Below are 121,896 nucleotides of genomic sequence, written 5' to 3'. Positions count from 1 at the left end.
CCCAGGGGCCTGCAGAGGGGGGCGCGGAGGGGGGGGCGGGGGCAGGCGTGGGTGAGGTCCCTAGGCTGAGTCACGTGTGGCCTCCGGGTCACAGGTCTCCAGCCTGCTTTCTGTAAACAGAGACAAAGGTGGTTGCTCCCCAGCAGCCTGTCTGAGCCACCAGCCTGCAGACTGAAGCAGCTCCCCCGCTTGACCTTTGCTCTGAGGTGTGACCCCAGCTTTGCACTCTGATTCTAATTTAGGAAGCCTCCTCCTCAACTGGTTCCTGGGAGCCTTGAGCCTGGCAAATGGATCTGAGTCCTGCATGGCTGATTCTGGCAGATTAACACCTTCACTCCCGAACCGGAGCCTGGCTGGGTGGGCAGACTGTCATCAGAGGGTCCAGCACGAGGTTCTGGCTCTGGCTCCCTGGTGCTGGGCAGTCTTCTTTGCCATTGACTTTTCCAGAATCTGTCTTTTCACTTCTCCACCTCTTGGTACTCAGCCTTGAGCCCTGAAGCTTTCCTCCCGTTTGAATCCAGAATGAGATGGTCGGCCAGACATCTCATGGCTCCCAGGCCCCAGCCTCTCAGAAAAGCAAAGGGAACTAACATTCGCTGAGCGGCTTCCATGTGCCAGGTGCCAGGTGCTGTGCTAAGGTCTCTATCCTCGAGGCAACCCTGGGAAATATCCTTGTGACCATTTCACAGATGAGGAAATTGAAACTCTGGTGGGTTCAGTAGGTCACCTGTGCCCCTATTCATTTGCTAGACCTCATTTAGCTCAGGAAAAAGGAGCAACTGAGTCCTGAATGACTCAGGAGACCAAAGGGGCATTCTGGACTTGAGCAGGATGAGACCTCAGCCTGCAGCGCCATGGAAACCCCAAGGGAAGGAAGGGAGAACTGTAGTTCAGGACTCTTAACTCCTGGGGAAGCACTCACCCTAACAGAAGTAACTACTCCTCCCCAGGATAGCACAGCTTGGGCTCTCAGGGGAGGCAGTAGTGGGGTGGGGGGCAGTGGAAAGAGATTGCAGAGTCTTAAGCACCCCAGCTCTGTCACTCACCAGCTGCATGGGTCTAGATGGGTCATTTCACCTCTAAGCCTTGGGGTCTGCATTATGGGGAAGGCTGGACCAGATGACCTCTCATATCCACATTCAGTTCCATCATTCAACACTGGGACATGGATCCTTTATACAAGGAGGTGATAATGAACATGATCATGACCAAGATGCTAATGATATTAATAAAAATATGTCAAAAAAGAAGACTAACATTTATTGAGAGTGTGTTACATGCCAGGCATTGTGCTGTGTTTCACATGGATTATATTATTTCACCCTGACATCAGTGAGAACTAATACTGTTCCTGTTTTACAGATGAGGAAACTGGGGTTCAGAGGTGCTCTGCATCTTACGCAGGATCACACAGCAAGATATTACTGGAGCCAGGAATCACACCCAGGCTCTCTGACTTCAGAAACTGTACTCTTGGCCATTATTCCACGCCCTTCTTTATTATACATAGAAGACTTTGCCAGTCCCTGGCCAGGCTGTCTTGAGTCCCAAAGGTAGAGGGCAGGGCATCCTTTTCCAGGGAGTAGCAACCTGGGAGTTAGAAATCTGGAATCCATACCCAATGGCTTTGACCTGCTCTATGGCTCAATTTCCATCTCTAAAATGGGACAAAGAACCCTCCTTAAAAGAGCCTGTCTTAAGCCAATGTACAAGGGGTTATAAAGAGAGGAAACTCAAAAGGAGATTCTACATGGAAAAACTGCTTATATATGTAACATTGGAATTTTGGGTTCCCTCATGATTCCAGATCCTCAGGATGCCCTCCCCACCCCGTCCCACTGATTCAGTTTCTCCCTCCAGACTGTCTGAATGAGGAGACAAGTACAGGAGGATGTGCTCTCTTCTTCACATTGATTCATTCACATATTCTCCCATTCCATTCATTCCACCCATTCATCCACCCATTTATACACTCCTTTCATCCTTTAACTAGGTTAATTCATTCAAACATTTACCTATCCACCCACCTATACATCCATTCACCCACACACCCATCCATCTACCCACTAAACTATTTACTCCCCTATCTATTCACTCATTCATCTATCTATGCTCCCATCCATTCAACAAACCACGCACTCCATTTATCCATTCATTGACTCAGTCATAAATTTTATCCATCCTTCCATCCATCCACCCACATGGACATCCATTCACCCATATACCCATCAGCCCAACCTCCACCTATTCATTCATCCATCTATTCATCCACTTACCCATCTATCTAACCACCCATCCATTTATCCACCTGGTTATCTCTGCATGCACCAATTCATCTAGCTATCCTCCTATCCATTCATCAAATCACACACCTATTCAGTCATCTATTTATTAATTTATTCATAAATCCTATCCATTCTTCTATTTACCAATTCACTTTTCCATGCAACTACTCTCGCACCCACCTACCTACAAGTTTACCTATCAACTCACCCATCCACCCATCCATCAACTCACCCAGTCATTCATCAATTCTTCCATTCATTCACTCAACACATTTTGACCACCAGACCCTATATTATGTGCTGAAGATAACAAGGTGGAAAAAAATCACAGACTCTGCTTTGAGGAGGTCAAATTACAATGGATAAGAGAGTGATGTAAAAATAGGCAACTGCAATAGGGGATAATGAGGGATGGCATAGTGGGAGAGATGTGGGATTTAGGAGGACAGAAGGGCTTCTGTGGGGATCAGAGTGAGGATCACAGATCTTCTCCTAGGAACTCACATCTGGCCTGGGTTTCAAAAGGTGATTAGGAGTTTAGTAGGTGAACAAGGGAAATCAGTGCTAAGCAGAGGCAACTGCATGTGTTGCATAAAAACATGAGAGAATACAAAGCTCTAGAGCAGTGATTCTCAACTGGGGTGATTTTGCCCTTGCGGGGACATCTGGAAATGTCTGGAGACACTTTTGATTGTCATAACTTTGAGATGTCACTGTCATCCAGTGGGTAGAGGCCAGGGATGCTGCTAAACATCTTTCAATGCATCTTTAGTCTTTCAATGAGGGCAGCCCCCATCCCCAAAAGAAGAATTATCCAGCCCAAATGTCAACACTGCCAAGGTTGAGAAACTGAGAAATCTGGTCTAGAAGGACAGTAGATAGTTCAGGATGGTTGGTGTGAAGAGAAGAGGAACCAGTGAGAGACAATCCCAGAAAGGTAGGCAGGAGCTAGATCAAAGACTGCAAATCACATTTATTGAACACTTACCATCTTAGTTCAGGCTGCTATAACAAATTGCCATAGACTGGGTGGCTTAGACAACAAACATTTATTTCTCATCATTCTGGAGACTGGGAACTCCAAAATCCAGTGGCTGGTGAGGACCCACTTCCTGGTTCACAGATGGCTATTTCCTCACTGTGTCCTCACATGGCAGAAGGGGCAAGGGAGCTCTCTGGGGTCTCTTTTAAAAGGGCACTAATCCCATTCATGAGGGCTCCATCCTTATAACCTAATCTCCTCCAAAGGCCTCACCTCCTAATTCCATCACGTTGGGGATTTCAACATACAATTTGGGGTGGACACAAACATTCAGTCCATAGCACTTACTCTGTAGTAAGTTTTGTGCTAGGCACTGGAAACCCGAAGATAAAATAGGATCCAGTGGCTTCTCTCTAGAACTTTACAATCTCATTGGAGAAATGATACATATCCATGAGGGGAAAGGAACCTCTAGTAACTGAGCCCCTACTATGTGCCACTCTCTGTTCTAGGATCGTCACGTATATTATTTCATGGATTTCCTACAATAATTCTATGAGGTAAGTACTTTTATTTCCCTTTTCCAGATGAGAAAGCTGAGGCTCAGACAACTTAACAACAAAAAACAAAACTGGCTCTACATCACATGGTAAGTAAGTGGTAATGCACCAAAGTCCATGCTGTCCCATCTGACAACTCAAGGTTGCAGACTTGAGGCAAATTACTAGTAGAGACCTTGATGGAGATGGTGGTCCACAGAGACTTCATGGAGAGGGCACAACTTTACCAGCATCTTGAATGAGGAGAGGACTCAGATATGCAGGAAGGACAGGGGAGGCGGGAGGGTAGAGTGAGTAAAGGCACAGGTGAGCAAGAAGGTGGCAGGTTGTAGAAATCCTGGGTGGTTGGAGGATTGGAAGATGAAAGAGAAGAGGAGAAGGGTCCTATTGGGAGCCTAATGCAACAAACTGCATGTGGGGTCCTGCACGTAAGATGCTCATGGCCATGGGACCCAAAAAGACACCAATGGCACAGACATTAGAAATACCCCATCAGCAACCTCTGAGGGATAAAAAGAGAGAAGGAGAGAAGTGGAGAGAGATTTTACATTTCAAGCCTGAGTTTTGCCTAGAAATATCTGTTCCTGGTCTTCCGAGGATGGAAACTTCCTGTGCCTGCCTCCATCAATCTCTGGGGGAAAGGGCAGCCCACGCAGATGACCACAGCAGAACCTGCTGCTCTATCCTGCCCTGGCCAGTCCTGGAGGGGAAGCAGCTGTCTTTGGGGGCATCATATTCACCTCTGTTAAGAGAGCTGTGCTCCTTCCTTCAATTCATTCCTACCCTTCATATACCTCATCACACAGGCGCACACGGGCACACCCACACACACACCAGATCTGAGGGTTTAATAGACACTGCTCATCAGATGAGGAAGACAGTTTGCTGAAGAAAATGCTCACTGGCCCCACCGCTCTGAGCTGCATTGGGGTGAAAAGCTTAAAGAGATTCAATTTCATCCAAGAAATCTGAAAGGAGACAGGAAAGGGAGGGGCCGGTTTCAGCAGTAGCCACAGAGACAAGGCAAAGGAGTCATAGCCCAGACCAGAGAAAATCTTTGCAAATTGAATTTCTGACCATGGCAGGGAAACAAGCCAGGGCAGGGGAGAGGCCTGATCTCTGTGGGAGGAGCTCAGTGCTCCTGGGTCAGAGGGCTGCCCCTTGCCTCCTAGGGAGGCACGTAAAAAGAACAGGAAAATCCGGTCCCAGGGGGGCAGTGCCCTCCCTGCCAAGCTGCCCTGCTGGCAACACACATCCTCCATTTCTCCTTCACCCCTTAGCACCTCTGTTCCCTTCCTGGTGGGAAGCGGGGGAGGGCAGGTCCTGAGACTCTGCCTCTAAAGTAAGGCCTTAGAGGTGGGGACGATCTGGGTAAGGAGTAGGTGTAAGCCTGCCACCTGTAGGAGCCCCAAGGTGGAGGCAGCCTCCCAGGCCCTGCTCCATTGCTTTGAACCCAAAAGGAATCTTCAATCGCTAGTCAACTGGTTCTCCTTCTCTCTGAATTTGGAGGCCCCTCCCATCCACTTCCCTCTCAGCGTCCCCCTCCCTGCCTCCCGGCTTCCCCCAAGGAGTACCTGAGCTGGCCATCCTTGGCTGAGCTGTGAGGTCATGGTCAGTGCTACATCCACAGAGATGACCATACTACAGAAGCGTAGGCCTGAGTGTGGGAAATAGGGTGTGTGTGTGTGTGCGCTGCACCAAAGCGTCAAGCTGCAGGAGTCAACCGTAGCCCATTCCTTGGGAGAGAAGCAGGCTGCCCAGCCATGAGCTGATGGATTACTCACTGTCATCTTCACCTGGCTTTGGTTTGAAGAACAAGACCCCAAAGGCTTGTGGGACATGGGCTCAGGGAGTCCTGGGGAGCCAGGGCTGTCTGCACACTGGAGTGGGAGGGCTGCAGACTCTGTCCCACGCCTAGGGGTAAGCCTGTCCCATTAAGCCTCTGGGCAGGAATGCATCAGGGTCTCCAACAGCTTTCACAACAATGGAAACCCTTCCAAAAGCAATGGCCTGCTGTGTGGTGGGATCATGGTGCCCCTCTTTCTTTCATCGAGGATCTGCTGGTCTGCAAGTTTGTTCATGTCCATTACATGCATTACAGCCACTAGACCTGTTATTTTTTCAGTGTCTCAAAGAGCTAGAACAGTGTCTGACACATACTAGGCACTTAGTAAATACTTATTGAGGGAATAAATGTTTGCTTTATTTAATCCTCCCAACAGCCCTCAAAGGAAGACAGTTCTGTCATCACAATGTGCTGATGAAGAAACTAAGGCTTGCAGAAGCTGAATAACTTAGACCAGGCCACTCAGCTTGGAGTGGAGCCAGGACTTGCATCCATGTCCATCTCACTCCAGAGCTCACGTCCATCCTCATCCTGACACTCTGCTATCTTTCTTCATAATCCAAGAAGCCTCATCTTAAACTTGGGATTTGTAGCATGTTAAACAAGATACCACTGAGTTATAAACAGAGTGAATTGTCATGGCCAGAACCAGCCAGGGAAGGGAGGCCTTGTGGGGAGCTGGCAGGAGGGAGGAGGAACGGGGGGTGTCTTTAAAGAGTCCCAGGGCCTCCTCTGTCCAGAATGGCATGCACATGGCCCAGAATGGAGAAAGGCCCTTCGCCAGTAGCCGTGGAAATGCCTGAGGTAAGAACACGAGGACACGGGACCCCTTGGGGTCAGGAAACTGCTCGCAACAAGAACTGGATCTGGGAGAGCAGATGCCACCAGCACAGACATTGGGCCACCTTTGAATCATAGAATGATCCCCTGAACCCTGAGACTGGCAAGATGGGGGCTCACCTGTGAGCACTCATGACCTGGGACTCCAGCTCCTGGCCCGCCACCCCATTCTCCCCACCCAGACCCTCCTTGGTCAATCAGCCTTGCTATTCGGGACCAGCTGGTGAGCTGAGACATCAGGTTTCCTCAGGACCTGATGCCCTCGATGACCCTGAGCTCACCTGAGGAGGACCGGGTACTGTCCCCACAGACCAGCATCTCTAAGACCCAGCACCGAGACCTGTTACACTCCTTTCCCCCTCCCCTCCACCTTCCAGCCCAGGCTCTCTGCACCCGAACTGTACATGCTCTTCTATCCCAGCCCCTCCCATATTGGAGCCCAAGTGAAACCCCTGGCCCCTCCCCCAGACCAGAGCTGTTACAACCCCTGCAGAGGGGTCAGGCTCTCCTGACCACAGAGAGATCATTATTTTAGAATGTGCCCGCACCTCTGGGAAGTGTCAGTGCACAGAGCAGAGTGAAAATAACAAACCAACACCCCCCAACAACAAATGCCATACATCACAACAGGGACCTGACAAGTGAAGAAAATAACTTGGAAGGGGGAAAGAAAGTTTAAGGCTCTGAGTCTTGGCAGGGCAAGGGAGGTGAGCCTGAAGTCTCCAAAGGGTGAATTCCCCCAAACTAGGGCGCCATCCCTGTGGCCCTGTGCTGGACTGCCCTCCTGGGTCAAGTGGCCTGGGCTGGGGCACAGCCCTGGATGCAGAGGGCAGGCATTGGGGGCCTGTCTGGAGGGAGGTTGACTACAGACCAGACCAAACCAGACGATCTGAAATGGGGTCACCAACCCCAGGGCCAGAGAGAGAGCAGGAGTCGAGGAGAAAAGCTAAAATGAGGTGCAGAAACCGGGAGAGACACTGCCTGGGGTAGGGCCGTGCGGGAGAAATCCTACGCCTAGGGTAGCTCTCTTGCCCACCTCACACACATCATGAATGGGCTTCGAAAGGTGCGTCTGTTGTCACTGCCTGGTCCGATTCCACCCCCTGCTCTGGTAATGGCGCTCCCTTCTCCTTCAGGGACAAGTCCTCCCCTACACTCAGCCCACAATTGGGGTGGGGGGTGGGAGGGGGGTAGATGCCGGCCCCAACCTCTAGCTTCAGAGGTGAGCAAGTGGCCCAGGCCTGGCCAATCAGAGTATTCCATCCCCCTGCCCATGCCAATAGCTCCATGGATGGGCCTGAGAGTAAATCCTGTTGAGAAAAACAAACTTGCCAAAAGCATGACATAAGCCTATTGCTACCAAAGGTCCACCATATGGAGAGGGCCTGAATGAGAGATAAGTAGACAAATGGAAAAGAAATCATAGAGTGAGAGAGAAAAAGAGAGAGAGAGAGAGAGAGAGTGAGTTCATGGCATTATTTGAACCCCTGGAGCCAGCTGTACCTGACATTTCAGTTATGCAAGCCGATACATCTTTTTTGGGTTTAAGCCACTGTGGGTTTAGTTTCTGTCACTTGCAACACAAAGGGTCTTGATTCACCCAGATACTCCAATAAAGAGGACCAAATAGGGTGTCATCTCTAGCTGATGCCAACCAGGTACCTTACTAGGGAAGCAGAAAGGCCATTAGCCAGATGAAAGGTTTCCCAGAGTATTTCTGGAGCTGATTCCACAGGGCATCCTATGGGAGGCCAAAGGGGCCAGCAGACTGGGCCATGAGGGGGGTTTCACTGCATCTTTGTCACCTTGTCTTGCCTCCTTGTCGCCTGAGAGACGCACTTGATGGAAGCCCAGGCTGCACGCCAAGGGTTACAGACGCAAGCCTCTTGTATGTCCCCTTCCAACATGGGACTCTCTGAGTGTTTGGGGTTCAGCCTCACATGACAGCGGTGGCCTCTCCCCTTTGGTACACTCCCCTAGAGCACAAAATGCTGATCCCATCCTGCTCTGTGCAACTGTGACTTTTGTGCATGGTGACTCACCCTACTAAGCTGTGACCACCCTGTTCCTTGTTTAATGTAATGGGACTGTAAGAAAGTTTTGGTTTTTTAGAGAAAAAGATTTCACCACTATTTTTCAAATTTAAGTGACTTTTAGGCCATGATTAGCCTTGTCTAGGACAGGGGTTGACCTATGCATCTAATCACAAACGTGTCTCAGTTCTGCAAATTGGGTCTCTTGACCTTGTGGCCCCACTGTAAGCAGCTCATCTTTGTGTGTGTGGTAAAACATATACAACATAAAATTTACCGTTTTATCCATTTTTACGTTTACAGTTCGGTGGCATGAAGTACATTCACATTGCTGTGCAACCATCACCACCATCCATCTCTGGAACTTTCTTCATCTTCCCAAGTGAACATCTTTGCCCATTAAACAATTACTCCCCAGTCCCTGGCAACCACCATTCTACTTTCTGTCTCTATGAATTTGACGATTTTAGGTACCTCATATGAGTGGAATCATGGGATATCTGTCCTTTTGTGGCTGGTTTATTTCACTGAGCATGTTTTTAAGGTTCAACCATGCAACACAGCTTTTGAGATCTTCTGTGGGCATACCTACTAACTGCGGAGCTTCAGTTCTTACTAGGATGGCCAACTCACCTGCCTTATTTCACACCTGGGGAAGGTGAACTTCAGAGAAGAGAATATCTATTTCTAAATATAGGTCCAGCACCCTAAAATTCCAGCAGACCTGAATTAATACTCCTGGAACTGAGCTGCTGTTTCCTCATACAGCTGGTAAGCCTCCCTCTTAAAATCCTTTTCCGATAAACAACAAGGAATCAGATGCTGACTCCACCCAGAGAACCACCCTCCCTCCCCAAATAGAGGAAGGTAGTCCCAGGACCCAAAGAACAATTTAGCTACCTATTGATTTGCTTCTCTCTCCTCCCATTTCCAACCAACCTCTTAAGTTTGGAGGATGCTGATTTAAAGCAGGTATCATCAGGGTGACTGTGATGCCTTGCCCCAGTCTCAGAAAATAAACCTTATCTGAGTGAATTCATGTGGCCTTAAAAAGAATTGAGCTTTTGTTCCTAAGACTCCCACAAAAAAAAAGCAAACCAGGTGTACCCACGGACACACTCATACAGAAACTCCATCAGAGGATGCTGGATCTCACTTGTGAAACTTTTCCAGATCATCCATTCTGAGTCACTGCTTCTTGCTCCAGTTGTTCTGGATTCTATGTGAGTTATTACTGCAGCTTGGAACCACTCCTTGTCTCAGGCCCCCAGCACTTTGTAGATGCTTCATTAGCCCTAACACAGCATCCCCTTGGACAGTTTTCTGAGACTCCTGCTCTGGCCCCATGCACTGCCCGCATTCACCCTTGGAGCCCAGCTGCTTCCAGTCTCAGTTCTCAGAATAAAAGGCCAGGGAAGGGGGATGGACACTATGCCAGAGAGTCAGTTCTCCCACCTGCCCGACCCTGGCCCACAGGGGAACAACAGGAAACCCTGGCACAAACATTCTACGGAATGTTCCCATTCCATTCTACCAAAGTCTCTCTCCACTATGCAAGGCTAGCAAAACCCCCATGCCCTATCTCCTGTCCCTACAGGACACCCCTTGGCTTAGCCAGGAAGTTAAAGCCAAACTGACCGAGTATGTCCATACTTGTCTATTAGAAAATCAATGCAATACCTGACATTCCCTTTTAACTTAGGTGAAATCGCCTGGTCATGCAAGAGCCAGGTGTGATATAACTAAAAATTCTGTGAGACCTTGACACTCCCCAGATTGAATTGACGGGTAAGTTTTGCCCCACTGATGTGAAAAACGAGAGTCTGGATTAGACGTGTACTGAGAACCTTGTGGTTTTATTATCCAACATGATAATAAAACGAACATGTCCCACCTAAGTGGACACATGAAAAATGAGAAGTAGACAGAGTTCTGGATGAACCCAAGTCCAAAGGTTGATTTTTCTTTTTTAAGATTCTTCTATCTTAATTCCACTTCCATAAAATGTAGGTAGTATGTTCTACTCAAAAGGTTGAGGAAGTAAGTGACATAGTGAATGTAGAAGTGTTTGACATATTGCCTGACATGCTGTAGATTCTGAATATCACTTTCTTCTTTCTTTCCTCTCTCTCTCTCCCTCCCCTCTCCTTCCTTCTTTCCTTCCTTCCTTCATTCCCTTTTCTCTTCAAATGAGTCATAATTTATGGAGGGATTAGACTCCCTCAGCATTTCCCTTCCTGCTTGCCTCTCAACCACCCCACCCCCAGAAAGAGATCTGTATCTGCTTGGTCCAGGCGTAGAGCATCAACTGGGCCACGTGCATTGGGTCACTGTTTTTAGAGGTTGTGAGTCTACACTCAGGTCTCTCTTCCCTCCGGTCTATGCAGGGGCCCCTCTTGGGCCCTGGCTGTCCCTCTCTCCACTGCCTGTCTCTGTTCAGCTGGCCACAGGTAGTAAACACCTAAGATGGGCATTTGGGCTTTAAGGCATTCTTTACCATAGAGCCCGGCATCAGCCCAGCATCAGTAAAGTGGTTCTTCTCTCCCTTTAGTTCTTCACTCCCATCCATTACCTTGAAATCTTATAAAAGGATAGTTGTCAAGTCATGACCTGAGCATTCCGGGGTCTCTGGCAGATATACCATCAAACTCTAATCTCATATGTGCCACCAATGGGACACTTCTGCCTAGCCTGCTGTGTTCCTTGGAAGCTTGGAGGAATTCCATCAGGCTTGACCTTTGGTCAAGCCCCAGCTGACCTGTCCACATTCTTCCAACAAACTCCCCTGGCCAGGATGCCTCCATTCATTCCCTGCAGTAGAAAATGAGGGAGCCATGGAAGAGGCTGACACCCACCCACAAGGAGACAGCCAGCTTGCAACAGGCTATGAACAAGACAACCCTTCACCCAGGAATACTTGTTAAGAGGAAAAGGAACCTAATAGGCTGAAAGGTTAAAAAAAGAAGGACTCTGGCTAACGAGATGAGGGGCCTCAGCCTCCAGCCTCAGACCTGCAGTCCAGTCCTCTTTCCATCTGTTTTAGGTAGGTCAGATTTTGTGGCTAAAAAAATGGATGCCATCTGCATGAATATAGTTCATATTGCATTGCACATATTTATAAATATAAGTGCCGTAGCACCACCACGTTGCCTGCAAAGAATGCAAGCAGGTTGTGATTAGAGGTGAGCCAGTTGCTGATTGTGGGTTAATTAGCTCTGCTAATAAACTGCCTGTAGCTTTAGTTAAGAAAAATAACATATTTCATCCTAGGTAGAACAATTACAGTGTATGTAAAATAGATATTTTTGCCTAATGAGCATCTGAAATGCTTTCTTTGGAAAAAAACCACACGTATACACATATCACTCTTTCCTTTTAAAAAAGAGAAAAAAAATCCAACCCCCGCATTCCCTGACTGGATTTGTGGTGAAGATAAACTTCAAAGGGGTTCTGCAGTGTTCCAGCCCAAACGTTGATCTTCAGCTGATGGCCATCGGCAACAGAGCAAATCTTAATGAAATCAGAGTTGGATTCCAGTGGGAACCTGGGACTGTGGGATGAAGAGCAATGTGAGTTGCTAAACAATAGGGCTCAGTAGAAATTCCTTAATTAGCAGTGAGAGGGACATTTGCAGTGGGCATCCCTGGGACCTGGTGAAGGTGCCAGCAGGGAAAGAGAGCCAATGAAAGGGCAACAGTGGCAGTAGTGTAAGGGCCTGGGTGGTCCAAGGCAGCAGGATGGGGACATGACTGCAGGCACAATATCAGGGAACATTTGTATCCTAGGTCTGCATGAACCTCTGATTAACAAGGGTCTTAGAAACTTGGGGCTAGAGGAGACCTTAAAACTCATCTGATTCTGGGATGGCAGCCCTGACGTGCAGACTACCTTTCTCTCCTCCAGCACCCCTTGGCAGACGTGGCTAATTGGTTACAGGATTCTTTCCTACTAGTCCCACACAGTCACTCAGCATTGATTAGATCTGGTCATCCCTGATCTTTGCCATCCCTGATCTAATCTTACCTCTGCTTCAAGGTAAGAAAAGTGAGATCCAAAGTAAATTTGTGTCGTAAGTGTTTTAAGTGACCTTCACGATGGTCTCTTGACTCTTCCCACTATAAACCATGTCCAGGATACTCCCAGATATGCGTAGTTCTTGATTTCACCAAGGCTAGCCTCAAATGGGTCACAGTAACCCTTCCAGAATCCAGAAAATAACCCACAGGAATGCAGGCAGAGAAAGTGATGTTTGTTCCAAAGAATCACCTTTGGAGGAAGGAAGTTGCAAGAACACAGATTGAAGGGAGGGGGCGGGGAGCCATTAGATTGCACGCCAGTGAGAAACCTTTTCCTTGGGCACTGAGACAGGCGAGATGGCGATGTCGACTAAGATGAACATTGTTCTGGTCAGGGTGCCTTGGTTCCTAGGGCTACCATAACAAAGTACCACAGACTGGGTGGCTGCAGTAACAGAAATGTATTTCTCACTGTTCTTGAGGCTGGAAGTCTGAGATTGAGGTGTCAGCAGGTTTGGTTTCTCCTGAGCCCTCTCTCCTTGGCTTGCAGATGGCCACCTTCTTGCTGTGTCCTCACATAACCTTTCTTTCAGTGCATGAACATCCCTGGGGTCTCTTCCTCTTCTTATGAGAACACCAGTCCTATTGGATTAGGGCCCCACCCTTATGACCTCATTTAGCCTTAACTATCTCTTGAAAGGCCCCATCTCCAAATACCATCACACTGAGAGTTAGGGCTTCAACACAGGAATCTGGGGGAGACACAATTCAGTCCACAACAAAGGGTCATCAAATCATAGCCTTTAGAGCTGGAGGGGTCTCAGAGGGCACCAGCTCTCAACCCTGCCCAGTGCAGGGCTCCCTCTCCAGGTCATGACTGTGCTCTTCCAGCTCTGCCCTAACGGTGCCAGGACCTCTGCATCCACACACACGTGTGCACGGAGGAGGGGCTAGCAATGCTGCCAAGTGATGGTTATCGATACACCACTGTAGTAGGCAAATAACGGCCTCCCAAAGATAGCCATGCCCTAAACCCAGAACCTGTGAGTATACTAAGTTACATGGCAATGGGAATTAAGATTGCAAATAGAATTAAGGTTGCTAGTCAGCTAACCCTAAAATAGGGAGACAATGCTGGATTATCTGGGTGGGCCCGGTATAATCACACAGGTCCTTAAATGGGGAGGAGGGAGGCAGGAGAGTAGAGTCAGAGGGAGCTGTGACTATGGAAGAAAGGCACAGAGAGGCAGTGTTGCTGGCTCTGGAGATGCAGGAAGGAGCCACAAGCCAAGGAAAGCAGCAGTCTTTAGGAACTGGAGAAGGTAAGGAAACAGACTCACGCTTAGGGCTTCCAGAAAGGAATGCAGCCCTGCTGGCACCTGGATTTCAGCCCAGTGAGATCTGAGTTGGACTTCTAGCCCACAGAGCTGTAGGATAATACTTGTGGTGATGTGTTACAGCAGCCATAGGAAACTAATACAAGAAACTGATGAAGTTCTCCCAAACACTGACAAAGGGGAAAGGACAACAGCGCTGGAAGGAAAGCTGGCAGAAGGATTGAAAGGGGAGAGACGGCAGGTCCCCTACCACTTGGGAGAGTAGCCCCCACTGCTCTCTGTTGATGGAACATTTCACATCTCACTTTGCTGAGGGTGACTAGCTCTCGGGCCCAGCTCAGCGCTGGCACAGAGTAAAGGCTCAACACTGCTTCTCACGGCTTCCTGGACCCCACGGTGACCCCCTGTGGGGCCTCTAGCCCCGCAGGACAGTATGGGCTCACAGAGTGTCTCTGCAGTGACACCACCAGCTCCTTGCACTAGAACTATCTGCTTTTCATAAGGGCTACCAGATCAAATTTGGAGTCAAACATGGATTCTCAATAACTATTTGCAAGGAAAGGCAACGTAGAGTTCCATTTGCCCATAGAGACGTTAGCATCTCTAGAAGTCTTGCTGTACAGCATTTTCTTTCTGAAACAATGCATTTCTTGGTGGCAGTTTAACCTTTTGAATGCTATTCCCTGTGAGGTCATTCATCTTCTCTCTGAACGGCTCCCTCCCCCTCCCTAAGGTCTTGGCAGACAAGTCCATGAGCTCTGGAGATCTAGGTCCTCTTTGGCAGGAAGTCTCTCTGGGGAGGGGAGACAGCCAAGGAGGGAAGGAAGGCAGGGGACCCTAGGAAGCCATGGTTTCTTCCAGACCAGGGAGCCAAGCTGAAAGCAGGCTGTCCAATCCCGGAGAGCCTGGCAGATGATAAGTACAACCAGTTTTCCCTTCTCTCCCAGAGCCCAGAACCCAGGGACATGTGCAAGGCACGTCTGGGCTTCGGTGTAAAAATAAACCCGGGGCTGTCAAGCCCCAGCATATTAATGGCAATTAATGATTCGCTCTAATCCTCCCCAGCTCTCCGTGCGCATCTGCGACATGCTTGGGGCTGGACACCCCTCCCCATTCCCTCCGCCTCCTGCGGATTCCGCCCATATGCTGAGCTGCTCAGGAATGCAGGTCTGGGAGGGAAAACTTAATGGGAAGAGATGTCCGCTACAAAACGCCTGCCCAAGGCTAACAGGAGAGATGCAGCCCACCAGCCAGGGGGGTTGGGGGTGCTCTTGTACCCACTCTTCCCTGGGACCGGCAAGGCTTGGGCAACTAGCAGCTCCTTACAAGACCCCCTGAGCCAAGAAAACTGAGGCCTCCAAGATGCACTCCTGGCGTCAGATTCTGGCATTTCAGGTGCTCCTGTCTCTCAGTTCAGATCGCACTCAAAAGGCAGCCCCATTTCACCCTCGCTGGCCAGCTCCCCTTGCGCAGGACCCCAGACCCTATAGGTAGATGGCAGCTGCTCCCAGAAAGACTCCATCCTTCTAACCTCTCTTCTGGGCTGAGTGTGTCTCGGATACAGTGAGTCCCCTTTCTGCATTCTCGCAGCGCCCATGCTCCCCACTACAGCACTCCTCATGGATGCGTCCCATCACCCTGTTTCCCCGCCTGGACTGTAACATGGGAGGGCAGAGACCACATCACCATGTTCCCAGTCGGTCCCGATGGCCTGGCATGGCGCCAGGTGTGCCACAGGTGCATAATACAGGTTGGATGTCTGCCTGGTCAACTGGCCACATATGGGAAGTGATGGAAACGCACCTCGCACGTGCTAAGCTCCCTGTGTTCCCTCCCCTTGCTCTTGCTCATTACCTGCTTCATTCAATGTTCCCACCTCCCTACGCCTTAGGTACTATTATTACTCCCATTATTTAGAGGAAGAAAAGTAAGTTCCTGCAGCTGAGATCACTTGTTCCAAGTCCCACAGCTCATAGGCGCTACAGACAAGAGCCATCCCAGGCTGTGTCTGCCTCGTTCCATCAAGGTCACTCTGCAGGAGGTTCCAGCCTCACCAAAGTCCAACTTTCAAGGTCATTGCCCGCCCCCCACCCCACCCCAGGACCAATTTGGTTTTCACAGCAGCCCCAGGAACTGGATTTTTGTTAAAGACCCCCATTTTACAGGTGAGGAAACTGAAGTTTAGAAAAGCTAAGCAAATTTCTCAAAGTCACAGAGCAGAGCTCGGGTTCCAGGGACCCGTCTGTGGATGACGATGAGTCACAGATTTCTGACTGGTCAGTCCTTGAGAGGTGGGAGCGGAAGGCTGAAGAAGGCCTAGCAAGAGGCACTGGGACGTTTATGGGAACTTGCCCTGAGGTCTGGACTTATCACTGTGGGTCCAGAGGCGGGGAGAATGCTGCAGAAGCTGGAGGTAAAATTATTTGCATTGCTGATCACTGGTCCAGGATTTTTCTGCAAATCTGGGAGTAGGTGCTTGGGTGGCTCCAGCCCAACCGGTGCATTTATAACCCACTCACGCTGGAGAAGGAAAGGAACCGCTTCTCCCTGTGCTGTAATGAGCAGGAGATAAACTTTGCCTGGATAACACACTGCCTCTTCGTGCCAGTTCCATTTGGGATTAAAACCACAGTGAAAAAAAAAAAGAAGAGAAAAACGGAATCAAAAAGGCCCCGCAAACCAAGCACCTTGAAGACTTTCCCCTCTTTGAAATCTCTCTAATTGGGCAATTATCTAAGGCGGGAATGTGGGCTTCTCCCAGCCGTTACAGAAACACACACAATGAGGAAATTGTTGCCTTCTTGATCCTATACGGAACGGCTGTTATTCCTGCTGGAGTGAAATTGGGTTTCCACACTGAAAGTCTTTGGTGGCAAAGAAAGTCACTCTCCCCGAGTCCCCAGCTGGCCTTGGTAAAAAGAATCAGGTTGCTGTCATAGATTCAAATTTAACCACCAAATTTCTCCTTTCAAAAGCACAGCTTCCTGCACAGGCAGTCCAGTAATGTGATGCAAAACACCCAGTTCTACCATGTTTCTGCTGCCATTTCAGGCATCAAGGCAGCCGGGAGGATTTCACCTGCTCACCACGGTGCTTTCACCTGGCTCAGGGCTGCTGCTCCGTTTCCCTCCCAGCCTCTCCATCCAACTGCTTCTCATCTCCATGGGGACCCACGCTGAGAAAGTACTTTCCATCCTTGCCCTTTCTTAATCCCCCAAGACACAGAATCATGGGACTTTCATCCCAGTACCAGCCTCTCTCTCTCAGGTTGAGGTGGCTCTTTTACAAGAAATCACCGGGACCCACCTTTTTCCCCCTAAGCAAGCAGCACATTCCTTGAGTTTTTCTTATAGAAGAAGGATAGCACTATGTGACAATCTCCACTCTCTTGACCCGTCCACATACCCAAGAGCCAGGGACGGCCAAGCAAGCACAGAATGGGCATAAAGGCATATTTGTTGAGATGTCAAAGCAAATCCTGCATTAGGGCCTTGAATGACTAACCCCTCTCCCCGTTTCCCCTATACACACACACACACACACACACACACACACACACACACACACACACACTTCTCCATTGCCTAGGCCAGCACACTGGTGTCCAGGCCTCTCTCCAGACCACTGCAACAGCCTCCTATCACATCTCACACCATTCATCTCTCCCCGCTGGTCCAGCCCAGGTTGGTTACACCAGTGCCTTGTTCAAAACCCTTCAGTGGCCCTCCATGGCCCCCAGAATAAAGGTGGTGCCTTTAGCCAGGCATTCAAGACCTTTCTGAATCTGGTCCCAGCAAATCTTTCCAGCTGGATCTTTCTCAGAACCCACACACCCTCTGGCCAACTGGTCTACTCCCCATCTCTTGCTCACACACCCACACTCCTCCTTCCTGTGAGTCTGCTCATTCAAATCCTCAGCTTAGAGTGTCCTCCCCTCCATCTCTACCTGTCAAATCCCACTTGGTCTTCAAAGCCCAGCTCAGGTGTCACCTCCTCCACAAAACTGCCCACACTTAGCACCTGGGAAAAGCAAGACATTTTCACATGGCCAATCTGACGCAGGCTTTGCAATGCAACTGATCTGGCTCAGCCATGTCTGTGCTTAGAACCCCAGAGTCCCAGCTTATCTTAATTCCCATCCCATCCCTGATACTCCCCCTAGGGGTGAGGGTTGACCAGGGGGTGAGGTTGGGAGATGAGGTGCAGATATCTGATGTGTACATTTCTTAGTTGGAAAATAGCTGGGAGTATAAAAGTTTGGTTTTGCAGTGCATCAAAACGTTTCACCATTGAAACTAGTGCATCAAGATCTCCTGCCCTCTGCCTGCCCCGTGATATGTCTTCCACATGTTTGCTGAATAAGTGGTGTATTCTCCCCTCCTTGGCTCACTCTGAGGTAAGCAGCCTGACCCCTCACAGCACCTCCCACTGTGCCCCTCGCCACTGCTAGAACCCCTGGGCCCCTCCTGCCCTCCCCGCCCTTCCCCACCTCTAAGCGACAACAGAAGGGAAGGAAATATAAGGAGCCTACGGCAGCCCTCCTATAGGCAGTGAACCAGGGGTGGGTCAGCTTGCCAAGGGCCCACTCCAATCCTTGCCTCTGTTCTGGTCAGCTTCTGCCTTGACCCTGAAACCTATCCTTTTTCAAGTCTCAAACGTACCTGTAGGCTCAGTTCTCCACGTCCTCCATGGTTTGGCTTCCTTCTACCCAGAGACTACAGTCCCAACCCTGAACCGCAGTCACAGGATGAGAACTCTGCCACCAGGGACCCAACCTGTCTGATGCCCCGTGACTATGTCACTGCCCAGTGCCTGCCCCAAGACTGCGTGTTTCCAGGTACATCACTCTCTTCTGTCAAATCCATAGTGGCAGACTGGCTAGATTCTCACCAAACCCACTCCCCCTTCCTCCTGGCACACACCTAGACTTCCTTCTGAGGAATAAAGGGCAGCCAAATGACTGCATTCTGGCCAGAGGAATGTGGGAGAAAGTGACGAACTTCTGTACTTGGCCTCCAAGCCCAGCCCATAAAACTTCTTCTGCAATCTCTCCCTCTCTCTCTCTCCCCCTGGATGATTGCAAATAAGGATGAGGCTCCAGACTGCACTATCCAATATGGTAGCAGCTAGCCACATGTAGTTACTTAAATTTAAATTACTTAAAACGAAAGAAAATTTAAAATTCAGTTCTTCAGTTGCACTGACCACATGTCAAGTCCTCCAACATCAAAGTGCGGCTACAGAACATGTTCATCATCACAGAAAGCTCTAGGACGGTGCCGCTCCATGGAACCCCTGTTGAGCAAAGTCTGGCCCTTGAATAAGGGCTCAGAACAGAATCATCTCCTCCTCCTCAAGTGCCCTTTACAGGAGCTAATGTGAGTGAGCAAGAAATGACCTTTGACTGGGTAAGCTGCTGAGATTTGAGATTGATTGGAACAGCAGTTAGAAGACCCTAACACCCCCCACACAACTCACTTGTCCAATGCTCTAGACACAGAGCCCAGCACCACTGCCTGTCATCTGTACCTCCCTCCCTATTCCCAGATGGCGGGGGGACAAGTGGCCAGGACTTCAGCCTCTCTTCTTGAACCTTCCTCATTCCTGCTTAGGTCTGTGGCTCTTGCATCTCTGTCCTAACTTCTGCATTTCCCAAACCCTTTTCACCATTTTTGCCAAATCCATATGTGACCTCCATTGTCATTTATGTCATATCTTTCCTTAAATGGACTCCTTTTTTATTTAAATAAATGTATTGAATAAGGACACTTTATGTAGCTTCTTAAATGGAATACTAGTATTACTTTCCGTATTAGTCAGGGTTCTCAAGAGAAGCAGAACCAATTGTATATATATATATATATATAGAGAGAGAGAGAGAGAGAGAGAGAGAGAGAGAGAGAGCGAGCACTTGAGTGTAAGAAATTGGCTCACACAATTATAGAAGCTAAGTCCCAGGATCTATAGTTGATAAGCTGGAAAACAAGGAGAGACAATGGTGTAAGTTCCAGTCCAAAGGCCAGCAGCCTCGAGACCCCAGAAGAACAGATGTTTCAGTTCAAGTCCAAAGGCAGAAAAAAACTAATGTCCTAGCTCAAGGCAGTCAGGCAGGTGGGAATTCCCTCTTACCTGAGGGAGGGTCAGCCTTTTTGTTCTATTCATGTCTTCAACTGATTGGATGGGGCCCACCCATGGAAGGGAGGGCAATCTGCTTTCCTGAGTCTACTGATTCAAATGTTAGTCTCATCTGGACACACTCAGAATAATGTTTGACCAAATGTCTGGGCACCCTGTGGTCCAGTCAAGTTGACACATGAAAGTAGCCATCACACTTGCCACAAACAGAAGATAAATACAATTAGGACCTAACAATTTTATTTAAGTCCAGCTGGAATCTGCAGCCTGTCTTAGGCTCTGAGCCTGAGACGTGCTATTTTTTTCTCTGTTTAAAAGGGAGATTAGCAAGTATTGGGGAAGTGTTAAAAGTACACCGATGCCACACTGAGACTTTCACCTTAAAATAATCATAAGGATTGTAAAAGAGTCCAAAAAAGAACACTCTTTCCCACCGTGTGATTCAGCTCTTCAACGCCAGTTCATATCCTACCTTAAGTTATCCCCAGTGCCCACCAGCGGAATCCACACCCAGCCGGGGGCCTCTGTCTTAGACTACGGACCTCTGAAGGCCAAGACCACATCCTAAGGACAGTCACATCACCCTCATACATCGGAGCCACTTAATAAATCGTAGATGAGTGACGGCGTGGCCGGGAACATTCTCTGACCTAGTTGGCGGTTTCTGTCAGAAGCAGAACATCATGACAAAGGAAATGGAACCAGAATGTTAAACCACACTAAAGGTTCCGTCTGCCAAAAACCTCCTGTGGCACTTTGGGGCAGGGCTGTGTCTAAAGGAATTAAAACATTCAATAGCCCCAGGCCAGATTAAGACATTCTGAGTCTCCAAACTCTGTCCCACATCATCCAAAATAACAGAATGTATTTTCACAGAGAGGACATTGAACATTTCTATCTAAACACAAATTCAAGCTGCATATATACAGAACAGTGTATTTAGAGAGAAGGAAGAGAGGGGGAGAGAAAGAGGAGCAGGAGGAGAGAAGGCAAAGAAGAAATCGAAAATGGAGGAAATCTGAAATCTAATCATGGCTCTCCCCAGCATGAAATTCTACAGTGATTTTCCCTTCTTAATAGGGACAAATCCAAGCTCCTTTTTAGATACATAGAACTTTGGACCACTTATGTCAAAATATAGCCTCCTAAGACCACCCAGTGCCTTCAGGTCCCCCCAGGAAGAACCAAGAAAAGCCATCCCCATGCACACTCATGGACCACCCAGGGGCATCTTTAGCTGACAAGGCTTTAACATCACCAGGACTTTCTGGGCTGAGGGAATTCTCAAAGATAGATACAGAGATCTGGGAATTGTTTTCAAATTTCCAGAAAACCTAATGGGTATCATATTTTTTTTTCCTACAACAAAACCTACTAAATGACCTGCAGTCCCATAGCAGGGTCCTATACTTACCTCTAATGCTGCATTTCATTTTCCTGCCTGTCTCCCCAAAGGAGTATGAGCTCCTTGCAATTGGGAACCATATATTTGCCTGACTTCATGTTTTTAAAAAAGATATCCTCAATGCCTGCCACATAATCCTTAAAAGATGTCTGAGAATAAGCCAGTGAATTAGTGAATGAAACAAATAAAGGTGATACTATACTGTTTTACATACTTTGTGTCTTTGAGTAATAAAAATGTGAAGGCAAATCCATTAGCAGTAGGGTGGCAGATTATTTGAAAGGAAAAATCAGTCAAAATAAGTGAAAAAAATAATGAAAGGGGCGCTAGGCAATGAAGAGGTTGGGAGCCTTTGACAGTACACATACACATTTGTTCCCACACAAAAAGCCTAAGAAACCCGAATCCCCCTGGGGAAGCAGAGCCCTGGAGACACAGTCTGTTTCTGAGCCACCAGCTCCTAAGGCAGAATTTCTCAAAGGGAGGCCTGGAGACCACTGTATCAGAATCAATGGGAAACTGATCAAAATGCAGATTCCTAGGTCCTTGCCCCAGACCTGAGGCCTGAGACTAGGACCTGGACTCTACATTCTAAGAAGTTCTTTGAGTCATTCTCAAGCACACGCGAGTTTGAAAACCATTGCCCCAAGGGTTGCTGGGCAAATCCCTTTCTGGCCACCTGCCGCCCAGATCAGAGGATGGGCTCAGAGAGGCTGTCTCATCCCTGTACTCCAGCTGTGAGTGCACATCCCTCACCTGGGACTCATAAACATCGTATTGGAGAGAAGATGTAGTGAGAACTGGGCATAAATTATGTTCCTCTGCCCCTCTTCCCTCCCCCGGCCTTCCCCTAAGGAAGGCCCCGGCCCCAGGGACTGCTCACCGGTATTTCAATAAACTCCAACTGGCCCTTTATCAGATGGTCCAGTCAATTAGAACTTCATCAGGAATCAATTTGTGAGGCCCAGCTGAGATGTAACTATAGATCAGGGCAATGGCAACTGATTATCCCACTAATGGAATATTCCATTGATTAATTGAGTATTTAAATCTTTCAGAGTGTGGCCATGCTTGCTGCCATTGTTGCTGGATGAAAGGGGTACGAGAAGCATCCTGGTCAAAGAAGAAACGGATGGTTCACTCTCCATTTATCAGCTCTCAGCAAAATAACAGGTCTGTCCTGGGTCCTCACAAAACAGGAGCTTCGCAAGGTCTTCAACACAATGCAGGAAACTCCCAGAGCTGATTGGGCCAATCAGAGGAAGATGGGTTTAAATTCTCCTTTTTCCTGCATGGCTGTATACCTAGTGGCTCAAAGAAATATCCATACCAGTGCGTCTCGCACTTCCAAATCACCTGGAGACTTGTTAAAACACAGATCTCTGGGTGCATCCTGGTCTGATTCAGCAGGGCTGGGGTGGAGCCTGAGAATATGCATTTCTAACAGGATCCCCAATGAAGCTGAGACCACACTTTGAGCAGCACTTATCTATAATTTATAAACATATATTTTAACAAGTGGGAGAGAGGGAGACAAACATTATCTAATACCTGTGTGATTTATGCTAGAGTCTGAAATTTTAAAATGCACATTATCGATGCCAGTGCAATATTGACAATAAATGTAAGATAATACATGCTACACCAATGAAAAAGTGGATGGACTTACGTTTTACTGGGACCCTTGATTAAGAGTGAAGGTTTTGTTTGGGGCTCACATCCTGACCCCAGTTCTTCTTAGCTGCATAGCTCTGAATAAGGAACTTCACTTCTCCAGGCCGGGGTCTCCTTGTACTGAGGCTGCCCGTTCCTGCACCACAGATAGGCCTGTGGAAAGAAAGCACATAAAGCACTTAACGTGATGCTTGGCACATAGTAAAAACACAAGAGATGGAAGCTATTATTATTATTACCCTGATAACCAATACCTAAAAAGGTCTCAGAAGTCAGGTTCCCTTTGGGGATAAGAGGGATGTGATTGCTTTTTGCCGAGAAGTAGATGTGTCTGCTTAAGGGGATGGGAAGAGCCAAGGAAGGCCCCTTGCTCCCTGCATCTTCTCTAGTCACTGCATTGGGTCTTTACCACATGACTGTGAAGTTTCTGACACGCAGAACTTCTGGGGACTTTGGGTGGGTAGGTGGGGACCAAATTTCCCCAAGCAGCTGGTAGATTGTGAGGGCAAAGGAAAAAAGAAAAGAAATTGGCCTTTATTGAAGCCCTGCTGTATGCTATGCACTTTTTTTGTTAAGGGATCTCATTTAATCTTGACTGAAACTGGGAAAGGTTGATATAATATCCCCATTTTTCAGATGGAGAAACTGAGACCCAGAGAAGGAAAGAGATTAGCTCTAGACAATCAGCTGGTGGGCTGGAATTGGAGCCAGGTTTGCTTAACTCTAAGGTCCACGCGCTTTTCTCTTCACCACACCACGTCCCAGTTCTGGGAGTCTTTGCAGGTATAGGTGTGAATTTGTGGGTGGTGCTACAGTCATAAGCACGTGACTGTGTGGAGGTGTATCTACATTCCACACAGCAGACGCGAGCCATCGGTATTCAAAGCATACTGGAGTAAGTTATTTCAGTCACTCGGAGTTCAACCTATCCTCCCGAGGACTTCTTAACATCAGGGGCTGCTCTTTCCCTGACAAATATGGATTGCTTCATTGGTCCTTAAATTTTCATTTGAGTGACCTACAAAGCACAAAGAATGACAGCACTTCTTGAATTATTTTTGTATGTAAACCACTTCGACAGGGGAAAAGATCCCATCAGCTACCTATCGCGTGGTTCCTGAAAATGAGAATCATCACCAGAATTAATGGCAAGACCGGCACTTCTTTTGATGGAACACCAATGAGTGGTGTCTGATTTTCAGAAAATACCAGAGGTTAATTATTCATCCATGCCACAGCAAATTGGATCCACTGTCATCTTATAAAAATTAATCCTAAAAGAGATGCCCCCAGCAAAATCTGAGGGCCTCTTATGTGGATATCTGGGAACTTTCAAGCTCTGATATCATCTTTCTCCCAGTGACTTGAGCCCAAGTCTTGGAAGATAATAAAAATCCCAAGGCGGTAAGATACTTAGATAAATGTCTGCCCTCAGTCCCAGCTTTCATGAGCACACTTCCTCATGTCCGTTTTTTCAGCTGTTCTCGGCACCCAAGAAATGGATCCATGTATTATTTAGTGTCATGGAGGTTACACTAAACTTCGAGTCCAGGATGTTGACCCAAGGCAGGTTTTTCCACTAACCAGATGGTAGCCTTAGAAAATCATCTATTCCTATTTGGGCCTCAGCATCCCCAGCTCTAATGCTCTGTGATTCCAAAAGGTGTTCTCCATTTGGCAGATGTAATTTTAAGGGTCCTGGCTTTGCAGGGAGAGCTCCTGCTCTAGGCGTGGATGTTTTCTCAAAGGGTAATTTGAGCTTCAGCCGACAAAGTATAACATAGACAACTTTTTCATGGCCAGCTCGATGGAGGGCAGGGACAGCATGAAAAATTTAAAAAGCAAAGATCAGAATTTAGCCAATGGTCTCAGACCACACCCCAGCTAAGCCTTTTCAGACTTCCTCTATGTCCTGTGTGGGTTCTAAACCCTGCCAACTGCAGGCTCATTCTGGCCAGTCCCTGAGCCAAGAAGAGCCAGCCACATAGCCTATTCAGAGCTCCACTCCACTATAAGAAGGACTTTTAGAGGTGTCTAGAATTTGAATGTCATCTTCTAGGTGGGCATGGGGTCAGAGTAGTTCCCCGAAAGCTTCAAGAGGGTAATGCTGTACCCTCTTTGCTCAGCACACTGGGAATGACCTTGTGCCCTGATGTCTGGTTCTTGAATTCACTCCAGTTCGATCAAAAATAGGGGTCTAGCCTGACCCTCTAAGCTATTTCCTACCAATCCCTGACTTGCCACAAGAAGGTAGTAGAAAATCTGGAACTAATACCTAGATTCCTGACCCAGTACTCCTTTCCCCCCACCACACAGCTCCACACACTCATAGTGATAGATGGGAAGATGAATATATAGCAGTTACGATGCTTTTGGATGCATGTGGCAGAACACTCAACAAAGATTAACCAAGAAAGGCACTTAATTACCTAACCTAACAAATTACAGAAGTATGGAAGTTCAAAGGTCTAACTACTGGTTTAACAATGTCATCAAAGAGCAAGGTTCTTTCTTTCCTTCTACTCTTCCATTATCGTCAATTTTCTTCAGGCTTATCTCCTCATGGTCTCAAGATGACTGCTGTGGTTCCAGGCATCACATCCTTACACAACCATGTTCATAGAAAGAAAAACACACATTTTCTCCTTCTTCTTTTCATCAGGGAGGAAAACATTTCTCAGAAACCTTCTGGCACTTTTCCTCTTAGTTTCCTTTGGCAAAGATTAGATCCCGCTATCGATATTCTTGATGCAAAGGAGCCTGGGAACGTGAGTATGTGACATTAACACTTATAGTAGAAGTCTAGCTCTACCGACAAAGAAGGATTTGGGATGCAGAGAGTTCTGATAGTTAGGCAACCAACAGTGTCTACCCCAACCAGTCTTTATCTGGGTAAAGTTGAGCATGAATGTCTTTTAGGTATGTGAAATTGCTTCTTGAATGAATTTGGGGTCCAGAATGGTATAAATATTAGGTAGCAAGTGTTGATATGAGTTTTGAAAGGCCATTCCTGGCATAAAGCTTAACCATACAGCAGGCAGAAATGGCAGACTTACAGAGTGATGCCTACTGCAGCTGGAGTTTGAGGAACGATGAGCATCAGGGCTTCCGTGCTGCACAACTCCAGGGGGTGTCATCCTCACAGGGTGCAATGACAGAGCACTGAGAAGTTGTCCATGTTACTGAAGAGAGCCTCAGAAGAAGGCCTTGGTCCCCAGAACAATTAGAACCTTCGACACTGCCTCTGGTCTGAGGTCTCCCTGCCAGAGTCTCATCCTCCAAGCATCTGCTCCCCATCCCAACTCCGCCCTCACTCGCACCCCTCTTACCAGGCAGGGGATGAAAATGACCCCTAAGCCCAATGGATCAAACCTCATGAATAATCTCTGATGAGCAAGAAAAAACAGTTATCCTTCTTGCATCCTTCTCCCTCGCTCCCCCCTTCTGCCTTTGGTCCCAATAGGACTTAGGTTACAATGAGAGCCCTAGAAAAGAGCAGAACAGATAAATGCAGATCATTGGGACAAAACTGAGGATGTGGGCTCTCTAGTAAGAGCTCTTTGCCATCATTGAGGCCTAGGTTGGCAAATGACCAGCCCTACTCATATCAAGATCTGTAGGGGCCAAAAAAAAAAAAAAGAAGGAAAAGCTAGCTGGCCTCTTGGAGAGCCTGCTCTGTGCCATGCATTAGAAGGGTGTTATCTTATGTATAGTGATGTAACTAGTAAAAATGAACAAGCCCCAGTACAGAGTCTAATACCAACCACCCTCTTCATGGTTTCCCCCTGCAAAAGTGATAGAAAGAGTTCCCTTCCTTTCTCCTTTAAGATGTGGAAGTGGGTTTGGAAAAGCAGTAGGAGGTCCTGAGTGGTGAGACGGGGACGTGGGCAGATGGTGTGGCGTGTGTGTGTGTGTTGTGGCTCTACAGAGAACCGAGCACAGATACCTCGGAGCCAGGCATGGTGGCATTTCCACTATGCCAAGTGCTGTCACTGGAATGCCATAGTTGCCCAAGGCAGCTGCAGAACTGATTAGGGTCTGAGCTAAAATTACAGCCCCTCTTGTACCCACAGATCTTGCCTTGGTTCTCTCAGGTTACCAGCCCCAGCAATCCACATGTTACCCTGGGAATGAGCCTATGTGGGGTTTTCACAGCCACGGGCCCCTACAAGCCATTGGCTCAGTGTTTCCGAGTTTCCCATGATCTTCTGAACTCCACGCACTGGGTGTCGCTCCCTCCATTGTACAGAAGAGACGTCAAGTGGCCCCCTCAAGGCCACAGAGCTAGTAAATGGCTGAACTTGGATTGGATATCTGATCTTTGTGACTTAAAAGTCCTTGCGTGAGACGAAGGCCCCATTCTCCCTAGGATAGGGATGGAGGCTCTCAGGGCGCCTGAGGCTAATAGAAGACAGCTGCTTTGCCCACATATGTCTGGTACATTTTTGTGGCGTGAGAAGCTCTCTTCTCCCATAGCAACCACTTGGGGTTTTCAGCTGTGAACCCTGTCCTCCAGGACAATAGCAGTCTGGGCTAGGCAGGCCCATGTAACCACACTCCACTCCAACCTCTTTGTGTTAATAAGCCCTGGATCCCACTTCTTTCTTCCCAGCGTCTCATTTATTTTTCCAAAGAGCACAATAAGCACAATTGATTTTAAATAAAAACCTCTGGCTTATGCACAGAGGCATTCTTCAGAAAGGTTAAAAACGATGAGGAGGCATTATTTGCCATTATCCATACTTTGTAACCTTGCAACTGAAGCACCACAAGACCACGGTGGCCTCCCTTGATGGTATCCCGTGTAGGCGGCTTTTGCAGGTGGACGATGACAATGGCAGTGCCTGGGTGTCCTTGGCTCAGGGTGGATGCAAACCACAAAGGACAAAGTCTCTGTAAGTCAGAGCCGGAGGAGGCCTTCTGTACTATCTGGTACAGCTCCTTCCTTTGCTTGATGGGGAAAGCGAGCAGAGAGGGAAGGAAACCTTGGGAATTTGTAAGTCAGTGTGAGCAAAGAGCTACATGGAAGTCGACAGAAAATTCATTCAAAAAAGGGAACTTGGCCTTCCCCTTGGGATGAAGCAAATATTTTCTGTAAAAAGAGGCTCCACTGAGAATTAAGCTTGCATTTTCCTCTCTTTCTAGTGAAAGAGGTGGCGGAAAAACTTCCTGGGAGGATTTGGCAAGTCAACCCTGGAAGAGTTACTAACCGTCAGTTATTGAAGTGGGGGCAGTACTTCATAAGGCGGAGAGAAATCACTTGTGAGGGGTGGGCAAAGGTGGACTGCCGTGTTTGGAGGGTCTGAAGAGAGTCTGAAGGAAGGGATGTGAGATACCTAGGTTAGCTAGGTATTGTCCTAGCTAACTCATCATTAGACATCATTCTTCATGATACCTACTACATAGTTGCACATTTTCACTATGTACTCTCAATAGGGGCTGTTTTCGCTATAATAGGAGGGTTTGTGCGCTGATTCCCACTATTCTCAGGGTATACACTCAACTCAACATGAGCAAAAATCCACTTCGTAATCATATTTGTAGGCATCAACATGACCTTCTTCCCAGAACATTTCTTAGGTCTATCTGGTATACCTCGACGATACTCTGACTACCCAGATGCCTATACGACATGAAATACTATTGCATCAATAGGCTCATTCATTTCACTAACAGCAGTCATGTTAATAATTTTCATTATCTGAGAGGCATTCGCATCCAAACGAGAAGTCCTAACAGTAGAATTAACTACCACAAATTTAGAGTGATTAAATGGATGTCCTCCACCATATCACATTTGAAGAACCTCCTTACGTTAACCTAAAATGACTAAGAAAGGAAGGAATCGAACCCTCTTCTACTGGTTTCAGGCCAACACCATAACCATTATGTCTTTCTCTATAAATGAGATATTAGTAAAAAATTATATAACTTTGTCAAAGTTAAGTCACAGGGGAAAATCTTGTATACCTCTATGGTACATCCTTTCCAACTAGGATTTCAAGACACAACATCGCCCATCATGGAAGAATTACTACACTTTCATGATCACACACTAATAATTGTCTTTTTAATTAGTTCCCTGGTCCTTATATTATCTCACTAATGTTAACAACTAAGCTAACACATGCCAGCACAACAGATGAACATGAAGTAGAGACCATTTGGATGGTTTTACCAGCTATTATTTTGATTTTAATTGCCCTGCCATAACTATGAATCCTCTATGTGATGGATGAGATTAATAACCCATCTCTTACTGTAAAAACTGTAGGTCACCAGTGGTATTGAAGCTATGAGTACACTGACTACGAAGATTTAAGTTTCGACTCCTATATAATCCCAACATCAGACTTAAAACCAGGGGAATTACGACTACTAGAAGTAGACAACCGAGTAGTATTACACATAGAGATAACAATCCAAATACTAAGCTCCTCTGAAGATGTATTACACTCACGAGCCGTACCTTCCTTAGACCTAAAAGCAGACGCAATCCCAGGACGCCTAAATCAAACAACCCTAATATCAACACAACCAGGTTTGTATTATGGACAGTGTTCAGAGATTGTGGGTCAAATCATAGCTTCATGCCTATTGTCCTTGAACTAGTACCCCTAAAATACTTTGAAAAATGATCCGCATCAATGCTGTAAGTTCATTAAGAAGCTAGGTAGCGTTAAAGACTTTTAAGACTGAGGGCTAAGACTCTCCTTAATGGTATGCCGCAATTAGACACATCAACTTGATTCATTACCATTTTATCTATATTTCTAGCACTGTTTACTATATTTCAACTAAAAATCTCAAAGTACACTTACTACTCAAACCCAGAATCAATACATACCGAAGTACAAAAATAGTCTACCCCTTGAGAAACAAAATGAACGAAAATCTATTTGCCACTTTCATTGCCCCTACAATAATAGGTAAGGATGTGAGGTCCTAAGTCCCGGAAGTAGCACATGGCTGTCTGACCCAATCCTGACCCAGTGCAGCTGGGCAGATGGAAGGACAAGGTCGGGGATGCCACCCCAGATACAACTTTCTTGGGTCTGAAACATGAATAATGGTGCATGGAGTCTCAGGGGGATGAGACGCGGGGTTGGGGAGAAGGACACCCAATTACATTGCAGACAGGAATCATCTTCCCTAGCAGAGCCCTGCTCTGGGCTCCCAGAGTTCTAGCAGAGTCCTAGAGATTCTAGCAGAATCCTAGAGATCCCCTGCTGGCTGGGAGGTTGACTTTGCTACTGGATCATGGGGAGGTCCAAGGGTGAGCCAGGGAAACAGCCAGTGGGCTGGGGTGGTAGCCATTCACCAATCAATACTTAATCATTCCAATATTAAGTGTCATGGCTGTGTCATTAGGTGTGGTGTGAATACCGGCCTTGCTCTGTGACTCCACATAAATAGCTTTGCTAAGGTCATTAGTGACCACCATGTTCTAAATCTGTTAAGGCTAATTTTCAGGCCTCATCTTATTTGATCTTTCAACTGCGTCCAGCACTCTTGAACATTCCTTTCTTCTTGAAACACTCCTTCCTCTTCTTCTGTGGCTTCATTCTTTCCTGGGTTTCTCCTACAGTTGTGACACCTCTCTTTCAATCTCCTGTTCTAGCTCATCCCATTCCATTGGCTGTTTAATTTTGTTATTCCTAAACACTCAGTCTTAAGCTATCTCTTCTTTCCGTTCTCTGCTTTCTTCCTTGGCAATCAGACCCAGGCCCATGTCTTCAATTTCAATTTACACACCAGTTAAGTCACATTTTCATATCACCAGCCCAGAACCTTCCTCTGTTCATTAGCTCTAACCACTTGAGTGTCTCAAAAGTGCATCAGGACAAAGTATATTTGTTACACATATCTGATAAAGGACATGTATCCAGCATATACATTCAGAAACTCTGAAAGGTTAATAATAAAAAAACAAACCCAATTTTTATCTTGTTTGTTTGTTTATTTTTGGCTGCATTGGATCTTCATTGCTGCGCGCAGGCTTTCTCTATTTGCGGCGAGCGGGGGCTACTCTTTGTTGGGGTGGGCGGGCTTCTCATTGCAGTGGCTTTTCTTGTTGTGGAGCACGGGCTCTAGGCACGCAGGCTTTGGTAGTTGTGGCACGTGGGCTTGGTAGTTATGGCACACAGGCTTAGTTGCTCTGCGGCATGTGGGATCTTCCCGGACCAGGGCTCGAACCCGTGTCCCCTGCATTGGCAGGCAGGTTCTTAACCACTGCACCACCAGGGAAGTCCCCAAACCCAATTTTTTTTCCTTTAAATTTATTTATTTATTTTTGGCTGCACTGGGTCTTCATAGCTGCGCGGGCTTTCTCTAGTTGCAGCGAGCGGGGGCTACTCTTCATTGCGGTGCGTGGGCTTCTCGTTGCATTGGCTTCTCTTGTTGCAGAGCATGTGCTCTAGGCACGCGGGCTTCAGTAGTTGTGGCACACGGGCTCAGTAGTTGTGGCTCACGGGCTTAGTTGATCCACGGCGTGTGGAATCTTCCCGGACCAGGGCTCGAACCCATGTCCCCTGCATTGGTAGGCGGATTCTTAACCACTGCACCACCAGGGAAGCCCCCCAAACCCAATTTTTAAATGGACAAAAGATTTGAACAAACACTTTAAGAAGATATACAGATGGCAAACAAGCACATGAAAAGATGTCCAACAACGTTAGTCATGAGGGAAATGCAAAATAAAATCACTATACAGCTACTGAAATGGCTAAAATAAAAATGTGGCTAATACCCGGTGCTGGTGAGAATGAGGAGCAGCTGGGCCTCTCATCCATTGCTGGTGGGAATGCAAAAGGGTGCAGCCCCTTGGGAAAACAGCTTGGCAGTTTCTCATAAAGTTAAACATACACTCACCATTCAACCCACAATCTCACTCTATTGATTATCATTATTTACTCAAGAAAAATGTACACGTATGCTTACACAAAAACCTGTATGTGAACACTTATTGTGGCTTTAATCATAATTACTAAATGTTGGAAGCAAATCAAGCGTCCTTCAACTGGTGAATGAATAAATAAACTACAATATAGCCATATCACAGAATAGTACTTAGGAATAAAAAGGAACCAACCACGGATCCATGAAACAACAGATCTGAATTTCAGATGCATTGTGCTAAGTGAAAAAAGCCAGACTCAAAAGGCAACAACACACTGCATGATCCTGTTTAAATGACACCTGGAAAAGACAAAACTCTAGGAACAGAACACAGATCAATTGTTGCCAAAGATCTTGGAAAGGGGCAGGAGGAAACTTTTGGGGGTGATGGGAGACAGGACCAGCTACATAATTGGAAAGGCCCAGTGCAAAATGAAAATGCAGGGCCCCTTGTTAAAAAATTATTAAGTATTTCAAGATGGTGACAGGACAGCATTAAGCCAAGCACAGGCCCTTCAAAGCACAGAGCCTTATGTAACTACACAGGTCATGTGCCCATGAAGCAGCCGTGGATGGAAATATTCTATTTATTTATTGTGGTGGTGGTTACAGAGGGTTACGTGTTTGTCAAAACCCATGGAATCATGCACTAAAAAGGATGAATGTTACTATATGTAAATTAAACCTCAATAAACCTGACACAAAAAACTGAGTCTTGTCACGAGGAAGCCTCGCTAAGGCAGGTTGAGGTTCATCCTACAGAAGGAAAGGCCTGTACGCTTCCAACTGCCCATGAAAGTCAGGGAAGCACTGAGAGAATGCTCCAGACTGAAGGGGACAGAAACGACATGGCAGCCAAGTGCTACATGTATCCCTGGATGGGATCTTGGGCCAGAAAGGAAAAGACCTGGTTGAGAGGGTTGGTGACATTTGAATGCAGGTTGTGGTTTATTTCCTGACCAGGGAGCTTGTATGATGGGAATGAAGAGTGTCTTTGTTGAGGGAGTAAAGGTGATGGAACAGATGCAATTAAATGCTAACTACATTTAGGAGAGTCTGGGCGGAGGGGAGACAGGAGTTCCTTGTGTTCTTGCAGCTCTTCTTTAAGTTTGAAATTATTTCAAAATAATTTTTTTTTAGTAGTTCAGAATCAACAGGTCCAAAACCAAACTCACAATCTCTCCCAAACCCCCAGCCCTGAACTTCGCAGCTTCCAGTGTCCTTCTGTCTCAGGAAATGGCCTCACCTGCAATCGGTTAAGTGAACTAGAATCTGGAAGGCTCTCCTGATGCTGCCTCTTCCCCTGTGACCCCTGCCTACCTTCCAGGTACTTCTCTCCCCCTTCATAGCTTGCCTTTAGCCAGACCGGCCGCTGCCCACCCCAGAGGCTGCACACATACTGTCCCACCTCCAAACGCCACTTCCTTGGGAAAGCCCCGATTTCCAGGCTGGGTCAGGGCCTGTGCTGTGCTGCCTTGGGGCACCCTGGCCCTTTCCCTCCCTGGGTGTCTCACAAGCACAGTTCTACATCATCTGCATGATTCTTCTACCAGCACCTGCATCCACCATGAGGCTGTACTTCCACTCTGGGAGGGACTGGGTCTGGCACTGTGCTTCACACCTGGGGCGGGCTCCATAAATATTTGCTGATGACCATATGGAGATGTGAATGCACCCTGGCACGTCTCTTTGGAGGGCCAGATTCTCATCAGAGAACTGCTCTGGTCAGCTTCAAGTCAGGGCCCAGAGGCATGAGCTGGTTTTGAGATCAGAAAGCTAAGACAGAGTTCTGTTGTTTTGGTTTCCCTACGTTTGTTTCCTGAGCTCCGGTATCCCGTCTTGTAGGCAGTCTGTCTCCCTTCTGAGGGATTCTCTTTTTGTAAGAGTGTTAACTTACCTGGCCCCCTAATCGTCAAGTTGACTTGACTCAACTCAATGTGACCTGTCATTTTGCCTACAATTCACACCTATATATGTCTTTTGTGGGGCCTTAACGCTTACCACGCAACTAAATTTTCCTCTATTAACAAAATCTGGGGCACCATACGTCAGGATAAGACTTCACATGGAGGTCCCCTGCCCTGGCTCCCCTTTTCTTTCCACTCCTATTCATTCTCACACCACAAGGGGCCTGGTCCCCTCCTGCCTGTGGAGTCTAAGACCAGTGAAGCCAGGCTCTGTTCACAGCCCCGTGTGCCCCTGGACACCCCCTGGAATGGGGGGTGCACATACCAGTAGGTTCATTCTGGGGAAGCAGCCCAGGGCCAGAGGCCTACACAGTCCCTGGAAGTGGGCTCCGGGCATCCAGGTAGCGAGGTGAAGAAGAGAGTATGGGTTCTGGTAGGTGTGTCCCTCTTGGCCCTTGGGGAAGGGTGCAGCCAGAGGAGGGCCAGAGTGGGTTGGGGGTTGGGACAGGAGCCCGGGCTGCCAGTTCTACGGGCAGTACTGACATATGCCACCCCTGGCACTACCTACTGTGGCAGTTTTTGTCCTGGTCTGTTTATTCAGAGGGCAGCCAGGGTGTCCCTGATGGAAGGTGAGTAAGATGCATAGTTCTGGAACATTCATACCTTCCTACTGACACTGAATGCCGAGGCTTGTCTGAATGAGTGACGAGGTCTGAATATGAAGCATTTTTAAAGACATAAAATAACTTCTAAGTCATAGGGGCCCAGTCCAACTCCCTTAAAGAAAAGTAAACTGAGCTCCCGAAAGTCTGAATAACTCCCCAAAGTTGAGCATCTAAGTGACAAAACCATGACTGGAACCCAGGGCCCAGAGCATCTCCGTCTGGGCACCCAGATACTGCTCCTACGCCCTTAATAGCTCCAAACGTGCCCACCCAGGGGCGGTGTCGTGCACGGGAGAGGTGTGAGTTAAACAGGGTCAGGGCACCAGCCCAAGAGTCAGGCCGCCCGAAACTGACTGCCTCCACCTCTCAAGAGATGTAGGAGCTTGGGGTAAATTATTCTGTCATGTTAAATCTGATTTTCTCATCCGTAAAATGGGTGTCAAACGAGGCACAGATTCACCTGGTTCAGCTATTGGAAGGATTAAAATAAAATCCATACAAAGTAGTTAACGTAGTGTCTGGCATAAAGGAAGAAAAAAAAGCTCAATAAACGTGAGTCACTATTATTTTATATGATGGTAAGGAGAATCACATTAATAAAATATCGCTGGTCTCCTCGGGCTTCTGGGAAGGGAGGGTTAAGTGTGGATTGGGGCTGCCGTATCCATTACTGGTGCAGGAACAGTGCGGGAGGCTCTTGGATCTCAGTTTCTGTATTTCTAATTTCCTCTCCACATTCTTGCTGAGGCAATTAAATTCATATCATCTCTGTTTTCTCTCAATATCTCTCCCTTCCCTTAAACAGGCTCTTAAAACAGATTCATCTATTTTGCTAGACTTTTCAAGGAACAAACTTTTGGTTTTATTTATCCTTTCTAATATACTTTCATTTTTATTTCATTAATCTTTGCTTTTATCTTTATTCTCATTTTCTTTGGGTTTATTCAGTTGTTCCTTTTCTAATTTCTTGAGATGATTACCTAATGCCACCCCTTTTGGGGGGAAGGGGGCTTTCTTCATTAGTAATGAAGGCATTTAAGGCTATAAGTTTTCCTCTGCAAGCAGCTTTCACCGTGTTTGATAGATATGGGGACCTAGGCCCTCTCCGCAGAAAGATTTCTGAACACAAGTAAAGTTCAGCTCAGGCCTTTAAAAAAATGATCTCAAGTTTGAAATTAATGAGACCCATCACTGGCGGGGTAACGCTTGACTGTTGTTATCCTCAAAGCTCTTCTTCCTCTCCCCCCCACCAGGCCGCCAGGGTCCAGGCCTGCACCCTCTCTCCTTGAGCTTGTGCACTCACCACTAATGACCTCCCTACCTTCCAGGTCTTTCTGTACCACAGGGTTTCCGTGATCTTTCTAATCCACAAATGCCGTCTCATTGTCCCTCTGCCTCAAACCACTCAGGAGCTTTCTCACTGCAGCCTAGTTTTCAGCACGGCAGACACGACCCCACGTCTGGACCCCTGCCCCTCTCCAGCCTCGACCACCCTCCCTCCTCCACTCCAGCCACCCTAATCCTTCATCCTCCAGCAGAACCGCACCACGTGTGCTTCCCAGTGTTCCCGGCTTGCTTTAGAACATCACCCCTTTGCTCTGAAGGGCACATCCCTGCACCCGCTGTGCCCACCACACCTCCCCTGCCAACCGCTGCTGTGCAACCATTTCATCTGGACTTCAGAGCCACTGGCTTCAGGAAGCTTCCCTGGCAAAGAGCCTCTCGGCCCCCACAGCCACCCAGACGTTGCTCCTCCCTTTCTCTTACCACATTGCATTCAAATCGCCTGTTTGCTTGCTTCTCCATCAATTTCCTGTGGGCCAAAGACAACATTTTCTTTAACCTGGGTCCCCAGCCCCTCACTTAATGATTGCATTAAGGAATGTCTAGGAACTCCAGTATCCCAAAGTGGACCCTTCATCAGGGTTCCCAGGGCTCTCATACCGTACGTTCCAGTGAGACAGCAGGTCCTGGTGGAGACTGGTCATCAGGACTGAGGCCATTATCACCATCATCAGGGCAGGACCCCAAGAACCCAAGCCAGGGGAGCCTGGGCAAGCCCTCTTCTCCTCCTCCTCCGCCTTGGCCCCAGCGCTTGCACTCTCAGAGCACTGCAGCCTCACCTGACTATCTCCAGGTTGCAAAGAGGGCCCCAGAGGAGAAGGGCAGAGGGCTAGGTAAGGTGGTATCCATGGGGCAGAAGATTCCATTTCACACCAACTGGGCACCACAGGACACAGGTCAGGGAGACGCTCCCTCTCTGGCCTGTCTGGGAATCCACCTCAAGGGTACTTAGGTAGCTGCTGGCCCTTTAAACGGAGCCAGCTCCCACTGGGCACTCTTAAAGCTCACTTCATTCGTGAATTAAGTCCCTGACATCCCATATCTGTATGATCAATATGTTTGTTTATTAGCAGCAGCTGCTGTGTTTTAGCGAAGGCGGTGGGCCCCAGTGAGAGGGCCGCTCGGTAACCACACAGCAGGGCCTGGGACAGGGAGAAGAAAGGCCTCCCGCTGGCCGATGGGATCTGGGGCTGGATAGGATTTCATGGTAATGGTCCTTTAATTGAAATCACTGCTTCAGTAGACTGTTGGGTAGGGAGCTGTGCTGATGGCTCCTGGCTCGGCCCCCCTTCAAGAGGTCCATTAACTGGTGGATGTGCTCCCAGCGCTGGGCTAGGGGAGCAGCGGTGGCAATGGGGGAGCCGAGGCTGCAGTGGTCAGCACAGCTGCTGTGGACCGCGCGGAGGGGAGTGGGACTTGGGGCTTGGTTGCTCTCAGGGTGTCAGACCTGCCGACTTGACCTCCCTGGCCTGTTCCCAAACCCGAGCTAGGCCGCTTGTCCCCACCCTGGGTTCATTTCCCCTCAGTGACTCAGGAACCTCATTCTTAGGCTGACTTATGTTTTTCCAGAAGAAGGGAAAGACTCATCATTTTCCAGTTCTGATATCTGCTCTGTGTCGGTAATTCAGGATCTGCATCTCTTGTCCATGTGTGGTGCTGGAGGGCCAGGGAGCAATCCCTGAATCACTAATTCATTCATTCATTCATGCATTTGGAAAACATGTAATAAGCAACTTCTATATGCCAGGAACCATGCTAGGTTCTGGGAACACAAAGATAAAAGAGTGTAATCTTGTCCTAGAGGGACTTAAAGTCTTATGGGGGTAAAAGCACACAAACATTGACAATACAAGAAATTAGGAGCTTTATTGGGAATATGTGTGATGTACAGTGGGAGCATAGGAGACGAAGACAAAACCTCTAAGTCAGGAAGATGGAACCCAATTTGATCTAAGGGAACCTGTCCTAAGCTTTTAAATTAGTAAATTTCCAGGCCCAAAAGCCTCTTGCATTTCTTCCAGATCCCCCATCCCAGTATGGACTGGCAGGTCTCCTCTACACCCTAGAATATGCACTGTGTACCATAGCTTGGCAGGCTATGCAGTGGTTCTCATCTGGGGGCAATTTGCCCCCCAAGGACATTTGGCAGTGTCTGGAGCATTTGTGGTTGTCACAATGTGGGAGGTGGGTAATGGGGAGAGGACCACAGGCATCTAGTGGATAGAAGCCAGGGATGCTGCTAAACATCCTATAATGCACAGGACAGCGCCCACAACAAAAAAATTATCTGGTCAAAAATGTCAACAATGTCGGGCTTCCCTGGTGGCGCAGTGGTTGAGAATCTGCCTGCCAATGCAGGGGACACGGGTCCGAGCCCTGGTCTGGGAAGATCCCCCATGCCGCGGAGCAACTAGGCCCGTGAGCCACAACTACTGAGCCTGCGCGTCTGGAGCCTTTGCCCCGCAACAAGAGAGGCCACAACAGTGAAAGGCCCGCACACCACGATGAAGAGTGGTCCCCACTTGCCGCAACTAGAGAAAGCCCTCGCACAGAAACGAAGACCCAACACAGCCAATAAATAAATAAATAAATAAATAAATAAATAAATTTATTTAAAAAAAAAAATGTCAACAATGTCAAGGTTAAGGAACCCCAGACAATGGTGATGTCTTCATATTTTATTCTGAGTGAGATGCAAACACAAGCACCTTCGCCATTTCTGCCTTAATTCAGAACCACCTTCTTTCATCCATCCATCATATCTAATTCCAACGTGCGACCAACCCTTCCAAAGGATAATCTTGCTGCCTATTCTACCATTTACTTTGTCACCTTGGCCTTTGGGGCTTGATGTTGGGTACCATTTTCTATGACAGGACCCTGGCTATTTCCAGTTCAACCCCTAAATCCTCTAAACTTGGGGCTGCCCTCCTGAAACATGTTCCCACTGGGCTCATCCCATTTCCACAAATATGCATCCCGACTACCTCTGCTCCCACCCTTGGTCTCCTGCCTCCACCCTATATTCAGCTAGAAGTGTGGACACATCATTAAGACCACCACTCTCCAAGTCTCTCACCAGAATCCTGCCCTCCCAAAGGTCTCATCCTTCAGCCCTACATCTCACTTGGGCACAAACACAGGTGGTCCTAGCACACTGAAAAAGGTTGGGTGAATGGGTGTCACCCCACATTTGCCAGCACCTGGCTCAGGGTATTGACCCAAGGATATGCCTGCACCCAAAAGTTTGGAGTCATTTCCAGTATCTTATTAAGGTGTCATTATGTCAAAGATGCTGAGAGATCCCATCCTCCTGATTCCTTCTGTACAGGGTGCTCAGTAGAGAAACTTAAGTTATCAACTTATGTCCACTACCCAACTTCTAGGAAGTTATAGAAAATGTCAATTGTTGCACTTGAACTTTCTAAGCCAGAGATGACAAACAGCTGCCTCCAATAAATTGATGCTAGCTGCCTGGAGCAATGTGTTGTGAAGAATTCTGGGGAAGTGGGGCAGGGCAGACCAAGAAGGGTCTTTGGGTAGGGGGTATTTGGGGTTTTCAATCATTTCTGCCTCCATTCCTTTACATAATTCAGCTTTGATTCTACAGCCTAACCCTTATTCCAAGTAGGCAGCTGGCCCTAAATCTCTCTTATTACAAAAATTCTGGAACCTTAATTCTTTGAGGCCAAGGTTCAGGAAGAAAGAGAGTCAAGATCAATGAACAATATTTTCAAATACATATAGTTGAGGGGAGTAGAGGCCCCTGTGCCAGATGTTTTCTATTCTTGCATCTAAAAAGGAAATGAATTCTCATACATTCCTCATGCTATTTTATCAGTAGGACAGTGACTAGAGTTTATGATTAGTGCCTGGGCCTTCATGAGAGACCCAAATGAGTACTGAGATGGATTAGATCCTAAATGAAATTGACAGTGCATTCTTGTGGTTTTTCACCCATGGATCCGTGTACAAATTCTGTTTGGCGATATAATTGAAAAGTAAAACTGTCTTCAATCTGCAAATTTCAATGACCCATTCATTGCAGAGGTGCCAAATCTGTGATGACTTTGTTTCCCTGAATGTCAATATGCACATACCTTAGAATATCCCAATAATCAGGGATCTTGAAAGTCCCCTTTCGAAAGATTGAATCAACCACTTACCCAATGTTTGAATACACTCTCCAACATTTCTGCCAAGTTGCCCTAACTTTTGTCTGAACAGATCCATGGATGAGGACTTATAGCCTTCTGTCCAGTGCAGAGCCAGAAGCCCTGGCTGTTTAAACAACTTCCTTAAAGGGAACAAAATCTATAGACCTATACTTTCCATCCTTCAGCCCCACTTCTCCTGCTTGAGGACCCTCAGAACAGTCCAGTCCTCTTTCGGACATTCCTTCAACCATCTTATGATAGAATCCTGTAGACCAGGGATCAGCAATCTACAAGCCCAGGGCCAAATCTGGCCCTCCACCTGTTTTTATAAATAAAGCTTTATTGAAACACAGTCACCCTTATTCATTTATGTATCGTCTATGGATGCTTTCACACTTCAACAGCAAAGCTGAGTAGTTGTGACAGAAACCATATGGCTTGAGAAGCCTAAAATATTTACTATCTGGCTCTTTACAGAAAAATGTGCCAACCCCTGCTGTAGACCACACCTTCTTCAGCGCTGTGCTGAACCAACCAGCTCTTGCCAGTGACCACCATAGGGCATGGTTTTGAGTCTTTTCACCTTCACTGCCCTGATCACTCTCCTCTTAACAGCTCCCATTAATTTATGTTCATTTTTTAAAAGGTGATCCCAGAACTGTGCTCCTGCGGGGGCTGGACAAGACTTGTCTCCTTGCTTTTTCTTAATAGTGAGCCCCTCTTTCTACAGGGGAGGATTGCACTGGCCTCCTCATGGTCAACTGTCACTTCTGATTTCAAGGTGTTCCCTGTTGACAACAAAATCACACCACCATTACTAGCTAACATGTACTGAGCACTTGCTATAAGCCTGGCCAGTGATAAGCATTTATTTTAGATCACGGCTTTGTTTCCATCCAACTACCCTGCAAGGAAGATCCTATCATTACCCCCATTTTAATAAATGAGGAAATGGGGGCCCAGAAAAGTAAATACCTGAGGTCAAACATTCACAAAGGACAAGACTAGATTTCAAACTCAGGTTCCACTGACTCCCAAACTCCTTATATGACAACAGCTTTCCTCTTCCCAGGTGCTAGGACTTGGTTGGGTTATTAATTTAGCTATGGTCCCCAGTAAAGTAAACTTTGACTTGCACTTGACCCTTTAGCTCATTTGCACTCATTCATTTAATCATTATTTATACAACAAAAGATCCATCGAGCAATGACATGTGCCAGACCTTGATCTAGGTGCTGGGATAATAGCAGTGAACAAAATAGGCAAAAATCACTGCTTTGGTGGAGCTCACCTTCCAGTGGGGCAGGAGAGAGGGGAAGAGGCATAAATAAGAAAGAAATCAGAAGGTGGCAAATGCTATAAAAAATAAACAAGGAAGTAATAGCTTGCTGGAGTGGGGCAGAGTCACAAAATAGGGTGGTCAGAACAGCCTTGCTGGGAAGGTAACCTGCAGGAGGTGAAGGATTGAGCCCCATGGGCCCCTGGAGGAAGAGCCTTCCAAGCAGAGGAAGAACAAGAGCGAGGACCCTAAGGCAGGAGCATGTCAAGCAGGGTCAAAAAGTGGCCAAGAGACCAGCTGGCTGGAGCAGAAGGACCAAGGGGATAGAAGTAGGAGGTGAGGTAAGGGCAACAGACTGAATGTTTGTGTCCCCCCTCACCCCCAAAATTCGTATGTTAACTCCTAATGGTATTTGGAGGTGGGGCACTTGGGAAGTGACTAGGAGCTCTTGCAAATGGATCTTCAGTCTCAACGCTCTCTCATCTGAGGGATTTCTGCTGCCTTCATGAACAGGATTAGTGCCCTTATAAAAGGGACCCCAGAGAGCTCCCTTGCCCCTTCCACCACATGAGGACATACTGAGAAGACGGCTGTCCATGAATCGGGAAGCAGGCCCTCACCAGATGCCAAATCTGCCAGCACCTTGATCTTGGACTTCCCAGCCTCCAGAAGTGTGAGAGAGACATTTCTGTTACTTATAAGCCACACAGTCTATGGTATTTTGTTATAGCAGCATGAATGAACTAAGACAGTGAGAGGGGTAACAAGGGATCAGACTCTACGGGGCTTGAGGCTTCAGTAAGGCTTTGGGGATGATGAAGGGAAGGCACTGGAGGGGATCTGAGCAAATCAGGGGCATCATCTGACTTGTGCTTTAAATGGCTTCCTCCAGCTGCTGGGGTTAGAATGGACTTTAGGGGACAATAGAGGAAGCAGGCACAGCAGTCAGGACGCTATTGAGATGATAGACAGATGATGGTGGTTTTGACAGATGATGGTGGTTTGGACCAAGGTCACTGTAGGAGACATGGGGGGAAGTGGCTGGGTATATTTTGAAGGCAGAGACAACAAGAATTCCTCGTGGATAAAGGATGTGGTATGTGAGAGAAAGGGGAGGGTCAAGGATGCCACCCAGATTTCCGGCCTGAGCAACTAGAAAGATGGAGCTCCCTTCAACTGAGATGGGAGAAGACTGAGTGAGGGGCAGGTCTGGAAAGGACGATCATGAGTTTAGTTGAGACACATGAAGTCTGAGATGCCTATTAAAGATCCAAGTGGAGGCACTGAGTAACCAGTGGGCTATGAGACTGAAGCTCAGAGAGGATCTTTATGTTCATTCCGCCCTTCATTCATCCACAGCTGTTTACTGAGTGCCCACTTCAGTTCAGCAAGTTGCAAAGGCATAAAAATGTTTCTGGGGAAAAAATATCAACTGGTACTTGTGTTTAGATCAATACTAAATGGCACATCCTACTATCTTAGACTGTTAACAGCCATCGCTTCTCCATCCGCAGCACCAGCACACCCATTTCACACACAGACACACACAGGCTCACAAACCACAGAAGGATGGAGCCTCTGTAGAGGAAATGGGGGGAGAAGAGAAAGAGAAAAGATAGGGCAGGGCTTCCCTGGTGGCGCAGTGGTTGAGAATCTGCCTGCCAATGCAGGGGACACGGGTTCGAGCCCTGGTCCGGGAAGATCCCACATGCCGCGGAGCAACTAGGCCCGTGAGCCACAACTACTGAGCCTGCGCGTCTGGAGCCTGTGCTCCGCAACAAGAGAGGCCGCGATAGTGAGAGGCCCGCGCACCGCGATGAAGAGTGGCCCCCACTTGCTGCAACTAGAGAAAGCCCTCGCACAGAAATGAAGACCCAACACAGCCATAAATAAATAAATAAATAAATAAATAAAAAAAAAAAAAAAAAAAAAAGATAGGGCAGACGCACCCTGGATGGAGGCAGAGCGCTCTCTCTCTGAGCTCACTGGTTCCAACCTCCTGTGACATTTAGCTCCTCCAGCTCCAGAAAACGTCCCTTGCCCCCTCAACTTCCTTCTCGTCCATCTGGCCTGGCCACCTCTAACAGGACTGGCCCAGCAGGCACCGCTCTCCGAGAAAGGTGTACGGCCTCCTTCTAGGACTGCATCAAGGGAAGATCCCTATGGTCTTAGATGACATCCTTTTTTTTTTTCCTTTCCTTTTTTTTCTTTTCCAGCTTAATTATGGCTTCTGACAGAGAGGGCTCAGCTGGTGCAGAAATCCGCACTCCGAACTCACTGGCACAAAGGCTCCAGCCAGACAGACCTGGGGAGACTTTTCTCTTGGACTCCGGCTGGGAGATAGAGACTTTTTAATTAGAAGTTGTTATTAATGGGAGATGCTGCAAATTAAAACTAGGCCTCCTCCTTCTCCCTCCCTTCTTCCCCACTATATTTATCTCTGATCTCAATTAGAAAGTTCAGGGACTCGCTGCTGAATAGAATTTGTGGAGATGAAAGTTGCTGGAGACACCGGGAGGAGGGTGAGGACGGGGGAGAGGAGGCTGGGGGTGGAAACGGGAGAGGGAGGGGCGGGGCCGAGACGGAACGGAGGGGTGGGGAGTCCTGGGGACCGCCTTCTGGCCCTCAGCTCCCACATAGGTGCTGGAACTGGCCCAGGAAAGTCCTCCTCGGCTTTTTTCTGTCTCTAACACTGGTGACAAATGTCTCCACTCCTCTGCGAGGGAGTAACTAGTCACTAACACACGGATGAGACATCAGAGTTGCTACACTCTGAACAGGACTAGCTTTGGGAAGAGTGGGTAACACCTTCAGTTTGGTTTGATCTATGCATTTTCAAATGGAAAAAGGCTTTATTTTTCCCACTTGCAAAGATAATATATGCTTGTTATTTTAAAAATTCACATATTACAGATAAAAAGACTACAGTAAAAATCATTTGAAATCTCACCATCTAAAAAGATCTATACTGTTAATGATTTTGGTGAATATCCATGCTTACTATCCGTCTCTGTCTCTCACAGTTTTGTATCTTGAGGATCATTCTATATATATCAAATGTCCCAAGGCATGCTTTTTTCCTCAGCAAATATATTGTGAGGTATCTTTCTATAACAATCAACATAAATCCATGTCATAATTTTTAATGGCTACATGGCATTCCATTGTGTGGGTGTATTATAATGTATTTAACTCGGCTCATCTTGATGGTCATTTAGGATGTTTCCAGGGTCCGTTCTTAAAATCAGTGTGTGCCTTCCCTTTCCCAGAGCTAAGCTGGGACTGGCCTGCATCGCTCCCTCTATCCCTCACAACCTGGGACTTCCCAGGGTCCAACAGCTCCACCTATGGGCTGGAAGACCGCAGAGCAATAGCATTTCCTCAGCGACTTCTTTGCCCGGAGTTGGAAAGTCTAGTGTAGGGCTTCCAGCCCCAACATTCTACCTGGTGACCTAGAGCTGTAGAAAGCTGTATGGTCAGAGGATTTAGAACAACAAGCAAACCTCTCCTCATGGGCTAAACCCTTGAGTGGACCTTCAGATGGACAATAGCCCAAGCTCAGCTCTCTCAATATGGTTTGCTATTATTATGCTATGGAACCATGAGATGATATTTGGAAGCATGATTATGATCATTCCATTCCACCAAACAGAGAGAGAAAGAGCGTTTTGGAGCTGGCCAGCCTGGGAGCAAATCCCGATGCCTCCCTGTCCTAATTGTAGGACAGAGGTCAAGTGACTTGGCCTCTCTGAGTGTCACTTCCTTCATTGGAAAATGGCAGTAATGATCCCTCCCTTGCAGGTTTGTTTGAGAATTCGAAATAATGTATTGAGATGCTCACCACATGGTCAGAGCAGTGGTAGCTTTAACTGTTATTATTATTAGCATTATTAAAAATAGCAAAATAACAACAAAGTATTAATAACAAATTTCTCTCCGTCATGCCTCAGGTGGTCTTACAGGGAATATGTGCAAGACATGGGCCCTGCCCTCAAAGCAGGCACAAATCTATCATAGGCAACTTTCCAAGGAAGCAGGTCTTTAGAGAGGCACAAGGTGGCTGTGGTGAGGGAAGGCTTCCTGGAGGACATGGCACAGAGGACAGAATAAAATGAACAGGCAGCACAATGAGGGGAATTTAAGAATCAGGGGTGGGAAGGGACGTAAAGATCATGAGTCCAACCCCCTGTTCCCACACTTAAATGGAAACCTGCTCCACACAGGTCTGTCTTGTTTGCCCAGTTCCAGGGGTGAGTCGAAACCACACCTGGGAGGCAGCACTTTCCCTCTGCCAACAACTCGGAATTAGAAAATTCTTGTGCTCAAAGTGGAGGAAGCTCTAGCATAGGCTTTCTGGACTGTCAAAATGATTAAATGCAGACTTCTGAGGGGAAGAGAGATTATGGAGTTACAAACAGGGTAAGTGACCATGGTTTGGGGTGGCTTTGGTCGTCACCTGTCAAAAGCAAGGACCGGTCCAGATGCCCAGATGACCTCCCGGCTACACCAGCCTTGTGCCCCACGTGTTACACACATGTCATCCGTGATCTGTATTTCCAACCCAGGCTGTGGTCCAACTGCTGCTGAGGACCGCGGAGCACACCCAGGACAGCCAGCGTGGTGCTGAGGGCAGAGCAGTGGATGGGGCAGGGGGTCCTCTTCTCTCCATCCCACACCACTGTCCCAATTTAGACTCTCACTGCCTCTTCTGTAGGCAACTATGATGATCTCTACCTGGTTCCAACGGTCATCATCATTCCAGGCCAAGCCCTTCCCCCGCACTACTGCCAGATTAATCCTGCACGGCTGCTCCCCAGCTCAAAAACCACCCAGAAATCCCCACTGCATGCAAAGCGAGGTTCCAGCTTATCAGCCCAGCATGCAAAACTCTCCATTATCTGACCCTGACTCTTCCCCTAGCTCTACCCTCCTCTCCAGACATATAGAAATGTCTGATGTCTCCCATACATGCCCCATACTTTCCCCCCTTCCTGTCTTTGCTCAAGTAATGCCCTCTACGGCAGTCTCTCTCCTCTACATCTCCACATATCCAGATTCTACCCACACTCCAAGGTGATGCCTGTGCTGGTCACCCATTCAGAAGTGAGCCCTCTCTCCTCTGGCTTTCGTTTGTATCTTTCCTATGGAAGTTAGCATCTTCAATCTGTCGTAATTATTAGTGATTCTAGAGTGCTAGCCTTGTAGACTCATCCCAGAGGACAGGGATGATGACATTCACATCTGCCTGCACACTGTAACCATGACTACTAGTTGATGAAGGTTCAGGACACACCCTTTGACACTCATCAACTATGTATCCTCAACTAAGTCACAGTCGAAAGCCTCAGTTTCTTATCTGTAGAATGGGGCTAAGAATACCTTCCCAGAGTCATTTGTCAATCCCAAAGCTAATGAACAGAATCGTACACTCCACAACAAAACTGGCGATTAAAGGTGCAACCAGAAGAGAGACCTCTAGGGAAGGTTATGTGGGATGAAACAGAAAGAACCCAAATGTGGCTGTCTCTGTTCCCTCACCTGGAAGCTGGCAAAGTCCACTGCCTTCCCAAAGCTGGTGTTCCAGAAGGTGGGGCAGGGGACTGCAGGGAAGCTTCACTTTATCCCCCTCCTGGAGATCCATCCCTCAGAAAGATGATGGACCCGCTTCCACTGCTGGAAGCCCCGTCCTGGTCCCTTACCTATCCCCCCACATCCCCCCTCCCCCTTCCCTCCCCACCCAGGGCCCCAGGCCGTGTCTGCCCCCTGCTGGGGGACTTGGGCTCCCCAGGCAGCAACACCAAGGTGCTCACTCTCCCGGCCTGAGCAGCCCAGACTCTGAAATTACCCCTTGTCTGTTAATTGCTTGTTGCTATCTCTCCCTCTCTGTAGGAATATCACTGCCAGCAATTAGCACAAAGATCCTTTCCCACTCTAGTTAAGATCCCAAGCTGCAGTTAAATGCTCCCAGATCCCATTTAAATTATTTCAAATGCAATTCATTCTGGCTCATTAAATAATTCCAGGGCTGGCTTTTGTTGCTTTTACCACCTTAGAAATCTCTTTTTCCAGAAAAGAAAAAAAAAAAAAAATGAGGGAAGTTTGATAGCAGGAGAAGGGTCTGGTCTGGAAGAGGGAAGGAGAAGGTTTTCTGTCCCGGCCTCTCCAGACCCTTGTTCTGCGTTTCACTCCCTCCCTCTGGCTGCCTCGCTCCTTTGCTCCTTTTTCTCTCGGAAATGACTTCACCTGACAGCTATGGATTTAGAGCTTTTTTGCCAATTACTTATGCCCAGTGAGAAAATAGGTTTTTAACGTCTGTCCTTGTTCCGCCCAGGCTGGCTACCTCACCGTGAAGTGAGCCCACAGCCCTCTCTCCCCAGCAGGCTGTGCTCAGAGCCCAAGCTGCCCAGGCTGGGAGGACAGGGTGAGGACTGCTGGAAGGGGCCGGGGGTGGGGCGGGACAGAGGTTCGGGTCCGGAAGCAGCACCCAGGCTACTGCGCTACTGAGAGTGTACCAGCCCATGGGATCCACATCCTCGCACTGCCCAGTTCAACACTCATTCATTCATTCTTCACTCATTACGCAGATTTACTGAGCACTTACTATCTGCCAGGTACCAGGAGAGCATTTTACACGTATTAATTTGCTAAATCCTTGGAAAAACCCTGTAAGATAGATGTTATCCTGAAGGTGGTTTTACGGGGAGTGAAATTAAGCCTCCAGAGAAGCTTAATAAATCACCCCAAATCACACAGCTATAAATGCCTAACTTGGGGCTTGAACACAGACACTGCTCTTGCTAGACACACGTAACCACACCAGTGCCCCAGCCTTGTCCTTGGTGAGCTCCTGCCCTGGCACAGCTGCGGAGGCCTCGGCAAGCCGAGGTCCCTGCCATGTCAGAGCTCATGTTCTACTTCAGGAGACAAATACTTAAACTAGTTTTCTATAACGCGGCACGTGGTCTGGTGAGGACTATGATCAAAGTCTGTGCAAAGTGCTGTGGAACTCAGGGATCAGAGCCATCCGTTCTGCCCGGCGAGCGAGGAGGCAGGGTGGGAGGGGCCACAAGAGGAGGCAGCCTGTCATCCAGGCTTGGCAGGCTAAGGAGGAACTCATCAGATGAAGGAGAGCGGGGAAGGGCATTCCTGGGAGAGGGAACAGCATGTGCCAATGCTCAGGGGCTTGAAAGGGCCTGACATAATTAGGTAGCATAGTCCCAGGCAAGACACGAGTGAGTGTGGCAGGTGATTTGTTGCATAAATATTGTTCTAGAGCAGTGGTTCTCAACTGGGGGGCGGGGGGGGGAGGCGGAGGGGTGGCGATTTGCTCCACCCTCCACCCCCCCAGTGGACTTTGTCTGGAGACATTTGGACCAATGTCTGGAGACATTTTTGGTTGTCACAACTGGATTAGGAGGTGGAAATGGCATCTAGTGGATAAAAGCCAGGGATGCTGTTAAACATTGTACGATATGCAGGAAACCCCCATAGCAAGGAATTAGCCCCCAAATCTCAACAGAGCCAAGGTGGAGAAATCCTGGTCCAGAAGAGTGATGGTGCCATGGCACTCAGAGCAAAGCAAAATCAATTCTAGTTGAAGAAATTAGAAAAGAGTTCATGGAGAAGGGGCATTTGAGCAGCTCTCAAAAGTCGGTAGGGTGGACATGTGGGGATGGAGGGAAAGACATCCCCAGCAAAGGAGAGAGCATGAGCGGGACCTAGAAGGTGGAAAGTGAAGGGTGTATTCAAGGAACTGTCCAGTTGGCCATGTACCTGGTGAGGAGCAGGCAAGAGAAAGGGGCTGGATAATTAGTTTAGGGTTAGATCTTCATGAGCCCTAAGGCACTGAGAGTGATTCAGTAATGCACTAGGGAGCCATGGAAGGGCTTTGAGCACCAAGAGACAGGATCGGAGATACACTTTAATTTCTCAGGCTCTAATTAATTAATCAGGCAATGCGGGTAGAGGCTGGAGGAAGGGAGACCAGTGAGGGGGCTGTTTTCCTGTTCCTGGCAGGAGCTTCTGCCAACCTGACCTCAGAGAGCGGCAGCCACAGTGAGAAGGAGAGAACAGTCCCCTGAGACTCCTCAAGGGAGAGGAGGATTGGGAATTGCAAGGACCTGGACCCTGACTGCAGTCATGAGAGGATGGAGAAGGAGGAGGAGAGGAGGGTTGAGGGAGGAATCCCCATCTCTGGGGAGCAGTGAGCAATGCAGGCCACAAAGTGAAGGGAGCTGAGGGAGCATGGAGGGATGCTTCCCACTGACCATGACCCGGTGCTGCTGGGAGAAAGCTGGCAAGTGGGCAACACCCACATCTGCAGTCACAGACGTGGTACAAAGGGTGGAGCCAGGAAGATGGAGCAGGAAGGCCGGCTTGGAAGGGCCTGAACAGCATCGCCTTGGCAGAGGAAAGCAAAGACTGAGCATCTGGCTCTACTTGTTGATGATGTTGATGGTGACGGTAATAATAATAGCAGTTACCTGACATAATCACACTACTAAACTATATAAAATAGCTAACTAATAAGAACCTACTGTATAGCACAGGGAACTCTACTCAATACTCTGTAATGACCTATATGAGAAAAGAATCTAAAAAAGAATGGATATATGTATATGTATAACTGATTCACTTCACTGTACAGCAGAAACGAACACAACGTTGTAAATCAACTATACTCCAATAAAAATTAATTTAAAAAAATAGCAATTACCATTTATTGGGAGTTTACCCTGTGCCAGGCCTGGTGCTAAACATATAACACAAGACTGAGCCATAGCTGAGCCTCATTTTACCCACCAGACAGTTCTCTGGGAGGTACAAAACCCAAGCTCCTGTCAATTAATTTAAAATTTAAATGTAATTTGATATTTTAATTTGTTAAGACAGGCATGCATTACTTTGGCAATTAAAAATACAAGGAGTTTTTAAAAAATGGAAACCAAGATTTATGCACAAATATATTCATTATAGTATTTTCTAGAATAGCAATGTGCTTGCCATCAGTGGAACACCAGCTACACATCAGGCATTGCACTGGGTGTTTTAAATGAAAACAAACAAGTATTTTCTTTGAAAAAAAGAGGAGATTTTGCTTTTAATGGACTGGCGTATAGTAGCAGTTCAATAAAATGTGTTGAATGAATTATTTAATTTATCCCAAGTAGAACAGAAGGGCGACTGACTGGGACTGGGCCTTGGGAATAAACAAGAAACCTCAGATATGAACCTGAGAGCTGAATCATACTGGGCTTGTCTCTGAAACGAGTAGACTTGGGTGACGGGAAGTGGGGCTACGGCTGCTTCAATCCCTCCTGCTCCAGATCATGACCAGGAGCTAGGGGAGCTGAGTCTGTGACAGAGGAACAATGTCCCAGCAGGGAGTCAGGCAGAGGGACACTGGGGAGAGGACCCAGGAAAGGCAGACAGGTGAAAGCTTCTGTGAGGCATGGGGGGCTTTATGAAGGAGTGCTGTAGGACTCATTGATGGCCCCCAAGATCTCAGAGGCCTACAATAGCAAGCATGTCTTTGTCACTCATGAGTCAGGGGGTGGCCTAGGGGTAGCTCTGCTCCACCTGTCTCTCACCTGCTTCCCAGGAGCAGTGAGATGGCCGGCCGGGTTTTTCTCAGGGCAACGGCAGATGCTCATGAGGACAAGATGAGCCACACAAGGCATTCCTAGCTCCATCTTACACCAGGTCTGCTAATATCCAACCAGCCAAAGCAAGTCACGTGGCTGAGCCGAAAGTCAAGGGGCAGGGAAATATACTTGCCCTTTTGTGGGGGGAATTACCAAGCTTCATAGCAAGGGACATAGATATATGCAGGGGTAGAGGACTGAGGGCAATAATCAGCCATGCAGCCTCAGCCCAAAGCGATTTGCAATTTCCTTGTCTCATATACCAACTGTGCTCAAAAAGGGCCATGTTGTAAGCTAAGAGGTGCCCCTTGTGATGGATGAATGCTCTCTCCCCTGAAATACAGAACAGGAGTCACGGGATAGAAGTAGGGTGTACGGAGAACACTGGCCTATGGGCTGGAAGCCTTGGGTCTTTTCATTGCTCTTAGCATTCAATCTACTGAGCTTCAGCTCCATTTGACACTGAGCTGACCCTAACTTTAAACTCTGACACTGTAGGTGACCTTTTCCTTCATGAAACTGCTTTCCCTCGTTCCAGAGCATCATCCTCTTACTCTTTTCATTCTGCCCCCCAACCCCTAACCCAAGCAGGCCCTTCTCAGTTTCCTTTGGAGGTTTTTCTTCCACCACCTGCCCCTGAAATACTGGTGCCCTTCAGGATGCTGCCTTAGACTTCACTTCTCACTCCACACCACAGATGAGCTTAAGAATACCTACAAACTCCAAGAAAGTTATTTAAACTCTTTGAACTTTTCTCTGCTTGTAGATTTCTGAATTGAGGGTTCCCAGGTTTCATAAGATCCACAGAGGGGTTCAGGATTGCCAATAGGCTCCAACCACTGCTCTGTACTCTTCCTGCTTGATTCTCATCCTCCTTCAGGCTTTGACCATCACATATGCCCTGATGGCTCCTAATCTTTATTCCACCCAAACCTCTCACCTCTCTCCACACAACTACCCACTCAGTCACACAGGCACCTCAAACCAAATCTATGGCAGATAAGGCAGAGCCAGTTGTCTCCTCTCCTCACGGATTCCCAAACCCGATGACCTCATCATATTGCCCTGTCTTCTGCACAGACTTCACAAAGTTGGGTCTGCTTTCTGTCTTGCTTTCCAGTTATTTCTTGAATCCATATCTTCCCCTCCACCCCAGCTATCCTGCCTCATTGAGGTCCCCAACATCTCTTATCTGAATATTCTTCCAGCTGCTTTCCTTCACTCCAGTCTCCCCAGTCCATTCTCCTCCGTGACATCAGTGGTTCCTTCTAAAATCCAAATAGGATGTACAAATCTCCTGCCTACATTGTACCCAGGGTCCCCACTCCTTGCCGGAAAAGGTCCAAAGTTCTTGGCAGGCCACAGAAGCTCATCATGAGCTGATTCCCACCTACCAACCCCATCACTCCCAACAAACCCCATGGCCCATGATTTGCAGTTCCCAGAGCACATCCTGCTCCCTCTCACGTTGAGATGTTTATGTGGCCACCCCCTTACCCTGCTCCCGAACTCTCAGCCTTCCTGTAAGAGTGAGCTTCAACACTACCTCCTCCAAGGAAGCATTCCTGGACCCCAGGCTGGATAAGTATCCCTCTCTGAGCTCTAACAGAGCCAAGGAACCCTTCTGTCAAAGCTCCAATGAGGTTGTACTGCCCACTAACTTATAAATATCACATGAGCAGGAATATTGTTTTTGCCTCCCAAAGGCTTTATAGTACATGATATGACAGCAGGTATTCTATAAATGTTTGCTGAATGAATGAATAATTAAATAATAGATGAACAGATGAAATGTTGGTGGTACCACTTACTGGTCCTGTGATGTTGGGTAAATCTTGTATCTCCTAGGGGTCTTATCTTTCTCATCTGTAAAACAGAAATAATAGTCTAACTATTAACACTGAACAATGAATGGTGGCCCATTCACACAACTGAGAATTACATAATCAAAAAGTGTTTATCAAGACCATGTAATAACATGGAAAATGCATATGATGTTAAGTGAAAAAAGCAGGATGGAAAAATAATTGAGACAGTGCAATTACAACTATACCAAAAGAACAATCACACACACATGCACATTCACACAGCAAAAGACTAGAGAGACATGTACTGACATTCATCCTTAGGTAATGTGCCTGTGCATGATTTCTCCTTCACTTTATATCCCATATTTTCCACATTTTCTTTAGAGAATGTGCATTATTTTTATGATGAAAAATTAAACTTTATTACCAAAAAATAAGAAAAGAAGTGTCTAAGAAAAGAAGCCTGCGTCCTCCTCAATTGGCAATGTGTTGAATGCCTCCCAGTACTCTCAGAAAGGGAGCTTGTCGTGTCCTTCTCGGGTCTTCTTATTCCGTTAGAGAAGCATGTCTGCACCCACACTCTGTCCCTCCCACTGCGCTCGCAGGCGGTGCTGGGCACCCAGGCCCAAGCGGTGAGGACACCTATGAAGACATTGCCTAGAATGAACTCTGCCCCTGGTCTTGTGACCATGGGAGGAAATGCAATGCGGGCTTAGTCACTTCCTCTGACCAGTAAGTTCAGTGCAGAAGAGACGAACATCATTCTGAAACCTTGCAGTGTGAGAACACACTCCTGGAATCAGCTCTTTGGGACTGCCCATTTTCAAAGTCTCAATTTTTGCCCTTCTATCCCTGGAAGGACATCCCACTCCATCTCATTTAGAGCCAACAAACTGCTAAGTCAGACATATTGCTCTGACTCACATTGGAGGGGCTTCTAGGAAACCCACCTTCTCATCCATCACGGGTGGGAGCGGAAAATGGGACAATCTTTCTGTTGAGCTGTTTGGCAAGATGTATTTGACCCTGATTTCCCCGTTAAGCATTTATTCAGGAATATGGCAATAGGTATAACTCAAAGAATGTTCATCAAATACTATTTATAATGTAAAAAATTGGAAACAATGTACATTTCAAAATAGAAATTAATTAAATATATTATGACACATTCATTAAATGAGTTACCATGCAACCATAAAATAACAAGGTAGGGGAACAGTGAATGACATGGAAAATGTGGAATACTGTTAAGTTAAAAAGCAGCTTACAAGACATTCTATACATAATGATCCTGTTTTGCAGTATATATGAATGTATCTATAAGCATAGAAAAGAGACTGATAGGATAAACAAAAAACTGTTGGTGGTTATTTCTGAGTAGTAAGCTTTCAAATGGCTTGTCTTCTTTTGGCTCATTTCTATTTTCTACAATTTCTGCAATTAGTTTGGATTGCTTTTGTAACATGAAAAGAATATTTAAAAGAGTTATACTTTTGACAATCTTTCAATTCTCTTCAGCCATCTTCTTTTCTAAGTCTCATGCTATCGATTGGCCATCTTTTCCTTAGTTCTACTCAGGTCCACTTTCTTAAGGTTTAGGGAATATGTCTGATTATGCCCAGCTTCATCCAACCTGAGTTACCATAGGAGCCTGCCAAAGACTCTAGTCATTTCTTCTTTACCAACCAATTTCTCCTTATCAATTCAAGAACTAGAATAGCAGGACCCCATGTGTTTCTCCCTGTCCACAACAGATGAATTTGACAGTCAAGTCAAAAAAGCGTTAGATATCAGCTTGTAGCTGAATGGAATTTCTAGTTGGACTTCCCCATCCCAGGCTGCCTCAGTTCTCGGGCAAGTTGTTCACTGCACAAGGCACGCATCCAAGGGGGCAAGTGGGGGCAAGGCTCAGTCCTTGTTTTGCTAACTGGGGCTTGTGCCTTGTGCACAGCTGGATCCTTAATGCAGAAGGTTTCCTTTGAAAATTTCCAAGGCAACCATCCTCTCGTGAGCCTGGGTGGGTGTCTGCAGGACTGAGGCCTCTGCATGATTTTCTAATTTGCACAGAAATACCCATGGACTCGCAGTAACACTGTCCCCAGTCCCAAAGATAGTCTGCATCGAGAAGCCAGTATCAGCTTCCTCCATCAGCGCAGGCAGCTTCCATAAAGATCTTAGCTCTTGACATTCACAGAAAGATAGACAAGATGAAAAGGCAGAGGGCTATGTACCAGATGAAGGAACAAGATAAAACCCCAGAAAAACAACTAAATGAAGTGGAGACAGGCAACCTTCCAGAAAAAGAATTCAGAATAATGATAGTGAAGATGATCCAGGACCTCGGAAAAAGAATGGAGGCAAAGATCGAGAAGACACAAGAAATATTTAACAAAGACCTAGAAGAATTAAAGAACAAACAAACAGAGATGAACAATACAGTAACTGAAATGAAAAATACACTAGAAGGAATCAATAGCAGAATAATTGAGGCAGAAGAATGGATAAGTGACCCAGAAAACAGAATGGTGGAATTCACTGCTGCAGAACAGAATAAAGAAAAAAGAATGAAAAGAAATGAAGACAGCCTAAGAGACCTCTTGGACAACATTAAACGCAACAACATTCACATTATAGGGGTCGCAGAAGGAGAATAGAGAGAGAAAGGGCCTGAGAAAATATTTGAAGAGATTATAGTCGAAAACTTCCCTAACATGGGAAAGGAAATAGCCACCCAAGTCCAGAAAGCACAGAGAGTCCCATACAGGATAAACCCAAGGAGAAACACGCCAAGACACATAGTAACCAAATTGGCAAAAATTAAAGACAAAGATAAATTATTGAAAGCAGCAAGGGAAAAACAACAAATAAAATACAAGGGAACTCCCATAAGGTTAACAGCTGATTTCTCAGCAGAACTCTACAAGCCAGAAGGGAGTGGCATGACATATTTAAAGTGATGAAAGGGAAGAACCTACGACAAAGATTACTCTACACAGCAAGGATCTCATTCAGATTTGATGGAGAAATCAAAAGCTTTACAGACAAGCAGAAGCTAAGAGAATTCAGCACCACCAAACCAGCCCTACAACAAATGCTAAAGGAACTTCTCTAATTGGGAAACACAAGACAAGAAAAGGACCTACAAAAACAAACCCAAAACAATTAAGAAAATGGTAATAGGAACACACATATCGATAATTACCTTAAACGTGAATGGATTAAATGCTCCAACCAAAAGACACAAGCTCGCTGAATGGATAAAAAAACAAGAACAATATATATGTTGTCTACAAGAGACTCACTTCAGACCTAGGGACACATACAGACTGAAAGTGAGGGGATGGAAAAAGATATTCCATGCAAATGGAAATCAAAAGAATGCTGGAGTAGCAATACTCATATCAGATAAAATAGACTTTAAAATAAAGAATGTTACAAGACACAACAGAGGACACTACATAATGATCAAGGGATCAATCCAAGAAGAAGATATAACAATTATAAATATATATGCACCCAACATAGGAGCACCTCAATACATACGGCAACTGCTAACAGCTATAAAAGAGGAAATCGACAGTAACACAATAATAGACGGGGACTTTAACACCTCACTTACACCAATGGACAGATAATCCAAACAGAAAATTAATAAGGAAACACAAGCTTTAAATGACACAACAGACCAGATAGATTTAATTGATATTTAAAGGACATTCCATCCAAAAACAGCAGATTACACTTTCTTCTCAAGTGCGCATGGAACACTCTCCAGGATAGATCATATCTTGGGTCACAAATCAAGCCTCAGGAAATTTAAGAAAATTGAAATCATATCAAGCATCTTTTCTGACCACAATGCTATGAGATTAGAAATCAATTACAGGGGAGAAAAATGTAAAAAACACAAACACATGGAGGCGAAACAATACATTACTAAATAACCAAGAGATCACTGAAGAAATCAAAGAGGAAATCAAAAAATACCTAGAGACAAATGACAATGAAAACACGACGATCCAAAACCGATGGGATGCAGCAAAGGCAGTTCTAAGAGGGAAGTTTATAGCAATACAAGCCTACCTCAAGAAACAAGAAAAATCTCAAATAAACAATCTAACCTTACACCTAAAGGAACTAGAGAAAGAAGAACAAACAAAACCCAAAGTTAGCAGAAGGAAAGGAATCATAAAGATCAGAGCAGAAATAAATGAAATAGAAACAAAAAAACAATAGCAAAGATGAATAAAACTAAAAGCTGGTTCTTTGAGAAGATAAACAAAATTGATAAATCATTAGCCAGACTCATCAAGAAAAAGAGGGAGAGGACTCAAATCAATAAAATTAGAAATGAAAAAGGAGAAGTTACAACAGACACTGCAGAAATACAAAGCATCCTAAGACACTACTACAAGCAACACTATGCCAATAAAATGGACAACCTGGAAGAAATGGACAAATTCTTAGAAAGGTATAACCTTCCAAGACTGAACCAGGAAGAAATAGAAAATATGAACAGACCAATCACAAGTAATGAAATTGAAACTGTGCTTAAAAATCTTCCAACAAACAAAAGTCCAGGACCAGATGGCTTCATAGGTGAATTCTATCAAACATTTAGAGAAGAGCTAACACCCAAACTCTTCCAAAAAATTGCAGAGGAAGGAACACTCCCAAACTCATTCTATGAGGCCACCATCACCCTGATACCAAAACCAGACAAAGATACTACAAAAAAAGAAAATTACAGACCAATATCACTGATGAATATAGATGCAAAAATCCTCAACAAAATACTAGCAAATGGAATCCAACAACACATTAAAAGGATAATACACCATGATCAAGTGGGATTTATCCCAGGGATGCAAGGATTCCTCAATATATGCAAATCAAGCAATGTGATACATCATATTAACAAATTGAAGAATAAAAACCATATGATCATCTCAATAGATGCAGAGAAAGCTTTTGACAAAATTCAACACCCATTTATGATAAAAACTCTCCAGAAAGTAGGCATAGAGGGAACCTACCTCAACATAATAAAGGCCATATACGACAAACCAACAGCAAACATCATTCTCAATGGTGAAACACTGAAAGCATTTCCTCTAAGATCAGGAACAAGACAAGGATGTCCACTCTCACCGCTATTATTCAACATAGTTTTGGAAGTCCTAGCCATGGCAATCAGAGAAGAAACAGAAATAAAAGGAATACAAATTGGAAAAGAAGAAGGAAAACTGTCACTGTTTGCAGATGACATGATACTATACATAGAGAATCCTAAAGATGCCACCAGAAAACTACTAGAGCTAATCAATGAATTTGGTAAAATTGCAGGGTACAAAATTAATGCACAGAAATCTCTTGCATTCCTATACACTAATGATGAAAAATCTGAAAGAGAAATTAAGGAAACACTCCCATTTACCACTGCAACAGAAAGAATAAAATACCTAGGAATAAACTTATCTAGGGAGACAAAAGACCTGTATGCAGAAAACTATAAGACACTGATGCAAGAAATTAAAGATGATACAAACAGATGGAGAGAAATACCATGATCTTGGATTGGAAGAATCAATATTGTGAAAATGACTATACTACCCAAAGCAATCTACAGATTCACTGCAATCCCTATCAAATTACCAATGGCATTTTTTACAGAACTAGAACAAAAAATCTTAAAATTTGTATAGCGACACAGAAGACCCCGAATAGCCAAAGCAGTCTTGAGGGAAAAAAACAGAGCTGGAGGAATCAGACTCCCTGACTTCAGACTATACTACAAAGCTACAGTAATCAAGACAATATGGTACTGGCACAAAAACAGAAATATAGATCAATGGAACAGGATAGAAAGCCCAGAGATAAACCCACGCACCTACGGTCAACTAATCTATGACAAAGGAGGCAAGGATATACAATGGAGAAAAGACAGTCTCTTCAATAAGTGGTGCTGGGAAAACTGGACAGCTACATGTAAAAAATGAAATTAGAACACTCCCTAACACCATACACAAAAATAAACTCAAAATGGATTAGAGACCTAAATGTAAGACTGGACACTATAAAACTCTTAGAGGGAAACATAGGAAGAACACTCTTTGACATAAATCACAGCAAGATCTTTTTTGATCCACCTCCTAGAGTAATGGAAATAAAAACAAAAATAAACAAATGGGACCTAATGAAACTTCAAAGCTTTTGCACAGCAAAGGAAACCATAAACAAGATGAAAAGACAGCCCTCAAAATGGGAGAAAATATTTGCAAACAAATCAATGGACAAAGGATTAATCTCCAAAATATATAAACAGCTCATGCAGCTCAATATTAAAAAAAAAACAAACAACTCAATCCAAAAATGGGCAGAAGACCTAAATAGACATTTCTCCAGAGAAGACATACAGACGGCCACGAAGCACATGAAAAGATGCTCAACATCACTAATTATTAGAGAAATGCAAATCAAAACTACAATGAGGTAACACCTCACACTAGTTAGAATGGGCATCATCAGAAAATCTACAAACAGCAAATGCTGGAGAGGGTGCAGAGAAAAGGGAACCCTCTTGCACTGCTGGTGGGAATGTAAATTGATACAGCCACTATGGAGAACAGTATGGCGGTTCCTTAAAAAACTAAAAATAGAATTACCATATGACCCAGCAATCCCACTACTGGACATATACCCAGAGAAAACCATAATTCAAAAAGACACATGCACCCCAATGTTCATTGCAGCACTATTTACAATAGCCAGGTCATGGAAGCAACCTAAATGCCCATCGACAGACGAATGGATAAAGAAGATGTGGTACATATATACAATGGAATATTACTCAGCCATAAAAAGGAACAAAATAGGGTCATTTGTAGAGATGTGGATGAATCTAGAAACTGTCATACAGAGTGAAGTAAGTCAGAAAGAGAAAAACAAATATCATATATTAACGCATATATGTGGACCCTAGAAAAATGGTACAGATGAACCGGTTTGCAGGGCAGAAATTGAGACACAGATGTAGAGAACAAATGTATGGACACCAAGGGGGGAAAGTGGAGGGGGTGGTGGTGGTGATGGTGGGATGAATTGGGAGATTGGGATTGACATGTATACACTAATATGTATAAAATGGATAACTAATAAGAACCTGCTGTATAAAAAAACAAATAAAATAAAATACAAAAAAAAAGGAATAAAGTACTGATACACGCTATTAAAAAAAAAATAAGATCTTAGCTCTCTTCTTTTTTCCTATAATCTTCTCAAATGCTCTCCAACTTGCTTCTACCCTGACACCCTCTATCCTATCCTGCAACAAGCAACAGCCTTGCACTTCAGCGTATGGAGTGGCAGTGGATAGTGTTCAGGTTCTCAACCCGTCTGTCCATCAGAATCCCTCAGGGAAATTGTGAAAGTCCAGACACCTCAGAGCAATTAAATCAGAACCCCTAGAGTATGACCCAGCCAGGTCAAACTCTTGAGAAGCACTGGTTTACTGGAAACAACTGGAAGGGGGGTTTTGTTTGTTTGTTTTAAGTCTGGGTTTAAGGTTCAGTCCCTCCGTTTATTGCCAGACAATCTTAACAAGTGACTTTCCTTTTTTCCAGCCCAGTTCTTAACTGTGAAACCACCAGTTCAACGTTTTCTAGACAAAATTACACCGTGAACTGGAAAATCCTATAAATGTTCTACCGCTGACCCCAGAATGAGAGAGTAAAAGCGACACAGCCAATGTTACCAACAAAGAGTGGAGGGAGAGGAACAAGCATGAAGTGCTAAAAATTTGGCTCACGGGGCCATAAAACAGTGGGTGAGAATTATAGGTCTAGATGCTCCCTGAGATTCCTCTCATCTCTTAAAATGGGTGTTCTATACATGTGTGCAAAACTGGCAGAAAGGGAAACCTCTGTGCTTCCACATGGTTCAGAGGTGATTGTTCATTGCCTAAATATGACGCCATTTCTTTTTTCCAGATTCAGGTCATTGGGCTCAGAAAATTTGCTGTTATTGCCACTCCCTCCTCATACCATCTTGAGTCCTTGCTTTCCATGTACTAAGGCAAAACCTTTTAGTGATTACCAGCCATTTCCAACCAGCTGGCTCCACTGAGAGAAATAAAGTCACTCAGCCAGAGAAGTAAAAACCCTTCAAGGATTTTATCAAATCTCTTACCTTTCCCACTTTTCAGCCCCTTCTGCAAAGACAAGCCACATGCCATTTTCTTCCACACTGAAAAGCTATCCCACCAGGTCTGTTGCAGTAGAAAGAATTCTGGGTGAAGCCCAAGAAGACCTGAGGTCAAGACAGAGCTCCACTGCTTCCTAACTGCTTAAAGAAGCATACCCTACCCAAGCCTCAATTTCCTCATCTGTAAAATGGGGAGAATAATATCTGTTCTTTCCTCACAAGGTTTTGTGAGGATCAGTTGATAAAGTGCACCTGAGAGCAATTATTAAGCTCTTATTATTTTAGCCAAGTTCTTGTGAGGTCTGCCCAGCTTATATCCTCCCACCCTCAGACACTGTGGTTCACTTGGGCCAACTGCACCCCCATGGCCGTGCTCACTGGCTGAGGGATGGCCATATGACCTAAGCTGGTCAGTGAGCCTTTTGCTGGTTCTATTGAGAAAAAGAAGTTCTCTTTCTGCTGGGAGCCATCTTGTCCCCACAGGGAAGAGGCAGTCCAAAGAATGAAAGCAACACAGAAAGAAGCAGAACAAACGATGTTTAAAGACAAATTTCCAATGAAGCCATTTGAGCACCTGCATGAATTCATTCTTTCATTCTTTAATTCAACTGGTTATCACATTCCTCCTATATTCCATGTCCATTTCTGGATGCTTGGCATTAGGTGATGAACAAAAGGAAGACCCTACGCTCCTGGAGCTTGCATTCCAGTGGGAACCCCAGGCAATAAATACCAAGTAGACACGGAATACCATGCCAGCTCATGATAAGTGCTATGAAGAAAAATTAAAGCAGGGTAAGAGATGAAGACTGAAGGGTAGGTGTTATTTAAGTACAGTGACAGAATCCAGCTCTACCTCGGGACTTTCAAGCTTCATGAGCCAATAAAGGCTCATTGTGCTAAGCCACCTTGAATTGGTTTGCTATCAGTTGCCACCAAGAGTCTTGAAGAGTACTATTTTACAAATGCAGGGATTGGTAATGATACTGATGATGATTATTATAACAGCAGCACAAAAGCCTCTTGCAAAGGAACTGGATCACAACTCTGGGAATTCATGTCTAAGATATTTATGCCAATGGAACAGCCCAAGGACCAGAATTATCAATAGATTTCCAAAAGTATTCTCTGTGGAGTTAAATGCATAAAAGGATTATTCCTCTGGATTCATCCAAGGCAACAGTTCACTTGAAAGTCAGAAATTTAACCTTAAAAATGTGTTTAGAAAGTTGAAGATATTGATCATCAAGTCAAACAAATCATCAAATTGGTCATCTGTGGCCACTTGGTAATAGCAACATTGCCAGACAAACACCTGTCACTTATATGGATTTAAGGGAGACTCTAAGAGCATTAGGTATAATGAAATGCAATTAAACAGCCAGTACCCACAGTTGGTTGATTTCCTACTGTTCTTACAAAGTAGTTAGAAGCTGATAGTCGCACACTTTGACCTTGCCCAAGGTCATTTGCAACCAGACATCAAGGGTGAGAGTGCAAATGCACAATAATATCATCACTCCCACAGTTTTCTGAACTTGGGTCCTTCAATTTTAAATTCCTAACACCAAGAAAATTTTGAAATGTTTTATAACTCACCCACACCACACACACACACACACACACACACACACACACAAAAATTCTGGTATGAGGACTATTATTTAAGGGATGCCTCAACCATGGAGTCTTCCCACTTTGAACTTTTAGAAGGCCATTGGAACATTCTTTATCATTTTGACGCATAGGATGTAAGACCAAATAAAGAAAAATGTGAAATTGGAACTTCTATCATTGTCCTCCTGGGCTGCCACACCCACACTGTGAATAATATTCGCCTTACTCAGACTAAGACGTGTGCAAGCCAAGATGAGCCTACTCAAAAAAACAAAGCAAGTGCTTCAAGCTTTCCTGTAGCTGCTGGAATTTTCTCATGTTTCTCTTCCACAAAATGTAATGATTGCTGAGATACTGTATTACCTGCTGGGAAAAGGTGTTTCAGTATTACTGAACTAGACAGCATGAGGACCCTTTCCAGAATGTCAAACAGGTATCGTCTTCTGCTGCTGGGCTAGTTTAAAGTGATGCACACAAGGGCTGAAATAAACTTTGCAAAGGCAGTATTCTTTCAGGAGTGCTATGATTATGGTTTTGGGCCCTTTTTGCACCAGAATCTTGACTCCAAGAAACATTTATGATCTACCAGATTAGATAGATAGATAGACAGATAGATAGATAGATAGATAGATAGATAGATAGATAGATGATAGATCTCTACGTGTCCCTAGTAATGTTGGAACACGGGATGTTATATGAGGAAAGGGTTCTATAATTAAGCAAGTTTGAAAAACACTAGGCTTTTTTTAAAAGAGACTTTTAGGTGATAATACACATTGGTTAAGGAGAGCCTTTTAAATGATAATGCACATTGTGAATGAGGTATGCCAGGAGTCCCAAATTTATTTTATCAAAATTTTTAGGTGGGAATACCTATATATACCCCATGCGGCACAATTTGTGACAAATTGAGCTATAACAATATTCACTAGAATTCTTTATGCCAGACTTGGGGATTCAACACAAAGGAATAAATGAGAATATTTGAACTCACGCACTATCTAAAGGGATTAAAAGAGATTATACTCTGGGTTTAACTTAAGTGTAATTGAATCCAACAAACTACAGATTAAAAAAAAAAAAAAACTACTCTACTTATGAACTTCCAAGTTATAAACTTTCATAGATACAAACAAAAGCTACAAAACAAGATCACATTAATTCGGCCTCCTGCCAACAGATGGCGATAGATGTAGTGCAAGTTCCTTCCAGTCTGGACCATAGAATCCTTTGTTAATAAGTGGCAATCTTACCTCTTAGTTTTGAGGTAGTTTGCAAGCATGGTAAATCCCACTGTATCCAGCAAGTACAAGAGCAGCAAAAGTTTTAAAGTGACTGAAATAAAAGGTGTGTGATTGTGATGGAACTAAAAGAAGAAATCATAAAAGATTGAAAGTGCTGAGAAAAAAATAATGACTGCTGTGCTCGTGTGCCTTGATGCATTGCAAAAGGATGCACAGTTTGGAAGGACAAAGTGCTTAGCATGCAACCTGCTATGCTTACACCATCACTGATAATCAGCAAGAGGGGAGGGAAAAGAACAAGGCAAGAACTTGAGAGTAGGAGGCTATCAGATGAGCACTCCTGTGGGCTGCCCATGAGCCAGGTATTAATGCAGGACAAAGCTGGGACTTTGCTCAAGGACCTAATGGCAGAGTGAAAGTGCTGCTGTTGAAGTGTGTATTCATTCATTCACCACCTATTTTATTGAATGCCTAATATGAGCCAAACATACTTGCTGGCTACTGGGAACATGTTGGTGACTAAAACAAACGCAGTCCTTACCCTTGAAAAACTTACAGTCAGTGGGAGATGGGGATAGATACAGGTAATAAACTAAAAAACATTAAAGTGTAAATGTTGTAAGTGCTATGAAAGAAACAAAATAGGAGGCAGTGATGGAAAGCCAGGGAAGGGGAAGTGGGGTGGGAGGCGGTGTAGAGTTGATAACCAGGGGAGGATCATAGGTTCCAGGCCCTTCGAATCTGCACAGCGTCAGAGTGAGTAGGGAGGTGGAAAGTGCAATGATCACGGTGGCTGAGGTGCTCCAGGAGATGTGGGTGGAGGCAGGAAGGAGTTATCAGCTCCACAGACTCCCTTAGTGCCCCCAACTACTTGGAGAAAAGATTGCCCATGAAATACTTATCAGCATGAAGAAGAAGAGTCTGCTGGTTTTAATGTTTCCAAGGATTCGTACTCTGATTGTTATGTTCCCAGGGCCTCAGTGCCTCTGGACTCAAACAAATAGACTTAGGAAGAATGTAACCTGTTATTAAGTAAAGGAGGTACTGTGTGCTATCTAGCAAGGCTGTGGTGCTAATTTTTAATTTCTTACCACTAAAGAACCAAGGAAGTGTTTAATTGGATTTAGCTGAGAGAACTGTCTATTAACCTGATCTGGGTTCTTTCTTCCTGTGCACCTAGGAGTCTGCTGAGCCTCTGCTGTTCTTCCTACACTGATCTGGACCCAGACTGGTGTGCACTTCCTGCGTCATGGTCTTCTGTTTGCAGACAATCCCTAGTTTTTATTTAACAGGTCAAAGTTTAGTTCAGCATTTATCCATCGTCCATTCATAATGCTGTGTTTGCTAAGATTAGGCTTGCCTATGAGTAGCAGCAAATCCAAAATAACAAAGGCTTTAAAAGATGAAAGTTTGTTTCTCTCTCAAATAAAAATTGAGAGATGAATAGTCCAGGGATAATGGCAGCTCTGCTCCACCAAATCCTCAAGAAGCCATGCTCCTTCTCTCTTGTAGCTCCCCCAAGCACGGCCTCTGTTTACCTCATGAGCCAACATGGTTGCTCCAGCTCCAGCCATCTATCCCTCAGAGAGCAGGAAAAAGAAAAGTCCTTTCAAGGAACCTTCCTAGTAGCTGCACTCACCTCTTCCACTTATATCCCACTGGCTAGGACTAGCCATACCTAGCTGCAAGGGAGTTGGTAAATTTATTCTCTATCAAAAATAGAAGAAGAAAGGGCTGCCTCATCCAACAAGCTCTGCAAGTTATCTGTTACCAGTTTTGTCTCCCAGTTTGCATGGCTCTGCTGTGTTGTTCTTCATCTGTATCCCTACCTCAGCTCCCTCTGGGTTCTGTTGTCTATGAGAGGTCATATCTCCTTCTTCTTTGGGAGGAAAAGACACATTGTGATTTTGCCAGAGCTGAAAATGGCCCATTGGGCAAAAGCTCAGACACTAGGATATATCCCATGAATTATTAGAAAAACATGTGTCTAGATTGCAGTAGCTTATAAATTTATCATTTACCATCTTAATGTCCACTGTCCTATGGATTGAAGTGGTAATATTATTAAAGGGTCTGGGCAAGGGAGCAAAGTAGGGAATTAATTTTTAAGGAAAAGCCACGTTATGCCTCACATGAATTTGGAAGCACTTTACCCACTTAGAATCCCCAAGAAATAATTATTGGTTCAGAGAAGTTCATTGACTATATTACTTCACTCAACACCTATTTCTTGAGCATCTGCTATGTGTCTGACACTACTTAGGCACTGGGCATACAGCAGTAAACAAGACAGACAGGGTCCCTGTCCTCATGGTTCTTGTATTCTAGCGGTGGAGAGGGAAGCAATACACAAGCAAAGAAATCAATAATATATTCGAAGATAGTGGGTAAGAGGAAAGAATGACTAGGGTGGGTGGAGGACCGTTCTAATAAAAGGTGACATATATTATTGACCAATAATAATAGTTAATTCTTACATAAATTTACTATGGGATAGGCATTATCCTAAGACTTTACATTTACACCAACTCATTTAATCCCCACAACAATTCATCCACTCAGGCACACCGGATACTTACCTTGTTCAAGGTGGCAGAGCTGGGATTTGAACCCAGTCAGGCTAGCTCCAGAGTACTTGCTATTAATGTTACATGAGAAGATCCTTCTGAGAGAATGAGTAGGAGCCAGCCACGTGAAGACCTGGGGAAAGAACATTCCAGAAAATGGGATTAGCAAGGATAAAGGCCCTGCGGCTGGACCAAGCTGGGATGTTTGGAGAACCACGGGAAGGTCAGCACAGCTGAAGACTGGAGGTGGCCAGTTAGGCAGAGAATGTGAGAGAAACAGACTGAGGTCTGCTGACCCCGGGGCTGGGAAAGCCAACCCAGGTAAGAAACTTCCAGTCACAGAAGCAGGTTAATGTGCCACCTTCTTCCCCACCACTCAGCCCCTCTCAGCGTGACACTGATGAGCCACACTCAGCCACAAAGCACCCGGGACCATCTGCCAACATTGATACAAAAGCCTTTATTGTTCCTGAAGTCGAGGCACCATTTTTGCTTTTATAATCTCTCTCTTTTATATGGTGGCTGATCACAGGTGCTTTTGGGGCTCCTTGGAGGAAGAGCCCACACCTCCTGTCCCTGTGTTTGTACTGCAGTGTCTCAGCGGGGGGTTTCTGTACCCTCCTGACCATGAGAAGGAGGAACAGTGGAAGGCATGAGCTCCCAGCGGTCAAGTGGTCTTCCACACACACTGTGCTTGGCGGGGCCTCTTTCCTGGGAGGTGTCTGCAATGGACACGGAGCTCCCCGCCTCAGGCGGATGAATAACAGCACCTAATAACCCCCTGGATCAATGGCTCACTGAGGTCTGGGGCTGCTGTCAAGAAGTATCCGTAGGGAGCCTGCCCAAAGAATTCAAGCCAGTAACACAGGCTCCCTCTCCACAGCAACATCTTATATTGAGAAGTCACCCACATGCTTATTCCACGAGACACATATCACCTTCTTCTCATCCTGCTACTGGAAAACTCCCATTCCTATAAAATAGAGCAAACACTCCCACTGTGTATATGGCTTCTTAATGATCCAATTTCTGCCTCGATAGCCAGCTTCATCTGCCAACACTCTCCATCATGTCCACTTTTCTCCCTCAGGTCAAGCACTTTACGATTCCCCAAACACACAGTGGGTTGGTTCAGGCTGTGCTCTCTGCCTGGAATGTCTCCCCGCCTTCTCTGTCTTTCAAGTTTTCACTTAGAGCCACATCCTCTGCAGAACCTTCTCTGACTTCCCCAGGCAGAGTTGGACGCTTTTTCCCGCCTAATCAAGTAGCTCCTTGCACGTCATGCTGTAATGTTCATCTGCCATTTCCTTCATCACAGGCACTGCTTGAGGCAGGGTCCAGTTTCTATTTACTTTTGTCCTTCAGTAACATTTGAGACTTTTCTCCAGAAGGATCTGGCATGTGTCCTGTTCGGAATTATTCTTGGGTGCCATTAGTTAGGTTTTACTGCCCTTGTGAATGGAATTTTTTCTCTATTATATTTTCTAGTTAATAATTGCTGATATAGTGGACTTTCTGTGTTTTTATTTTTATCCTTCTACGCACTTAAGGTAAAGAGTCAGCTGGTTCAAAGATAAACATCAAGTTCCAGCCCTCTTCCACCCTACTTCCTTAACCCATCCCCACAGGAAACAAATTTTAATTCTTTTAGATGATTATTTTGGTATTTACCTTGCTATTTCTAAATACTATGCTTATATTGCTATTTTTTGATTTATTATTTGCAGGAATGATCTGTTAACGTCCCACTGAAGATGAAGGGCTAGCTCTTTCCTCTTCCTTCCCCTGCCCGCCCCGTCCCCCCACCGATACACACATACTTTCCATCCGCATTAGTTTACTAGGGCTGTTGTAACAAAGTACCACGAACTGGATATCTTTAACAACAAGAATTTATCGTCTCACAGTCCTGGAGGTTAGAAATCCAAAATCAAAGTGTCGGCAGGGTTGGTTCCTTCTGAGGATTGTGAGGAAGAATCTCTTCCAAGCCTCTCTCCTTTTTCTGGTGGATTTTCAGCAATCTTTGGCCTTCTTTGGCTTGTGGCAGCTTAACTCCAGGCTTCATATGTTCTCACTGTGTCTCTGTCTCTATGTCCAGATTTCTCCCTTTGATAAAGACACCAGTCATATTGGAGCAGAGCCCACCCTAAGGTGACCTCACCTTAACTTGATCCTCTACAAAGACCTTATTTCCAAATTCACAAGTTCTGGGGGTTAGGACCTCAACCCATAACACCATCCTTTCAGAACTGTATAATTATATCATCACTCTGGTTAGATTAATGTGCACTATTTACATTGTAATGAATCTATCACTCAATTCTTCAGAGCTGAGCCATGTAGTTCCATTTCCTTTCCTGAATAATTTTTTATATCCCTGGAGTTAATAATTATTTGTTATTGTTTGATTAATTTTTTATGTTCTTTTCACTAATTCAACTCAAAACTCACTGCCAGTTGTCTAAATCTTTTTTCATCACATTCACTCATCTCAGCTGTTCTATTATTTTCATCTTGATGAATTCCCCCCTCCCAAGCCTTCTGACCTTATTTCCTGTCTTTTGGATCAGTAGTCTTCCTTTTTGTTGGTTACTCCTCTGATTTATAGGTCATAGCTTCCTAAGAAAGTGTGTGGGAGGTAAATATTTGAGACTTTTTATTTCCAATAATGTCTGTATTCTACTTTCACACTCAATGGATAGCTTGGTTAGGTATAAAATGATAGGTAGGAAATCCTTTCACTTTAGAATTTTGATAGCACTGCTCCATAGCTTCCAACACTGCTGTTGAGAAAGCTGAATTATTCTACTTCCTGATTATTTGACTGAACCTATTTATTTCTCTCTGAAAGCTTATTAGAGCTTCTTTTGGTCTACAGTTATGGTACGCAGAATTCTAAGATGACCCCCAATGAGTTACACCCTTGTATATTCTGAGTGTGGACAGAATCCATAATTTGCTTCTAGCCAAAAGAATATGGCAAAGGTGAAGGAAGAGTCACTCCCTTGATTAGGTTACAGTCTATATATAGCAAAGGTGATGGGATAGTCTCTCGTGTGATTACATTATATAAGACTCTGTCTTGACTGGAGTGAGAGGTTTTCCTGTAGGCTTTGAAGAAGTACACTGCCATGTTGTGAGAGGGCAATAAAGTACATTCACAATATTGTTGCAACCATAACCACTACCTACTTCCAAAATTTTTCATCACCCCAAACAGAAACTCTGTACCCATTAAGCAATAACTCCCATTCCTAACTGCTTTTTAAACAGTTTTCTACCAATCCTCTTTTTCACCCCCTACCTCCAGCTCCAAAAGTTTCTGGTGCAACCAATCTCTGAGCCTTTACATTCTGCAGTGTAAATCTGGTTGGTTCTTAGGATTCTTCTGGTTTAGGATTCTGCTGGCTTAGGATTCTTCTTTCTTATGTTAGCTACATAAACTACCATTTGTCCATCTGCTTTCTAACTCCCCAGATGATGTTGTCTCCACTCTCATTCTCCCCATCTTTGTGGATTTATGGGAAAAAAAACTTTACTGGTAGTTTTAGTGGCATTTCAGAACAGAGTGAATTTAAATGACTGTGCTTAATCTATTAATACCATTTTCACCAAAAAGTCAATTGGGTATGTAGACCTTATATCTAGCCACCTTACCAAATGCTCTAACTTCTAACTACTTCTCAGTTCATTTCTTAAGTTAAGTAGGTGATGGCATTGTATACAAATAATGAGAGTTTTAAGGCTTCTTGCAACATGGGCTGTTGAGTTGATGGAGTTCTCCCCTCCAGTCACAAACACACGGAAATGCATGATATTATTTGAAAAATACGGCTGCACTGAAAGAAAGAGAAAGAGAGAGAGAGAAAGAAAGAAAGAAAGGGAGAAAGAAAGAAGGAAAGAAAGAAAGAAAGGAAGGAAGGAAGGAAGGAAGAAAGGGAAGGAAGGAAGGAAGAAAGAAAAGAAAGGAAGGAAGAAAGAAAGAAAGAAGGAAGGAAGGAAGAAGGAAGGAAGGGAAGAAGGAAAGAAAGAATGAAAGAAAGAAAGAAAGAAAGAAAAGGAAAGAAAGAAAGAGAGAGAAAAAGGAAGAAAGGGGGAGAGATGGAGATGGAGGAAGGGAAGGATATAATAGTGCCAGCAATCAAGAGAGCATTCGGAGCTAAAAAGGTATAGGAAAGGTCATGATCACCCGCAGAGTGTTTGGGGTCATGGACCAGGGTTCCAATACCCACATAGGTACAGAAAATCCTGCTTTGGCTCTTGAAGTGCGAAAGCTGGGACTGAGCTGCAAGACGTGCTTTTTGTGTCCCATGTCATATGGCTTTGGCCAGCTTCTGATTTCCATGTAGAAGGTGACAGTGTCCCACCTCCAGCAAGCACCTAAGAGCAGAGGATAGGTCATGTGGGGCCCAGTAGGCCAAGATAGGAAGTTTGGAAAGGTTTTATATGGCAGAGTGACATTATCTGATTTATATTCCCAAAAGATTCCTGTGGTTGCTTTGCGGAGAAATGGATGTTAGTGGAAGCAGGGGAAGAAGTCGGGAGGGCACTGCAGTAGACAAGGGGAGTGTTCTGATTATTTATCACTGCATAACAAACCAAATTTAGTAGCACTAAAATAATAACCATTTTATTATGCTCATGGATTCTGTGAATCAAGAATTCAGAAAGGGCACAGGGACAATGGCTCCCCCCTGCTCCGTGATGTCTGGATCCTCAGCTGGGAGGTTTCAAATGGCTGGGGATGATTTAAATGTCTGAGAACTGCAAAAGCTTGGTTTAGCTGGAACTGTCAACTGGAACCCCTACTTGTGCCTCTCTTGGGCTTCTTCACAGCATGACCACTCAGGTACAAAAGGGAGCATTCAAAGGGAGTGTTTTAAGAGAATCAGTCAGAAGCCTTTTATGACCCATCCTGAGAAGTCACATAGCATCACTTCTGTCATACTTTACTGGTCAAAGTAGTCCCAGGTCCTTGCAGATTCAAGGGGAGGGAACACCACCCTCCACCTCTCAATGAGAGGAGTGTCAAAGAATTTGAGGACCATGTTTTAAAACTGCTAAGGGAGAGATGATTGTGGCTATGACTAATGCTGTAGAAGTAGAGATAGTGGGAGAAGACAGATTCAAGACACATTCAGAAGTCAAGCCAAGGACCTTTCTATTGAATTTTGTGCTTAAGAAAGAGCGGGGGGGTAGGGGGGGCGGGTGATATAAAAAATGAATCAGAGATGACTTCTAGATTTTTGGTCTGAGCATTTGGGTAGATGGTAGTGCCATTTATGAGATGGGGTGAAGTTATCCCAGAAGGTTTTATTTCATAGAAAAGGAAAGGTTAAAAGAAAATTACATTTTTTGACTAACAGATATACAGACTTTGTGCTTGAAATGTGTTTTTTCATCTAATCTTTAAAATAGCCCTGTGAAGTAGGTATTTTCATTTCCATTTTTTGGATGAAGAAACCAAGTTCCCACAGGTAAGTTATGTGCATAAGGTTACATAGCAAGTGAGTGGCAGAGCCAGGAATCAAACTTCAAAGACTCTGTTCTTTCCATTCAACTACACTCTTTCCCAAGGGGTCACTGAAGCTCAGAAAGATTAAGTGACTTACCTAAGATCACAAAGCTAGGAAATGACAGAACCAGAGTTTAAAATAAGTTCTGGCCCTAATCTCCTCTTAGCCGTACAGGTGGTGATTGAAGGCAACAGAGCAGGTGTATCAATAGGAAGAATACAAGCACTCTTGAGTAAGAGGGCCAAGTTTCCTCATGGCCCCCTATGACCCCTGGATGGTCTCATGCACATCGCAGTGCCCTGTGAATGGCAGATGATTCTCAATTAAAAAAAAAAAAAAAGAAAGAAAGAAAAAGGAAAAGGAAAAAAGACCTGCCATTAAATGCCTTGACCTAAAAGTTACTCCTTAAAAATTGTCCACAGATCATTCTATCCACCCAGGACATGGTATTATGGATGTTCCTTGAAGACATGGGGCTGCATAGGTGTTTGCCCAAAGGGAACAGCGGTATCACCAACTTTTGAAATACAAGAGAGAAACTGTCTGTTTTGCTTAAATCTCGAATCTTTGATCATCCACATCCAGCGTCTTTGATGGTGGCAGCAATCTACAATGGGTGAAAATTAACACTCATGTAGGAAACAGGTTAAAGAGGCAGTGAGAAGAGAAATTAAAGTCTTAGATCTGAACAGCCGCACCTTTTTTCTCCATCTGCTTGCCACTCAGAAGATGGGGCTTGTTTATTGTCTCTCTCTGCCACTGGAAGTGAAATTTCTTGAGATCTTGGACTTATCTGCCATGTTCATTCAGTCTCTAGCACCTAAAAAAGGATCTAGTATGGAGTACATCCTCAATAATTACTTGTTGAGTAAATGAATCAATAACCTAGTTCATATTCTTTACTCCTACACTATAGAATGGCATCTCTCTTTCATTGGTGAAGTCTCAGGGAGCCAAATCAATTGCAGACTTCCCATCCCAACTGCCCACCACCTGGACCAGGGTAACTTCCTCCCGAGAACAGCACAGGGCTTCCTGATGTCTGGCACTCTGCCTGGTGGGCATCCCTCCATCCATGAGCCTGTTGGTGCCTCCATGTGGCCAGCGGTCCCTAGGCCAAGAGAGTGTCAGATGCACCAGGCAACCAGTGCGAGGTACCCAACTGTGTCTCTCCAGGATGCCAGTCCTGCAGACAGGAGCAGCTAGGACACATCCTCGGCTGTGTCCCCAGCCTGTCCCCAGCCTGACCACACCAACCAGCCAGCCTCGGCTCCCTGCCCAGAGCTGTCACCAGCCTTGCACCCAGAGAAATGCCCATATGGGCTTTGGATTCAACAGGGGACTCAGCTCAGGATATTTGATGACCTTAGACAGCCATAAGAGTGAAAAAAGAAAGCAAGGGGTGCGAGGGAGAGACGGAAAAAGAAGAAATGACAAATGGACATTAGTTTCAAAAGGAATGGATTTTCTGTGGGAGGAGAGAAACAAACAAAGTGAGAAACTCTTTCTTCTTATGATTAATTTTTCCCAAACATGTCAAATTCTTCTCCAGAAACTTGAATAAGCTGTAATCAAAGGTCCTCATGAACCTTGGAGGCAGACAGACCTGGTTTTGATTCCTGGCTCTGGCTTCTGCCTGCTCTGTGGCTTCTGTGGCCTCTCTGGACCTGTTTCCTCCCTGTAAAGTGGGGAAATAGCTTGTAGGAGGCTGTGAAAATTCAGTGAGAGCTTGTCTCGTGCACCTTGTAGCCACTCAGAAAGGTGTTCATTTTTTCCCTCCCCTTGTTCTCCCACTATGTGAAGACCTGCTTTGGGCTGGGCTTTATTTTTAGGTTGCGGATTTGTCTGTTCCACAGCCTCTCAAAAGCATCTGAACCAGGATTGCAAGCTCAGGAAAGAAATCTATTTATGAAGGAGACCTGTGATAAATGTTATTACACCCCAAGCTAGCAGTCAGCTGAAGCTGTTCCAGGGAACATATCCGCCTTCGATGCTGCAGCTCACCTGAGAGTCTCGTGGTGAGACAAACCAGGGGGCTGCACGGGGAGGGGGAGGTCACACAGGTGGGGACACACACATACACACACACACACACACACACACACACGTAAGCTCAGGCCTCAAGGATGCTCTGGGAAGCAGTATGGGGAGCAGAGAGGGTCCTCTCTCCAGTCAGGAGACTGGGCTCCATGAGGCTCTTTCCTTCTCTGGGTCTGGGTCTTCTTATCCATAAAGCAAGAAAGTCAAAGAAGGTGGCCCTAAAGCCCCTTGTGCCCTGAAAGTCTGGCGCACAGAGACTTCTCCGGCCCAGGCCCCAGACCACAATGCCACAGGGGCCTCAGCAGTGTCCTGGGAGGGCATAGGGAAGCTGATAGGGTGAGGAGGCCAGCGGTGCCCATTACACAAGGCACCTCTTAGCCATAGGCATGACTAACCCACTGCTAACGGCAGCAGATCTGAGGCTCTTGGGAACTCAAAACTTTGGCTCAGTCCCTGAACCCCTTGCTTCCTTCTTCCAGGGCCCTTTTCTTACTGCAAAGCCCAAGCGTTCAAGGAACTCAACCTCAGACCTCTCCTCCCATGCCTCCGAGATAGAAAAAAGCTGGGTTTATGGAGGGCCCTAAATTAGACTCACAGCAGAGCAGGAAAAGGAAGCCAGCATTCTAGTGTGAGCAGAACATTAAAGTCGGTAATAATAACAGCCTCTAGTCATTGGTTGAGAGCATCGGGTGGGGGTGGGAGCTCTCACTTCATTCCCTCCACGGCTCTATGAGAAGGTGCAATCATTATCCTCACTGTGCAGATGAGGAAACTGAGGCCGGGGAGGTTAACAAGTTCATCCATGACAGGTTAGTAGGTGGCAGAGCTGTAATTCCAGGCCGAGCCTATTGAAACCAAAGCTTGTCCGCAGAGCTTGCAAGCTGGAGGTCTCTGCCACTGCACAACGCAAAGAGAAGGTTTCAAAGAAGACAGGTAAAGTGTGTACGTCCTGTGCAGGGACAGACACCAGACATTTCCAGTGGAGCCATCAGGGATGCAGGAGGGAGAAGCAGGAGGGCAAGCTGTGTCCTGGACCACAGCCCCAAAGGACTCTGGGAACTCCTTGGGAGGAATTCAGGGGTGGCAATGGTCAGTGTGAATGTCCCTGAAATTCTACTGATGGAAGCCGTACCCAACAGGTCCCTTAATGCAGACAATAAAAGCCAACTCTGGTTAGTATATCTGATACAGGAAAGGAGTATATTGGAAAGAGATCAGAAGAGCTAATGGGAGCCCTGGAGAACTTGGCAGAAATCAGTAGAGACCTGGCGGCCACGCGCTCCCCCAGGTTCATGGCAGAGGAAAAGGCTGATTGGGCCCCTGCTGATGGAGCTCTTCATCACCCTGGCACCAACACCCCACCGGTGAGGCTACGGACTCTCCTCAGCCATCCTGTCCCAGTGATTCATCTCTGCTGCTCCTATGTCTCTGCGCCACTCCCTCCACATTCACAGGTCCAGGTAGCAGCCTCCAAGGGGCCCAGACTAGGAGGGCTGAGTGTGTGTGTGTGTGTGTGTGTGTGTGTGAGAGAGAGAGAGAGAGAGAGAGACAAGGGGGTGGATTCCAGGAGAGGAAGTGGTTGGCATCTTTTGCCTCCCATGGTAGAAGGTGGGTTCCTGCCTCCCACCAAGATTTTCTCAAAGCATGGATTCTCCCAAATAAAAAGTATGCCTGCATGTTGGCTAGCCAAACAAAGACAATGTCCACCTGAGATGCCGAGCCATTGTTTGTCCCAGGTTTGTGACAGCCACAGAGCTCACAGAGGGCTTTCTCAGACACTTCTGGGAGGTGGACAGAGCAGATACTAGGATTCCGGCTCTCGATGGGAAACTGAGGCTCAGGGAGATGACGTGTCACCTGGCCAAGAGGTGGTGTGGGCCAGGGATGAGGACCCACAGGCCTTGCCTCTGTTTGCACAATGCCTTTCCTATTATGGCAGCTGACACGCCCACCTGGAGCCCAGCTTCCTCCAGAACTCCCTGATGCCACCACAGGGCACCTCCAAGGAAACCTGCCTCACAGTCACCGGGCAGACAGGCAAACCCGAACACAGCAGGGGTCGGAAAAGACCTTCTGACTCCTCTGTCTCTTTCTTCTGACAAGCTCAGCACACTTCCCAGAGACCCTCTTCTTCATCCCCCTAAATGCTGGGAAATGGCAGACAAAGAAAGGAGACCACTGAGGTCAGAAAGGGGAAGTCTCCTGACATGTGACTTCGTGGGCTCACCCCACCGATATGTATCTGTGGCTCGTGCTGCAATTTGATGCCAGACCCAGAGAGCAAATTTCAGCTCCTCACCAGCTGAGTGGCTTCGATGTGTCACGTTAGCCCCAGCCTGTTGCATCCAATGTGGAACAGTAAAACAATGGTCCATCTCATGGTGCTGTGGGAGGCATTAAATAAGAGAAAGAGGCACCCCTGAGTAGGACCATGAAGTGAACAATTACTACTGTAACCAGCTCCCTAGACAAGCTGCACTTGCTGGCTTACAAACACAAACACCTTTGCTTTTTGTTTTATTCTCCACACTATCTGACCTCCTTTCTCTGCCCGTGGTACATTGAGCAGATCGCCTGTGTCTTCCGGTTATTTTCAGGTATTAACAGTTTTTACATGTAGTGAAAGGCTGGAAGAGTCTAATAGAAAATCTTTGGTCTCATCTGATCTAAATGGCTCCATTCCCCCTGCCCGGAGCCCGGAAGACATAGTGGGTTCCTCCATTCTTCTTGTCTCGTTCTCTGCCCCCTCCAAGCAGCTGCTTCTAGTGCCTCTAGGAACAGGATAGAGGGCTAGGGAGGGAGGGGAAATAAGGGTCAGAGAAGTTCTCATTGGATTGGTTCTGTTGTGGTCTGCCACTGATGTCATCTGCCACTGATGGCTTTTTTAAAAAATTATTATCGGTAAGAACACTTAGCATGGGACCTATCCTTAACACATTTTTAAATGCATGTTAAGTATTGTTAACCATAGGCATGATGTTGTATACAACAGGTCTCTAGAACTTATTCAGCTTATATAACTAAAACTTTTATACCCACTGAACAGAAACTCCCATCTTCCTCTCCCCCCAACCCCCGGCAACCACCGTTCTACTCTGTTTCTGTAAGTTTAACTATTATAGATTCCTGGCTTACTTCACTTAGCATAATGTCCTCCAGGTTCATCCATGTTGCTGCAAATGGTAGGATTTCCTTCTTTTCTGAGGCTGAATAATATTCTATTACATGTATATACCACATTTTCTTTATCCATTCATCCATCAATTGACATTTAGGTTGTTTTCACATCTTGGCTATTGTGAATAATGTTGGAATGAACATGGGAATGCAGATAATCTCTTTGAGATCTTGATTTCAATTCTTTTGGTTGTATACCCAGAAGTGGAATTGCTGGATCAGATGGTAATTCTATTTTTTATTTTCTGAGGGACTTTCATACTGTTTTTCATAGCAGCTGCACCACATTACACTCCATCAACAACGTATGAGAGTTCCATTTCTCCACATCCTGGCCAACACTTGTTATTTTTTGTTTTCTGATAATAGCCATCTTAACTGGTATGAGGTAATAATTCACTGTAATTTTGAGTTGCATGATTAGTAATGTTAAGCATCTTTTCATATATCTGTTGGCCATTTGTATGTCTTCTTTGGAGAAATGTCTCTTCAAGTGCTTTGCCCGTTTTTCAATCGGGTTGTCTGGTTTTTTGCTGTTGAGCTGTAGGAGTCTGTAGGGGTTTTGAGGGCCCCACCCTCCCCCTTTGGGAGCCTCTCTCTCGGCGTGGCGTCCTTATGCAAGGGAAGTGCTCTCTGGTGACTGCCTCGCCACTCCTTCCAGAGCCCACATCCAGGGGCACAACCACACAACCTCTTTTTGTTGGGGGAGTCATCTTGCATGGAGCCCTTTCCAAATGGCTCCTATCCCATCACCCTCATAAGACGCAGAAAAAGTTCACTGGAATTGGGAAGGGCAAGCCCCTCCCACCTCACTGTTTCTCTGTGTTCTGACAGAACAGGCATTTCCAGCCAGTCCCAGCCTTTAGATGCTTTTCGCAAGAGTCAGACCCAACCCCTATACCCACAAACGCTGGAGTACACAAATCATGTTCTCTCAACAAAGTTCTTTCACCTCACTGTACCAGTATCCTGGAGTCCACAGAGTTCCTCCCCACAGCTGGAGGAGAGTAAGGGGCATCCCCTCCCCTCCCCGAATGAATATCATGTTCCATTATTATCAGGCAGATTACATAAGAAGCTGTTTTGTTAACTCATCTTTAACTGGCATTGGGGTTTTGTGCACAGCCCTCGTGCTCAGGAAGAGCCCAGGGGAGCTGTGAACTTCCAGAGAAATGTGTTCTCACAACTGCTCTGTGTGTCCAGGAGCATTTCTCCAACCAGGACTGTGGACAGAGCTCGGTGGGGCTGGGGGGAAAGACAAAGCTGCTCTCCCCCTCGTCCAGGATGTGGTGTCTAGAAGCAGAAGCTGTCCCTGGGCCCCCTGTGTGAGGGCCCAAGGATCAGGGCAGCTCCTGTGGAAGAGGGAGAGCTGGGGCTGGAGGCTTGGTGAGCCAGGAAGTCAAGGGCGAGACATGCAGGGAGCTCTGTGAGCCTTTGTCTGCCCCAGCACAGCTGGTGGTCCTCACAGAGGGGCAAGCTTTCCTTCTGCAGAGCAAAGGAGGGAACGGGGACTAAGATGACTATAGAATAATGATGATGGTGATGATGATAATGGTGGTGGTGGTGGCAATGATGATGGTGATGGTGATGATGATGGTGGTGGTGGTGATGATGGTGATGATGATGGTGGTGGTGATGATGGTGATTATGATGATGGTGATGGTGTTGGTGGTGATGATGGTGGTAATGATGGTGGTGGTGGTGGTGATGATGATTATGATGGTGGTGGTGGTTGTGGTGATGATGGTGATGGTGGTGGTGATGATGGTGATAATGATGATGATGATGGTATGGTGGTGATGATGATGATGGTGATGGTGGTGATGATGATGATGATGATGGTATGGTGGTGATGATGATGATGGTGATGGTGGTGGTGGTGATGATGATGGTGGTGGTGGTGATGAGGATGGTGATAGCTGCCACAATTTGCTAAAGTCTTATCACAAGTCAGCACAGGCCTAGGTTACATGTGTTGTCTTTTTTAATCTTCATAAGAACACTCTGAGGTGTGGCAGGTGGAATAATGGACCCTAAAGATGTTTCCATCCTGATCCCCAGAACCTCTGAATATATTATGTTACATGCAAGGGGGAATTCAGGTTGCAGATTGAATTAAGGTTACCAATCAGCTGAACTTAAAATAGGGAAATTATTCTGGATTATCTGGAGAGAGGAAGAAGAGGTGTCAGAGAGATGCCATGTGAGAAAGACTCAACCAGCCGGTGCTGACTTTGAGGATGGAAGGGGCCACAAGCCACAGAATGGGGGTAAGGAAAAGGCAGGGAAGCAGATTCTCCCATAGAACCTCCAGAAAGGAACCCAACCCTGCTAACACTTGGATTTTAATCTAGTTGAGACCCATTTGGCCTTCTGACCTCCAAAAATGTAAGATAATAAATTTCTGTTGTTTTAAGCCGCTAAGATTGTGATGATTTGTTGCAGCAGCAATAGAAAACAAATACAAATGGATACTCTTATCAGATGAGAAAACCGAGGCTCAGAGATATAAAGCAACTTGCCTAAGATCACATAGCTTGGAAGGGCAGTGAAAAAATTGGAATTTGGACCTACGGACTGTTCCAAATCCAGGGCTTTTTTTACTCTGTCATGCTGCTCTTTGATGGGGGTGGTTTTGATGTGCTCCCCCCATTGCACACTTGCCATCTCACTGAACCTTCACAGCAAGCCCATGAAGTCAATAACACTTACCATTTTGCTGATGTGGAAGCTGGGGACTCTGGGAGGTGACGGGACTCAATCAGGCCTCACAGCTGGAACATAGGAAGAATGGAAGTCCCTGCCGATTGAGCTGCAGTTACCTACATCAGCTCCTCCCTGACACTCCTCTGAAGCCAAGCCACTTCTTTTATCCATTCAACATTTACTAAATGGTCTGCTAAGTGCTGGGCACCACAGGAGTTCTGGGGCCGCAGAGAGAGATGCAACACCATTCCAGTCCTTGGGTTCCCTACAATCTAAGCTTTCCTATAATGTAGAGAAAAAGTCTGCTCCCTTTTTTCCATTCTTGGCCTCCACACCTCAGTTCTAAGTCTTGGATCATGTGTCCCAGAGGTCATGGAGCAGAGCCTGACTTATTCTTTTATCTAGATTCATGTTAGCCCAAGATTCCATCCCAGAGGGAAAGCATCTCAGCTGCTGCTACTAGCATAGTGGTCTCTGGACAGTGAGATCTGGTTCCATTGCATCTGTGAGTTTCTGGCTTCCCTCTTCCCACCCTCATATTCAACTCCTTAAGGCCTTCCAAGAAAAGAAGGATCTGTGCCCCTGCACTGATAGAAAATCTACCCCAGGGTTCAGCCCCATGGATGAGAGGGTACGGGCAGCAGAGGCACAAGGGGCAGAGAAAAATGCTCCCACGGTGGCTAGATGTGCAATCACGACAAATGTGAGGAGGAGACTGGATGACTTTGGCTTTCCCAGTTGGTACCCCTGCCCAGTTTGCTGGGCTTTGTGCCTGGGTGAGTGATAAGGAGGCTTATCATTGACAACTACCCTGGAGGAAAGACTTACTTGGCAGATGTTTCCCAGGGAAATGCTTTTCCTCTTCATCATGGATCTGCAGATCCTCCAGGTTAAGGTTCCAATGTCTGTTATCAACTGGAAAGAGGTGATTACAAATGATCAGGCTCTCTTGGTCTTCACATCAGGAAAGAATGTGATCTAAGGAAAGGATTGTTGATTTCACTTCAAGGATGTGGCGTCTCCAGACCAAGAAGAGGTAGGTCATAGGGAGGAGCCTTGCTTGTTCATGCAGAAAAACCCAGTCTCATCTCTGTCTACTCGTTGATGTGCCCCAAAGGACCTGTCCTGGGAAACACCCCAGTGCTTTTTTTTCCCAGATGATTTGCAGTGTGGCCAGGGCTCAGCCCTCCACGTTCCTCATTATGCTTAGCTGATTCCCAATATTTGGTCTTACTCCTGGCAAGAGAAGCCGGGAGAGGAGTAGAGATGCCCATCTTACAAGACAAGAACAGTCAAAGGGATGCTCAAAATAGAAGGAGAAGATCCTCGGAGGGACCCAACATCAGGACCAGCCTGAAGAGAGAATGAAAGGAGAGAGTGAGGTTGACAGTCTTGCAGATGATGGACAGGTCAAGAAGGTGAGGATGGAAAAAGTCTTTGACATCCATCTGCGCACAGAAGTTTAATGAGCTTCTACATATTCATGGAAGGTAGAGTCTCCTTTCTGGTGAAGTACCTGTCCTCCTTTCTAATTAAAGCTTATTCTGGAGTGGGTATGAGGCCGTGACACGGTTTACCTTCATTTATTACCCTGAAAGCTTAAATAACATCAGCTGAATCAACTGAATCAATAGTTTGGAAGAGGTAAAATGGGTACAAGTTTGAGGGGCATAAGAAGCCACCACTGAGGCAGTGCTCATGGCCTGGCTTGGGTCAGGGACATTCTTCCTTCCAGCAAGAAGGGAATGGTCAGAGCTGGTAGGGGAAGGAGGCAGTATTTAAGGATTGAGGGATTGAGAAGAATTTTAAGAAGAGTTTGCTGAATGAACAAAGGTCTTTGGGAGAAAAACAACAATAAAAGAGGACAAGCTAGGGAAGCAAAGACTGTTAAGAAATTTGTTTAATGGGTGAAGCATCCACTTGAGAACCAAGTCAGTAATATGGCCAAGGGAAAGCACCCCAGGTTGAGAGAACGCTGGTGTGGGAAGGGCAGACCACAACCCTTCAGCCTAAAGGAGTAGGAAGTTACCAAGGCCATGATTGTGGGAGCACCCTTAGGATTAAATAAGAAGTTTGATTGCTAATGTAGGGGGATAAAGAAAATTACTATTTTACCAGATGGCACCAGAGAACCTCCTAGGGAAGGAACTATCTTTGTTTGTGAAAATATCATCAGAGTTTCTTAGGTGGTGCAAGGTGGGATCCTGGAGAACTGCGTTGGAAGGAAACAAGGAGAAAGTTAAGCTCTTTGGCAAGTTAAATGCAAAGAAACTTACATGTGGAGAAGAGAAAAAGAACGGAGGAGAGAGAAGGCCTAGGAACATCACTGGGGGCTTGTGCTGTAAGAAATGGCTGAGGGGGGACTTCCCTGGCGATTCAGTGGTTAAGACTCTGCCGCATTTCCACTGCAGCAGCGTGGGTTCAATCCCTGGTCAGGGAAATAATATCCCGTAGGCCGTGCAGCGTGGCTAGGAAAAACAAAAATGGCTGAGGGACAGGGAAGGGAAATATTCGACTTTAAATTATTTGGCTGAAGTGCTGGGATGTTCCTTTCCACAATGTGCCTTCAAATCACAAGGAAAAATCTATTATGCACAACTACCTCATGTGAACTGTATTTGGGAGGTGTGAAGGTGCAAAAAGGCGGATCAAGAAAAGCTTGTGGGACTTCCCTGGTGGTGCAGTGGTTAAGAATCTGCCTGCCAATGCAGGGGACACAGGTTCGTGCCCTGGTCTGGGAAGATCCCACATGCCGCGGAGCAACTAAGCCCGTGCGCCACAACTACTGAGCCTGAGCTCTAGAGCCCACGAGCCACAACTACTGAGCCTGTGTGCCACAACTACTGAAGCCCACCTGCCTAGAGCCCGTGCTCTGCAACAAGAGAAGCGACCATAATGAGAAGCACGCGCAACGCAATGAAGGGTAGCCCCTGCTCGCCGCAACTAGAGAAAGCCTGTGCACAGCAATGAAGACCCAATGCAGCCAAAAATAAATAAATAAAATAAATAAATTTATTTAAAAAAAAAAAAGAAAAGAAAAGCTTGTGTCCCTTATCAGAGTTGTAACCCAGGTGAAGATAAAGGTCCATGGCACTAAATACATAACAAGAATTATCAACTTCCCCGACCTTCCCCACCCCCCCCCCCACTCCCGCCCCTGAAATCAGAGCCATTGTTGACTAGGAAAGTTTTTGAAATTTACAAAAACCAAGAGAGGGAGCTAGATTGGCCTCACCTTCCCAAAGACAGAGGAGTGGGGGATTTGAGTCAATTTCAGCTAGTCCTTTAGACAGTGCATCTCAAATTTCCATGCACAATGAAATCACCTGGAGTCTTGTTAAAACACTGATTTCTGGCCCCCACTCCCTGAGAGTGTGATTCATCAAGTTTGGGTGGGGCCCATGGATTTGTATTTCTAATAAGTTCCCAGGGGGTGCTGATGCTGCTGTGAATAGTGGTGGTTAAAAGATAGAATGACCCCTGCCCCTAAAAGTACCCTTAGGACACTTCTCTCCTGAATCTACCTCTCTTGCCAGGGAACCCGAAAGTCCATGCAGTGTGAGGTTCGTGTAATACCCAGAACTTCTAATCATCATTGACTGCTTCCTTACCCAGGAAAACAAGGAGGGCCTTGTGAGAAAGGATCTTTTGGATCCTTCCTTCAGACCCATGTGCAGCAGCTAGGCTACTTCTTGGATGGGTAAAATGGGAAACCACCAGCATATTTCCCATCACTCAGCATCCTATTTGCCTAATGCCTTGTCCATCTCTTCGACTTAAACTGTGAGCTCCATGAGGGCAGGGTCTGGCACATAGTGACTGCTTAGTAACTGTTTGGTACGTAATGGGGTGAACAAATTACCCCTTTTGAAGTCCTGAACAGGAAAAACATTTCACTCTGGACCAAAGTGGGCAGGAAAGTGGGGAGCTGAGGTCCACAGGTTGGGCCCAAGGTCAAAGGTTTCCCCCCTTTACAATCCCATGAACCCTGGTCTCCCAGCCTCCTCCTTCCCGCAAGAAACTGTGGGCTCCCCAGTTCTAGACCTAAGACTGTGTTGGCAAAGGGGGAAGATGCCACCTCTTGGGAGAGAAAGAGGAGAAGCGAGGAGGGGCTCTGGCCAGCACAGAGGGCTGAAAGAAAAGAAATAACATCTCCCCAGGGCTACGGAGGCTGTCTCTGAGCAGATGATGCAAAGTTTGTGAGGGAGGCTGCCACCGCCCCCCAGCCTTTCACCATTCTCCTGTTCTGCCTCCCTGCCCCCTCCCCGCCTCCTACTCAGAACCAGTGACTAATTGCATCGCATTTCTCTTTGACTTGCGTCACCCAGCAGAGAGTGTGTGGTTGTTTTTACAGCCTATTCTTTCAGGGATTCTAAGTGACATTTTTTAAGTGCTCTTCTCCTGTCTTAGAGCAGCGCACCCTCCTCTACTCTCTCCCCCTCAATCTCTCTTGCTCTCCCCCCCCGCTCAGCTCAGTTCCCTTTCCAAGGGCTGCTTGTAAGAATAAGAACAACTCAGAGGCAGGGGGCAGGCCCCACAAAGGCAGCAGAGAGGCTTTCCTGCTCCCTGACCCTTGGGAGACCCCAACAGGAAGAGGCCCTCAGGAGGCACCCCCTAACCCTGCAAGAGAGGGCCCACACTGAAAGTCACACCTGGTCAGCTGTCCTCCCTCCCTTCCTTCCTTCCTTCCTTTCTTCCTTCCTTTTCTTCTTTCCTTCCATCTATGAACATTTTCTGAGCACCAACTAAGTGCCAGCCTCAAGTATAGAGTGGCAAGCAAAACAAACATAATTTCTGTCCCCAGGGTGATGGGTGGAGGGGGAGGTCCACTGTTATCCATCAGTAAACTGACGATTACAACTCAGTGGGTATATCCAATAATCTGGAAGGCTATAGGGACTATTACATTGCATTGAGTAGGCACCAAACCTAACCTGGGGGAAGAAAGATGATCAGGGGAGGCTTCTAGAAGGTGGTGTTACAAAATGAGGATGAGATGCTGTAGAAGGGGGACAGGGAATGGACAGAAATAAAGCAAAAAAAAAAAAAAAAAACTATCATCATGGTTAGGATACAGTAGAAAAAGCAAAGGAGTGAGACACAGCTCAATGTGAGCCATCAGACAACCATCTGTGAGCCTGGAGCTTCCTCCATAAAACAAGGGTGTTGGGCCAGATCACCTCTAAAATCCCCTTTAGCTCTAAAACTTGGATGGTTAGTCAGGATCTTTTATCATCAAAAAAAAAAAAAAAAAAAAAAAAGGCAAACAACACTATGAAGGAGAGCTGTAGAGTGAAATGGACAATGGGCTTGGAGTCTGAGGACCTGTCTTTAAATGCAGGCCACTTGCTACCTGTGGGACCTTGGACAAGGCAGATAAGCTACATGAGCCTCAGTCTCCTCATCTGTAAATTGGGGATAAGAATGTTAGCTATTTCACAGGACTATTAGTAGAATAATATTATTAGTATTTATTGCTAATAAATTAATAATTTATTACTACTAATAAAATTATTAGTAGAATAATCCTGTGTAATTATAACAAGAGAATGCATTTGCAAGTGTATATTGAGCACAGGAGTGACTAAGTTCTGAGCTACTGTTGCCAGGGGTGTATCTATTGGCCCACACAAAATGCTAAGGACATAGGGATCTCTTTTTAGTTTAAATTTCAAGTAAAGATTCTTCCCATCAAAAAAAAAGGGAGCTGTGGGGCTTCCCTGGTGGCGCAGTGGTTGAGAATCTGCCTGCCAATGCAGGGGACATGGGTTCGAGCCCTGGTCTGGGAAGATCCCACATGCCGCGGAGCAACTAGGCCCGTGAGCCACAATTATTGAGTCTGCGCGTCTGGAGCCTGTGCTCCGCAACAAGAGAGGCCGCGATAGTGAGAGGCCCACGCATCGCGATGAAGAGTGGCCCCCACTTGCCGCAACTAGAGAAAGCCCTCGCACAGAAACGAAGACCCAACACAGCCATAAATAAATAAATTAAATAAATAAATTAAAAAAAAAAAAAGGGAGCTGCTTAACATCCAAAATTCCAATGGTCAGACAGCATGGAGTGCAGCCACCAACACAACACTGCTGATCTCAACGGGCTTTTTCTTCCTGCCAGAAAAGCCACTGATGGGGACAGGGAACTGCAATATCACAGGACCTCCCTAGATTACCAAAGACTTCCCACTCCAAGGGCCTCAAAGCAAGAAGCAGGCATCTCAGCACAGAGTGGACCCCAGAATACAGAGGGGCACTTGGACCAAAATCCACACCAGACCACGACCAGTCTCAAATCCACTGAGCTAAGAGACCTGACCTGCTCCTTAGTGAAGAGGATGCAGAGGCCAACATCAGGACAGCCCACATTGTCTCTGCTTGTGGAGATCACTGGTCAGCTGTCACAAGAGTGAGCCCTTCCCAGGAAATACTTTGGACAACATCCAGAAGTCTCCAGTTGAAGAAGAGCTCTCATTCCACACACATACCTGGGCTAGTGCGCCTTGCCTGACGATTACAGTCAGGACTCCAGTGCCAAGAGGGAGCAAAGCCAGGGGAGCCACTGCCTTCCAGAGTTCTATCTGGGGGTTGCTGCTGTTACAAAATATCTAGCATATAGTGTTTGTCACACGACAGCTGACACCAAATGCTACTTGAACAACATCTTACTTGTGTCTACTATTTGCAAGTGATTTTCCCTCTATTATCTCCTTTAATGCTTTCAATAACCTGGAGGGAAAGTTGACATAACAATACTCATTGTGACAGCCAGTAGTGCTGTTCACCAAACCTTTCCAGATCTCCCCGTTTCTGGGTACATGGTAAGATTGCACTTCCCTGCACCTTTGGAGTTAGAGATGACTATGTGACTTGCTCTGACTAATGAAAAATGAGCAGAATAATGTGTGTTACTTCCAGGTGGAAGTACCATCATTTGCGCCCACTCTCCCTGTCCCACTACCACAGAAATCAGCAATGTTTCTGATGGTAACTATTTTTGTCCATCTCTGTCCTAAAATAAAGACAACATGTAGCAGAGCCCTCAGTAGACCCAAGATGGACACAAAAAGTGAGTAAGAAATAAATCTTTGCTGTATTAAGCAACTGAGGTTTGAGGGTTGTTTGCTACTGCAGCATGAGCCTATGCTGACTGATACAAGCATGTCACAGATAAGAAAGCCAATACTGAAATAGGTTAAGTGAACTTACTTGCCTTAAGTAACACAGCAAGATAGTGGCAAAACAAGCATTTAAAGGACATTCTTTTTGAAGCTAAGTTCAATATTGCAAAACTAGTTTGAGTCTTGAACTTAGACCCTTTGAAACTAGAACTACATAACTTCTTTTATCCTTGTCATCAGTCCCCAGGAGCTCAGCTTCTGGCAGAAAAGAACACACAGAACAGTCAGTTCATGAGTATCTTCATGTGTTGAAACTTCCAGGAGGCTGGAACTTTCCAAATATAGCCAAAACTCACGCTAACTGTAAGCAGATAAGGCCCTGTACTCTGCCTCGGTTTCCCTAGTAATGGAAGAATAAAACCTGGCTTAGGTCACCAGCCCTTTCTACTTCCCTATTTAGGGCTATGTGAAGGTCACCAGCCCTTCCTACTTTCCTATTTAGGGCATACCTGTACTTGAACCAAGTGACAGCTTAAGCAGGGGAGGCCAAAAGTCCTGCCCACAAAGAATTACATCCCCCTTAATCCAGGCCAGACTACCAGGTAATTCTGAAGAAACCTAAGAGGTCTGGGAAAGCTGGGAATAACTGTCAACGGAGTTCACTCATCAGTGATGAGAAGTGGACTTGGGCCTCAGAGGTACAGCCATGTCCAGCATAGACTGCTCCTCTAAGAAGAGGAGTAGATCCAGCTCTGTCACCTGGAGGTAAAAATAGCCTGGTGACTGCTCTTAGGCTTAGCTGCTGGTCCAAGCCTTTTAATGGAAGACCTGGGTACACCGCACAGCCAGCCTCACCCCAGCCCAAGCCTGCATAATGGCCTCTTGGGCAGCCCATCAGACCTGTGGTCACTACACAATGTCCTTTGTAGGTTCCTCTGAGTTCACTCACCCTTGTCCAGCAGTTCCAATGTGCTAGGGTGGTGGGATGGGTGTGGTATCTCGGCTCCCCAAAAGGAGCACAGAGGTGTCCAAGACAGGAGGCGGTGGTGTAAATCCAGCATTTACGAAGTGCATACAGACTTAAATCATTTAGGCTTCACTATCTCCCTGTTGGATTGATGTTCTCTCCGTTTTGTAGATGAGGAAACTGAGACCCAGGAGATAGTGCCTGCCAAGTATTAAGTACTCATGTAAATAATAATTCTTATTATTGTCATCATCATCATCATTATCATCATTTGGAAGATCCAGACTTCAGAGAGTTCCGTGGTATCTCCAAATCCCTTCTTTTAGACACCAGCAAACTCTTTAGATCAAAATTTCTCAAACTTTCATGCAAATCAGAATTACTTTGAGAGTTCTGAAAAACATGCAGCTGCATGGATTCTACCCCAATCCAACTAAATAAGAACCTATAGGTTTGGAGCCCAGGCTTTGGCATTTTATCTTGCTTTCCAGATAATTCTAATATATCTCCTAAGTTAGAGAACCACTGACCTAGATGGAAGAAAGTTCTATAACCACCCACCTACCCACACGCCTCCCCCCCCAATATCTCACTCTCCTCTGCATTGGGATAGGGCCTCTAAAGTCTGATTTCCCTTGTCTTAAATCTTGGAGGCCTCATCTCTGATCCTTAGGGATCAGCTTCCCCATTGCTGGAGGACGCAGCCTCTAAGATGGCCCGGAGTTTGATCCTCACTTCCTGGTTATACCCCTGTGTAAGTCACTCTCTTTGAGTGTGGGCTGGATTTATTGACTCATTTCTAACAAAAAAGAATGTGGCAGAAGTGATGGGATGTCACTTCCAATACTGGGTTATAAAAAGACTGTGGCTTACGGCGCGCCTCAGGCTGCTGCAACGTCACGCCGGCTTCTGCCGCCGCAGGCTTGCCCCGCCTCCTCCGTACCGCTCCCTCCCCCCGGCCTGACTGAGCCAGAGCCCCCGAATCAGCTGCTCCTTTAACCCCGTCCTGTGTGAGCGAAGAACAGACGCCCTCAGGCGACCTACACGCAGAGGCGGGTCCAAATCCAAAGCTGAACCCTGGGAGCTGTACGAACAAAGAAGAGAAAGGGAAATCTCTCCCAGCAGCCTCAGAAGCAGCGGATTAAAGCTCCACAAACAACTTGATGTGCCTGCATCTGTTGAATACCTGAATAGACAACGAATCATCCCAAATTTAGGAGGTGGACTTTGGGAGCAGGATATATTAACTTCTCCCCTTTTCCTTTTTTTTGTGAGTGTATATGTGTATGCTTCTTGGTGAGATTTTGTCTGTATAGCTTTGCTCTCACCGTTAGTCCTAGGGTTAGGTCCGTCCGTTTTTTGTTGTTTTTTTTTTACTTAAAAAAAATTTTTTTTCCCTAATAAATGTTTTCTTAATAACGTTTTCCTTATTTTCTATTTTTAAAAAATTTAAAAAAAAATTTTTTTAATAAGTTTTTTCATATTTTTTATTTTAAAAAATTAAAAAAAATTTTTTTCTTAATAAATTTTTTCTTAATTTTTTTATTTTTAGTATAAAAAAATTAATAAATCTATTTTTAAAAAATTAAAAAAAAATTTTTTCTTAATAAATTTATTCTTAATTTTTTTTCTTATTTTTTATTATAATTGCTTTATTTTATTTTATTTTATCCTCTTTCTTTCTTTCTTTCCATTTTTTCTCCCTTTTATTCTGAGCCGTGTGGATGAAAGGCTCTTGGTGCTCCAGCCAGGCATCAGGGCTGTGCCTCTGAGGTGGGAGAGCCAACTTCAGGACAGTGGTCCACAAGAGACCTCCCAGCTCCACGTAATACCAAACGGCGAAAATCTCTCAGAGATCTCCATCTCAACATCAAGACCCAGCTTCACTCAACGACCAGCAAGCTACAGTGCTGGACACCCTATGCCAAACAACTAGCAAGACAGGAACACAGCCCCATCCATTAACAGAGAGGCTGCCTAAATTCATAATAAGGCCACAGACACCCCAAAACACACCACCAGACGTGGACGAGCCCACCAGAAAGACAACATCCAGCCTCATCCACCAGAACACAGGCACTAGTTCCCTCCACCAGGAAACCTACACAACCCACTGAACCAACCTTAGCCACTGGGGACAGATACCAAAAACAACGGGAACTACGAACCTGCAGCCTGTGAAAAGGAGACCCCAAACACAGTAAGATAAGCAAAATGAGAAGACAGAAAAACACACAGCAGATGAAGGAGCAGGGTCAAAACACACCAGACCTAACAAATGAAGAGGAAATAGGTAGTCTACCTGAAAAAGAATTCAGAATAATGATAGTAAGGATGATCCAAAATCTTGGAAATAGAATAGACAAAATGCAAGAAACATTTAACAAGGACGTAGAAGAACTAAAGAGGAACCAAGCAACGATGAAAAGCACAATAAATGAAATTAAAAATACTCTAGATGGGATCAATAGCAGAATAACTGAGGCAGAAGAACGGATAAGTGACCTGGAAGATAAAATGGTGGAAATAACTACGGCAGAGCAGAATAAAGAAAAAAGAATGAAAAGAACTGAGGACAGTCTCAGAGACCTCTGGGACAACATTAAATGCACCAACATTCGAATTATAGGGGTCCCAGAAGAAGAAGAGAAAAAGAAAGGGACTGAGAAAATATTTGAAGAGATTATAGTTGAAAACTTCCCTAATATGGGAAAGGAAATAGTTAATCAAGTCCTGGAAGCACAGAGAGTCCCATACAGGATAAATCCAAGGAGAAACACACCAAGACACATATTAATCAAACTATCAAAAATTAAATATAAAGAAAACATATTAAAAGCAGCAAGGGAAAAACAACAAATAACACACAAGGGCATCCCCATAAGGTTAACAGCTGATCTTTCAGCAGAAACTCTGCAAGCCAGAAGGGAGTGGCAGGATATACTTAAAGTGATGAAGGAGAAAAACCTACAACCAAGATTACTCTACCCAGCAAGGATCTCATTCAGATTTGATGGAGAAATTAAAACCTTTACAGACAAGCAAAAGCTGAGAGAGTTCAGCACCACCAAACCAGCTTTACAACAAATGCTAAAGGAACTTCTCTAGGCAAGAAACACAAGAGAAGGAAAACACCTACAATAACAAACCCAAAACATTTAAGAAAATGGGAATAGGAACATACATATCGATAATTACCTTAAATGTAAATGGATTAAATGCTCCCACCAAAAGACACAGACTGGCTGAATGGATACAAAAACAAGACCCATATATATGCTTTCTACAAGAGACCCACTTCAGACCTAGAGACACATACAGACTGAAAGTGAGGGGATGGAAAAAGATATTCCATGCAAATGGAAATCAAAAGAAAGCTGGAGTAGCAATTCTCATATCAGACAAAATAGACTTTAAAATAAAGAATGTTACAAGAGACAAAAAAGGACACTATATAATGATCAAGGGATTGATCCAAGAGGAAGGTATAACAATTGTAAATATTTATGCACCCAACATAGGAGCACCTCAATACATAAGGCAAATACTAACAGCCATAAAAGGGGAAATCGACAGTAACACAATCATAGTAGGGGACTTTAACACCCCACTTTCACCAATGGACAGATCATCCAAAATGAAAATAAATAAGGAAACACAAGCTTTAAATGATACATTAAAGAAGATGGACTTAATTGATATTTATAGGACATTCCACCCAGAAAAAACAGAATACACATTCTTCTCAAGTGCTCATGGAACATTCTCCAGGATAGATCATATCTTGGGTCACAAATCAAGCCTTGGTAAATTTAAAAAAATTGAAATCGTATCAAGTATCTTTTCCGACCACAACGCTATGAGACTAGATATCAATTACAGGAAAAGATCTGTAAAAAATACAAACACATGGAGGCTACACAATACACTACTTAATAACAAAGTGATCACTGAAGAAATCAAAGGGGAAATCAAAAAATACCTAGAAACAAATGACAATGGAGACACGACGATCCAAAACCTATGGGATGCAGCAAAAGCAGTTCTAAGAGGGAAGTTTATAGCAATACAAGCCTACATCAAGAAACAGGAAACATCTCGAATAAACAACCTAACCTTGCACCTAAAGCAATTAGAGAAAGAAGAACAAAAAAACCCCAAAGCTAGCAGAAGGAAAGAAATCATAAAGATCAGATCAGAAATAAATGAAAAAGAAATGAAGGAAACAATAGCAAAAATCAATGAAACTAAAAGCTGGTTCTTTGAGAAGATAAACAAAATTGATAAACCATTAGCCAGACTCATCAAGAGAAAAAGGGAGAAGACTCAAATTAATAGAATTAGAAATGAAAAAGGAGAAGTAACCACTGACACTGCAGAAATACAAACGATCATGAGAGATTACTACAAGCAACTCTATGCCAATAAAATGGACAACCTGGAAGAAATGGACAGATTCTTAGAAATGCACAACCTGCCAAGACTGAACCAGGAAGAAATAGAAAATATGAACAGACCAATCACAAGCACTGAAATTGAAACTGTGATTAAAAATCTTCCAACACACAAAAGCCCAGGACCAGATGGCTTCACAGGCGAATTCTATCAAACATTTAGAGAAGAGCTAACACCTATCCTTCTCAAACTCTTCCAAAATATTGCAGAGGGAGGAACACTCCCCAACTCATTCTACGAGGCCACCATCACCCTGATACCAAAACCAGACAAAGATGTCACAAAGAAAGAAAACTACAGGCCAATATCACTGATGAACATAGATGCAAAAATCCTCAACAAAATACTAGCAAACAGAATCCAACAGCACATTAAAAGGATTATACACCATGATCAAGTGGGGTTTATTCCAGGAATGCAAGGATTCTTCAATATACGAAAATCAATCAACGTGATACATCATATTAACAAATTGAAGGAGAAAAACCATATGATCATCTCAATAGATGCAGAGAAAGCTTTCGACAAAATTCAACACCCATTTATGATAAAAGTCCTGCAGAAAGTAGGCATAGAGGGAACTTTCCTCAACATAATAAAGGCCGTATATGACAAACCCACAGCCAACATTGTCCTCAATGGTGAAAAACTGAAACCGTTTCCACTAAGATCAGGAACAAGACAAGGTTGCCCACTCTCACCACTATTATTCAACATAGTTTTGGAAGTGTTAGCCACAGCAATCAGAGAAGAAAAAGAAATAAAAGGAATCCAAATCGGAAAAGAAGAAGTAAAGCTGTCACTGTTTGCAGATGACATGATACTATACATAGAGAATCCTAAAGATGCTACCAGAAAACTACTAGAGCTAATCAATGAATTTGGTAAAGTAGCAGGATACAAAATTAATGCACAGAAATCTCTTGCATTCCTGTATACTAATGATGAAAAATCTGAAAGTGAAATTAAGAAAACACTCCCGTTTACCATTGCAACAAAAAGAATAAAATATCTAGGAATAAACCTACCTAAGGAGACAAAAGACCTGTATGCAGAAAATTATAGGACACTGATGAAAGAAATTAAAGATGATACAAATAGATGGAGAGACATACCATGTTCTTGGATTGGAAGAATCAACATTGTGAAAATGACTATACTACCCAAAGCAATCTACAGATTCAATGCAATCCCTATCAAACTACCACTGGCATTTTTCACAGAACTAGAACAAAATATTTCACAATTTGTATGGAAACACAAAAGACCCTGAATAGCCAAAGCAGTCTTGAGAACGAAAAATGGAGCTGGAGGAATCAGGCTCCCTGACTTCAGACTATACTACAAAGCTACAGTAATCAAGACAGTTTGGTACTGGCACAAAAACAGAAATATAGATCAATGGAACAGGATAGAAAGCCCAGAGATAAGCCCACGCACATATGGTCACCTTATCTTTGATAAAGGAGGCAAGCATATACAGTGGAGAAAAGATAGCCTCTTCAATAAGTGGTGCTGGGAAAATTGGACAGGTACATGTAAAAGTATGAAATTAGAACACTCCCTGACACCATACACAAAAATAAACTCAAAATGGATTAAAGACCTAAGTGTAAGGCCAGACACTATCAAACTCTTAGAGGAAAACATAGGCAGAACACTCTATGACATAAATCACAGCAAGATCCTTTTTGACCCAGCTCCTAGAGAAATGGAAATAAAAACACAAATAAACAAATGGGACCTAATGAAACTTAAAAGCTTTTGCACAGCAAAGGAAAACATAAACAAGACCAAAAGACAACCCTCAGAATGGGAGAAAATATTTGCAAATGAAGCAACTGACAAAGGATTAATCTCCAAGATTTACAAGCAGCTCATGCAGCTCAATAACAAAAAAACGAACAACCCAATCCAAAAATGGGCAGAAGACCTAAATAGACATTTCTCCAAAGAAGATATACAGATTGCCAACAGACACATGAAAGAATGCTCAACATCATTAATCATTAGAGAAATGCAAATCAAAACCACAATGAGGTATCATCCCACACCGGTCAGAATGGCCATCATCAAAAAATCTAGAAACAATAAATGCTGGAGAGGGTGTGGAGAAAAGGGAACACTCTTGCACTGTTGGTGGGAATGTAAATTGATACAGCCACTATGGAGAACAGTATGGAGGTTCCTTAAAAAACTAAAAATAGAACTACCATATGACCCAGCAATCCCACTACTGGGCATATACCCTGAGATAACCATAATTCAAAAAGAGTCATGTACCAAAATATTCATTGCAGCTCTGTTTACAATAGCCAGGACATGGAAGCAACCTAGGTGTCCATCATCGGATGAATGGATAAAGAAGATGTGGCACATATATACAATGGAATATTACTCAGCCATAAAAAGAAATGAAATGGAGGTATTTGTAATGAGGTGGATGGAGTTAGAGTTTGTCATACAGAGTGAAGTAAGTCAGAAAGAGAAAAAGAAATACAGTATGCTAACACATATATATGGAATCTAAGGGAAAAAAAGGTCATGAAGAACCTAGTGGCAAGATGGCAATAAAGACACAGACCTACTAGAGAATGGACTTGAGGATATGGGGAGGGGGAGGGGTGAGATGTGACAGGGTGAGAGAGTGTCATGGACATATATACACTACCAAATGTAAAATAGATAGCTAGTGGGAAGCAGCCGCATAGCACAGGGAGATCAGCTCGGTGCTTTGTGACCACCTAGAGGGGTGGGATAGGGAGAGTGGGAGGGAGGGAAATGCAAGAGGGAAGAGATATGGGAACATATGTATATGTATAACTGATTCACTTTGTTATAAAGCAGAAGCTAACACACCATTGTAAAGCAATTATACTTCAATAAAGATGTTTAAAAAAAAAAAAAAAATACTGTGGCTTCCATCCTGGGCACCCTCTTCTGCTCTCACACTCGCTCATTCTGAAGGGATTCAGCCGCTATATTGTGAGCTGCCCTATGGAGAGGCCTATGTGGCAAAGAACTGATGTGTCTAGCCAACAGCCTACCAACAGCCATGTGAGTGAACTTGGAAGTGAATCCTCCCTCATCAAGCCTTGAGATGACTACAGCTCCAGCCAACCTTGAATACAGCCTCACGAGAGACCCCCAGCCAGGGGGGTGTCCAAAAAGCATTACTAATAAAAGCCTAGCTTCCTACAAAGATGTCAAGACTATTATCAATACATTTGTTCAAGAAAAACTCTTCCCAGTGTTGTCCTGTTCTCACTTGTATTAGTTTTTCTTACCAACAGAATTTCTTACAAACAGAAATGGTGAAACAGTAAATGGTCATTGTTTAAGCCATGAAATTTGGAGGTAATTTGTTAAGAAGCAATAGGTAACTAATACAATTACCCCTGGGGCTAGAGCATAGTGGTAGGCAGAATAACAACCCGCTTCCCAACCCCTGCAAAAGATGCCCAAATCTTAGTCTCTGGAACCTGTGACTGTGTACTTTATATGACAAAACGGACTTTGCAGATGTGATTGAGTTATGGATCTCGAGATGGGGAGATTTTCCTGGATTATCCTGGTAGGTTCAGTGTAGTCACAAGGGTGACAAGTGGAGAAGAAAGGGGCTAAAGAATCAGAATCAGAGATGAGGCACAGTAAGAAAGGTTCAACATACATTGCTGGCTTTGAAGGTGGAGGAAGAGACCATGAGCCAAGGAATGCAGGCAGCCTCTACAGGCAGGAAAAGGCAAGGCAACAGGTGTTCCCCTAGAACCTCCAGAAGGAACGCGGCATTGCCAACACTTTGATTTTAGCTCAGTGAGATCGATTTCAGACTTCTGACCTCTAGAACTATAAGATGATAAATTTGTGTTATTTTAAGCTACTAAGTGTATAGTAATTTTTTAAAGCAGCAATAGGAAACTAATGCAAGTGTGAACAGGACAACACTGGGAAGAGTTTTTCCTGAACAAATGTATTGATAATAGTCTTGACATCTCTGTAGGAAGCTAGGCTTTTATTAGTAATGCTATTGGGATGAGGCTATGGGGTTCATGAGAATAAAGATGAAGTAATTAGTTTGCCCCCTGAAGAGAAACCAATGGGAGTAGCTTGCTTTCCTGTCCCCAGAGCACTCACCCAATACCCATCAGCTGCCCCACAAAAGCATGCCACAGACTAACTCTTTCGGAAACTTACTGACAGGGTGGGACTAATGCAGGACTCTAATGTGGGTCAACACCACTTGAGATGTCTATGTCATTTCCAAGTACCAACACGGCAAAGAGCTGCCCACACAATTTTCACCTAGCTTTCCTACTGATGTCCCATCTCCTCCCCACCACTCAACCTCCAGAAGATGGAGGCTGGGTCAAGAGTAATGGGGCAGTACTGGGGACTCCCTAGACCTCCAGGCCACTGAGATTTCCACAGCCGTACCTGACTTTTCTTTACTCAAACAAATAACCTCCCCACCTCCACCCCAGACAACCCAGGAGTCTACCTACTAGATTGCTATTATATTAAAATTTCTCACTTTACTGATCTGATCTAATTTTTCTCCCTAGCCAATCAATGAAGTAAGTGGAGAAACTAAAGCTCAGAGAAGTTAACTGATTGCAAAGCCAAGAAGAATCCAGATATCCTGATTCCAGCCCTACGTTCTGTCAACAAAACCACACTTTTCCCACTTTTAGCAAAAGAACTTGAATTAAAATCTAATTGCAAGGGCTGTGAGACAGACAACTGAGTTCCAAGCCTGGCTGTCACAGAATGGCTGTCATTTCCCTGTGCCTCGATTTCCTCATCTATAAAAAGAAGATCTATTAGCGAAACGTGAGACAGAGTTTGTGATAGTGTCAGGAAGCTGAGGAGGAATACAGAAATCCCCCCAAAATCAGTAACCACCCCCACTCAGATTTCCAGACCCAAAGCTGGAAACCATGAGAAAAAAAAATTCTCCAAAGTTTTTTCTACAACAAACTTTGAATGTGGGTGTGAGCAGTACTTTAAGGGTTTATAAAGTGACACGTGGATCACCTGTCAGGGAGCCAGGATTGGAATGCTGGTTTTAATTACACCGAATATTTCACTTTCTTATGCAGAGGCATAATCAATTATCTTATTTAAAGGCATTACGATAACGTGTGTGTAAAATGGAGCCATTCCCTGTATTGCATTAGATTCTACTAATTATAGGAGAATGTTTGGAGCTAAAATGTCAGCTTGTCATCCGGATGGCCTGTAATTCAGGATTTGCATTCACAGATGGGAAGGGAACTCTGACAAAAATTGCGTTCAGCTCCAGCTCATCTGGCCTTCGCCTCACAGGCTCCAGCATCATGGAGAACACTGAAACACTGATCGTTGCTCTACCCCACCCCTGTCTGCCACGATGGCCGGTGGGTGCTCCAACTCTTCCCTTTCCCAAGAGGGCAAGACTGGGAGGAAGGTTTGTGGGGCAGGGGCAGGGTGAGAGGGCAGCAAACCACACTAGCTGCAAAAATGGAAGAGCAAAATCCCTCCTGAAGACCCACCCACCCTCCTATTTCGTTTTCTTCCTAGTATCTGAGATTCTAAAAGTGACATCTAAAGGGATTTGTGTTCCTAAGAATTTACAATCTTTGGCTTTCTTGGAAATAGCGATCTGATGGATTTAATTCAATGCACATGTATTTCATGAGCGCCTACTATGTGCATCATGCTGGGGAGTTGGCTTAGAGGGCACTGGTTAATAGTGTGGGCTCTAAACTAGACTGCCACATTGGCCTCAGGAACTTACTAGATGTGCACTGTGCACCAAGTAACTCTTGTGCCTCTGATTCCTTGTCTGTAAAACAGGGATAGTAGGGTCGTTACAAGGTTGAGATAGATGATATTTGTGAGGTGCTTAGAAGGAGTCTGATGTCAATTAAGAAGTCAAAGATAGAAATTTCTGTTTTTCACAAGCTACCTAGTCTGTGGTGTTTTGTTATAGCAGTACGAACAGACTGAGACAGCCATCCACCAGGTTTCAATGGCCCCCTGCACCCCGATGAGTCCCACACCTCCACCCAGCCCTGGCTTCTCTCCTGAGCTCAGACCCACATGGCCAACTGCGTCCACTGTCTCCTTCTCACACCCGTTCATCTCCATCTCAGACCTGCCCTCCTCCCACCTTCCTTAGCGGCATTGTTTACTCACTTCCCCGGGCTGGCAACCTCCATGGCATCTCTGACTCACCCTCCTTGCTCATGTAGTCATTCATCAAATCCTGTTTTGTCTCAGAAACGTCTTACATGTCATCCCTCTCCCTCATCCCACCACCACCACCACTGTCACATCTCCTTGCTGTGGCAGTCAACGCCCTTCTCTCCCCCAGTCTCATTGGCAGTGCTTCTCTCTCCCTGCAGACCTACTATGCCCCAGGCACAGTCTCAGGCACCTGTCATGGAGGCCCTTCCAGGGACAAGGTGCTCATCAGAGGTCCTGGGCTACATCTGAGAATCCAAGGCTCAGAGAAGCCAAGCATTTCAGTTATCTATTAATCAGTACAAAGCACCCGAAAACTCAGTGCCCTGAAACAATGATGATTTTCTTATTTCTCACAATATGTGTTTTCAATCTAGGTGGTCCTTCTGCACGTCTTACCTGGGATCCCTCATACGGTTGCAGTCAGCGTACAGCTCACCTGGAGCTGGAAGGTCGCCTCACTCACATGTGCTGGCTATGGATGGGAGCACCCTGGTTCTCCTCCACATGGGTTCTCACCCTCTACTAGGTTAGACAGGCTTCCTTTCATGGTGGTCTCAGAACAGCATTCCAAGAGAGTGGAAAGCAAAAGCGATAAGGACTCTTAAGGCCTAGGCTCCAGAACCCACCTATGACACTCCCACCATATTCTATTGGTCAAAGAAAGTCACAGACCAACTCAGTGTGATGGGGATGAAGAAACTCTGCCTCTCAGTGCTAGGGGTGGCAACATCCCATCGCAAAAGGGATGCAGGGAGGCCCGATTTGGGGGCCCTAATTAAAATGAACTGGCTACCACACCAAGGAACTCGTCCACAGTAATTCATTCAACTTGAAAATCCTAGAACATGAACCAGGGTCTTCTGATGCCAATGTTCTCCCATTTTTACATTTGCTGTTAGACCTGCTTCCCACCAAGAGGAAGTCAGCAATGGATGGGTCACCAAGAGCAGCCACGGTGGCCACTTGAGCTGGGCCACCCTGAATGAAAGTAGCCAGCACCATCTCATTTTCCAGTAGCTCTGGCTGACGGCAGCTTCCCGTCCCACCTTCCCACTCACTGCATCCAACTTGGTTCCAGCAAGCAGCATAATGCAGGACTCGAGAACTCCCCCAGGTCCCCAGACTCCATTAAGGAGCTGATTAAAATTTGATGCTCCCATTTAACACCTATTAGCAAACACAGTGCCCTCCTGCTAAGAGAGAGAACTTGGAAGAGGGGGTCTCCCCAGCTCCCAGTAGCACCCTTCCTGCCAAGGTGGCAAACCATTAGATGAAAGAAAGATAAAGCAGAGATGGATGGGGAAGGCGGACCAGCTCTTCCTGAGCCCCAAAGTGGGCCTGAGAGCTTAAGTGTCCCGCAGTGAACAGTGGGACTGGGTCAAAGATGAGAAATTGGCATCTGAGAATCTGCAGCCCTAAGTGATGGAGAGAGGCCACCTTCTCTCCCCTGCCTTCCCACCAAGCAAAGCTCTAAATTGTCCAAGACCATGAGAAGATGCGTTGTGGGAATGAATGTAATCAGGATACAAATGCTCCAAATGGCAAGAATTGGATCTCTGTTCCCAAGGTCAGCTCTGGGAACTCTCCAGAGAAACTCCCAAAAGGAAGGGGATCCCAGAGAAACTGACAGTATTCCATCTCTCCTTCCTAAGCAGAATGACTCAGGGGCAGACCTGTCGAATTTGGGGTAGGAGGGAAGAGATGATCAGCCAAAGGTTGGCTGAGTGCTTACTATGTACTAGTGTCCGGCGCAAAAGGGGGCTTACACAGAACAGGAAACAGAATATCTACCCTCAAGGAGTGTATAATTTCACCGAGGCCACAGGTGCACACACATGCAGTTAAGTAACAACACAAGGTGTTGGGAGGAGCATAGAACTAGACTTGACTCCCAAGCTCGTCACTTACTAGCTGCATGAGAAGCTTCTAAAAAGCTAATTCACACGCTCCTGGTTAACACTTAGGAAACACTGTGCCCTCCTGCTAGGAGAGAGAACTCAAAGGGGGCTTTCCTGTGACCTTGAAGACCAGCGTGGCAGCCATGAGGAAGAGCCTAGCAAGTCACATTTAATCTTGAGCCTCATCTGTAAAATGGGGATGATAACACCCATCAGATTGTCATGAAGGTGGAATGATCTAGTGCATGTGAAAGCACCTTGCAAATGTTCAACAGCTATTCAAGGCCACAGCCTTGTGATTAGTGTAAGTGTTAAGTATAACCCACCTCCTCCAGGTTGTGGAGCTTCCTGCGGCCACTGAAATAACATGGAAATTGATATGTTTTAAGGTTTATCCAGGAAGCTTTATTCCCTATGAGGCCCTCTCCCTAAGATACAAAGCCCTTCCAGTCCAACCCCATAACCGTGACCTCGACCACATCCCATAATAGGTGTTTTCACAGCAGAGCCCATGATAGTCCTTCGGGGAGCAGGGTGACTAGGGGAGCCCCATGATGACCCTTGCCTGTAATTTGGATGTTGCCCCAACACACTCACCTCCCCCCTCAGGATCCTGTGGTTAATTGATGGCTCCCATGATCTCTGCCTCCCCCTTTGGCCTTTTCCTCTAACCAGGGTCTTCTGCTCTGGGACTCATCACCCTCGGCTTCTCTTTGAAGCCCTGTGTTTCCTCTTTTACCCAGAACAAGAACTTGGCCAGCCCTCAGCACCACTTCCTGAGGGTAACGGGGACATCACATCATCACGGCGCCAGGGGAGGGCCGGCTGGTCAGGGAAGACTGCAAGGGAGGTGGGCACCCAGCTGCACCTTGAGGAAAGCATCTCCCAGATCTATAGAGGGATGGGGTGGTCTCAGCAGAGGGGCCACGGTGTCTTGCTGGGGGCCAGTGCAGCAGAGGTTCTGTTGGGAACAGTAAGAACTGGACCTGAATGAGAAGACTGGAGCCCTGTGGAGGCCGGGCCTTCCCTGCCAGGCTGGGGAGCCAGATGTGCCCTTCGGACCATGGAACCCACCGAAAGTTGGGCGCTTTTCAGCAGTAGAGGGATGGAATGGAATTAAGGGTTTGGGGATGGTGCCCTGGCAGGGGTTGGGGAGGTGCCTTTTCTGGGAGGACAGCTTTGTATGCAGGGTGACTGGAACCACCCCTGCGATCCCTTCAGTATCCTCTCACCAGGCTTCACAAAGGAAGACTGCAGCCAGAGGCTCAGCAGCTTATCCGAGTTCTCTCTCAACCACCCCCTTGATTCCTTGCTCTGGAATTAAATGTAGACTCCCAGCAGAGGAGCTACTTGCCTGACTTCTGTCACCCCAACCCCTGCCACCTCCCCCTGCTCTGCTGTGCTCTCCTCCACAGCCTCCAGTGTGACCAGGTGCCCATAAAAATGTCCTTTCGGGTTTTGGGTGCCTCAAGCTCCCAAACTGCCCCCGGCAGGGTGTCCAGGTTGAAAGATGTTGGCATATAGAGTAATTAACCCAAGATCCGAGCTCCCCTTTTTCACTCACCAGCTGTGTAGCCTGGGGCAAACTGCTTAACCTTTCCAGGTCTTGGTTTTCTTATCTGTAAAGTGAGACCATAAACTCCCTTTGCAGGACAGTGGTGGGATTGAATGACATAATGTCTATAAAGCTCCTGGTGCAGAACCTGGAACACGAGTGGGAGGCCCCTCCCTGCCCCTCCTCTGAGGCACCATTAGCTACCTATCAGCCATCACGGTGAGGGCACATAGGGGTGCTTGTTCACAAATGGCACGCCATTAGGAATGCGACCTCAGAGATGACCTCCTCTCCTCCCTGCCCCCATATCTGGGCTGTTTCCACCTATGGATTCTCCTCTCCAGTCTGGCTTCTTGCTCCTGTCCCTGCTGTTACTGACTCCGTTCAGGCTCTCATCACCCCTCTCACAATCTATTGAGACAACCCCTTCCCAGCCCTCCTGCCATGATGGGGGCTGGGGGTGCTTTCCTACAAAGTCAAGAAATCTCCACTAGAGCTCCATGGCCCTCAGGATCAGCTCAATTCCTTTTCATGGCTTATAAGGTTTTCCCAATCCCACCCCAACCTTCTCTCCAGTCTTACCCGCTCACTTCCCCACCTCGCACCTGTAGTCCAATCACTCCAAACTCCCCACTGTCCGGCAGGCACCCCTGCTGCCCTGCTCAAGTAACAGCACTTGCCTCTGCGTAGAAGGCCCACCTCTCCCCTCCCCAGCATACGGTCCCAGTGAAACCGTCACCTACTGAGAATCTCAGACCCAGCAAAGCCTTCCCTGGTACCCCTAATGGACTCCATTGCTTTTTCCTCTATGCCAGGAGTCTGCAAACTATGACCCAAATCCAGCCAACCACCTGCCTTTCTACGGACCATGAGCTGAAAATGGTTTTACATTTTTAAGTGTTTTTTTTTAAATCGAAAGAAGAAGAATATGTCAGGACACGTAAAAATGTTGTGAAATTCAAATTTCAGTGTCCATAAATAGTTTCATCAGAATCCAGGCACACACGTTCGTTTATGTATTGTCTCAGGCTGCTTTTGCGTGACAAGGGCACAGCTGAATGGTGGCAAGAGACCGCATGGCCCTCAAAGTCTAAAACATTTACTCTCGTGGCCCTTGACTTAGCAGAAAAGCTTGCTGACCCCAGATCTAGGCTGCTACGATTTTCATTTCAAACAGCTCTTGTCCTAGGATTCCCTGTCTTCTCTGTGGATGACGAGCAAGTTGAGGAAGAATCTTGTTCAGCAAAGTCCCTTAGGCCTGTTCCAGTCCCCGGCAATAGTAGATGCTCAATTAATATTCTGTTCCCACTGGAAACACTTCTTCAACTGTCCCTGCCCCCGCAGGAAGGCCCTGATGCCTGGGATCTCTTATCACCACTTCTCTTCTACTATCACCCTACCCCCAGCCCTGGCGGTGGTAGGGTCTGCTGGAGACACCTCCTGAAGCAGTGAGCGAAGAGCATTACTCCCACCTACAGACACAGAAACTGCAGTCTAACCGGATAAGCTGATGTGCCTAAGATCATGCATTTAGGAGGGGCGGAGCAGAGATGCCAAATCCAGACCTTTCCCTGCACACAGCCTACCATGTGGAGGAGAGCCGGGATTCCTTCAGCAGCAGAGTCCCGGGACCAGAGGCAACTCCCCGGGAATGTTTGTGGTGTGGGGCTTATAAGCAGCATTTGTCTAATAAAGTAATTTATGGACATTTTACATCCCCTAATTACTTGTCACAATAATGTGAGGCATCTCCCCACATGCTTATTTTTCCCTTCTCTGGCACAGAGTGGGAGCTCCTGGGCCTGGGAGGCAGAGATAAATATAGCCCTTCATTTACTCACCAGTCGGGTTGCCTGAACGCACAACCGTACACGTCGCCACCCCGACACGTGCTAAGCCCGTGCACGCAAGGGGAGCGGAGCTGCTTGGACCACATGACATCACTGACACTCTCGGGCCAGTTCTAACTTGGAAAGGGACTTGGATTTGTCAGCATGATGCCAACTGTCCACAAGTGGGACCATTCTTTGGGAGTTACTGGGAGGCAGATTTGGGTGTGACATAAGGAGGAGCTTTTCTGATGATGAAGCATCTAACAATGCCCAATCGACGGCATGTTTCACTAGGTGAGGATGAGTTTGCCTCTGAGGTTCCCATGGGTTCCAAGTCCAAGACATTCTATGTTTAGAAATGTTCCACCCACTTCGCCTCAGCCTCCAGCAGCTCAGATTGAAGCACAGGGGGTGTGGGTGGGGCTAGGGATACGGGGGAAAGGCAAGGCTCTCACACAACAGTCTGCAGCTGTCCTCCAACTCAACTCACGTCTTTCTTTAGGGTCTGATGCCAGGTTCTGTCACCATCTCTGCCTCTTGGGAGAATCAGTAGCAGAACCCAGGGCCACATATGTGGTCCTAATTCTTTCCTTTCTGGGTCCACACTCCCATCCTCCCTCAGCTGTCCCTCCTGGTGCCCTGTGTCCCCCAGGCCTCCCTAACTCCCAGCACCCCCTACTTAGAGCCTTGATCAGACTTTATTTCCCCATCACAGTCTGGAGGCCACAGACACAGTGATCCGAAAAAAAAAGTGTGTGTGTGTGTGTGTATGTGTGTGTGTGTTTCTCCTCTTTCCATATGTGTACATGAACAGAACTGGCCCCAAATTTTCTAGAAAACAGTCCCACCCTAGACCAGCAGCAAACTGCTTCCTCCAGGCAAATTCTCCTGTCTTTCATGGTCTTGCTCAAAGGGTTCCTCTCCCTTGAAAAGTTCCAGGTGGATTCAGACCAGAAATATCTGGTTGGGTGGTATATGTCCAGCTCATCCCAATGTGGGGATTCATTCCTGGGTTCACAGGACTCCCCTCCTCTCTGATGTCATTCTGTGAAACACCAGGGCTGTGTGTGTTCACAGCAATGCCCTCTGAGCCCAGTTGTGTTCAGTAAAATACAACAGCATTTGCCAAACTTCAAGGTTGATTGGAAAGGCCTTGGACAAACAGACAAGTAGGGTTATTCGGAAGAAATAGAGACCAGGTCTCTCCAATGGAGATGTCTCCCGTAGAGACCCCTTGATTCCCAACACCTCTGCCCAGCCACCTGCGTCCACCCGAGGTTTACCCAATCAGCAGCTTTTTTTCTCATTGGTTATTCCAGAAGACCATATTTTCTTTCTTATCATTTCCACTCCTGTTCCCTTCTACTCCCTGAGCAAGCTGAAGTTTCCTGCATTCCCACGGCAATCCTAGGAATCAAGGCAGAATATAGAGTGAGCCCAACTTGGGTGAAATTGCACCTCCACTGAGTTTCAGCTGTACAACCTGGTACCAGCCATTTAACCTCTATTAGGCTTAATTTCTTCAACTATAACATGAGGGTTGTAATATCTACCTCTGATGGACAACTGTCATTTTTGCCTACCCAGCAAACATTCTCCCATCTTCCAGTGTCAACACCATGATTTTCCTTTGGGGAAACCACATCTTTCTTACTCCTAGCCCATGTGGTTTAGATGGGGCTGATGGCCCCACCACAAGTGGGCAGATAGCCCTGGGTTGACCAGTGAGAGGACAGCAATCGCTTGGCCACAGTGATTGGTTCAGGAAAGGCTCTGCGACCCAGGCCAAGCCAATGATAGTCAGCCCTGGGATTTTTGCTGAAGCTCTCTTTCCTTGGGAATTGCTACAAAGGTAGAGTAAAAGTCTAGAAGCTGCTGGTGGCCACCTTCACCACCACATGAGGCATGTCTGTCTGAGAATGAAACCAATACAGAAGAAAACAGAACTGAGAAATACAGAAAGAAATTCTTTAGGACATTATTGAAGGACCTGGATCTAATCATGTCTAAAATTTGTCCTTGAACTTCCCATGACATGAACCAATAAATTTCCTCTAAGCTAGTATGAGTTAGGTTTCTTTCACGGGCAACTAAAAGTCCTGACTAATATACTACCTCAGGGCTTTTGTCAGAATCAAATGAAACAGCATCTACAATCACCTAGCAGAGTGCTGGCACATAATAGGAACTCATTAAATATTAGTCACCTTCCCAAAAAGAGGAGGAAAGGAAAAGTGCCAGTGGACACAAGACTAAGAATGCAAGAAAGATGTATAATTAACAGAGCAAGAGCCCAGGGGAGCCAAGGAGGGATGAGATCAAAGCATGGGCGGAAGGCTTAGCTTGAACAGGGATAGGGACTCTTCTTCCTAGGGGGCAGCAGGAAGAAGCCCTGGGAATTCAGAGAAGTTGAGGTGGGGAGGAAGAATGTAGAGGGACTTCACAGCAGGTAGCCTGGTCTCCTCGACCTTGGGGTTGGGGTCCTCTGCCGAGTGGAGCACAGGGGTGGCCTCAGAGGCTTGAGGACAGTGAGAAAGGTTGGATCAGCTGCCGTAATTGTTAGCAAGAGAAAAATGGAATGTTGCTGCACAGCCAAGGCCCTGCTGCGCTCGCCCCTGCAGACCCAATCCACACAGACTTGTGCCTTCTTCCTGTAATGTTTCTTTGGTTCTTTCTATCTTCCTTTTGGGTCTTGAAAAGAGGGCACTGCATCTGGCTTGCCAGGAGACAAGCTTAGGGGCCCAAGCCCAGGAACACACTCCCCCACCCCCAAAACGCGCAGCCCTAGTTTGGAGAGGACTCCTATGGAGCCCAGCCTCCTTCCTGTCCTGCTCCTGCTAGAAAGAGAGAAACTGGGTCACAACAGAAGCCATCTTTCGGAGTACCCAGTTCAATCTCTCCTTCCTTCCTCTAAATCGGAAGTTGGCAAACTTTTTCTGTAAAGGTCCACGGAGTAAATATTTTAGGCTTTCTAGGTGATATGGTCTCTGTCACAACCAACTTTTCAACTCTGCAGTTGTGGAGCAAAAGCAGCATAGACAATATGTAAACAAATGAGCATGGCTGTGTTCCAATAAAACTTTATTTATGGATACCGAGATTTGAATTTCATATCACTTTCACGTGTCATGAAATACTATTCCTCTTTTGATTTTTTTTTTCCCCAACCGTTTAAAATGTGAAAATCATTCTTAGCTCATGGGCTGTACAAAAACAATCGGTGGATGGGACTGGCCCACGCGTCATAATTTGCTGACCCTGTTCTAATAAACGGCAATGGCCTCCATTCATTAAATTCCTACTCCACACAAGATCTATTGATATTTCCTTAGTTAATCACCATTCCAGCCTTATTAAATTAGTAGGATTACCCCATTTTATAATTTGGAAAATCTGAGATTCAGAGAGCTTTTGTGACTTGCCTTAGAGTATCCAGCTCAGGAGTGGGAAAGCTGGGGTTCCAGCCCACGTCTGTCTGCCCCCAAAGTCTTTCTCCTCCATCAAGCTCTTTCCAGAGCCTCTCACACCTTTCTGAGAGGTGCACAGCTTCATATTGTTCTGATTTGCAGTTGTTTGTAACATTGACTTAATTCCCCTGCAGAGGTGAAACTGCCTGAGGGCAGGAGTGTGTCTATTTTATTCCCTCCTTACCGGCTAGCCCTCGGCCAGCCCATTTTAGCCACTCAACAGAGCAAACCACACAAAGAGTTGTTAAATTCAAGACCACAAACTGCAAAGCACCCTGAGTGCTGCCCAGCAATCCCAGCAGGTTTTTCTAGAAATTTCTTTCTCATTCTCTGAGATGATGATTGAATACCTCCTCTTCTCTCCATATCCCTCCTGCACCCCCTGCTCCCCAGTACCCCCTCACTCTCAGCTGCCACTCTCACCTCATGCTTCATATAGAAACAGAAGCCATGCTCGGGTGCTCCAACTGCCTTCACCACACCCACCAACATCCCTCCATATGAACCCAGAGTCTCGTCCACGAGTCCCTCTAGGATCTGGCAGTAGCTCCCTCGCTGGTCCCATTTCGTACCCTCTCCCCAGCCTCACTGCACCCCATGCTGTTCCTTGAACAGACCATGCACAATCCCAGCCCGGGCCTCTGCCCCTCACCCCATTCCCACCCACTCCCCCACTCACCTCCTACACTGCTTCACTCCCTCCAGTCTCAGGGCAAAGGTCACCTCCTTAGAGGTCTTCTTGGGTTACCCTGTCTAAAATCGTCTTCCCCAACCTTTCTATCACATGACTTTGATTTATTTTTCTTCTCCCACGTCTCATTCCCTGACATTATTCCACATCTGTATTTGCACACGTGCTTCTTTTGTATCTCCCAAGTACAGTGTGAGCTCTTTAAGGGCAAGGAAGGACTTGATATGTTTTGCTCACTGATGGATCTCAGTGCCTAGAACAGGCACGTAGAGCAGGGACTCAATAAACATTTTTGAATGCACTAAGAAAACTCAGAGCCCCAGAAAAACTTTTGCCCGATTCTCCTTAAACTTCCCATCCCTGGAACTTTCTCTCCCTGTATCCCAGAGGCCTCCCTTCCAGGCCCCAGGGGCTCATAGGGATGGGAGAATCTCAGGGATCCTTCAAGAAACATTCTCCCCCTCCCTCTGCTGCCCCAGCCTGCATCTCCAGAGCCTGCTGGCATTGGAGCTGTTTCCGGGGCCTTGTAAACTTTCCTTAACTTAGGAAACCCAGAGCGGTGCTAGAAACCAGCACTGCAATTATAGGGCTTTTAAACTGCCAGGCTCCTCTGCGCTCATTTCCCCAGGGGTTCCTCAGAGGCCGGGTTGTGTGAGGTCCAGAGGGAGGAGGTGAGAGCACTCATCTTCGCCAGAGCAGAGCGCCTTTCCAGCTAACGCAGCAGCTGCCTGCTCAGGGCTTGAGAGGCGGGGCAGCCAACAGGGCAGCTCAGGGATCAAGAGCGGATCCTGGGCTCCACACCCCAAATCAGAACCTGGAACTGGCTGGGGTTGGAGGGTCTCCACCAGACCAGGGTCAGCTGGGGCAGGGGAATGGGGAGTGGGGGGGTGGCACTGACCTCAAAGTTAAGCCCATCTGCTTGCAGAGAAGCCAGAACTGGCCCTGCTGACCGCTCCAGCTGCATCTCCAGGGAGGCCATCTGGAGCCCTGGGCATATATCTGTCCATCAGACAGCCTATGACATTGCAAAGCTCTTCTTGGATTATCAGTCTGTCTTCCCCACCAGCCTATTGCTTCTTGAGGCTCAGAGACTGTGACTCTTATGTCCCCACAGTGTGTTCTCAGCCAATGTTTGCCTGATAAAGAAGTGGCCCAGGAGAGGCAGGTGGGGTCTGCAATGCACAGGGTAGAAAAGGGATCCCCAGCAAGTCCACCTCACATACAGCCCGGCATATCATGGGCTGCTAACTGCTCTGCAGCTCACAACAGTTTCCAAGAGTGTGCGTTTTGGAGGGGGATGGGGGTTAAGGAATTTGGCAAGGAGGTAGCTAGGACCCCCTCTCAGCTCAAGCCCACCAGGCACATCCTAAAATGCAGGGCTAGCTGTGGCCGCGGGAACAGCCGCTCTGGGGCTCCATCCTGCCTCTAGGATCAGTGGCTCAGCGTATCTGCACCACCAGGAGCTCAGCCACCCCCGGGACAGAGACGGGCCGCTGCTCCTCCCCTCTCTGGAACTCCCTCCTGTGAGCACATTGACAGAGCTGAAAGGGACCTCGGGGGTCTTCTAGGCCAACCTCCTAAATAAAAAATGCTAGAAGTGGACACCCAGAACTCCTGGTGCAGGTATCCGGCATCCCAGCAGGACTATGGAGAGTGAAGCAGGAAGACCTCCCAGGCACCACGGCCTTGGAAGAAGAGGCTCTTCATCCCTCAGGGCCTCTCCCTCATCACTGACAGCGAGTGGTTCCACCCTGGGGTCTGGGGTGGGGCCCCAGAATCTGTATTTTTAACAAGCCCTCAGGAGATGCTGCGGGGACATTCCATCAGTGTCGGGAGGAGGCAGCTTGATTCACTCCTCTATTGATGAATGGTTGACAGCCTAGAAAATGCCCTTCCTCCACCCCTTTCCTGGTCTCAGACATGGATGGTTCCCAAGGTCTGAGGGGGTTATGGGGTCCCTCCTCAAGCTCTCCCTGGCTTGGAAGATGATGTCCTTCAAAAGGATGGGGCAGGAGCCCCTCTGACGCTGCCACGGGGTGGCTGTGTCCCAGCTTGCACACTTGGGGACCACACCCCACGGTGATTCATGCCTCCACACAATGAGGAGGGCGTAGCCCAATGCAGGCCCTGTGCTGGGCATGGTGGGGTGGGGGGGGGGGTGGGGGAAGGAAAGAGGAAGCCCCTACTAAGCCCGTCTGAACAGGACTCAATGAATACTCACAACCATCCTGTGGGGTGGCGATTATTGTCCCCATTTTACAGAGGAGGAAACTGAGGTTCTAAGAGGTGCAGTGGCTCCCCAGTGTCATCCATCTGGTACACGCAATGCCCAGGGCCAGGGCCAAGCGCTTCTGACCCAAGGCTGGTATTCTCAGCTTCCCTTTGAGGCCTAAGGTAGTGGTCCCCATCCTGACCAGGGGAGCTGAGGCTACCAGGGGAGACATCCCAATGGGCTGAGAGAAAGCCAAGATAGGAGGAAGGAGGGCTGTGGGTTCTGATCCCAGTGGAACTCGTACGGAAGTATCTAGATTACCCTCCTGCGCCAAGCCCCCGCCGCCGAGTGAAGAGAAAGGTTTTGCTGGTGTGGTGTGCCTCCCCACGTCTGACTATGATCCAGGGAACAGCCAGAGCTTGCAAACCTGAAGTGCTAGATGAAAGGCCATTAATAAACCTCCTGGTAAGGCGTGACCTGGGCTGCGCAGGGGTGCCCTGTTCATAAATCTGCCATGGCACTCCAGCTTCCACACCATGGCCTGCGTGACGGGATGACTTGACTTGAGCAGCCTGCGGAAAAGGCCTAGAGAGGAGCTGGGTGTGTCCCGAGCCCTCGGAGGGGCCTTAGAGCCCCTCGCGCCCTAAGGACTTCTCTCTAGACTCAGCAGCAGCGAGAACCACGAGGGACACCTGGGCTGTTCCCACCCAGGGAAGCTACACACTTCACGGTTGAGGACTCTCCCTGGCCTGGAGCTCTGGGACCTCAGACAGGTGCTAGGCTGGTCTTTTCATCCAGAAAATGGACCTGGGGAAGCCAAGATCCTTCCAGCTCCCCAACTCTAGGATGCCTCTGCAAGCCTAATTGTGAGACTCAGTTTCCCTCTTGGGAGGGTAAGGAACTAACATTCTTGGAATAACCACCAAGATCCAGGCACCCTACATGTTCCACTCCAGTGAATCCCCTTAATAACCCAACGAGGCAAGTCCTATCGTGATCCCCACTTTGCAGAGGTGAAAACTGAGGCTCACAAAAGTTAAAATAACTTCCCTAGGACCATGGATCTGTTCTCCAAAATGACAGATTTAGTCACTCAGATCCTTTTGGGATATGACAGAATGTAAGTAAAAATAACATGGACAGAGGCAGGATTCAAACCCAGGTTGCTGGGCCTGCAAAGCCCCCGTGCTGTCCTGTAATTTCTTCTTCTACGCCAGTGGTTTTCAATGGGGACATCTGGCAATGTCTGAAGATATTTTGGGTTGTCACTGCTGGGGGGAAGTTGTATGCAACTGACAGTGAGTGGATAGAAGCCATGCATGCTGCTAAACATCCTACAGTAAACAGGACAGCCCTCACCCCCAGCAACAAAGGATTATCTGGCCCCAAATGTAAACAGCACCACTGTTGAGAGACCTTGAACAGGAGCCAGATAGACTCGTGTTCTGGGCTTTCACTGCCCAGCACCTCTTAGGTCAGACCAGAGAGCTGGGCCAGTGATTTCCAAAGTGTCCAGTGAGGTACACTGGGTGTAAATGGCTATTGTGGCGGGGATGGGGATGAGAGGTGGTTCTTGTCCCTGTAACTTTGGGAAACAATGGGCTCAAAAAAACTAAGGCGTCTTAGGTACAGGACTTCTCAGTGTCAGTTTTAAGTCAACCTGTCTAGACTAAAGCCCCACTTATTCAGTCAAGCACTAATCTAAGTGTCACTGTGTTACTTTACATCTAAAGTGTTACTTTATAGATGTGATTAAAATCCATAATCAGTTACCTCTAAGTAAGACAGATAATCCTAGATAATCTAGGTTGGCCTGATTCAATCGGTCCAAAGGCCTTAAGAGCAGAGCTGAGGCTTCCCTGCGGAAGAAGTGCCGCTTGTGGCCTGGAGCTCCACCCCGTGCGCAGGACCCTCAGCCTGCCCTTCCTGACAGCCTGCCCTTCAGACTCCAGATCTGTCTGGTCAGCCCCGACAGCTGCATAAAACAACTCTTTGCAATAAATCCCTATCGATTTTTCTATCTACCCCACTGGCCCTGTTTCTCTTGTTGGACTCTGCCTGATACAATTTGTACCATGATTCATAATCTCCAAGAGTAGAATGTAGTTTTACGACAATTCCCAAACAGATTTGGCCAGTGGGGCCTTGAGGTTGAGGAGCACCTCATGGGATTCATGTCTGGCAGATCTCTCTCTCTCTCTCTCTCTCTGGCAAACTCTGATTTAGGCAAACTGAGCTGGCCGGTCCTAAGGGAATGTCAGCTCCCTATGACAGTTGACTGTGACCGTGACCATGTGCTCCCACTGTGGGCAGAGCGTTCTCATCACCATCATGTCAGCCACCTTCCAAAGTCTTGGCTGCTCACAAAACACGTCCTCCACATCAGCTCAGGTCGAACTCACTGGGACACCTTGGGCCCAGACGTTTGCTCTCAGTCGACGTCCTAGTCTATAGAGCAGAGCTAACAAGCCCAGCCCTTCACCAAGGGGGTAAAGACAAAATCAGACAGTTCATGGAGAGTCCCTGGCACACAGAGTGTGGTGGGTGTTCAACCAGTGCCAACCCCTCCTCTCTCCTCCCCTGCTAATGAGCTACGCTAAAGCAGGCCTCCTATATCTCCTTATATAGATAAGGTATGAGCAATACGTTAAAAACCAATACCTTTAAAACCACTCAGAATGTTCAGCATTTGCCGAAAGATGCTACGGCGCTCTCCTAGGCCCATGGCCCACCCTGAATTTAACAGGCCCATGTTTACAAACCCAAATCCATGCATCTCCGAGGCTCCCACACATATCCCAGCTGTCCTTCCAAGATGTATGTTTGGAGAGTCTCTGGCAGTGTCTCCACCAGCTGATGCCTCTCAGAGTGTTCCTGACACTCAGTCTGGGCCCCAGGCAGCCACTCAGGGGTGGTGAGAGGGGGAATCAGGCGACGCTTCTGTTATCTAAGGACCATCGGGACCCCAAGCTGCAGGGATCAGGCCAGAGCTCTGAAAGCAGGACATGTGGGAAACTCTAGCAGCTAAGAGCAGGGAATTGGAGCCCAAGACACTGCTCACTCTGGGCCCCGGATTTTTCCAGCTTTCTGTCTCTCTCTCTCTCTCTCTCTCTCTCTCTCTCTCTCTCTCGGGGTGTGTATGCATTTACGCTCATGAGCACATGCACACACACCCTTTCCCAGGGCTCAGCCACCCTGTAACAATCCAATCACACCGAACAATAGCCAAGAACCAGGAAGAAATGCAAGTCCCTTGATTGGACGGAACATAGATCACAGTTGATGCTGTAATGAGCATGCACTTCACACATGGGAGAGCAACTCAGCCCTCACTTGGACTCTATTTATCCTTTCTTACAGCACTGCGTCAGTAAGCGACATCTGAATCACCAGGACAGCTTGTTAAATACAGACCACTGGCCCCACCCCCAGAGTTTCTGATTCATCTGGTCTTGGATGGGGCCCAAGAATTTGCATTTCTAACAAGTTCCCAGGTGAAGCTGATGCTGCCGGCCCAGGGGCCTCACTTTAAGGACCACCGCTTCACAGCTTAGATAAGCCAAGTCCGGACTCCCAAGCAATACCTGATCAGAATGGAATCAGTGAGTGTATGTTTTGGGGGCAGGGCAGATGCTGGTATTGGTGAGCCCTGCCAAAGCCAGGCTTTCTGACAGCTGCAGGAAGTGACAGTTGACAGCCCAATAGCAAAGAAAGAGACAGCAAACTATAAAAAGCAGACATAGGAACTCAAAAAGCAAAGCAGTCTGAAGCCATCTCAGTGGGATAAAATTATTATACACCCCTAAATAAATCCTGAGGAAGCACTCTCTTGGAGCATTGAATAGTCATGATATTCACAGTGGAGGCCCTGAAGTATGAAGAAAGCAACTCTTAGCCTGCTTAAGAGGGCAGGGAACATAAAATTAATTTTGAAAAAAGAAAATCTACATCTAATTTGTTGGCAATAAAATCATCTGGGTGCTCAATGGATTATAAACGTGGCAAGCTGGAAAATTTACTCTGTGTGCTAATTCATTTACCTCGTTACCCATGGTTTTACTTTGTGTGTGCACCTGTGTATGTGTGCACCCACACATCTGCACAAGACCGTATTTTGCATAAATGCATTCCCTAACGCTCATTGCTACCCATTCTCAGGTCTATTCTTAAACATCATTTCCCCCTTGACCATTCAGGCAACGTTAGGTTCCCAACTAAAGCGCCTTAGATGCACCTATTGCATCTTTAATTGTTCAAACCCTTGTCTTCCTTGCCAGAATGTAAGCATTGTGAAGGAATAGGATCGTGACTGCCTTTTTTTCTAGGAGTTTCCATTACCTAAGAGAGTAAAACACAGTAGGTGCCCATTCATGGCTGTTGACTGCATGACTATCACATACTTGCCACTTTTCCTTCGTGCTTTCACTGCACCTCCCCCCACTACCCCCTTTACAAAGACTAGGAAAATGTAGGGCAAGGAGCACGGAGCACGCACCTTTAGGCAGCCCATGTTCTGAAAGATGGCATAACTTGTGCTTACTCCTGTTAGCTAGGGAGACGGTCAGTCCTCTGGAGGGAGGTTTTAATCAGAATTTGCATATTCTGGGTGAGGCGGGGACAAGGAGGAGGATGCAAAATCAATTAGATTATTCCACTCCAAGTCTGCACCCCCTGGCCGTTCCTAATGAAGCCATCTTCTATCTCTTCGCCTGCCACTCCCCACCAACACATGCAGGCCCCTCCTTAACCTCTAACTCCAAACGAACCACCCCAAGAAGGACAGGGCTTGACACTCCTGGCCCAGAACACCAGCAGATCGAAAATGGAGACAAAACTGACTGAGGAAACCATGCGTTCCATAATTGATTCATTTGCCTGTAAATAAAGAGCATTAATGAGAATCAGCCAGAGTGCCTCATTAGCAGGAACCCCCCCCATGGGCTGGTGGGGAAAGTAGAGATCTGTGCCCTCTGCACAGGACTGATTGCATCAGCCCAGCAGCATTCAAGGATATTGGAAGACTCTCTGCCACACTCCCCCGCCTGACAACCCCATCTTCCTCTCCCAGCTCCATCACAGCCTGCAAGCACACAAATTCACTTCACGAGAACTCTGCAGAACTCCTAAGCTCGTGAAGAACCCCACTAATACAGACATGCAAGGATGAGATGAACTAGCAGCTGCCTCAGCCCGTGAAGACAGTTTTCTTCATTTTGCTTTTGGCCAGTTTCAAATGGGGCTATGATTTTCCCAAAACTTCTATCCAGAAGGTTGTTCCAAGAGAGAACGTAACTTTTTTTTTTTGAATTTTTGACATTTTATTTATTTTTTTATACAGCAGGTTCTTATTAGTTATCCATTTTATACATATTAGTGTATACATGTCAATTCCAATCTCCCAATTCATCCCACCACCACCACGACCACCACCCCCTCCACTTTCCCCCCTTGATGTCCATACATTTGTTCTCTACATCTGTGTCTCAATTTCTGCCCTGCAGACCGGTTCATCTGTACCATTTTCCTAGGTTCCACATATATGTGTTAATATATGATATTTGTTTTTCTCTTTCTGACTTACTTCACTCTGTATAACAGTCTCTAGATCCATCCACGTCTCTACAAATGACCCAATTTCATTCCTTTTTATGGCTGAGTAATATTCCATTGTATATATGTACCACATCTTCTTTATCCATTCGTCTGTCGAGGGGCACTTAGGTTGCCTCCATGACCTGGTTATTGTAAATAGTGCTGCTATGAACATTGGGGTGCATGTGTCTTTTTGAATTATGGTTTTCTCTGGGTATATGCCCAGTAGTGGGATTGCTGGGTCATATGATAATTCTATTTTTAGTTTTTTAAGGAACCTCCATACTGTTCTCCATAGTGGCTGTATCAATTTACATTCCCACCAACAGTGCAAGAGGCTTCCCTTTTCTCCACACCCTCTCCAGCATTTGTTGTCTGTAGATTTTCTGATGATGCCCATTCTAACTGGTGTGAGTGATACCTCATTGTAGTTTTGATTTGCATTTCTCTAATAATTAGTGATGTTGAGCAGCTTTTCATGTGCTTCTTGGCCATCTGTATGCCTTCTTTGGAGAAATGTCTACTTAGGTCTTCTGTCCATTTTTGGATTGGGCTGTTTGTTTTTTAATATTGAGCTGAATGAGCTGTTTATATATTTTGGAGATTAATCCTTTGCCCATTGATTCATTTGCAAATATCTTCTCCCATTCTGAGGGTTGTCTTTTTGTCTTGTTTGTAGTTTGCTTTGCAAAAGCTTTTAAGTTTCATTAGGTCCCATTTGTTTATTTTTGTTTTTATTTCCATTACTCTAAGAGGTGGATCAAAAAAGATCTTGCTGTGATTTGTGTCAAAGAGTGCTCTTCCTTTGTTTTCCCCTAAGAGTTTTATAGTGCCCAGTCTTACATTTAGGTCTCTAAATCCATTTTGAGTTTATTTTTGTGTATGGTGTTAGGGAGTGTTCTAATTTCATTCTTTTACATGTAGCTGTCCAGTTTTCCCAGCACCACTTATTGAAGAGACTGTCTTTTCTCCATTGTATATCCTTGCCTCCTTTGTCATAGATTAGTTGACCGTAGGTGCGTGGGTTTATCTCTGGGCTTTCTATCTTGTTCCATTGATCTATGTTTCTGTTTTTGTGCCAGTACCATATTGTCTTGATTACTGTAGCTTTATAGTATAGTCTGAAGTCAGGGAGTCTGATTCCTGCAGCTCCGTTTTTTTCCCTCAAGACTGCTTTGGCTATTCGGGGTCTTTTGTGTCTCCATACAAATTTTAACATTTTTTGTTCTAGTTCTGTAGAAAATGCCATTGGTAATTTGATAGGGATTGCATTGAATCTGTAGATTGCTTTGGGTAGTATAGTCATTTTCACAATATTGATTTTTTCAATCCAAGAACATGGTATATCTCTCCACCTGTTTGTGTCATCTTTGATTTCTTTCATCAGTGTCTTATAGTTTTCTGCATACAGGTCTTTTGTCTCCCTAGGTAGGTTTATTCCTAGGTATTTCATTCTTTTTGTTGCAGTGGTAAATGGGAGTGTTTCCTTAATTTCTCTTTCAGATTTTTCATCATTAGTGTATAGGAATGCAAGAGATTTCTGTGCATTAATTTTGTATCCTGCAATTTTACCAAATTCATTGATTAGCTCTAGTAGTTTTCTGGTGGCATCTTTAGGATTCTCTATATATAGTATCATGTCATCTGCAAACAGTGACAGTTTTCCTTCTTCTTTTCCAATTTGTATTCCTTTTATTTCTTTTTCTTCTCTGATTGCCATGGCTAGGACTTCCAAAACTATGTTGAATAATAGCGGCGAGAGTGGACATCCTTGTCTTGTTCCTGATCTTAGAGGAAATGCTTTCAGTGTTTCACCATTGAGAATGATGTTTGCTGTGGGTTTGTCATATATGGCCTTTATTATGTTGAGGTAGGTTCCTTCTATGCCCACTTTCTGGAGAGTTTTTATCATAAATGGGTGTTGAATTTTGTCAAAAGCTTTCTCTGCATCTATTGAGATGATCATATGGTTTTTATTCTTCAATTTGTTAATATGGTGTATCACATTGATTGATTTGTGTATATTGAAGAATCTTTGCATCCCTGGGATAAATCCCACTTGATCATGGTGTATGATCCTTTTAATGTGTTGTTGGATTCTGTTTGTTAGTATTTTGTTGAGGATTTTTGCATCTATATTCATCAGTGATATTGGTCTGTAATTTTCTTTTTTTGTAGTATCTTTGTCTGGTTTTGGTATCAGGGTGATGGTGGCCTCATAGGATGAGTTTGGGAGTGTTCCTTCCTCTGCAATTTTTTGGAAGAGTTTGAGAAGGATGGGTGTTAGCTCTTCTCTAAATATTTGATAGAATTCACCTGTGAAGCCATCTGGTCCTGGACTTTTAGAACATATCTTTTTAAGGCAGTACTTTTTCCTATTTACCACTAGTATCCCAAAGGCACATTCCTTGGACAGACTTACTTTCTCACATATAAGTCAGGGTATCCTAGATTACACTATGGTAACAAACTCTCTAAAATCTCATTGACTCTCAATTACAAAAGATTATATCCCACTCACGCTGCTTGTCTGTCACAGATCAGTTATGGCTCTGCTCCAAGAACCGTGTTGAAGGAGCAGCCTACTGGAGATCACCGACCATCACGACAGAAGGAGAGTGAACTTGGCAGAAGCACACACTGGCTCTTACAGCTTTTTTATTGGCTAAAGCAAGTCACATGGCCATGCTTAGGCTCAAATGGATGGAGGTATGTAATCCTTCCCCAGGGAAGAGCACAAAAGAAAGAGATACCAAATATGAGTTGAACAGTTATACAATCTACCATAACCCTTGAATTCCCAGGCTTTCAACTTCCTCACAATACGTTCGTAAGTTCTCACCCATACCATCGTCACCCACAGCACCATCATTCTCCATGACCCCATCACCACTTTCACCAGCCTCATCACAACCACATCAATATCCTCATTAACAACATTATCACTACCTGCCTTAACCCACGTTCCCTGGAAAAGAGAGCCTGCCTGGGGGAGAAGCTTACCTACTGACATTTAGTTGCAGAGTGCAATACCAGGGAAAAGGAGACTGAGGCAGGAAAGGAGGGACAGCGAATAGAGGGGATATTTAAGAAGCAAGCCACAGTTTCATAACAAATGCAACTGACTGTTGAGTCTTGCAGATCTTCAGGTGTTAATGGTTCATCTGCTGCACCTCTTACAGAGTTTATTTGTGAGGAGGAATGGAGAAGAATTTATCTGTTGATTCCTTCCCAGCCCCCGTCTCCCATTAGTCAAAGTCAGCTCTATGGAGCATTTGCACCCTTGCTTTTCTGAAACGTGTAACCTGGTCTCCTGGGCAACCTCTAGAGGAGCCAGAGCTTCTGGGGGTCCAGGACAGAGCAGACGGTCTCTTCTTGTTCAAGGACCCTCCATCTGCAACGGTAGCAATGGCAGTGCTGGAGATCTGGGTTTCTTGCAGTGGAACAATAGGGTGAGCTCTCGCTAGGGCTGCTCAACTGAAGAGCAAGGCAAGTGACCAAGGCCCAGGCAGAGGGAAGGTGTGGCCACATAGACCTGGGGTGGCACACAAATGGGGTCCAGTACAATTATCCATTGTGCCTTTCAGATCTGCTCATACCCATTTATAATACATGGATCTTATATCAGATCAATACACTTTCAATTCTTCCCCAAGAGGTGAGAGAGAAAATCCAGTTCTTCAAGGTAATGGCAAATTGCAATATTCCAAAAAGAATTAAAGGAGGTTAGTAAGCCAAACTTGGTACATCCGTACTACTGCAGCTGGTCCTAGAGTTGTTATAACTGACATTCACCATCACGCTCATTCAGCATCCATTCTGACTAGTCTGCATTCCTTCCCTGCTGGAGTGACCTACACCTTCATCCCCAAGAAGTCTAAATCCTTAGTTGCCTAGACCTTGTAGAGCCATTGTTGCTAGAGTTGCCCGTGGGCACGGTAGTGCCAAAATAAGCTCCCAGTGAATCTTCTAGGTTCCAGACATTGTCTTCCTTGTGCCCATTATGTAGCATCAAACCTAGCTCCTCATGGTAATCAGAGTCAATTATTCCCCCACCCAGTAACTCCTTTCTTTTTCTATTGGTTTCACTGGCATAAGGACCTAAAAGTTGCCAAGTGGTAGTTGCAACTTCTAGTTAAGTAGGATCTTTACTGTGCTCCCTGGAAGGCCATAATTCCCTTCAATGAGCTCTGGGTCTAAGAACTGATAGAAATCTGGAAATCAGGCAAGGGACCACAATTTTCCACTCTTGTAGGTGACATCAACCTCCTGCTGGGCTGCCAGCTCTGACTTTTTCTGCATCTATTCATAGAGTTTCTCTCCCTTAATCTGTTTAGGTGATGAATTTAATTGATTGATTTTCAAATGTTATGGCAATCTTGCATTCTTGGAATAAGTCTCTTTTAGTCATAATATATTATTCATTGTCTATATTGCCAGACCAAATTTGCTAATATTTTGCTCAGGATTTTAAAATCTATATTCATGAGGGATACTGGTAATTTATTTTCTTTTAATGTCCTTGTCTGGTTTTGATATGAACAAAAGTATTCCTTCCTCTTCTGTGTTCTTAAAAAGTTTATTTAATATTAGTATATTTCTTCCTTAAGTACTTGATAGAGTTCACCAATGAAGCCATCTGGGCTGGGAGTTTTCTTTGTGAGATACTTTATAAATATTTGTATTTGTGAGACTTTTATATTTACACATTTATTTACCATTTCTGGTGCTTTCCATTCCTTCTTAAAGATCAGAATTTCTACCTGATGCATTTCTCTTCAACCTAAAGAACTATCCTTAGCATTTCTTGTAGTACAGGTTTGCTGGCAACAAATTCTCTCATTTCTTTTATCTAAAAATGTCATTATTTCATCTTCATTCTTAAAGAATATTTTCACGGGAGATATAATGCTAGATTGACCTTTTTTTTTTTTCAAATTAGCACACTGTAGATGTTTTTCCACTGTATTCTGGCCTCTATGTTTACTGATGAGAAGTCAGTGGAAATTTGAGTCATTGGCACCATACATGTATTGTATCACTTTTCTCTGGCTGCTGTCAAGCTTTTCTCCTTATGTTTGGTTTTTAGCACTTTGAGTATGATTTGCTTAGATGTAATTTTCTTTATATTTATCCTTAGAGTCACTAATCTTGAATCTGTCCATTTATGTCTTCACATAATGGAAATTTTCAGCCATTATATCTTTTTTGTTTGTTTGTTTAGGTGCTATCTACATGACTGGTTTATTTTTTTCTCTTCCACTCATGGAGACATTTATTGAACAGACATTTACAAGCAAATAAGCACAGAACCACCATATAATCTCTTCTGTATCTTGCTTAAGCCCCAGTCCTTTTTAGGTCAGTAGTTGTCAACCCCGGCTGCACCTGGGAAAATTTAAAAAATACTGATGCCTGAGTCCCATCTCAGAGATTCTGATGATATGGATATGGGGTGTGGCCTGGGCACTTGGGCATAGGTTTGTTTTTTTTAAATATTGTCAGGTTTATTAATCAGCCATTATATCTTCAAATATTTTCTTTTCTGCCCTATGCTCTCTCTCTTCTCCTTCTGGGACTCCAATTCCAAAGACATTAGACGTTTTGATGTTGTCCCACAGCTCCCTGATCCTCTATTCTCTTTTTTATTCAATCATTTTCACTCTCTACTTCAGATTATAGAATTTCTACTCATCTGTCTTCAAGTTCACTGGACTCTCTATCACCTCCATTTTCTTTGACTTATTTTTTACTTTATTGATTTCTACAGTTATCTTTATGTTTTCCTCTTCACTATTAACTTTAGGCTTAATTTATTTCTTTCTTTTTCTAGCTTCTTAAGGTGGAAGCCAGATCACTGATTTTAAATGTTTTTTCTTAATATCAGCATTTCAAGCTGATATAAAGCTATAATGCTTTATTTTTATCCCAAATTCTTACATGTTGTGTTTTCAGTATCATTTAGTTCAAAGTACTTTCTCATTTCCCTTATGATTACTTC

General features: G+C 45.7%; 1 long non-coding RNA gene and 1 pseudogene across 1 annotated transcript; one reads left to right on the top strand and one right to left on the bottom strand.

Annotated features, from left to right (window-relative positions):
- Positions 1-23,201: 23,201 nt before the first annotated feature.
- Positions 23,202-66,497, bottom strand: LOC133084967 (uncharacterized). The gene is made up of 3 exons (XR_009699498.1): positions 66,458-66,497; positions 52,819-52,873; positions 23,202-23,266 (listed from the first exon to the last, which is right to left on the bottom strand). It is a non-coding gene; the product is annotated as an uncharacterized LOC133084967 (long non-coding RNA).
- On the top strand, positions 29,088-29,751 carry LOC133084020 (cytochrome c oxidase subunit 2-like; annotated as a pseudogene).
- Positions 66,498-121,896: the final 55,399 nt, after the last annotated feature.

Source organism: Eubalaena glacialis, chromosome 2 (genome assembly GCF_028564815.1).
Source record: "Eubalaena glacialis isolate mEubGla1 chromosome 2, mEubGla1.1.hap2.+ XY, whole genome shotgun sequence".
Classification (NCBI taxonomy): Eukaryota; Metazoa; Chordata; class Mammalia; order Artiodactyla; family Balaenidae; genus Eubalaena; species Eubalaena glacialis.
The sequence above is the reverse complement of the archived record's forward strand: the minus strand, read 5'-3'. Positions and strand labels throughout refer to the sequence as shown.